Source organism: Magallana gigas, chromosome 7, assembly GCF_963853765.1.
Source record: "Magallana gigas chromosome 7, xbMagGiga1.1, whole genome shotgun sequence".
Classification (NCBI taxonomy): domain Eukaryota; kingdom Metazoa; phylum Mollusca; class Bivalvia; order Ostreida; family Ostreidae; genus Magallana; species Magallana gigas.
The window spans coordinates 26,256,707-26,398,781 of record NC_088859.1 but is presented as its reverse complement, the minus strand read 5'-3'; the positions used below and the strand labels follow the sequence as shown (position 1 = coordinate 26,398,781).

The window sequence follows — 142,075 nt, the reverse complement described above, 5'->3', positions numbered from 1 at the left end:
CACCTTAAGGGGATGGGAGGGTGGCTTTGAATTTCTCTCAGGTTGGGATACATAAATCCTATTAGTTAATTTTCCCCTTTATTTATTTGACTTATTTTTGCATTAAAGCGAATTATATCACTTATATATGCCTTTAATGAAATATGTATATTTATTTATCATTCCAAAATGATATTTAGGAAATTTTCTTCAACTCAGAAATGAAAAGTCCCCGATGATGTTTGGGCCTTGGGACTTAGGAACGATAACTCTTATCTGAGGAACTTTCATACCAAATAAAATTTAAAATATTTTTTTTTTATTATTTGCAATGATTTTCATTCAATTTTATTATGTCACATTTATTAAAATACAATTTCTTATAACATCAAGCAGCTTTTTCAGATGATTTGTGAACAGAGTAAGAAAATATGAAAAATTATGTTTTGGGGAAATACTAAAAAAAATGCAATAATAACATTTTTGAATTTTAAGAGGTGTTATATTTTTTAAGATGTCTTAAGAAAATATCCATCATATGACAAAAAATGTTCTCTCAATTTGTTAATAGTTAACTTTTTAAAAATTATTAAAAACAAAAACACGGACAAATATTAAAGAATTCTTTTAAAATACCAATAGTATCCCTATCATCATTTTAATATTTGATAAGTATACTTTTGAAAATTGAAATAAATTGTGGGTGTATAGAGCCACCTTAAGTTTTAGATTGATTTTACGCGAATTTCAAAGGATAAAAGAAAGACAACCCTTGTGTGTCAATAGATCTACATCGAGTTCAGCAAAACGTTTTAACATCCTGCGCATGCGTACATCTGGTTTGAAATTCGTAAACGGATTGATGAATTAATGACATGTGAACCCGAGAAAGAGTAAAAGTTTTCGTACTTCTTTGAAATCTTTACGAATTAAACCATCGGTGGTAAATTTTTAAAGGAATCATGGATTTGGGAAGCCTTAAAGTTGGTGTCAATGTCGACATTCAACGAACTGATGGTAAGTATTAACCAGTCGGCGCCGTTGCTAACTCGATTTAAAACGGGGCAGACGAAATAAAATTGGGTTCGTTTCAAAATTGCATGACTAAGTTGATCGGAATTTAATGAAACTTGATTAAATAGTTGCAATTCAATTAAGGGGTGTTTGGAAAAAGTACTTTTGTGAAGTAAATAAACAACTACGATGTCCTAAATTTTGAATTCTTTAAAAGTTTCGAAACTTAATTTCTTGAAAAGTGATTGTAATCTATATGGAAATTTAATATTAAAGCAATATAAGCTGTCGGCGACGGTATTTTTTTTCAATCGCCGAAAGCCCTCTAAAACAATTTAGCCACATTAAAACATTACAGATCAAAATGATGCTACCAGCTATTAAGTCTTAAACTCGTTTAATGCGTGAAAATATGCTCAGCGAGAATTTTTGTCTTGCAAGACAATATTTCACTGACGTATTCAGAAATATGCAAGTGACCCTAGGTCAGACACTCGGACACTGGGATACGCATGCGTAGATAGTCGGAGGTGATGAAAAAAGATGTCGGGAAAACGTGGAGCGAAGTTAAAACTAACAGATTCAGCAAGAAAGAGGAATAAAAAAGAAGCAAATGCCAGACTTAACAAAAACAAAATCTATATCGGAGATCAGTATGATCGCTGGACGGAATTACGGACGAAATTGTGTTTGAAAACAAATATCGAACTTGCAAAGATGCTGCTTGATAAGTAAGTGTAAACATTGTTTATATGAGATGTATATAAGCCCATTTTCTTCAAGATTGTTGCTTGAAATATTATTAACACTTAAGTTCTTCATATCTTTCATGTTTATTAACGCGATTTCAGTGATTGTTGGTGTAGATGAACATAGTAAACAAAGGTATTCGTCAGTCATTCGGTAGTGTAAACTTTGTGAGGCACGGAAGGGGAAAATAGCCTACATGCATTTCATTATTTTTTTTAGTTACAAAGATGTTCAAGGAAATGAGACCAGAGTACCTGCGCGAAATGAATTTATTCCTTGTGTTACGTCAACGCCTGGTCCATCAGTTGTACAGAAAATGTGTGTGGTGGAATCTGATTTATCGGACATTTCACCAGATGAAGTTGGAAAAGAGTAAGTTTTTAATAGCTATTCATGTAGCACTTGAGTGACATTTCAATTTTGAGAAATATTTAATCAAGGATTAAAAAAATGATTTTGTAAACTTAGAATAACAAAATATTTTCAGTGTAGAAAGTGCTATGTCAGGCATTGAGGAACTTGCACAACCAAGAACGAAAAGACTTAAGCAACTTTCAGACAGTTTTATGGATCCTTTTAGGTATCTAAAAGCATTAAATTTGAATCAATTGTTTCTGAATTTAATCATTATTAAATGTATTATTGATTCTATTGATTTCAATATTTTATGTAATTTCTATTGTAGAATTACAATGAGTGCCTCAGAACTGACTTGTGACCAGGATGACTCCTCTGAAGATGAAGAATATGAGCCTAGCTTTCATCTATCATTTAAGTAATTATTATAATATGTACAAAGTTTAAGTACAGATAAAAAGTGTTAATTATTAGAAATATTTTAGAGGAAATAATACAAGATATTTGTTTATCCAAAAGATAACAATTCAATTTTGGTTTTTTACTAAAGACTTGATCATGGCATAATCTCAGAGGAGTCGGATCCAGAAGAAAATGAAGAGGAGGAAGAAAGTGTAGTTAGACATTCTGAGTGTAATGTGCAAGTGATCCGGAGTCATGATGAGATAAACCAGCTAATTAATGATCACCCAGCCATGGTCTATCTAAACCCATTGGTTGCCTTGGCAGAAACTAAAGTGCCTAGAATTTGCAGTGTGAGAGAGTGTGAGGCTGAGGTGGAAATTTTATCAGAAGTTGTATCTTCAGCAGTGTACCTAAGATGGGTAAATCAAATTTTAATTTTGCTTAAAAAATATTTCAATAAAAAAAATATATTATAATATATCTACTTTCCGGTTTCCACAACTAGGTATCAAAGTGTCATTTTAGGTCTGCACAAACAACCATGAGGTTCACAAATGGTGTTCGCAACCACTTCTAAACAGGCGGGTCCACAGTGGAGATGTGTTGCTTTCAGCAGCACTACTGGCCTCTGGAAACAACTTCCAAAAGATTGCCCTGTTTGCTAAGTTCCTGAAGCTTCCTATCCTGTCTTCTTCTTCATTTGTTAAAATCCAAAGAACATATGTAACTCCTTCAATTGAAGAAATTTGGACCAACCACCAAAATGAAATTTTTGAAGAATTCAGAGGCAAAGATATTGTTGTTCTTGGTTAGTATAGTCTAAATGCTTTATAAATAAGTTTAGTATGTTGTTGACCCTTTATAATGACAAGCCTTTCAACTACATGCATCTAAAAATAATTTTTTGTATAGGAGATGGTCGCATGGACAGTCCAGGTCACTCTGCACAGTACTGCACGTACACGTTTATGGAAAACGAGACCCATAAAATACTGTGCGTAGTGACAATGGACAAGAGAATGACAGGAAGAAAGAGTGCCATCCTTGAAAAAGCATGTTTTCAAAAAGGTCTGCAGTTTCTTTTTGAAAAAGGATTACATGTAGTAGAAGTTGTAACAGATGCACATGTACAGGTTGAAGCACTAATGAGTAAGTGCTTTCGTAAATTCATTGTTTAAGCTTATTAGTTGGGTATAGAAATACAACTAACATGTTATACCAGTAAAATTATTCAATGAAAAATACTTTTGACTTTATTTAGTAGTACATTTTATAATGTTGTCATTTGTACCATAAATCTTGTTTCAACATTTTTTTTTTATTTCAGAAAAAGATTACCCAGAAATTAAGCATTCTTTTGACATATGGCACGGGTCTAAAAATCTAGGGAAAAAAATAATAAAGGTAAGACAATTCAGTTTGTTAAAATAAGAATGATGACTTTGAGAAAATCAAAAATGAAGTTGATAAACTAAATGTAACATTATTATTATTTTCAGGCTGGGCAAGAAAAATCCAAAAAACCAATATTACAGTGGACAAGGGAGATAGTTAACCATTTTTGGTTCTGTTCCTCCGTTGCAAATACAGAGGAAGAGTTTATTGTAAGTTTGATTATTTAGTAAACTAGATTTCATGTCATCAGTTATCGGTTTAATATGAGTTAAACAGCATTTTAAACTGTTCCTGTCCTTCTTTTCAGGGCATTTGGTTTGGAGTCATGCACCATGTGGTAAATGAGCATGAATGGATTTTACCCTATAGAGCAGGTGCGAAAAGTTCATGCCAGCATGGTCCTTTGACAGAGGAAAGGGACAAAGACTGGCTTGAGGCAGGATCCCCAGCCCATGTCGCTGTACGTGACATTGTCCGCGACAAAAGACTTTTGAAGAAGATTCCTTACTACCTTAATTGCAGGTATATATCAAATTAAACTTTACTCACTTTAAAACACTATTTTGATTTGTATTTCATAGGTGAATCAAAACTTCCTTTGAAATGAAAATATCATTATTTGATTATTTCTCACAGGAGTACAGCATCTCTAGAAAACTTTCAAAACCTGATTTTAAAGTACTCGTCAAAGAGACACTCGTACACACCTCCGGTGTACAGAGCAAGAAATCTTGTTGCAGCACTAGACCACAATGCCAACTGTGATAGAGAGGCTGCCAAAACAAAAGACGGATCACTAAGGTTTGTTTTCTCAAAAGGTTTTACACACTTTCTCAATTCTCATTTATGTGATGTTAAAGAGTCATTATTGCTTACTATAGGTTGTACTGTGAAATATATGATTAAACAGATTGAATTTTATACTTTAGACATCAGCGGTACTATAGTAAAAAAAGTGGTCGATGGTCTGCCTACCCAGTGCGACAGGAAAAGCAGTACCCATATGTAGCCGATATTTTGAAACTCTGTGTACAGAACAGAATCATCGACCCTGTGGGCATGAATAGGCCAGTTACGCTTAGTGTAGGTGATCCAAGACTTGTGTCGGAGACCCTAGCTCCTGTCCCTCCACCTCCAACAGCATCTTTAGTGGCAGAGAAGAAGTCTCGATTTCTGTCCGAGAGTCAAATTCAAGAGAACTGATTTGTCTTTGTTATGGATAATCCACTGTCAGTAATCTTGTAAATTATGCTTGTAAATTTTGGGATAATCCACTGTCAGTAATCTTGTAAATCATGCTTGTAAATTTTGACAATCTCATGATATATTCTATTATAGTAATCAAATATCTCAGCTCTTCCTGATGTTTTTCATAGTGCCAAAAAGAAAAAGTTATGTAGTTAATTATTTTATTCAGTGTAAAAATAAATGATGTGAATGATCTAACAACCAAATAAGAGTCGAGCTGTACTTTAATCAAGGATTCCCTCAATATATCCTACATATTGACTGGAAGGCTCGGGATATCTGTCACGAATGCGCCACACACAGCAGCTTGGAATAACTTTTCGGTTTCCAGCTCCTAGGCGACCGTGCATCCACATAATGTATTGTCTGTAAGCTGTGTGCCGATGTGCTCTGTTGTAGTCATTGTCTCTGGGTTCTGCTAAGGCATCATTTCTACACCTCATGGCAACTTCTAGAACCAATTCATCAAGGACTATTGTATAGAAATCCTAAAGAAAATGAAATGATGTGGTAGTTAAGTAAATAAAGGTCAGTTTTCTTTAATCAATGTAAAGATTTTTAATGCTTACATGAAGTTTTTTGAAAGTGAAAACTTACAGCTAATTTTGAGTGGCAGTTATCGGGAATTTTCCCACAGCACACTTTTTCCCTCTCGGTAGGCATCTCCCTACAGCTATTGCAGGTACACCAGCTTGGAACTGCAGGCATATTTCCCGGCGCTGGATCCCCATTTCCATCAGTAGACTTTAGGACATCAATCAATAGTGAGGGCTGCTTCATACAAACTAACTTGAGGGTCTTCTTCAGAGCGGAAAGGTCCATTTTGGAAATACATTCCTAAAATAAAGTAGCATAAACTGAAAGAAAATTTTTCTAATTTTTGAAGGCAGGTCAAATATAAACATTTTCAAACTTTTTGTAATTTGATTTATTTGGACCTGTATATACCTCAAGTTGACTTTGTCTGTCACGCCTAGCCTGTGCTGCCAATTCAAGCCTGTTCATGCCAGCTGGCTGAACCCTCTGTCTCGATCCTCTGCGTCTTCCCTGTCCTCTAACTCGAGGAGCCTAGAAGTATTAAATGAACAGTCACTGTTGTTATTTTTAATTTTTTCTTGTTTAATTTTTTTAAAAGGTTAATCTGATACTGTTTTCTTACCCCAGTACGACGAACTGCAGTTTGTCTGCCCCTACCACGACCTCTCCTCTGCCTTATAGGTGTTCTAACCTCTTCATCTGAGGTACTGACTGGATTTGGGGAAAGGCTTCTTGATCTTGACCCATCTGAATACTACAAAGTCATTTTAAAGATGAAATATTATTATAACAGATTTTTCCCAATAAAATACAAAGTAAATGTTATTATATTTGCATTTAACAAATGAACATTCCAGTCAAAATTTATTTTGTTTTGAAATTCATGGCATACAAAACAAAAATACACAAATTGGAATATAAATGAAAAGAAATCGCACAATTATCTGTACAGGGTCTTTTGTACGCAATCGAATCAAAGATAGCAAACCCCCTCGAGGGCCCCTTGATGTATGCAAATAACGTTCTATTTTCACTTCATGCAAACGTATGTTTTGCGGCTAATATTTAAGTTTTTAAGCAATTCTATGAAGAGTTCACGTTCAAAAATTGTTAAAGTGTTGATTCATTACTTACCTCTGTGTCGTCCATCTTCGATTTATTGATAGATCCAGCATCTTGCACGCGCTACTTTATATTCGGCTATTCCCGTATCCCGTCCCGAATAGTAATTAGCGATGGTTGCAAAGGTGGTCAGTTCAAACAAACAATCGATTTATCGCATGGATATGTTTATTTACAACAGATTGTGGTAACTGCTATTTGCAGAATATGCATTACTGGTTGTTATCTGCTAATTGACGGCATAAAATTGTGTTCTTAAAATTACCGCCTCCGACAGCTTATATTGCTTTAAAGGACATGTTAGGTTATCATTATTTTTTTTCATGATTTTTAGGAAAAGAGGTTATTATAATGATGAAATTTGTGTCAAGTAATGTGCAGTCGTAGTAACAACTAAAGAAAGCTTGAAATATGAGACTGATAAGTTTTATACTGTATTGTCATAAGTTCCTTTTTCCAATCTGTGATAATATATCATGAATGAAGTTTATGTCCTGGGAATCCATTCAGCCATCAAGCCACAAGTGACCTTTAAAAAACCTAGTTTCTCACAACTTGTTGTGATAGTATGTTTAGACATAAAATTGTCAAAACAGAACTATCTTTGAAAGTTAAATTGGTTTTAACCAAAAAGAGAGAACTTGTTTGAATTAGGATAATCCAAAGCTCTATTTCTGTTGTTCCTCCCTGATATCTTCATTGTGTAAAAGTTACATATGATTGCTTTTTGCAAATAAAAATGTACATATAGTACAAGTAATACAGAATATTTTGAGGGTAACACCACAGATCAAACCTTGTTTGTTTCTTCAGTCATGTAAATAGAATGCATACATGTACCAAAGTTAGTGTCACAACTCTATATTAGTATATATACCAGTGTATCGTTATTGCTTTTTTCTGAATGTTAGTTCTCCAATATTAATGTATATATTTTTTTGTTCTTACTTCTTGATGTCCTACCCTGTAATAGCTAGATCATGTTATTATGTAAAATTTTAGAAGGAGGCACAGGGAGTAAAGCGACCGAGCCCCTTCTTAATCGCAAAAGTTTTACTAAATGCGATGTAACTGACATAAACTACTTTTTCATTAGCTGATCAAAAGTTCTGAGTCACTCAAATACTATCTCCCTTGTTCTCAACTCTCCAAGCTGTCAATCAAAATGTTGAGGTCGCTCTGAACTTGGAGAAATTTATAATTATAATTATAATTATAATTATGTTTACTGATTAGCAACTGCTGGTAGATGAAAATTTTAAAAAGTTGGCCAAGTTCTAATTACCAGTTTTAAACCTTTCTCCCAATAAGATTTGTAAACTGAACAAGATACACAGACTCTTGCTTTCAGACTTTTTATAGTCAATGTCTTGTAAAGTTCAAGGCCATTTATTTCAATTCAAGGTCAAAACTAGTAAAATGGTTAAGTATAAAATAACTTATCCATGTGACTATGATATAAACTGTTCAACAAGCTTAGTTCACTTGATTTTTGTAAGTAAAATGTGGTAAGGTTCTATCAATATGTATTACATGCAAGATGAACACATAGAAGATTCTTTCATGTATCTACGCATCACAAATAAGTCATTGTGTTAATTGAAATAATAGAATAGTACTAGTTTGAAATCATTGAATACAAGCGTGAAAGTGATCAATGTGTACAAATTATTATTATTTCAAAGCTGCTTTTAAGCATAATGCATACAAATGTCTCTATTTTATTATATAGGTCGCATTCATTCAGCTGTTATTAGTGGACTAAATCCTGAAGCAAGAAGTGTAACAGTAGAGTGGTTTGAGAAAGGAGAAACCAAGGGGAAAGAGGTATTTCATTATAGTTTTGACTAAAATGGATACTAAATACATTTAGTTTACTTCATTGCATTTAAAATATTAACTCTAAACTCCCCTTCTATGTATTTTTATAGATTGAAGTAGAGGCCATCTTCTCTTTGAATCCTGACTTTGCTCCAGCACAGCCTCCCCCAAGCAACCGAGAAATCCAGTCTTCAAAGGTTGGTCAATATAAATATACGAATATTTTAATAAAATGTCCATTTTAATTCTTTCAATGAGCACTTATGATTTGATGGATTGGTCCTTCATTATTATTTTTTTTTAAATGCAGCTAAAGAGCTTTTTTTTTTTTTTAGTATTAATTTCTGCTAAGTCTTTGCCTTCTGATTTGTGAATCAGTTTGGACCATTAGTCCAGAGTAAAATCTTTGATGGGGTGGAAACCCATTAAATGAAAAATGATGTCTTATTAGATAAAAAGTTTTATGCTAGTCCTATATAATGACACTGCTTGGGAAGTAGGTTTGAGTGAAGTGAAGCTCACCGACTTCACTAAATGAAAGTTTTGTTTTTGTACTGCTTAGAAGTCTTTGCCATTTCGAAGATAACAATTTTGTATGTAAAATTAAAAATTTTTCTTATTATTTCAGAGTAGTAGAATTCCTAATGCAGGCGATGGTCCTAAAGCTGTTCGAAAAGGTACAACTTTTACATTCAACTTTTCTTCAAAATTACAATAGATTTCAAATGCTCTTTCTGGAAAGATTTATTCTTGTTTTATAAGATGAAGGCTGGAAAAAAAGTGATGAAAATATTACAATATATCTGCTATCCTCTAACTGTTAACTTCATTTTCATTCCAGCACCATCCTCTGCTAAGTCACGTCAAAGCTATGCAGCAAATTCCAGATCGTCAGTAGCAAACCAGAATGGCCATGCTGAACCCAAGGTGGACCCCAAAGCAGCACCGGGTGGTAGGTTATGTTTAATACAACCAGAAATCTATGGTTTTATATTACAATTTAAAGTGATTGAAGGGAAACTCCTTAAAATTCAAACTTCTATTGAATTTGTTAAAATGATTAGTTTATTACACTGGATTACATGTATCTTCATCATTGAAAAGAATTCACAAAGGTATTTTTTTAATTTTCATGTGTTTAATATGATCCACTTGTCTAGATTTAAAATGTTTGGGTACTTGATTTTTCCAGCTCGAAGAAAGTCTAACTGTGTGAAAGAAGTGGAGAAAATTCAACAGAAGCGAGACGAGAGACGAGCCAAACATTTAGCAATCAAGGAACAAAACGAACAGCATTTTGACACAGCAGATCCAAACTGGGAGTTCCAGGCCATGATCAAGTGAGTTTGCCTTCTTGTTTAACATGTTCAAATAGGTGTGTCACTACTTGTCAAGGCATTGCGCTTGTGTTCTCGGGATACACAATGCTAAAGAAGCACAATGCAATGGGAAGAGTGTCGTCAGATTCAATTGTTGTCTGTTGTCACCATATGTTATTCTAAATAATTTAAATTTTTTAATAGGTTATTTGAAAACAATTTTTGTGTGCAGTGGTAGTAAATGTGAAAGTTGTTGAATTGAAGTTCTTACTAGTAGCTGCAGAGTCTTAGGTTCATTAATAGCCAATTTGGGAATATAGTTTGTAAATATTTTCATACCAAAAAAAATTACTGAGATATTTTACAACTGATTTACCACTCAACTTGCCTCAAACATTTTCCTGAACACCCTAATGATATCTAAAGTAAAATGTGTCAGGAATTTATTCCTAGATTAGGCGGAAACCATGCACAGCTTTTTGTGCACAATAAATATTCAATCTTTTATGCGCAATAAATATACAGTTTTTATGCGCAATAAATATAGATGGATCTGTTACTCCACAGTTCGTCAACCTAAATTTTCCGTGGAGCAATAGTTCTGCAGCCAAGTCCTTACATACATGTATGTACAGTTTGTCAACTTCTGTGGTGTAGGTTAATGCAATCTCTTCAAAGATTTAAAAAAAAAAAAAAAATCTATATTTTGTAAAATGTGGTATAAAATCATGAATTTTGGTACAAATAATCTATATAAACTGACATTTTCCAGGTGTAGAACAATATGATTTGATATCCATCTCAGAAATGTTGAAATAAATTGAACTATCAATTTATTATTCATGAAGTAACAAAGTGTGTTGAGATAAGATTAAAGAATTTTGTTTGAATAAAGATTAATTTGTGATAACCGTTTTATTTTTGAATTTGTAAACAAGCCACTCAAATGAAAAGATGGCCCACATTTATTAGTATAATATATATACAAGGAAGTACTTGCTTTACAATATTAAGTTCAGATGGAAATCAATTGAAACACATGGCGATAACTAAGATCATATATTCCATTAAATTGCTGGACCCAGATATGGGTTATTAATTATTTATTGATTATTGATTGGACAAGGAGCCACCCTCACTTCCTTAATCAATAGCATGTAATATTGCTACAGTGGAGAGGAGTATTGACAGTTCTGCTCTCGGCCAGACCAAGGACTCCTTTGATTAATTAATACCTATACAGAGATTGCATGGATATAAATTGAAATAACTGTTATAGATATATCTAACTGTACCGTGCATAAACTATATGATTTCTTTGTATAATTTCTGTCTGTATTGAAAATGATATGCAATAATACAAAGGAAACTCTATTATACAGTAAAACACGGCTATAACAAACCCGCTTATAATGAATTGACGCTTACAGCGAAGTGATTTTAGTTCCCCATGACTTTGTTACGTGTTGTAAACTTGACGGATATAACGAATTACGCATATAACGAAGTAAAATTGAACATCTCTGGGACTTCGTTATAAGCGTGTTTTACTGTAGTATGCATTTGAATATTTAATGTTTACACTTTGTATTCATAAATTACATATCTTGTTATTTGTTATGAAAAAAATTCCTTGAGATTGATTTTTAATCTTTATATTTTACAGAGAATACAGAGCCGGCCTGGAATTTCGACCCTTGACCTCTTCCGACCCCATTGTCAATCATCAAATCTGTGTATGTGTCAGGAAACGTCCACTAAACAAAAAAGGTCAGTAATGAGTGTTTTTCTGATAAAAATCTTTTTATTTGGTGAACAGTGTCATGTAAAAACTTCTTTATTTGGTAATGAAAACAGCTTTGAATGAAAATGTGAGTGGAAAAGAATTTATTTGATTTGAATAATTGAATGTCTACTTGAACAGTTCTTTTTTTTATTTTTCAGAGCTCACAAAAAAGGATGTTGATGTGTTAACCATTCCAAACAAGGAATGTACCATTGTACATGAACCCAAACTTAAAGTGGACTTAACCAAGTACTTAGAAAACCAAACCTTCCGATTCGACTATGCATTTGATGAGAACTCCACAAATGAAATGGTTTACAGGTATATTGTTTGAAAACTCTTTTAATCCCCCCCCCCCCCCAATACAGTCAGAATACTAAATAGTTACCTTATGAACTAGTGAAAAACATGTACATGAGTATATGAGGTGTTGCAGAGTTTGTTCCAAACAAAGCATAAGATCTGCATTTATAGCATTAGTGTACTTGTGCAGTACTTGTGCTTACAGACTTGTACACTTTCAGATGGAAAATAATAATTATTTTTAGAACTCCCAACAAATATTTTTTTTTTTCTTTTATTAAAAACATTCACATATTCATTATTACATCATCATCATCATCATCATACATCGCACATTTAGTGTCTACAAATAGTCACCTATATCGTAGTAAATATCATTTCTAGTACAACCAGTCATTTTTAGAACAGTATCGGTATTTTGCATACACAGATTACTTTTCAAACTAAATAAGAGGTTTTTCTCTGACATTTTCTCATCCTTTAATCTACATTTCATCTTATATTTATACATACTAAAGGTAATAAAAGCTATTAGGTTGTTTAAAAGCAATGTTTTGTCGCTTACTTCAGCATAGAATCCAAGTACAATAATTTTCCAAGTAATATCAAATTTTAGAAAGGAGCTGACCATCTCCCAGATAGTCTTGATAATTTTACAGTCATATAGTAAATGTTTAATATTTTCTTCATCTTCACATATTTCACATAGTGGGGATACATCCTTATTCCACTTACTTACATAAGCATTGTTGTTCAGAATACCATGTAACAATTTGTAGTTAAATTCTGATATTCTTTTCTCATACATACTCTTAATTTTAGACATATATACATTTTTCCAAATATAACTTTCTGTAATGTTAAATATTCTGTTCCATTTATTCTTTTGGATCGGTTTATGAAATTCCGTATCAATAAATATAGAGTAATAAAAATTGCTTTTTACATTTCTTATTGATTCTACAACATTTTAATAAAAATTAATTGATACAAATTCTGATTTGAACTAATTTATCATCTTTAGAGCGTATGCTGGCCTTTCCATCTATAACAGTTTCTGCACATAATTTCTCTCTAGCCATAATAAAACTTTGTAATTAAATGTGACTGGATTCATTTTAGACCATAATTAGTGCACAGTGATTTGTCACATACACTATATTTTGATATTTATATCCTCCCTTACTCATTATAGGTACACAGCTAAGCCTCTTGTAGAGTGTATCTTTGAAGGAGGCATGGCAACATGTTTTGCCTATGGCCAGACAGGAAGTGGAAAGACACACGTGAGTCTACCTCAGTACTAATATTGATGTAACAAGAACAGACTATTAGTCGGCCCTTCTCTCTGGTACATACTCCTATGTACATTTCAATAATAATTAAAAAGGTTTCACTTTTCATATCAAATGATTTTATCGTCATCTTTCCAGTTTTTCTTTGGTTTGCTCTTTGGTCAAAAATAACTTGCATGAATGCATTGCATGCATGAATTAGTAGCAAACATTGTTTGTGATGCTCTTTTCCAAAATTTAGAATTCTAGATTAATGTTTACTGGTATAAATTTCAACAATAAGTAAACAATTTTTATATATCATTCCTTCGATGTTTCAGACAATGGGAGGAGACTTCTCATCTAAAGGCCAGCAAGACTGTGCAAAAGGAATTTACTGCTTAGCTGGTAAGTAATTACCTCTTGTTTTACAAACAAATTTGGATCAATTGTATTAAAAACCCTTATGATTTTATGTACATGTTTATAGTCATAAACTTTATTTAAAACACATAGAACATAAATCTGCACTATTGAAATTCTTTCCAGCTCGAGATGTTTTTAGACTCCTAAATACAAAATATAAGAAGTTGGAGTTACAAGTTGGTGCGAGCTTTTTCGAAATTTACAGTGGAAAGGTGAGATACTTGTACATTTATGAGTGCATTGGTTTTGAAAAATTCATTCAGTTTTAAATTTTGCTAGCAAATGAAAAAACACAATATACATGTAGATTTGTTTTTAATGTGTGTATACATTATAAAGAAAATCCCTGCACAGCAATTCAATTATAGGTTGTTTTATCACACATTGCTTGTATATTACTAAAATACAAATTCAGATAAATTTGTTTTTTGGTCTATTGATTCCTTCAATTATCCGTTGGGTTTACAGGTATTTGATTTGCTCAACAAAAAAATCAAACTGCGTGTGCTAGAAGATCACAAAGGCCAGGTAAATGTGGTCGGACTTAAGGAAGAGCAGATAGACAGTGCGGACGATGTGTTACGACTCATCCAGCACGGAAACAACGTTCGGACGTCGGGGCAGACCTCAGCCAATCAGCACTCTTCTCGTTCACATGCTGTGTTTCAGATCATCATTCGCAGAAAGTCAGTCTACCTGTTATTTGATCAATTTGATATATACATAAAAGTTTAATAGACATGGCTGATGTTTTCCTTAGTCAGTTAAATGCATGTACATGTATATATGAATTAATGTCAAGACCCAGTAAATAAAAAGAGCTTACAGATTTTTGAAATATGAACTCTTTCAATGATGGTTCATAACAATGGTGGTTTTGTAAGTTGTACTTGGGCTAAATTTTAAGATAAACACAGTTAAAAGTCACTGTCATATCAATGAAATATGAAGAAAACCAGCTACAAAACTTAAAGGGTTTTTGTTTATGACAAATGCAATATATTCATATACCAATTTTATTCCAGGAACACGAACAAACTACATGGAAAGTTTTCACTAATAGATCTTGCAGGTATGTTTACTTCAGATATATCATTAGAGATAAGTGTATTTTCCTCAATCATTAAAAATCATTGAAAAGATATCAATCACAGAGTTTAAGGTGTTCTTATTTAACCTAAATTTCCCCGTAGGTAATGAGCGAGGAGCTGATACCTCAAGTTCTGACAGACAGACAAGAATGGAGGGAGCAGAAATTAATAAAAGTCTCCTAGCTCTCAAGGTATACACTTTCACTTTGAATCATTACTAGTTAGTTTTATGATGCATAGGGTTCCAACAGTTTATATTTCTTTGATCAGTAGAAAGATTTACAGCCTTCAGTACTTGATTTATGTAAAAATCATGCACAGTGCTTTTTGACAGTAATTCAATGCTTGGTAAAAATAGCAATTGTGCCTCACATTAGTTTAATGTAAAATTCATTAAAAAAAATTATATGTGAATTTCACATAAATTTCATACAAAAAATTACCTGTGAATTTCACATGAAGCTTCTTGTGAAATTCATGTGAAGCTCTTTTGGTGATTTTAACATGATAAGGCTTATTGGCATTGAATGAATGAATTTACAAACTTGAATATGTACTTGATATTTGACAAAGTGATGCACAGTGCTTATGACAGTGATTATTTGCTCCACCAACAGGAGTGTATTCGTGCTCTCAGCAGACGAGGGGAGTACCAGCCATTCAGAGCCAGCAAGCTGACGCAGGTTCTCAGGGACTCGTTCATCGGTGACAATTCTCGGACTTGTATGGTAAGTGACTTGTTTCTCCTGTCTTGTCAGCATTATAAATCACTGTATAAGTGTAATATATATGTTACGTAGACAACCGTTTACTATATTTAGTGTTTATGGTTCTTGTTACCATTGACAGATTGCGATGGTATCACCTGGGATGACGTGTTGTGAGCATACCCTGAACACGCTACGATATGCTGACAGGTAGGAATGTGCAGAGAAACTGTGTATCTGAAACATGAACAAACATATTTCTAAAGCTGTGAAAGAAATTAATAATCGCTGCAGAATGCTCAAATCTTCATTTCAATTGATTTATTTACTGTTGAATCATTAAGATTTGCGATGGCTCAATTTTCGTGGTATTTATTAGTATCATTCCCCCACAAATTTACATCCTCGATGAAAACAAATTTGGAAAGAGTTAGTTTTATCACTGAAACTGAAATCTGATGCATCCATGAAATTACATCCCCACGCTTAAGCAAAAAACCCACAATCCACGAAAAATTGGTCCCCACAAATTTACACGATCCCACAGTAATGTGTATATGAAATGGACATTATTTTTGTTCTTTAAAACATACTAACATGTACATGAATCTCTGAATGACACCAAATGTTTGTTTCCTTGCAGAGTGAAGGAGCTGGGTCCAGGGGGGCCGGTAGAAGGGAAGCCAGCCGAAATAGCCCTGCCAAACAACATCAACTTCGGAGCCATGTCGCCACAGAACAGTGATCTAGCCAAACTCAAAACCTCCAATGTAAGAACCAACACAACAACCGGCATCAATTAATTTCAACAACATTTATCTATAAACACTGGTCAGAGTGAAACAGACTTTGATTCTTAAGAAGATAAATTTAATGTGTAGCATTCTATACCTGTATTACATGTATGAAGGTCCTTCATATTAACTGAGACTGATATGAGTAACACATGATTTTGTCCTTTGTTTACAGCAAGATGAGATCCCTGACGAGCTGCTGACATTCCATGAAGCTGTCAATCACATCCAGGAGATGGAGGAGGATATCATTGACGACCACAAATCTCTCATAGAGGTCTGTCTGGGTTTTATGTACATTGAGCATTACATAGGGTATGAATGCTTAAAAAGTAACAATATTGTAAAATACACAGTCTGTCTGTCAATTAAATCATAGTATGGTATATTGAGGTAATTAATTTTCTGTGTAAAGAAACTTAACATTTTTTTTTTTATGATATAGGAATGAGAAACATTTTTTTACTGACTGATTGACACACAGCTACTTTCTTTCTCGTCCCCATTTCACTCTATCATGTGTATTTGAGCAGTCCATTGCATATGAATGTTTGACATCCTATTTCTTTCTACAGAATACACAGAAATGGCTGATTGAAGACAAGAAACTGGCAAAGAATTCAGATGAAGCTGATTATGATGTAGAAGGTAATCAAATGTTACTGGGAATTTTTGCCCTCTCAACTTCTTATTGTACATGTGTATAATATGTTCCTTAGATATGAATTTTAATACCTCTAGGTAGTCTTTTTAACAACTTTGGTCTTTTGCTTCTATTGGCAATTACTGGTATAAATATTGGTATATTTCAAACTTATCATAACACTGACATTCTGATTTTTAAATCATTAATATATAGATACAATAGATTTACTATGGCAGTTAGCACTATTGCCAGCAGAAAATACATTGTATTGAGAAAAATGTCAAAACTGTTGATAAAAGGCTTTTCTCAAATTAAATTCCATAAAGCTAAGCTGTTCGTTTGTTTTGTATGATAAGTTAGAATTTCATCTTTCATTGTAGCATATGCTAAACAGCTGGATAACCTTTTAGCAAAGAAAATCCAAACACTGACCAAGTTACGAGGTAAGTCGGAGCACAACGGCATTTACTTCTGTGTTATATTTTGTCATTGCTATCACTATGTATTTTAATGTCAATCTAAATTTGATTAACAGTATATTCAATTGCTGTCCGGCAGGACTTTAGACTTGCTTTTTCCCTCGTAGCCAGTAAAAATAAAGTTTTAAAATACAGAAGAAGACTGAATTTGTCAGAAATTGATGCATATCCAACATTTGTTGTGGGTTAACTAGTTTGAGTTATCAAACTTTGAATTGAATGTTAATAAAACCAGATTAAATCGGACAGTTTTGATCCACATAAAACCAGAAAACAAGAGTAAAATTGAGTGCTGATGATGAATAATTGCATGAAATCCCTCTTCTCTTTTCAGAAAAAGTAGCCAATTTTCGAAAAGAAATTCAAGAAGAAGAAACTTTGAGCAAAAATATCAAGAGCAAGAAGAAGTGAACAAACCAAACTCTCAAAATCTGAGCTCACACATCAATCTAATGAAACCACCATCTGGATCTGGACAAGTTCCCTATGATTACTCCTGAGGAGTGCCGAGTATGCATGCCTGCTATCTGTGATATTTTTGTGTTTATATTTTGCTTCCTTGGAGAGATTAGCCCACTCATACTCTTTGTGCAGAGTGATACCATTGACAACAAGCTTAGACTGTGATCACAGAAAAAAAAATAGCCTTGTAGATCAGACTCCATATAGGTTTATTGTCTCTGAACACTTCTTCCTCCCATCTCTCTCTCTCTCTCTCTCGCTCTCCTTCACGTAGTTCTAATTCTAGTCTTCTGTGGGTATACACATGTACATGATAACTAGTATATAACTGATGAACTTGCCAGTTGTTGTTTGGTCAGTGTTGTGTCCATTTTGTTGAATGAATTTCATGAATGAAAGGGTCACTTATCCATACTTGTTCTTACTTCACTGAAATCCATACTGATGTATATCATCTCTATTGTAGAGCATTTGTCGATTTTCGTAGGGCATTTTTATAGAATTAAAAAAAAAATAATCAAGAGGTTTAAACAGAGAGGTTCATAGAAAACTCACTAGTCATACATGCAGGTTATATTGAATTCATTCATACATACATGTATTTTAATCAGATACGGAGAGAGAGAGTTTTGTTTTTATTTGGCAGATTTTCTAAATGAAATGCTAATAGGTTCATGGCTCTAGAATATTGTTTTTCTATGACTTATTTTAGTTTTATATTGCACATCCTACCATGAGCAACTTTTAATATACTGTACAAGTATTTCTTTGTGTTTTTCTAGAGGCTGTATTAATCAGTGCCAGAATTTATCATGACTCATGCACTCAAAATGAAAGAAAAAATGAATTGTCAGAATACATGTTCATTTAACCACTGTTCCTGTGTCCTCCCTCTCTATTGTGGCGTGTGATTTTTGTCGGCAAGCAATCTTGTAAAACTAACCAGACAGAAAAACTAACTTTGGATTTATTTTGTGTTTTAAAATAAAAAGTTCATGGTTTACATGTGCAATAATAAAAATGTATATATATAATTTTTTTCCTGCTCCTGTCTTTTTAATGTAATAAACCATAACATTTTTGTTGCATGGAGAATGAGGCTGTATGAATATTCATGGATGCAAATTTGGTTGTGTTTTCTGTTGTTTTCTTTAATGTGATTAATTAGCATCCCATCTTGTTCATCCTTCACAGAGGCTTTGTTGATATTGTTTTGTGCAGAGACATCATTTCTGTAATAGAGTACAAACAGGAGCGGTTTATTTTATTCTGAAAACCCCCCAATATTTTCACGTTTTTGTTTGTCTGTAAATATGTACATTTATTTAAAAACTATGAGCTGTTCATTTATGTCATATATTCTTCCATATGTATATAATTCACTTGTATTGTAAATGAAGTGTACTTTTTCATGACAATGTCTATGTTATTACATGTTCTAATTATCAAAGGTAATGAATATGTATTTAATGAATATTTATGGCTTAAAGAGTTGTATTATTTTGAATACAAAAAAACCCCTCAGTTGTTTTAATATTGTATATTCAGCATTATAATTTGTTAACATGGTAGTTATAATAGAAGAGGTTAGTGGGGTGTTAATCCTTTTGATATAAAACTTTGGCTGTGTACCCACTGTTCATTTATATTTTCATAACAAATAGGAGTAGGAAAAAATATTTAATTATAGTATATAAACCTTCATGTGATACGAAAAAATAGATATTTCTTTTTCTAACAATAGATTTTGTTACTTTTAGATAGAGGGTTTGTAATTGTTTTTTTTTTTCTTTTTAATTTTGTGAAATCTTTCAAAATGATTTTCATGTATTATGCTACATAGAGAAGAGGTTCATTCATGTAACATTCCAGTACATTTACAGAATTTAGAAATGATAAGAACACGAACATGTAGTTGTTCAAGGTTTTCCTTTTCCCTTAAAACTGCTGAGTTGTCTCATCTTTTTTTTTTGTATGGTAATTTATTTTATTAATCAAGAAATCTTGTTCCTTCCTCGTCTTAAACTTATGGAATAATGTAAACGATTTTAATATACAAATTCTGCTTTGTATAATTACCACCACACAAAAGTATTTGATATTGTGCATAAAGCATCTTTGTTTTGTTAGAAGAAAAAGTGATGCATGACAGATAAGAGAGTATTATTTAGGTGTGCAAATAGTTCTCGTACTTGACACTGAATTGAAAGACGAGTTGAAGAGCTTGTTGAGTTTCTTATTCAACTCTAGAATCTTTGACTGCTTTGAAAACTTAAGGTCACATTAATGAATAAAGATATGAAACAAGAACTGTGTTATTTATGCATTTCTATATAGAAGTGGAAAAATAATTTGGAGAGAAAATTATCTGTAGTTATGGTACATTGTTCTCATACATATTAAAATACATTTAAACCTTCAACTTGTATCCACAAATTGGATTATGTGTAATTTCTGTGCAGATTAGAAATTTCAGGTTTCCTCTCCATTGCAAACATGAATGGATGAAAAAGGCAGACAATGATCGATATTCAAGACATCATGTCATGGAAGAAAAGGGTTCACTTACTGGTAAAGAGGTTCCGGTGGTTGTCGCAAATACATCTGAGATGTGAACAGTGATCATTTTCAGGTCTCCTATTCCAAAATTGTATTTTTTTAAACAATCAAAATAATTCTTATCTGTATTATTGGCGACTATCTTAATTAAAGGGTCCTGTAACAATTAAGGACTATAGGATGAAAAACATTTTAGGAGACGTCGTTTTGACCTGGACCTCTGACATAGAAATTCAGTTCCAAGATTACTGCACATCCTTTATCTAACAACTACATGTACTGTATTGGTGTAATACAAGACTAGATGGGTCTACTGAAGAAAAAGAGCCAGGAGAAGATTTTACATAGGTTGGTAATGACCTTGACAATTCATTTAAGGTCACTACAAACCCTTTACCTAAAGGCAGTTCTTCAGTACTGAGGAATAATGGGACAAGGGGAGAAGAATTATGGTCCAAAACTGGATTTTCCCATAAGCACAACTTATGTGAAGTATAAGAAAAGAAAGGACAAAAAAAAATACATGATCTAGACAAGTATTTTACACATAGACTATTGTTATGAGCTTAAACTTGGTGCAGGGTCACTGCACACCATTTACCTAAGGGCACTATAAGGGTGAAGTATAAGCCAGATTTGGACAAAGGGAGATTAATTGTGCTCGGACAGGTAAAGTTGAATAGACAGACTAATCACCGAAAATGCCCACACTGATGCAGAGCCCTAATTACTAGTAACCTTTTAGTACAATTCACATGTTTACTAAAAATATTTCCAAGAGAAATTCACATGGAAATGCAATTAATCAACAAATAAACCAAAGGAAAATCCATTATAATATGGAAATATTTTATTAGCCATGAAAATAATATATTTTTATGCCTCTTTAACTATTCTCGCTGTAGTACAACCATCATAACAAATTTGGGAGAAATTCTCTGATTTCAAGAAAACATTAAAAAATGCTCATACGTGTACTAGTACTGGTAATTCACACATTCATTCTTTTTTAAATAATAGAATACTGCAGGTGTGCACTATACCATTACAATTCCTACACTCATCAACATAGCTATAAACATTAATCAAAATCGTATAATAATTCATTTCTGTGTATTTATATAATGCATGTAAAGAGCAAGTGTAGAAATATGTACAGTGCTATAAGTTTTCTTATCCTACCACTTCATTTCAAAATCTTAATGTGACAACTTTGTAGAAGAATACGTTTTATGAATTGTACAGACTTCTTTTTTAAATACATGTACCGGTATTCAATTTGTATTGAAATATGAAAATCATTTTTTAAAATCCATGTGGCGCGTTCATCCAGTCATGTAAATAAAATTGTTAATGAATCAGTTTTTCTACAAAAGAATCAATCGCATCGTCCTCTTGCAGTCCAATAAATTTATTGATTTTTCTTCCATTCTTGAATCCAATTACGGTAGGTAAAGATTCAACCTAAATTTAAAAAAAAAAGCAGTCTGAATTCACATTTACATTATTTTTGCTCAGTCTGCTTTTTATATTAGATTGCATATAATCCATTGCCTCCTGCCTCATTGAAATACTCCCTGCTGATAAAATTTCTTTCGCAAAAAAATGAAGAACTTTTTTTTATATGGAGATTTTTATTTTTTAACAATTTTGAATTAGTCAAACTTCAAATTTGGAAAATAAAAAAAAATCTTCCCTCCCTCCTGGGTCTAGAAACCTTCAGGTGGCAATTCCAAACAAAACATTTTTTTTTTATTATTAAGAATGACCCTAATAAAAACATATCCAAGTTTAATTACCAGATATTCCATTGCTATTTCAACATTTTCATCCACATCAACTTTGGCTAATGACACCTGACCCTCCTTATTTGAAATGATGGCTTCAAGCCTAGGCCCGAGAAGTTTGCAAGGTCCACACCACCTTTAAAATATGAAAAAATATTATATATGTAATGCATTCATACGAAGTAATAACATTTAAGAATACATGAAATTAATGCATGAGATTTGTCCAGTGTTACAATTTATCATAGTGCATATAAATTGCCATAGTAGGCATGGTAGGCGTGGAAGCTTCTAGAATTACAATGAGAAATATTGATACCTATATATATTTACCCTTATTCTTAAATAATGAGACAAATTGGATATTTTTGCTCTTTATAAAAACATACAAACTAAAGTTGTGCAACTCCACAAGTATTCTTAGTTTTCTTATTGAAAAATATATTGAGAATTATCTCAGCTATAAATCCCATGTTTGAATGAAATTTGTATGTGCCCCAAGCCATATTTTGAGTACATTACTCGATTTATAATTTAAAGTCACTTCTAAAAAAAAAAAACTAAAACAACTAAATATTTAAATTGCATGTTAAAATTACGTTGCATGAAAGTCCACAATCACTGGTACAGGGCTCTCGATTACTCGAGTTTGAAAGTCCTTTGCATCTTGGATATTAAAACACTCAAATTTCTTTTCAGCTGTAGCAACATGTCGCTGAATATTATAATTGATGTTTACAGCTGGGTAGTGTGGGTGATGTGCTTTTCTAAGCAACGCCGTGGAAAGGTTCGCTGTGTGAAAAAATCCTGTACTACTGTGTGCTCTTCCCTGCTTAGAGAATGCCCGCACACTACGCAAAATATATCGACTTGACATTCTGTTTAAGAAACCAGAAAAAACAATTTTAATTAAGCGTACATTTTATCTCACATGCAATAACAACATAACGACGTAAAATATTACAAAATAGATTACCTTATTTTCACGTCTGGAGGTCGTCATGAAACCGGAACTGTGATCTACGTCATAGAAATTTAATTGACAAGTTGTTCCAAGAAGTAAAACAATTCCGTTCAAATGATTTTTTCCCATTTCTTGGGATGTACATTTAAAATTTTATATCTAGAATATGAGAACTGAAATGGTATTATTGTGTAAAACAAAAAAGAAAGTACACATAACTTGATGACGTTTTCCCATTGTCATTTTTTTTCATTCGGCGCACCTCGGCCGATTCCGGTATCCTACATCAAACCTCGGATGTATGATGTGATTTGATATGTAGCTACGCCTTACATTTGTAATGCGGCCGTTTAATCACTCACACGGAAACAGTGCCGATTACAAAAATTAGTTCTCAAAATGGCGTCATTTGATGAGTGTATCGAGTTTGCATTAAAAAACTGTCCTCTATTTCAAGAAAAACACATAATTCTCAAAGAAAAACAGCTACAGACATTGAAAACACTATATGACGGAAACGACTGTATTTCTATATTACCTACAGGATACGGTAAAAGCATAATTTTTCAGTTACTGCCTTGGTTCACTCAGCAAAAACTGCAACGCGATAAACCTATGTGTGTGTTGGTCGTTTCACCTTTGAATTCTTTGATGATTGATCAAGTGATGAGCTTAAGGAAAGGGGGTGTTAAAGCCTGCTATTTGAATATAACAGGTATTTAAATATTTTATTTTTAAATATTATATTACTACGTCAGTACGTGCACTCTGTTTACTTTGACTATTTAAAACGGGTGTAAATACTTAACGGCTATTATTATTGTAAGAGATCACTGTTTTATGATATTTATTAGAGGATATTAATGAAAAATAAAGTCGGTTAAGATTAAGGTACCTTTTGTTATATGCTGTAAGTTTAGAGATGCAATGTTAACCTTCCTGTATGAAGTTGAATAATCTGTGGACAAGCCCTAACAAGATATTTTAACATTGTCAAATGATTGATCATTCTGTTATTTATATACCGCTTTCATTTCATTATAGACAAATATAACAATATATAAATTAGTAAGTATATATGTCCCTCTTTCAAGGTACACATGGTATTACATATGAAGAAAGTATTGATGATGAAGAGGATATTGATTTCACTAGTTCAGAATGTCTGGAATCTGACGTTCCATTTGAACAACTGGCAAATGGAGAATTCATCTTAATATATTCTCATCCAGAAGCTTTCATTAAAACTAAGTTTTCCAGACTGCTGCGATCCAAATTGTACCAGGATATTGTTGGAGCTATTGTTGTTGATGAAGTCCACATGGTTTCTGAATGGTAAGATAAAGAATATATAGTATTTATTTGAGATCTCATCATGTCCAGATCTAGAGGGGTGGGAGCTTGAAACCCCCAGACTCCTTTGATTTTTTTAGGGCTATTACATTTATACAGTAAACATGGTAAAGAAAGAAACTATGTTGTTGGAAAATAAAGAAAACTTTGAAGGACTCGTGTCTAGTTGAGAATCACTAATGTACCAGGTATATGCACAAGGACAATCAGGTAAGACATGTGTCATGTAAATAATGGAGATGATCTAAAACATATTTGCTACGTAAGAGGGTTCGATTCCCTCCCTAGGCAGTTTTAATTAAGAGCTGGTGCAAAGAGGGCAAACAGCCTAGTGGCCCCACGTAGCCATGTATTTCATGTATATGTTTATAAAAGATAAAATGATCATACATGTATATAATGATCATTGATTGATATCCACTTTGTTTCAAAAAACTAATTTTTCATACTGTTATTTTTTTAAATAATTCCTTCTGCTTCAGCTGCATAACACTATTTTCAAATGATTTAACAAACTATTATTTTATGCTAAATTTTGTTTTATTTTTGGTTTAATTTCCTATTTCAGGGGAGATAATTTTCGCCCCGCATTTAAGAACCTTGGTGAAGTGGTCTGTGTGTTCGAGGATGCAATGCATTTACTCCTAACAGCAACAGCAACTGTGAGTGCCACTGAAACTCTTTCCAAGGTAATGAATTTGAAGGCACCAGTTGTGGTTGCTGAAAATGTGGACAGACCAAACATTTTCTTAGAAATTAGAAACAGATTACCTAATATTAAAAAATTTGAGAAATATGATGATTTGATCCACCCAATTGCACTAGAACTGAAGGAAAAAATGCATGCATTCCCAGTAACCATCATGTACATTGAAAATCTAGAAGCAATGGGATATTTTTTTCAATTTCTCATGTGTGAGCTTCAGGATAATGCTTATGATGGTGAACAAATCCCTCAAAATAGGATCTTTGGACAGTTTCATAAAGATTATCCCGAGTCGATGAAACAAATCATAATTCAAGAACTGACCAAAACCAACCCAAAGCTTAGGTTAATTCTGGCGACAGTTGCTCTAGGCATGGGATTGAATGCACCAAGTGTCGAACGTATCATTCATTGCAGACCGCCAACAAATCTAGAGAAGTATTTGCAAGAAATAGGACGTGCCGGACGTAATGGACAACATTCTACAGCTGTAATGTTTTTCAATAAAAATGACATTGCCAAAAACCGAAAGGGAATGACAGAGGAGATTAGAATGTATTGTACTGAACAAAAATGTTTAAGACTTATGTTGGTTAACTACTTTGGTTTCGAAAATTTCATTTTTTCTGGTGAGAGAGAGAACTGCTGTTCAAACTGTAAGGTATACATGTAGAACTTGAATTTCTATTGTAAAGTACATGTAGTCCAATAAATTTTGTGAATAAATTTCCCATTAAAATTGATACATGTAAAATGCTTACTTACTAGACAGCTCTACTCTTGGTCCGATTCCTCATCACTGCTTTCTGGAACAGATATTCCTCGCTTAAGTCTTTGAATTTTTCTGTTTATCGCTTCCTTAAACTGGCATCTTTCAAAATCAAACGGAGATTTCTTAATTTTCTTAAAACTTTCTAGTGTCCGCCCTTCTGTGTAATTCCAGATCTTTAACGGAACAATAACTTTTAGAATACACTTAATATCTCCTTCTGATGAGCGTTTTCTGTGATTATTATTTCTGTGGGAAATATTGGACATTTTATCAAAGTTATCAACAATATCCTGGATAACAGGTGCTGCTTTTGTGATGGTGTCAATGGCTTTTTCAGTTTTGTTGGACCCCAGTCCACGTATCAGTTCTTTAAGGACAAGAACTTCGTTCTCTTTTTGAAGATCTGCAGCCTTGTTTTCTCCTTTATGACCAGTCAAATTCACAAACGAGCCATACCTGACTTTCATAGCTAGTTTTTCTGTGAGCAGAACTTCAGTTTTTAGGATATAGTCAACACACTCTTCAAGATACTTTGATAAGATTGAGTGGCTGAAAAATATGGGGATGCAAAACTTTAATGTTATATTTGTTCTATCTGAGTCTCCCTCCTTGATTGCATCCTTAAATGTCAAAATAACAAAGTACCATTGAAGAAATTGAAAAACATAACTTTGTAAATCATCTCTGTCCTTTTCATTGATCGAAATCCTGACTGGAATCCTTCGATTCAACATGTTTAATTCAATATTAACTCCTTCCTGTGCATCCTCCAAGGAAACATTGAAAAGAACCTTTTGATTGTTGATGACTAACTCAAACTTGAGCATTTTCCCTTCTCCAACAGTACTATTCACGGTAAATTGTGAATTGAAGATTTCTACATTCAGTGATACCTTGGGCTCCTGAAAGGAGACATTAAATATGTTTAAATATGAGTCATTCTATAACATTTGCTAACATCTTATTTAACCTGTCAATTAAACTTTGTATGATACATGTATGTGTTACTATATCTATATACCTTACTGAAATATGGTATCAAGAAATGATCTCAGTGACATTATTTATAGTCAAACTATTATTAATTAAGATTAGATATGGTAAATGTGGTATCGTTTTAATTCTAAGGCACCCCAATGTTTGCTGACTGTGTTGAAAGTATGTATACTATACTGGTATTTACCAGTTTTGGAAATGTACAGATGAGGTCCTCAACTATTTCACCCATGATAGTGTGGAAAACTTCCTCCTTATACTTGTTATGCATGAACTTAATATTTCTATTCTTCAGAAGGGGATGTTGAGGTTCTGCATCCAATGTCTCCATACCAAATTTGTTCATGATAAATGATAAGAGGTAGGCATTTCCAACTGTCAGAACAAAATCTTCATGAGCCTAAAATAGATTATTTTATGCACTGTTATGTCAAAGAAGAACAATACTTATTTTCTCCCTCGTTTCACTCCTCCGAAAATAAATATTTTCTTGACTAATTTGTTGAAAAACAAAAACAGATTTTTTTTTTAGGATTGGTGCGCTCGTTACAAATCGCATTTTTAATATACATACGACATACAAATAGATGGCAACACAAAATATTAGTTAATCTCAAAAAACATATTTGGGTCAGGGCGGGTAGGGAAAACCAAAGACAACCTATACTACTTTGTAACGAACGTCGCATTAATCGAATACTCCCCGGGAAATCTATTTATACTGAGAGCGAAAGCGCTCGTGCATGAAAAAACCAGTATTGAAGTAAACCAGATAATACGAATACTAACGGAAATAAACGAAGTTAAAAACGTAAAGAAATAAATATTGTAAAACAAAGTTGTTCTGTATACTCAACTGTAAGTAACATTTGAAATTACATTATTAAAATTAAACACATTGTTGGACACTGCATGTCAACAGCAAATAGACTTTAGAATTTTAATTCGGTAATTACTGATATACCTCAAATCGACTCTTGACATTTCCATTGACATTGCTTCTCTCAATGATGAGTTTCAAGTTATACAATGTTCCTTTGTCCCTGCCACTGCTGGTCTTGTAAAACCTCTTGTACATTTTCTAAATTTCCAAGAAAATGATACTAGAAAACTGGCATATTACCAGTAAAAGAATGTACATGTATTAATTGTTAGAAGAAAAAAAACCATGTTGATCATTAATTTTATAAGATATTTTTCTACCTCCAACAGATCTTGTAATGTATGAAACATTTCCACAATAATTGGTTCCATATGCTCCAATCTATCTGCAGCTGTCAGTGCACCATCTTGACATGCCTTTGCTCCCTGCAACCTGACTCTGGTCAGTTGGTCACCTCCAACTGGGATCTTCAGTTTGTCCAAGTCATTAGCTAAATGTTTGTTAAAAAAAAAACTTGAGCTAAGCGGGGCCACTAGGCTATCTGCCCACTTTGCACCAGCTTAATAGCCATTTATGCCTAGGGAGGGAATCGAACCCTCATACATAGCTCAAGTGTACTACTAAATAAGCTTATTAAATAATTCTATCCCAAGAATATAAATTTAAAATTTGTCTTAAATCTAATTTTGGAAAACTTAAAAGAAGTAAATCAAATACATTAGAATTGATGACTGGTGATGAATTTCTTACCTCTTCCACCTTTTGTATACCACTGCAAAATTTGTTTTTCATAGGACTTCATAATCTGAATGCAATCAGAGTAACATGTCTCATTCTTCATTAGAACTGGCATCCAACAGACTTCAGACTTTTGAGACATAGCATCATCTTGAACATGTTCAATATGCTGTGGAAGAACAGACTTCATCCATTCAAATTTTGATGCATACATACTTATGATTCTGCCAAGTAAAATTTGTAATGACTTCTTATATACAAGTTCTTCATCAGAAGTTGGAACAAAGTCTTTCCAAGTGATGTTTCCAATATCTTTCAAACTTTTTGTGTTATCCAAATTCTCTGTTTTAATCCGGTCAAAGACAAAATCTGATGCAAAAAAGTGATAATCCCTATTTTTATTATCCATTCGGATATCATTTGTAGTGACGTAGATATCAAGATTATCACCATTGATTTTTCCATCTTTTCCTTCAGAAACCTTCTCTATGATTCGAAAATCAGAGAATTCTGCAAAGTGTTTTAATAAATTCCTCTTTGTCTCATGTGATAAGGTAAAGTGTACCTTATTAAGTCTTTCTAAAAGCTGAAAGTTTTGAATAAAAAAATTATGTCTTAAAAAAATATTTCAAGTGAAATTAAAAGACTAGTTTTTTGGGAGTTGATTTTAATAAACTCTCCTATGCAGTTACTCGGACAAACCGAAAGTGAAACAGTGTTTGGACCTCAGCACAAATCATCGCTGCTGACAAGACTTAGTTCTTGAAAATAATTGATAAATTCCATGTATTGTATGCTAAAACATTGTTTTTCAAGGAAACTTGTTTATAAATACCTTGAAAATAATCAGATTTTAAATGGTATAAGCATTTCGGATATTTTTGTAGTCGTATGTATTCCTACGCCAATATTTTGTTCAATATAGTCTCGTTCAACTCGACGCTCGGCTGTCTCCGTAAATCTCCGACAAGCACAGAGTCTCTCTTGCTTGTCGGGAGATTTACGGTATCAGCCGAGCGTTTGGTTGAACGAATTAGATCCATACAATTTTCGAGAAATATTTCAATAACTGATACATAGTTGGATTGAATTAATTTTATCTTTGAATATTATTTAACATGATTCATATTGGGGTTTCTCGACATTCTTGTCGAAAAAGTCCAAAAATTCATATTATAAAAATGTGCGTAATTCAAATTCGAAGCTACATGTTCTTGCCAGGCAAATAACATATCATTGATTTTAAAATAAATAAACATCGACAAAATCAACTCCCGTCAGTTCTTCAGTACTTTGATTTATAAATGGGATGGTAACTTTTCATCTAGTTATTTGTTACATGTACCAATATGTGAAATTGGTCAATAAATGATATTCACATACATATATTATAATATTATATTCATTATCAATTTTATCCTTATTTAGAAATTAACATGTGTCTTTCGATATCATAATGGGCTCATGATATTAACTGAACATGGATGCTATAAAAGAACATATTTCCTGAAATACTTACAGCTATATAGACCATCACAGTGGTAGTCTTCAAAACATCCCAGTTTTCATAAAATCAAAGGTATAAAGGAACTAACTAATGAAAATTGAAAATAGCATAACAAAATAAGTTACACATATGCTCCCTGACATTCACACTTCCCCCCTCTCCCTCACAAATGATTGAAGATTTAATTAATTTTAATGGTAACTTTCTAATTACATTGTTATTTTCAGATAATATACTTGAAAGGAAGTAAGGTTTAATCAAGGTGAGTGCTAACGGTGGTCTCATAATCATATTTCCCATCAGAATCCCTTGCCTTTTACAAACTGGTTCAGGGAGTATATCTAGGTTGTTATCATAACAATATATATGAATGAACAAGGTTAGTAATAACAAAATACAACAGCTGCCTGATCAATCCATTTTCATTGTGTGGTTAATCATTTCCTATATATATAATTATATACATTTTAAAAATTTCATTATTAATAGAGATTAAATGCAAACAGAGAGTTATAGATGTCAATTTATCTCCTTATTTGAACCCCAATCTTAGAGGCATTCTCAAAATTACTTAAAATTATAAGAATTTCAAAACTAAAATAAACCATATATGGATTTATACTGGACAGCCAAATATTGCAACATGCATAACTTGCTAAATAACAGCCGGCTAAATAGCAGCTGAATAAGCCATAATATGAACTAATGCATATGCAGGTGAACAAATAAATACCTTATTATCTGCATGGTATCTTATGCACAAGGCTGTAAAAATGCGTTGCACAGCACAGGCCTTCACATTGTGACAGTGGAGTATCATGCCATAGATTGTTGAGATTGTGGCAAGTTTTGACTCCATGGAGATCTTATCACCTTTATTAATTGTTATTGAAACAATGACTAAAATACTGCTAAAACATATTTCAAAAAGAAAAAGAAATATGAAATGAATGTTTTTCCCCATGACATCCAAAGATAATAACCTACCTATGGCAGAAAACAGCACTTGAAAAAGTTCAGGGCACTTCTCACTCATCTCAATAGCTATGTCCTTAAACCAATTCCTCTTACAGAGTTCACCTGTTTCCTTGGTAAATAATACACTTTTACCAAATCTGCTAACCTGTTCAACCGAGTTACATATACTTTGAGACACATTAACACTGAACCTCTCCATCATTTCAGAAATTGTTACTTTGTCGTCCTGTTCTTTACTCTGTACTAGTTTAGGCCTACAGTATCCATGGTCAGGTGTTTCTATTATCTGTGTGTCAGTTGCTGCTTCTGATTCAATTATAAAACTGTGAGTGAATTTAAAGCTGATGGCATTGATTCTGTTATATGCTTTTTATGTATTGATTTTCTGATTCTATTGAAATTGCTTTGATTCTGACTTACCTGAAGTGTTAAATGACAATTTTTGTTTGGATTTTTTGGGCTTCCTCTCCTCTTCCAAACTGATGTGTTTAAGTTTCTCCACAGAATGTTCAATTTGCTCTGCCACAGTTGATTTTAGAGTTGATGGTGGTGTTTTGGGCATACGTTTTTGTCGCCTTTGCACATTGTAGTGAAATTGACAAATGTTGTCAGAACACATTTTCTTGAACTCAATTGCATTTTGACATTTAAGTACACAACTTTCACACACACACATACTATGGAGCAGAGATAACTCTAACGTCTGCCCGGTGAATTGCTGAATTTTTTTCACATAATCCTCTTTAGTAGCTTTAAATTTGGTTAGACAGTGTAGTCTCTTACTTTCATTTTTACACAATAAACAGAACTCCGATTTCCCGATTTCAACTATAGTTTTTACCGGTGTTATGGGCGCCGCCATCTTTTTTTAAAAGTAGTTCCAATATGGTGACGTACGTCATACAGCCGAGGTTAGATGAGGTACGAATCTGCCGAGGTGTGCCGAATGATTTTTTTTACCACGCCCCCTAGCAACAGATTGATTACACATGGCCTTTCCTGGGAAAAGTTTCTATACTTCATAACGTAAGTTCATCACTTTTGCGGTTATTGTATCTTTTGTTGTTTTTGACATTTATAGCGTTCTAAAATTACCTTTGTGAATACACTCTATGTATGTATTTTATATTCTTGATGTTATAATTTTAATCAGTCTTGGATATTGGATCAATGTATTTCAAAAACTCTAAAATCAATAATAAAAGTAATAGAAAAAATGGGAAACGTTGTTCTGAAACATTTAAGTGTTTTAAAAATTCATGCTATGAAGGAGAGCGCTAGCTTGAGCTTAAAGACTATATATGCAGAGTCACATTCAGTGCTACATTTCATTTTAGGCATGTCACTTAATTATATTTTTTGGGGTCCCTTTTTGGGGGGTGGGGGTAGTTTTTTTTCGCAAATGAATAATTATTATCACTGTTACTGTTTGAGCTAAGTACTCTTTTGCAATTGCATCACTTCAAAATAATACATTAGATTATATATAAAACCAAGGACGTATATACGTCCCTGATAAAACATGTGTATGCATTTGCTAATCAGAAAATGATTTTTTGAAAATAAAATTAGCAAATCATACTAGTTATATTTACACTTTCCCATTTAAGGATAAAAAATTTGACACTTTAGAAACCCATGTCTCTGTCATATGTCTGACTGAGTGTTCAAAGCACTAACCTATAGTTGACTGTTCACTAACATTTTGGTTTTAAATGTTTTGTGTGTGATGTTACAATTGTTTAGTGTGCACAGAGGGATGGCAGTTGCCATGGAATCACAGCAGCTACCTGCAATAAAGCAACTTTCAGCACCAACAAAAAGTAAAAAATCTGAAGCAATGCCAAAACACAGTCTCTTTGGTACAGCTCTGGAAGTTTTTGATCCAGAGGAGCGTGACGCAATAAATAATATTGACCTCAAAACACAGAGAATACCAAGTGGTCGAAAACATGTACAGCGTTATGTCGTTCCTGAGTTTATTAAAAATCACTTAAAAGGTATACATGTACGAGGTACATATTAATTTGCATGCAAGATTATATTGTAGATTTGATATCTATTAGTTACTCAGTTCTAGATCAATATCAGAATTAATATAGAATTTATAATTATTTTATTCTTCATATGCATGCTCAGAATATGCAAGTTTATATAATCAACATCTTCTTTTATAGCCTGTTATATCATTTCTAGCATACATACTCTCTCTCTCTCTCTCTCTCTCTCTCTCTCTCTCTCTCTCTCTCTCTCTCAGAATTTTATAAACAAAATTAAATATCTGAACAATTTTAAAATGTAATATTACATAGCTTGAATTTTGCAGATTGTCAATTTCATCTATTCAAATCTATTGGAATTTAAAGATAATATAACCCTCTGCTGTGATAGATCCCGTAGTTTATTACAATTTTTTTATGAATTGTTTAACAGATCTTAAGTGTTTTTAAACATTAAAGCATGTATATTAACATTTTATACTTGTAGTAGTGATATTCTACTAATCATTTGTGTTAACATGTTATTCATAACATAAATCCTTTCTTTCCAGGTGTAAATTAACATAATATATATCTAAAGTATAACATTGCATGGTCACAATTATTCAGTTGATCATAATTTTTTTAAAATCATTATTGTTTTTTTTTTTTTTAATTTATATTCTTACTTGATTAACCCGATTGAAACAAATAAAATTAAAAATGATTTGCAATTGCATTTATATTAAAAAATAATAATATTTAATCTATTAAAAAAGGGAAAAAAATACAATCATGTATTTAAGAAACAAAATCTTAATTTCATAGTTTAAGTTTGAATATTAAGAATTAAATTTGAGCAACACTTAAAAAAAAAATTGTTTCTATATTTTTCATATTAAATTTTAAAATTCTCTTATGTTTCTCTGTTTACTTTGTAACTAACAGGAAAAACCATTGCCATTGAGAAAACTAAAAAGGAGATAGAAAAGCAAAAGTCTGCTGTTGAATCAGCCAGAAAATCTCTACAAGAAGCTGAGGAGAGTGCCAAGAAATTTAAAATGGATGTTTACGAGGGAATGAGGGAGGGGGATCCAACTCCCCGGCAACAGCTGCTGATGTCCATGGAAGCCTCGAACATGCTCAAACAAATGAACAGAGTAGGACTCAATGACAGAAACAGTTACAATAGGGATAAATATGGCCCTAAGCCAAGTGTCCATAGTTATAGCTTGATGGGAGATGTCATGCGTCCAAGAAACATGGAACTTCCAACCAGAAGGGAAAACTCAGAATATCCAATGAAATTAAAGGAAAAGAAAGAAAAAATAGAAACAGTGCTCCCGCTTGGACCCGAGGACACGAACCAGTCTGCAAGAGGTTCTTCTCGCAGAAGCCTCCCCTTGGATTTGCCAGAAAATATCCGCCATCAGTTCGGAAGCAAAGTCTGCGATTCTTTACTCAGTGACGAAAAAGTGGTTGAGAAAACCATGCAAAAGCAGCAAGAGGACAAAGATGCTGCATACCGAGTCCGTAAACCGGTTTCAGTTCCAACCATCGAAAAGAACCTCAAACCAGATTACGAACAGTTAGGAAATTTCATGAGGATGAACATGTTTCCTGGATATAACATCAACCACAAAATCAGCACCACTAAATCAACATTCACAGACTCCGTACACCTCCAGCGTGTTCCTGACCCAGATAAATGGAGGTACCAGCGAGATGAACTTAGTAAGTATATATTTATGTACATATAAAATACTGTTCAAAATTTTGAGCTGGAAATTTCACTGAAATAGATTGAAGAAAACTGGATAAATTATGATCAATTAAGGGTCCTTAACATCCAGTGACTTTTCATTTTTATGACAGTTAATGATAACATTGAGATTTTAACCCATTGTAAAACTTTATATCCCCAAACATGGGTGTCTGTTTCTGTAGCGCAATGGGTTGAGCTTTAATCTACCGATATGCAGGTCCCAAGTTTGAATAAAGCAGGGGCTTTTGCTTTTATAAGTAAACAATAAATTTTTAGGCAAGTTTATTTTTCCCCCAAAATTGAACCTTTTCGTTCTGTCGTCATTTTCAAGTTAAACACATGCTTAAAATCCTTATCCCTAAGAAATTAAGAGTTTGGGATTGTATGCAAAACTTTTTCAAAGGTGTGGAGGACCCTTAAAAATGTTAATTTATAGATTAATTTTGAAGTTTTCACAATAACTTAATTTTGCAGATGATATTGAGTAAGAACATTTTAAAATTGAGTGACTTATCTTGCATGGGAACAAGTAATAAGTTTCTTACATCTTATTATAACTTAATTTTTAATTTTTAAAATATTGTTATGTAAAAAATATAATACATCATATTTAATAGCTAAGGAGATATATATCTAATCATACTCAAGAAACTACTTTCAATATTCTAAATAGTGTTTGAATTAAAGTACATTGTACAATTTTGTAGTGCATGTACCCAGACAGTAATTACTATACTTTATAAATCTATTCATACAATTTAGTTTTTGAAATTAACTTGAAAATTTTTAAAAATCAACTGTCTTTTTTTTTTTTAATCAAAATCTCAATATAAGCATTTTAAGAATATACTGCTTATAGACATTGTGTTCTAACAAGCATTCATAATACATGTATAATCAATTTCCTTGCTAATTTTTTTTTTCTTGGTTGCTTTAAATTTCTACATTATTGTATTAGTCTAGAGTATTTAAAAACCTAGTCTACTTTTTTTTAATGAAAGCACAATACTGTCTGCTTTTGAATTAGATGTAGCTGTGTAGCCGAACCTCTCGGAAGCTTGAATGTATTCCCTTTAATTTACAGGCACTTGGGCAGAACATAATGTAATCAACAACAGGATGAAAAAGGCTTGGCAGAGTTATTTCGACGAAACTGTTGCCAAAAAAGCTAATAAAGCCTAGAAAAGTCCTCTTCTACCCTCCATTAATTTTCTGTTTGCACAAAATTTACACTATACACACTCTTAGCTATATGTACATAAAATACAATCAAAATAAACAAAAAAATTCTTAGGTACAACAATTTTAATCCCAATTTAGGTACTTGGGCAGAATTCAACATTATAAACGAACGCATGAAAAAAAGCTGGAATGATTATCTCTCGAGTCAACCCAAAGCAGAAGTCAACTGGAGTAGAAATGCTGCACCGAAACCCAAACCTCAACCTGATCCACCTAAACCAAAACCAGTGAAAAAGAAACCGGCTCAAAAACAAGAAAACCCTTCAAAACCAGAATTTGAGGAGATTGTGTTCAAAACACCCCCTATAACTCCCCCTCCTGATCAAGGGCCTGTTAAACTGGCCCCCAAAGCAAAAAAAGACAATGAATTTTGGGATTTTTATGATAAAGGAGGAAAAGATTCATAATTTTATGCATATTTGTCAAAAGAGGTTTTTTTATATATATATTCAATGTTACAGTATTATCTTAATTTCTTGAGACCCCCCCATTCCTTCCCTCTCCCCAAAAATGATTATATTTAAGTTTATAGCCATGCCCATAAGATATGAATGCACTAGTTTTTTATGAATTGTGATTTTAAATTTCTTAAGATGTGTTTAAGTTAGAGATTATTTATTAAAAATACTTGGGTTGCCCCATCATTAACAATCCTTTAGGAGGCATAAATATATACATGTATATGTATGAAGGTGTTATATTTTTGTTAATTGTTTATCATTACTGCATATCTTTGTTCTATACTTATGTTGTCAAAATATAATCTTGTCATGATTGTTTTTTATTTGTTTTTTTTTCTTTGTGAATAAAGAAATTATACAAGATCTCAAAGTGTGTGGTGAGTAAATAATATGAGACATGCAATATGGAAATGGAAGAGGGTGCAGTGGAAAAGGGAAGAATATTTATCTCTAATAACTGGGCAGTGTATCAAATGAAATTGGGGGAGGGGATATTGTCAATAATAATAGTTTGTGAAAGAGAGAGAGAGAGAGAGAGAGAGAGAGAGAGAGAGAGAGCTATTATCATTCCAAACTGCAATAATCATGAAATGCAGATGTAATTGAATATCACTTTACTGTATTTGAACAATTTCTTTGAACACAACCATGGTTTAAATGAAACAACACATGTCATTTTCACACAGCTAGCAATCTATTAAACTTGGCAGTCCTCAGATAAAATCATTGGGTTTCCAGTGTTGAAGGATACATGTATTAGTTACAATTCAATAAGAGGTCTAATCCTAAAGAGATAAAGCAAAAATCATTATCATGCAATAAAGTTGTCATCTATTTAAGCCTCCGTTAGGTCATATTGTGTTTTTTATTTCAAAATGACAGGTCTTATCTTTTTGTTAAATAAACAGACCTTAATATCAATAAACCCATTGTTAGTTTTGGCAAAAAGCCCAAGATATATTCCCCAAGCGGAACTTTGTGATTGAATTCACAGTAATGTTTGAACAATCATTACATCCAGTGTAAAAATTTAAAGTAACACTTAATACAATGGAGATAAATAATTTATTTAACAAATCATACAGGGTACTTTGCTTTACTTTGACAGATTAAAAGAAGAAACCATAATATGACACTTAAAATTTCAAAGCATTATTAAAGGTCTGATATGTTGTTAGAATTATTAATGCCAATAGCTGCAAAACTGTGGCTCTATGAAAAAATTCAGAGTGAATCACATGAACAATTTGGCAATCTATGTGCACTTATAAAATGTGTGCTGTATTTGACTTACCATATCTAATTTCAAGATAAATCTACACAAAATTTTCCATAGAACTTCTATTTTCTATTGAATTTAAACAAAATATTTACACAGTTTAGTTATAAAATACAACATTTCTTTTCTGTTTAAACAAAATAAATATTTGGCACTGTTAAACTATACAAATGGCTTGGATATTTGTTCAAATTATTGCATGGTTAATACAACATGTTAACTTATATACAAATATGTATGATGAAAAAAATATTTCTTAATGTTAAAAGATCAAATACCGTTAATTCAATCATATTCAATTTTAACAAGGTTTGCCTGCATGCTCTTCAATACTTATTCCTTCTTGAAATAAAATAAAATATTTGATCAACTATTCAACTTTTATACAAATACAGTTTCCATCAAGGTACTCAAAAAAGGAAGATTTAAAAAAAAAATGTTTTATTCTTTAATTTTCAAGAATAAGAATAATTTGTAGCAATTCTTATTATTTAAGCAATTTTTAGGAGAATTAGCATAGTTTACAATAAAATTAAACCCAGTTAATATAACTACATGTATACATATTGAGCTTTGAGATCAACAGCAAAAAGTTTGGTTAAAATGGAATATAAAAAAATTGCACAGTTTTATACCTACTAGTACAATATCTAGTGAATGAAAGAAATAAGAGCAAGCTGTATCTTTTAAAATTTTAAAGTTTGCAAGGAAATATTAATCATCTAAAATTGTAAAATAGACTTTTACAATGAAATATACTTCCAAAACAAAAAATTATGCAGCTTGTTTTGTTTCAGTGCGTCAGAGACGTAATTTACCTGGTAAGAAACAACTTTGATTAAAAATACATTTTAAAATTTCATTTGACAAAAACAAATCAAAAATTGGATGTAGTTAAAAATTTCTTGAGATTTATTGCTATTACATGTATAACAGTTCCAAAGCCAGAACCCAAAGAAATAGTGTTTTCTCTGTGCTTATTCACAGCCTTGCATATGTTGGAACCACTTTAAAACATTGATAAACCACAAAAACATGTACATGCAGATTACAGAATTACAGAATATCATACAACAGTGGTAAAAATAATTGCTGACTTCAAGGATTGCATGAGAATTAAAAATGAGAAGGGAAAAAACCTGAGCATATAAACATTAATGAACAATTTTATCAAGACACAAAAAAGACAAATGTTGCTAAAAAAAAAAAATTGTACTCAAACTAATTTGCATTATATAAAATAACTACTATTTATTTGTTAAAATGTGATTTACTGTTACAAAAGATATTGCTAGAAAAGACCACACAAAAACTAAAATGACCCAGAAAGTGTGCTTAAAAGGGGAGGTAAATCTGTTGTTTAATGAGGAGATGGAAGGATCGGCTTTAACAGCTCTTCGTGAGACCAAGACTAAAGCAGCTGGAATGACGTACTGGATTCCTGCCCCAGCGTAAGACCCTGTTATTCCAACAAGAAACTCCACCTCGTCCGTTGCCAAGGCAATGATGATGGGAAGAAAGATGGCAGCCAAGGGAAAGACAATCCTGTCGACCCACCAAGAAAATGGTCGCTCTTCTCGATAAAACATGGTTTTTAAATTGTTCCTGAGTGTAATGGAGATAATTGGAAAACTTGTGCTTAGGGTAAAAACAGGGAAAAGAGCTAGGTAATATTGCAACACTGCTAGATTTGTGATTGGTTGTTTGACATCACATGGATCTGGAAGAAAGCTCAAGGTGTATATGTCCTTGGGTTGATGAAATGCGAATGCTCCCGTGAAAGACATCAAGGCGTAAAACAACAAAATTAAAACAAAGTCGACGAAAACCATTATAAAGAGTTTGCTCTTGTTCTTGATTGGCGTGACGAGGGATGGCAGTGAATGATGACACATAAAGGAGTACACACAGACTCCGAACAGATTGGGAATTCCCTCGAAGTTGGCCACTGTTGGATGTCCTTGGCCACCATTGTTAGCCAGCCTTATAATAGTTAACACAATCATGATCATAAATGCTGCAACAAAAAAAAACATTGTTTTGAGTCTTTACCCAAAATTTGCTATAGGAAAATTGAAACTTGGTTTGACATCAAAATAATAAATAATACATGTAGGATAAAGATCACTTTCAGTTTGCAAGATATTATTTTTGCATATACCTGGTGAGTTGAATTTACCGGTGAGAAAGATTTTCATGATTCACTGATCAGAAACTTTTTTAAATATCAAATTTTTGTGACAAGATTTCTTTGTAGAATGAATGATTAAAAAATGTCATGCATAAACAAAGTAACTAACAATATGTAAGATGTGTGTTTCTTCATCTTACCTAACCATCTGGTGACTGTAGTAAACAACTGGAGATACTTGGTTTTCTGGATATTGAAGAAGGTAAAGGGACCAAGGGCCACAGCAAACACGGCCTGTAAACAGGAAGCATGACTGTTATCTAACCATTTTAAAAAAAAAGTATTAATAATTCGCTATAATACAGGCATGCACACCATCAACTGTATTCGACCACATACATGTAACACCAGTACCAGTAATTTGGATTTACATTCTTTTATTAAAAAGCTTGCAGTGATAACTTAACCATAATAAATTTGGAGATTTGTATAAAACGTACTCACCACCATGATTCTGTACACGTCCGCTCTGTCCAGACTCGAGCTCTCCCAACAAGGGTCAGAGTTCTTCAAGGTCAAATTTTCACAGTCAACGCTTCCATTGCCACTATGTTTAAATGTGCTAAATATAAAAACTTCATTCATGAAATCCCAGTGAATACATTTTATATCTCTACATTTTGTATAAATATTCAATAACATAAATCATTTAGATATTAATTTTAATTGTTTGTTAGTTTATTCTGCAATCCATTTTATTTGTAACAAGTTTTACAATGAAAAATGTAGAATAGGCTTTGTCATTACTACATGTATATGCCCCATTAGTGCAAGAAATCAGCTTACATGTAAATGGAAATTAGCTTTTAAAGCAGTGATTAAAGTCACAGTCAAAGGGGCATAACTCTGGAAAACGTAAGTAGAGTGTATTTTATTTAATTGGGAAAACCAGCACCAAATATCTCTGCTTTTTAATTCATGCAGTGAAAAAATTTGCATGTAAAGTCAAATAATCTTTACTTTATTGTTTCTCCCTACCATAGAACATCCCGGAGAGATTTTGGGACTGCCACAGCATAAATAGCCAGGTCTCCATACAGGTACAGTACCATACACAGGTAGAATAAGACAACCCCCACTGTAAAAAAAAATTAAACACATATGTATATCTATAAACATCACCTATGATTGTAAGCTCTCTCTTTTTTGCTTCTTATATTAAACAATAACGGATACATTTTTGCGCAATTGATATTTTGTGAAACTGACTGCTAAATAAGCAGTTGTTGTCAGTGGGCAAAGTTCAATGTTTCGGGTTATTTCTCTTTAAACATAGTGTGTCTGGGCGAATTCAAGATGGGGTTAAACTGTTTGCAAGTGAAGAAAGGTGAAAAATACACATGTAAAAAGTACCCTGTATTTAGTATGTATGATAATTAACAAACCTTTATTGAAAAATAATTCTGCCATTTTTCCCTGCAAAAAAATAGGAAACAATTGATTCATTTGGTTAAAGAATTTGATAATATATACAGTAATACATGTACAATTTGAATTCAATTTCCATCCTAATAATATATTTTTTAATTAATTAAAACACACATTCCTTAGTATAAAAGTATACTGTTAATTTCTATTTAAATGCAAGAAATTAATATCTACATGAAACTGCAAGACACTCATTTAACAGATTCTTAAATTTTTCTGGTTGTAAACTGCAGGAAAAGGAATCACTATATCAAAAGTTCAGTGTTTATGATCATAATAGGTTCTCACAATGTTTCAATACAATACAACAGGATTATGGAAATAAGTGCCAAGTCTTGCGTAAAATATTTTTCAAGGTAGCAGATTCATGAAAAGGGTTTTGGGGATCATTATGCATGAAAATTACTGTGATCTTTGAATGACCACCTAAAAAAAAATATTTTAAGAAAATTGATGAAAAGGATTTTTGAGATTGCTCTGAATGCTCGCTGTTTTACATAAAAAATTAACTTACCAACTCCACCCTTTCTGTGATGTCAAACATGTCATCCCGATAATCTGCAATGGGACAAAGAGAATCCATCAAATTCAACAAAGAAATCACCCATCTATCTTCTACCCACAAACACACGCAAGGCATTTTCGATTCAGTATCGCTAAATTAAAGAGGAAAAAATTGGATGAATTTTTTAAAAAAAATTCCTCATCCATGCTTTTGATTTGATTCATGATTTACAGATACAGTCATACTTATTAAAACGGTACTGTTCATGGGAGCCATTTAATTTCTGTTTATATACCAAGTAAGGAGTGTAGGAAATTATGTAAGAGTTTTGTGAAATATACTGTATGCAGTTCTACATAAATTTTCAACTCCCACAGTTTAAGATACCTGCAAATCAACACTTGTAGTTACTATATGTAATTTACGTTAGGTTGTTAAAAAATTAATAATGAGTCTTCCACAGCAAACTCACAAACCAAACACCTGTTCCAATGTATTATTCCAAATATTAAATACATGTATCATACATAAAATACCCTAAATATTGAAAACTTGGATGTATACTGATATGATTTACATACTGGTAAATGATTATGAAAAACTGATTTTTTTTTGCAATCAAAGTCCAAATAAATTTAAATCTCCTTCATACACAAATATCTTATATAATATATTTTATAATATTTTCCAAATAACATAATCTCTAGCAAGAGTAAGCAATCATATCAAAGTAATTACATCTATAAAACAAAATCAAATTACCAGAAATTCCAAATAAATGATGTTCTTTTTTTATTATAGATAATTATTTTTATGAATATCCAATATTCAGTCTGAAATGAATTGGTCCTATATTTTCATTAATTCTTCACAATGAAATCCATTAACCTATGATTTTTTTAACCCTCCCCCTTTCATTAAAAAAAAAAGAGAGAGATTGCTAAAATTTTAATACTGTTTTCCCCAAATGAGTCTGACTAAATACACATAAATGTTATGTTAAAAGTTGTTTTTAAAAAATAAAGAACTCTTTTAAAAAAGTTATGAGAACCTAAATATTGCAAAGAAATCAGGTGAAATTTGTTCTATTCTATGTTTACTCATTCAAATCCAACCAGAAAGAACACAGGAAAGGGTCTATAGTATATAAATATTGAATGTGTTACCACCACATGTACAAGCTAGCTAGCACACACGACTTACTCTTAATAGTTGTTTTATCTACAAAGTAAGACATCTCAAACATAAAATACACAATTATCAAATCTAACGTGTGCTTGATATAAAAATTTATGGGGATCATTGACTTTTCATACAGCTTGCAAGTATTAAAAAGAAATTAAAGTTATTCAGGGTTAGAGATTCATCCAGCAGAACCATCTAAAAATTAGAAATAATCATGACTACCAGTATACAACTCTTTTACTTTAATTCTTAACCAGTTCTAAGTGCCCTTGAAATTGTGAATTTTTCTAAATATAAATAATATATAATCTTTACATTTCACCTTTTTATTAATAATTTCTTCCTTTTTTTTTGTGAACAGGAAAATTTGGCAAATTAAATCATGTTTTCTAGAAGGTTCCAACCATGTATTCTATAATTTTTAAAAGGAACATAATTTTTTCCACTTTAATTTAATTTTTCAATATATATATACATGTATACATGACATTATAATATATATGTACAGAACTCTGATTTTTTTGGTTTTCCATACCATCAAGATAAATTAAATAATAAAATTCCCTTTACGAAAGGTCAATAAAGATTTTTTTAAGACAGTGAATATTAAGGTACATGTATAACTATATGCATACCTCTTTCCTCACTCTTTAAAAGAGGGCTTTTCTCATCTAAATCTTCTTGAACAGTTGCTGAGTGTGCATTGGCTATTGCATCAACGGAATCTCCAATGTTAGCATGAATAGACTGTTGTCTCTGTTTACAAAATTGTATAAATTATCCAAATAATTCATCACCATATATACATACTGTGGAATCATTAGATTTCGTGGTGGCTCAATTTTCGTAGAATTCGTGGGTACCTCTTATCCACGATTTAACATCCTCCACGAATTAATAAATAGGGTAATAAAATCATATTTCCTTTGTAGGTTTTAGAGAAAATTGGCCCCCACAAAATTTAATGATTCCACAGTATACTATATTCATTCTTTAATCAATATGTCTTAAAGATTAGATACTGTAAATTCCTAATTAAACGCGAGGAATTAATATCCGCGTAAAATTGCGAGAAGCACATCTCGCAGATTTTAAATTCTTGCTTTCATTTTTCAGAGAGACTATTAGGGAATTTGATAAAAATTTGGTGTTCACAATTTTATATTCTTGCAATTTGATGCATAACAATAGAAACGGGGAATTGAGTACTTGCCTAGAATACACATCAGCATTTTGTCATTTGGTTAATCCTTTTTTTAAATTTCAATTTTTGAATTTTTGTCCATTCTGTATCCAATCAGAGCTTGCAATATATATGTATATCTTAGGCAAACAGAGTTTACCGATAAGGGACTATATATGATATGGGCCTGAAATGGCCCCCTAAAATAACATCATCATTTAACTGTAATTCTTTGTTTTCTTTGTTCAATTATTTATGTGATATTTTAACATAATGTTCATTTTGATTCAACTGCCCACAATTTAGAAATATGACATTGTAAAGACAACCTTTTCCCGCCATTTCTGCATTTTTAGCATAAAACAGCTTGTTTTCAAGCAGTTTTTCTTACAGAAAACATAGAGCGCATGCTTGAACAAAAAAAATATCTTAACTTAAGATGTATTAAGCCAAGGCTAATAAGTGACAAAAAAAATTTCCTTGTTCAACCATGCGCTCTATATTTCTCATTCATAAAAAGATAAGAAAAAATGTAAATTTTTGCCTGATTTTGATTGAATTATAGAAATAGCGTCACTTCTGACGTCATATACTGCCAGTGAGTGCAAAGAAATCAAATAAATAGGTGAAAAATATAACTTACATCAACTCTTCTAAAATATAACATAGCATTTTATTTTACCAGAAACACTTCTAAAAATGGCGAATTATCCAGGGGCCAAATTTAACTCATATCATATATTATAGTTCTTTATCAATATTTTTAGCAATAATGTTAGGGCAATAGTATCAAATTTGGCAAATTTACATTTTAGCATGTAGATCTTTTGTTAAAATTAACACCATACAAAGAATCATGAAGGTATGGGGTAAACAATACATGTAATTTAGAAGTACCGGGGTACATATTCAAGGTTTTTCTTTTATCAAATATTTCCATACCCAAATACTTTGACGGAGGCTGACTGCAAAAATCTGCATTCATAGTATTATTTTGAACAGATTTAAAAATATTGACAGATACATGTATTAAATATTTGATATTCTCATAAGCAACTTACACTGTACACAAAGTCTTCCTTTTTGTGTAAGAAAAGTGTGGCATTGGCTGTTGCCATGGTTTCCAGTACAAAAGTTACAGTCATGTAGCTGTAAGATTTATAATTTTACAGCATTAATGTATTTTATGTAACAAAAGTTACAGTCATGTAGCTGTAAGATTTATAATTTTACAGCATTAATGTATTTTATTGAGAAGATTAATAGCAGATTATCTCATGCAAAAAACAACAACAAAACAAAAGTTTGAATAATGCTCTATTATCCTCTTCATGTTCTTTTGTAATGTTCAGTTGTTCACAAGATTTTTCTGCAGGTTTGTTGTTTTTTTTAAAGTTTGCAATATCTTTTAAACACGAAAAAACATGTGCTTATAACTTTACTAAGTCAAACATACTGATATTTATTGAACAATTCAGATATTGCAAAACATTAATCATGTATAGATATAGAGGAGGGGTCGTTGGGGGGGGGGGGGGGGGGGGGTCAGGACCCATGGGGAAATTCATACTTATCAAATCTACATAATATATTTAACAAAAATAGGCCTCCTCACCCCCCACGAAAAATTACTTCATTAAACATGTACACTTCAGTTTTTTAGAAGTGTTTATTATTTATGACCTATTAAGGCTTTGTACAGTGAATGAACTTTATTATACAAGACACAAATCACATGAGCATGTGTGAACAATGGACTGTTTATGAAAGAAATGAGTGAGCAATAATCCTGAGTAAAAAAACAAAAACCCTTTTTAATGTGGATAAGATCCCACTTCAGAATAATTCTAGTTTGAACTAGCTAAAGCCTGTAAAGTGTATGTCAAATACCTATCAGGGTTTTCCCCTTCTGTATCTTGACCCTAATACCACCATTGCAAACCAATGCAAATGTGTGCAATCGTCTCCCATTTGGAGAGAGCTATATGTCTTGAGATAATGAGATTAACTATTTTAGCCAGTGTTTATTATACATATTTACATGTACCTGAATCCTGCAAGCAAAACGATGACAACGAGACTTAACATCCATCCTGCATTTTGGAAAGCCAAAGGCATTGTAAGTGCTCCTGTACCCACAATCAGGTTAAACAGGTACACAAATCCTACCTGTAAAAACAATAAAGATAATTCTATTATTGATCACTAATTAGAAAAATCACATCAAAATAAATGCTAAATAGGATGCTTACAAAAGGAACTGTTATATGCAAAATCTATTCCTATTTGGGGTAAAAGATAGAGTCCACTATGATTACAAGAATTAGTTACCTTTTGGAGATTGATATCTTAATGTGTATGATTTTACCAATTAAATACAAGCAATGATTTAACTTTGTCATCTTTTTTCTTCAATTCAGAAAAAAAGAGTAAAGGTGCCATAAAAATTGTAATTTGAACCTATATAAATAACAGTACATAAAATTCTTGAGATTTACATATTTCTTTCTTTGATGACCTGAACAATGCTTTATAATAATTATTTGTAAACTGTAATAGAGAGGAAAAAACACAATAAACCAGACAGGAACTTGCTTCTTATGACCAATTTATTATGTAAAATTTAATAATTCATTACACAGAGCTATCAAACATTTCTCTTTAAAACCAAAAAAAGTACAAATAGAGATTGAGATAATTTGGAATGATTATTTTTTAATAAATTTATCCTTTGGAGGATATCATTTAATAAGATTGAAAAAAAAAATTTTTTTGTCAAATGCAGCCCTTGATTGAACCCTGGACACTCTGATTCTCTAGTCATGTGGAATACAATTAGCTGCAGGTCTGTAGCTCCCGGTCTGAAATAAAATTCAATGAACGACCTTGGAGCTACAGTGCCACTCATTGAAAAAAATTGTATATTTATTGCGCACAAAAACATGTGCTAGTTTTGGACTGATTACTCTTATTTATATGCAACTTCTGTGAAAACAATTATTACCATTAAATTCTAATTCAATTTACTACTGATGTCGTCTCTTTACTTGTGTCAGACTTTCTCAGGAGCACCCTACCAGCCTCGGAAATCGAGAATGTAATTAAATTTACATAGAGAATGCAAGTCATCATTTTTACAAGAAACAAACTTCACAACTTCACTTTATGATGGTGTTTAAAAGATTATCAGAGGCAAATAAAGAGATGATATCAGTAGTAAATTCCATGGAGACTTTAATGGTACTAATTGTTTTCACAGATAAGATATTTTGTGCGCAATAAATACACAATTTTTTCAATGGGTGGCACTGCAGCTCCCAGATCGTCCATCCGAATTTTTTCAGACTAGGAGCTACAGACCTGCAGCTAGAATACAATGTATTATACTGGAAAAAGAAATGTCGTATAGTGTTGATTCATTCTTATATTTTTCTTGTATTACAGTTTCTTAGTTTCATGCACGGGCGCTTGTTTCATACAGGAGGTTTATTAACTATACAGTGTATAGCTAATAGACCTCCTGTATGAAACAAGCGCCTGTGGTTGATTAAAATTGATTTATTAACAGTGATCAAGTATTCATCAACTCGTGTGTAAACAGGTAAATACAACTCGTACAATGTGCAGAAATTGGTTGGCTTGCTGGATATACAATATAAATACTTACCGCCTTAGAATAGGATGCTCCAGCCTCCGTCAAGGTATTTCCGGCCATTCTTTACACTTGACTTTATCCAGCAGTGCTTAATTTCTAAACTGAACCGAATGAACAGAATACCACTATTTCTCCGTCATACTCCATTTTGTTGTCATGTGACACTAAAGTGGGACTAGCTATCCTAATAACCCGAATCACTGACGACACCCAAAAACCTGGATAACTTGAAATTGTATAAGATCTAATTAATACATTTATATGAGTATTGTGACATAATTTTCAGAAATTGAATGACTTGAAAATTAACTTCCTATTTCATGAGAAAGAGACACTATATATGTATACACATATAGTATAAATGTTTCCATGCCACATGTATTTTTTAAAAAAAATTTGCTTTATTTATTTTTTTCTTATCAATTTTAAAGTTTTCTTCTTATTTTTTTTTAATTCATTTTATTTTATTTTTATCACTACTCATTCATTTATTTATTTATTCATTCATTCATTTTTGCAGGAAATATAGGAGTAATTCTCCTATAGTAGTTTTTCCCCGAGGACTAATACATGTAGCTAACGTTATAAACTGGCTATCCACCGGGTATGAAACTGCTACTGTAAAGTGTGTTAAGAAATGATATGCAAATACATATATTTACATCTACCAAGCATAATTTTCTATATTTCTTACGGCAACTTATAGTTAATTCATAGCTCTATAGAAACAGCCAGACTGAAATCTGCACGCCCTATTTATCGATTGGTCGAAATCTACAGCGGCTGAAACTGACAAGATACTGACAGGACTGAAATTGACACGCCCTGTTTATCGATTGGTCTGAACCTACAGCGACCTTAGTAAAATCCCTGACTGCACGAAATAATCATGACGATGCCAGACTCAAAGTCTCACAGGAGACGATTTGGCTGTTTCTGTTAACTAACGTACTTTTGTACATTAACAGTAATTTAGTGAATTTTACTAACTTTTCCATAATCAGTTTATTAATTAGTTAAAGAAAGATGTTAATATAAATAATAAAATGCTTTCTTTGATGATTCGTGCGGGTTATGAAGGTAGCGATCATTGCAGGAAAAATTTACATATATGTATTTTTCCTGCAATGTCGCTACCTTCATATCCCGCATGAATCACCAAAGAAAGCATTTTATTGTTTAAGTATAGACATCATCTATTTATATGCATAATTGTGATGAAATTCACAAATAAGAATATTTAATTCTATAAAACCAACTATTGAACAGCTTCTGGGATACCAGTATATGGTCTAAAGTTATAAACTAACACGTTCGCTTGACGTTATGTTTACTTTTTGTACAAATTAACGTTATTTTACTATTTAATGGGCATTGTTTTCTGATTTTAGTCGTAAAAGAATTGAATTATAAGGAATAAATTTGATTTCTACGTATGTCATAAGAGTATAGCATAACATGGGACAGTTTGCGCTTTTTTATAAACCGGATTATAAAGCGTAATCTGTCCCAAGTTATGTTATTTCGTATAACATACGTAGAAATTAAACTCACTTTTTAAATATTCTTGAGATATTTCATTACTGATGAAGTTATATTACTTGCCTCAGAGATTTTTGAAATCACTTTCCTCAACTTCGGAAAGGGAGGTTTGCAAACGTACAGTTCTTGTGAATCAATCGTCGAATTTTCAACAACTTTGCACTTTGATATCCATAACAAAGGATCGAGATACGGAAGAATTTAAGTTTGTCACGTACTTTCCATCGAAACAAACACGAAAACCAACTCCAAGTTTGTATTTGTTTCCTTTCCTTTCATCCTTATGTTAAACAGCGCAGTCCATATTGTCGATAATTTGAAACCAATTTGGGATTTTACATTTTTTTTTCTGCTTAAGAAATGTCAAGTTACATTTCAACATTTCTCCTGCGATATCGAATTGCTTTGAAAATGTATAAATCACGTACGCAGCGCTGGTTTCATAAAAGAACCAAATCTCGTTTGCTGAATCAAAGTGTATGTGTGTATATATACACCTAATAAATATATTTGTACATGTATATTGTATCTTTTTATACATACATGTACTAGGTATTTCAAAACGATTTGGTAAACACAAGGACAATTCCTCCTAAACTAACTATATATCATATCCTGGTGTTAAAGATGCGGAGTGGGACTGGGGACCTATTCACAAATTGGTGTACGAGTTTTTCGTAAGAATTTGGTTATTCACAAAAAATTGTACGTTTGAATCTTTTAATTGTTTATTTGATGACGTCCTTTATAGAATGAAAAATGTGTGAATCGTGTAAAATTTCCGTTATCAAAAGCAACATTTCACTTCTATAAAACATTATTTGATCTTGATATGAAAAACAATAGTTTTACATAATATTCTTTTCAGAAACAGATAATTCTAATAAACACAATAAAAGTTTGTTTTATTAGATAATCAATCTAGATTTAAACAATGAAATGGGAACCGAGGGTATGTACTTTCAACAAAAGAAGAATTCTTTACACAGTAAAGATCATCACTGCAGATACTCGTATACTGTCACTTCGTTGATGAGACCTTGTCCCACATAGAGTTTGTTCTCCTCATCCACACACACCCCACGGGGGCGCTTCACCCCTTGTTTCTCTGTGAGAAGCACACACAAGAACTGACCGTCCTGATCCAGAATATGAAATGCATTGCTAATACTATCCGACACAAGGATGTGTCCAAGGATATCGGTACAGATTCCGCAAGGACAAAACTTAGACCACGGACCTGTGTAGGAGAACCTGTGTTGTCCCGATTTGTTCACCACTACTACAGCTTCTTTGTCATAGTCTGATGTACAGATATCACCATTGATGTTTTCTGTGATGTAGTTTGGATTCCTATAAAGTTCCTGTCCATCTTTGTCTCTCTGTATGTTCTGTATTTCCTCTCCTGTCTTGTTGTACCTGGTGACTTCAGCCTCTCCACTTTTTTTCATCCCCACCAGTATGTCCCCGTTAATGCGGGAGGAGTGTATGCTGATTAGTGTCCAGTCTCCTGTTTCAATGAATTTAGTAGTTTTATAATTATATGGTGTAGTTTTATTGATGAATTTGCTGTCTTTGTCTGTATAGATCAGATTCCCGTCCTGGGTAACTGTGTGGTAGCCTTCAAGTCTACCACTGGTTTGTATTTTCTTTAGTTGATTCCCCTGTAGATCTGCATGAACAAGATTACCTATCCAATCACTGACCCAGACGCTGTCCATTTTATCTAATGACATATGATGTGCACTGCCGACACCTGGTACTTTAAACTCCCTCATCTTGGTGACAGAGGACAGAGAGAGAGTTTGTTTATCTTTAGGTTTCAACTCTGTAGAGGTAGTTTCTGAGGGCTTTATTTCTCTGATCTCTGGTTTTATATCTGGAATAATTACTCTACCTAGTAGTTTAGTGACATCTTCCTTGCTGTATTGACCAGCTGTAAATACGGGAGAGACTGGTTTGGCAGTTTCTGGTATAGGTTGGATATTAAGGCGGTCAGCAAGCGAGAAAATGAGCGGATTGTTTTGAAGTTTAGTATAGGAAAGGTAGCCACTGAACTCTTTGACAAGCCCCTCAAGATAGGAGATGTAATCTTTGTATGTGTTGTCTTGGCTCTGAAGTTGCTCCATTAGTGACTCTTCCATTTTGTTGACTTTTTCTATATCTTCTGATGTCACTGTGTCTATGAGACTTTTAAGAGTTTCAGCTTCCAACTTAAGTGATTCTCTTATATTATCCATATTTGTTTTGATTTCTTTGGCATCATTTACAATATCTTTTTGTATATCTTGAGAAGTTGGGAGATCTATATCTTTTAAGGATTGATGAATTTTATAGATCTTGTCTAGGCAAAGAGTGAATCCCTCTGAATAAATTGTCTCTAAATCATTCAGGGCGTGTCTTCTGTGGTCTTGTATTGCACATTTAGAACATATGGGAACTTGACAGTCCTCACAGAGAATGTCTATATCTTTATTCGGATGATCTGTGCATTTCTCCACTGGAAGTTGTATTTTGTGTTGTCTTTAAGGGACCACTTCATGGTTCTTCATTGTGATAGCTAATGTTAAACTCAATTTCATTGGTTAATATTCCTGATGGTCCAATCAGTATCAGTCGTTCTCGAAGACATCAAAATGGCTGGCCCTGTCAGAAGTCTATGTGGTTGCAGAATAAAAGTTCAGTATGGAGAGTATTTAAGGAATTTTATCGGAGTTTTTGTATGTAAGTAGCGTGCATTTGATGTAAGATTTTAAAAGATTAGTGCGAATGTTTCTCGACTTGTTGCAATACTGCTGTTGTCAGAGGCAAAATCCCATCGTGAGCCCTGGACCGGTAAATGTCCGAGTAAAAATAAACTGGCGATTTCGAGAGAATTATGACGTATATCTCCGCTATTTTAAGACCCATCAACTTAAAATTCGGCATGAGTGTATCTCAGACATTACTTTTCCGAAAAATACATGCATATTGCGAGTGTTTTAAAAATTAACTGATTTATTAGGCTTTTGAAGCGAGCTGGTAGTTTTTTATTTGGGCCAGAGTTCGACCCCTTTCTTTATTTATGGTTACATTGAAATTAATGTTAAAACGGGCTTGGCCCCTGTGATCTCTGCATTGTTCACACATTGGTTGGTGACAATCATTGCAGTAAAACTGACAGTTATTCTTACAGTCTTCAGTGCCACACTCCAAATAGATCTGAGCAATCACAAATTTCTCCTGTCCCGTATCAGGAACAAATGGCTTAGATAATGCCATTGCGTTACTCCTGAAACATTTTATTTTTTGATTAATTAATATATCTGTATAGACGGATTACGTACATGTATATGGGTTATAGGGGAAACAGTTAAAAGGTAAGTACCTCGGAGGAAATTTTATTCGAATTATTCTTTTTAACGGCGTTTATTTTTCTACACAAGTCAATGTGAGTTGTATTGATCACAGTCATGCCTGTGTATTGACAAAAACATTGAGGCCAACAAAGTGAAAATACATGTATGCATGCTCACAACTTGATTCTCAGGTGAATAACGTTATTAAACTAAATTAAGTTACTAAACTAAAATAGTTCTTATAATAATAACAAAGTTGTTAAATATACATATATATTTACCTAAAGAATGGTCAATAGACTCTATAAGCATAAAAATGCTTACCTACAATATGAATATTGAATTCGTCTATTTACCCAAAAGAACCCAAATAAGTTTGAGGTGTTGAAGTATGTCTTTTACTACAATGTTCCCTACTGAATCACAATAATGCCATAATGAACTAAGCGTATACGAGTTTTGCCGGGTGAATAAAACTTAGAAAGGTGGGGGTGGGGGGTAAAATTATAGTTGGAATATCTAAAAATATTGAAGATCATTATAATATATGAGTATAAGAAGGTGGACCCAACATTATGGCACGCCACATTCATACACATGAGCTAAACAAAGTTTCAAAATTAATAAAGTAGGTTTATCGACTGTAAACTATAGTTTACGATCTGCTGCAAACTACATGTGTATGTTTAACGAATCGTTAGTTTTCATTTGTATTTAATTTACATGTAATTTAAACATATTTTATTAATGATTCCAAAGGACTGGACAACAAGCTAAATCTATATAAACCCTCTCCAAAATACAAAGATTAACACAAATCATCTATAAAATATAATATTACAAGGGTTAATTGAGTTTTGAATAATAATTTTTTCCATACATGAATTGTAAGATTTGTAAGTAACAGTTCATATGTAACATTATACTTAATGGTTGCAAACTATACTTTACTGATAATAATTTAAGTTTTATCTGTTTCCAAATTTCGTTATCAACATCTTTTGCTGATAAATAAGATGACCACGTAAACTATGGTTTACAGATGTAAAATAAAGCTTAACGGCATAAACTATAGTCAACAGTCGATCAACTATAGTTTTCAGCTGTAACACTATATTTAACAGCTGTAAACGAATGATAATCTAAGTTCGCCTCTATGCAAATAACTTTTACAATAGATTATTCTGATTGAAAATAGATTCACATCTGTAAACTATAATTTACATACGGTTACTATGGATAAACGTTGTTAATCATAGTTTTACAACCATGAAACTATATTTATCAGGTAAACTATGTTTTGTAGTCGCATATGGTTGTTTTCAGTGTTAATTATAGTTTTACATTCTGAAACACAGATGATTGCGTTAACTATGCTTTACAGATCTGAAATATAAACGGCGTTTATCATAAATGTACGAGCAGTTTCCTGTCAGAAAAATTTAATACACAAAATGCAATTAGTGTTTTTTATGTTAGTCTGCCATTTTTGTAATTTCTATAAGGCTATCGCAAGATATGATTTTTAGCCGGGCTATAGGCAGGCAAATCGCCAATGTTACTATAAATAGCACAAATAAACAAAAAACCAAACAGCGTCAAGGTAAAGCTTCCGCTATACCAAATAGTTACACAAAGAGCCACGTTTTGTCAAAAGTGTTGGGATTTTGTTTCTTTTTTTTTAAATTTCGAATGAATTGTCTATCTTTTTTTAGTTTTCTTATTAATAACGTGTTTTTAAAACATTACTATGCATTTTGGACACATACAATGCGCATAAATTTCCTTGAACTACTTTGCTGAGCGATGAAGAAACGGGGGTTGAATATAACTGCTTGTTGTGAAATTCAAGGCAGCAACTGTTAAACTTCTACTAGACAGACAAATTTTCATAGCCGCTTACAAAATTTGGTCGCTCTCTGATGCTTTGCCGACATTAAAAGCATGAGAGAGAGAGAGAGAGAGAGAGAGAGAGAGAGAGAGAGAGAGAGAGAGAGAGATTTTCAGTCTTTACTACACAATATGCATAAAGACACACCAAAAGAGCCCGGCTTTAAGTACTTCAGTACTTTGATTTCTAGAATTCTTGCTATTAAGAATGACGTTTACTCAGAATGAAAAAAAATTCCACTGATGATAATGAAACCCCATCTATTGTATGTTATAGACCTTTGATTGTAGTGTTATTTTTCACATTCAAAAAAGTAGGTCAATGACCTACTTTTTTAATAAATGGCCATTGAATATTTTTTGAAAAATCAAGAAAAATCCCATAAAATTTTACACTACAATTGAAATTTTCTTAATTGTAAATATATTTCAAATAATAAAACACTTTAAAAAATGTAATACATTTTATGAATGGCAGTGGCACTAAATAGGTACAAAACATTAAGATTTCAGCGACAATTCGAAAAAATATTCCAGTCCGGATTTCCTCTATCAGTTTTCAAATTCCTACCCATTTTTGATCTAAGTTTACAAAAAATGAATGATGATAATACAAAAACATTTATAGCATTGAACTACTTTTATTGACCTTATTTTGTTGGCATAAAATTTATATGAGGTCAATGATCAAAATTTTGAGATATGGTGTCTTTTATCGTTTTTAAGCATTTTTTATTATTTTCGCAATTCGTGCCATACAATTATTTTAATGAATAAGTAAGGTAAAACCAGCAGAAAATATGAAAAATTAGATAGACTAAAATATAAAATCTGAACTTTTAATATTAGAGTACTGCCAAAATTTTTTTAGCGGAATACAAAATCTGCAAAATTTAGTCCGAATTTCCTCTGTTTGGCTAAAAGTCTATTTTTGTTGGAGCCTAATTCCGTAATAAAGTAAAAATATCAAATGTTTTGTCAATTTTAATACTTTTTTTGTTTTGAACAAATTTTACTCATTACATTGAACTTTATAACAGTCCGAATTTGAGAACTCAAACCCTGAGTAAACAACACCCTTAAAGATTATTCCCGCATGAACTACAAAAAGAAAGAGTTTCATTTCCGTACATGTGTATGTAACAATTAACTGGCTTATAACCCACTTTGATGGAACCAATTACTGCATGTTGACTATTTCTTTAACAAATTGGAACGCAAAATAAGAAAACGTATTTTTTCGCAAAATCATCAAAGCTATAAATACGTAAGTTCATATTTATTAGATATGAAATTTTAAAATTCCGTTACCTTTTGAATTTAATATCAATTCAGCTAAATTATGACGAAATACAAATGACAACATACTCGGATTCGAACGGATATATCTCTAATTCCAGATTATCTGGAGATAATGACTTCATTTATATACTTTAGGTGAGGAAAGTTCGGTCTAGATTTGGTACCCCGTGTTTTTCATATTTACAAAGCGAATATAGAGACGAATGTTCACACTGGATAGGAATCCTTACATTCTAAATAAAGCAAAACCAATCAAGGAAATAAACACACGCAGACTACAGTATGTGATTACTATTAATAATAAAGCAAATTTTTAAATAAATAGATCACGATAGAAAACTGTTGATAAAACAGAAATAGTCACTAATTCCCAATGTTTATAGTGTCTTACAACTATTTAACGAGGCCGGGTATAATTTTTTCTGCCCTAGATTTTTGAATGAAATTTTTGACAAGAATTTCAACTGATATAATTATTATTTTAAGATAAAAAAATAAGACATTTACCACACCGTTTGTTTAAGGGGCCATCTCAAAGTTGGTTAATTTTTAACATAGGACCCTATGGGATTTTGCTTGAAATGTACCAATTTTGCACATTTTTTAAACTTCTGCCTTAGGGATTTATTTTTCTGTTCTACATATTAAAACTATTGCTAAAAGGCATCAAATGGTCAAATAAAAAAAACCTTTTACCTCCTGGTTTGTTCCAGGGGTCTTATCAAAGTTATTTATTGTATGCCCAATTTCCCATTTTGTCAGATAATGACTATTTTTTATTCGACAAAGACGGAAGTGGTGATCTTTATTGTATTATTAAAACATTCAGACATATTTTTTAAGTAATAAATAAATATATAACATCACATATTAAGGGTCATTAATATAAAATACATGGTTAATGTCTTGAAATAAATGAATTAAGCAATATTTAGGCGGGTTAAGAACACGTGACAGAGGGCTAGGCTTGCTGAACCCTCTTCACGTTTTCGACCCGAGCCCAAATATAGCTTATACTTTGAGACATTAATGTTTATTCCACAATAAAATATCAATTTTACGCATCAAACGAGCTATTTTCAACAAATTTCGCTGAATATCTGCAGTTGAAACTATCACGCCATGGCGTCAACAAAGCAAAAAGATGACGTCACAATACAAATGAAACGCTGCGCGAAAGCGTGCGTACTCGTTCTGTACTCGGCCTCGTTAAGGTACTTTCAATAGTCAGTCAAACTTTGACTGTCAGTAGTTCGATCGATTACAAGCTAAACAGTACAGATCTCTAATTGTTTATGGTCAACAAATTGTTACTGGTGTGGTGAGGGTGATCTACAGAGTACCTTGAGTACGATGCTATGTTCATATATACTATATATACCATTTCTATATATTATCACCTCTACACGTATTAAATTGGGGGGGGGGGGCAGAATTTTAAAAGAAAAAGCCTTTAGCCTTATAACTTTATTTCTTTCTTTCATCAATTGATTGTACTCAAAGTTATGTCTTCACACCACAGTGAAAATAACTATTAATCTTGTTCTCTTTCCACTTATCATTTTTCTTCTGCGAAGTAATTTTTGTTTCGCGATCAAGACTTATCGAAAACATTAAAGTACGTCGCAATGCATTCGAGATTTGGCCCTTCGTCTTGGAAACATCTCACTTTTCCGAACTATCGAACCTCGTGCCGGAAAAGTGAGGTGTTTCCAAGACGCAGGGTCAAATCTCGAATGCATTGCGGCGTACTTTAATGTTTTCGCTACTCCTCGTAAACAGTGACACTTGTCTGCACGAAACCTAACGGATGTTCTCAGTCTCACCTTTAGTGCATCTCTCAAAGACAAATGGTTTCGTACTCCCGGCTAAGAATTAACTGTCTTTGAAATTATTAAGAATTTCGCAAGAAATCCATAAATGAAAACTATTAGAGACACTATTAGAGACACAAGGCAATGGTTTCGTTGACCTTTCTGCATGCTAAAAGGTCAAGGTCACAGGCCAAGGTTATTCAAAAGTTTTATTGAAAAGCTGTCGTGTTATGTAGGTTTCTAATTATATGCTTCGGAGGGGTCGTAACTCCCTAGAGTGTCCTTAACCTTTCACTTGACATTTTACTTAAAACTATTCTTGGCACCCAGATCTATCATACTCGTATACTGAGGACAACAAGAGATTTAAGGGCACCTGTTCCCCACCTTCGCCAACTTCGGGTAACGCGTAACTAGATTTTAACTTTTTTAATTAAGACTTCATTCTTACACTCTCGTGCGACATTGTGCCATAGATCAGACCTACAGTATATACGATTTCTTAAGAAAGATATAAAGTTTCATCTTTTGAGATTTGATTGTCGTGCTTGATCATTCAATGCAGAAAAAATCCACCCCCTGATTCCTCTAAACGATCCAATTGAAAATGGATAATATGTTCTTTAAGCATATATTTTCTGTCAGTCCAACTTGAAAATTAAAGATCTAACACTGTCAAATAAGAAATCTAGACGTAACCCTAATACATGTACTAACAATTGGAATTTCGTCGTGTATTGTTTATAGATTGTATCAAACGCCTCTGTTAATCGCATGCTTATGTCTTGTTGTCCAATCCGCAACAAGGATAGAATCTGATAACCATGATTACATTAATACCCAAAAGATTTTATACAAATCAAATTTCCAATTTTGTTTATTTTGGTGTATTTTTTTCCCCTATGCATCCTAGCGACGTTTCTAAAATTATTTTAGAGATAATAACTTATTCAGATGCATTAATCAAATTTGTTTTTACTTCTGGGCACAACTTTGGTTATCAAAGATGGAGATCCCGGAGATCACCATGTGCTTCCTTCCTCATTAAAATTGAGTAGATGAAAAAATTGTACTTTACTTTTCGTAACAGATTTTATAGCACAGTACGCTTCAACTACTGATTAAAAGGTCGAACGTTTGCTACCACCTCGAGGAAAGGTTGTTGTTTTTTTTTTAAATCACGGATTTCCTTAAAATACTTAAACAAAACAAAAGCAGTAGTTGGTGGTGGAAAGATCTCCTAACTGTTTCATGAACAATTACATGTAGTACACGGTCATTTTATTGAGATCATATGAATATTTAAATATGGTTTCCACAATAGTTTTTGCTATCAAATAAAATTCAAGTATACTACATGTATATTCTTTCCTCTGCATTCATGCAATAAAACATTTAATTTTATCTCACAGATAGATTATTCTCCTGTAGAGAATTTAGTTTGAATAAATCCGATATATCGTATATCGTATAATCGTATATCTCATTTAGGAATACCGGTATAATTTTATATGGTATAATCGTTTATCTCATTTAGGAATACCGGTATAATTTTTAAAGTAACAATTACTGTAGATACTTGAACACTGTCACTGTGTTTGTGTTATTTTGTCCCACATGGAGATTGTTCTCATCATCCACACACAGACTACAGGGATTGTTTATACCTTGTTGTGGTGTGAGTAGTAGAGACAAGAACTGACCATCCTGATCCAAGAGATACACTGTGTTTCTGTTGCCTATTCCATAGAAAACCTTGACAGGATAGGTGCAGACAAGAATGTGACCAAGGAGATCAGTACAGATACCCCAAGGAATTAACCCAGACCCCTGACCTTTGTAGGAAAACCTGTGTTGTCCTGATTTATTCACTACCACTACAGCTTGCTTGTTATAGTCTGATGTACAGATATCACCATTGATGTTTTCTGTGATGTAGTGTGGTTCACTATACAGTCTCTGTCCTTTGTTATCCCTCTGTATGTTCTGTATTTCTTTCCCTGTCTTATTGTACCTGATGACATTAGCCTCCTCATCCTTTCTCATCCCCACCAGTATGTCCCCGTTGATGCGGGAGGAGTGTATGCTGATAGGTGTCCAGTCTCCTGTTTTAATTAATTCAGTGACTGCATTCTTCGGTGTCCTCCTATTGATGACTTTTTTCTTATTGCCTTTATAGATCAGATCCCCATACTGTGTGACTGTGTGGTAGCCATATCCACCATTGGTTTGTATTTTATGTAGTTGATTCCCCAGAAAATCTATTTGGACAAGTGTACCCCGATAATCACTGCCCCAGAATCTACCTGATTTGTCTTGTGATAAATGAGATAGATCGGGCACACCTAGTACTGTGTACTCCCTAACCTTGGTGACAGAGGAAGACAAAGACAATGTTTTTTTCACTTCAGATTTCTCTCCTTCTTGTTTCAACTCTGTAGGTTTCAAATGTGTAGAGGCAGTCTCCATGGATTTTATCTCCCTGTTCTCTGGTTTTGTGTCAGGAATAGTTACTCTACCTAATAGTCTGGTGACATCCTCCTTGCTGTATTGACCAGCAGTGAACACTGGAGGGACTGGTTTGGTGGTCTCTGGTATGGGTCGGATATTAAAGCGGTCAACAAGCGAGAAAATGAGTGGATTGTTTTGAAGCTTAGTAGAGGACAGGTATCCATGGAACTCTTTGATAAGGTCCCCAAGATAGGAGACATAATCTTTGCATGTGGCGTCTTGGCTCTGAAGTTTTTCTATATATGCCTCTTCCATTTTGTTGATTTGTTCTATTTCATCTGAAGTGACTGTGTCCACCAGACTTTTAAGAATTTCAGCTTCAGCCTTTATGGATGTTCGTATTTTATCCATGGTTGCTTTTATTTCTTTGATATCTTTCATAACGTCTCTCTGTATATCTTGAGAAGTTGGGAGAAAAATCTGATGGATTTTATAGATCTCATCAAGACAAAGAGTGAATCTCTCTGAGTAAATTGTCTCTAAATCGTTCAGTGCATGTTTTCGATGGTCTTGCATTGCACATTTGGAACACAATGGAACCTGGCAGTCCTCACACATAATATCTATATCCTTATTTTGGTGAACTTTACATTTCTCCTCAGGAAGTTGTCTTTTGCGTTGTCTATAAGGAACCACTTCATGGTTCTTGGTATCAGGACTCTTCTGATGTTCGTCTCTGCATTGTTCACACAGTTCTCGGTGACAATGATTGCAGTAAAACTGGCAGTTCTTCCCACAGTCTTCAGTGCAACACTCCACAAAGTGCTGACCAATGACTGGTTCATTCTGGACAGCCTCTGTAACTACTGGATTTGATAATGCCATCTGAAATTATTTATTGGATTGCAAAACCATATAAATGTATGTTGCAAATTTATCATCTACATACATGTACAGTATATGCAATAAATAAACACTATATCATATTGTACGCAAAGTGAAAGTAAATTCTTTATATCATATTTTATGATATCTGAACATTAAACTGATGACCTTCGTGACACAAGATATTTTTATGGGCTTCATTGCTGTACGTATATACTTACGTTAGATATTATTCGACTTTGTTCAATCACCGAGACTACGAGTTCGTTTATTTACCTCAGAGGTGTAGCCAACAGTGGCGGATTCAAGGGAGGTAATGATGTCAGTAAGCCCGTAACCTGAAAAAAGTTGAGCCATGTTTTAAGCACAGGTGCTTGAGGACAGGCCGACCACCACCCACCCACCCCTTACATCCCTCACTCCCAAGTATCTATACCCCCGGAACTTTACTCATTTTTTTAGATTTGATAATCCTTTTGTGATAGATATAAATGTAAACTTATGTATACATTCATTGCACAAAAAATTTTACTTAAAACATTTTGGAAAAAAATCACACACCTCTATATATTATGTTGTTGCTTGATGTCATATATAGAGGGGATATGATTTTTTTTTTTGTGAAATGTTTTTTTAAAGTAATTTTGTGCAATAAATGTATATATTTACATATATATCCAGTGTCTTTACCTGTGATAACACTACGTACTATATTTTTTTTATAACCCATAATACAAATGACGCCAAGTTGAGGCGCGAGCGGGGTTTGCTTATTTATATTTAAATATTTAATCGTACGATGGCCTAAAATTATATAAATATAAGTAATAAGGAATCATTCTTTGAATATTATGAGGTGATAATTTCGACCGGGGCGTGATCAAATCAATCATAAAGCCCTTTGGGCTTTATTGGATTTGATCACGCCCCGACCAAAATTATCACCTCATAATACTCAAAGAATTATTCGTTATTCCTTATATAAATTTGTTGATAAATATGTCATAAAAGGATAATCTAAAGAAAAAAGAATGAGTAAAGTCCTGAGGGTTTAGATACATGTACTTGGGGGTGTGGGCTGGAGGGAGTGGGTTGGTAGGTCCTGTTCTCAAGCACCTGTGGTCATAAGTATATGAAGGATTCCAGTCCCGACATCTTCTTCCCACGCAGGATAATAGAAACTCAGGCAAGTATAGCATATTGTTTTCAAAAAAAAAATTGACAAACGAAAAAAGGCCAAACTCGTTCAAATTAATAAAATCCAAATCCGTGTGTTATAAACCTAGAACCTTTTGAGTTTTACATTGTTGATGGAAATAACTAAAGCTAAAATACATCTTGAAGAAGTTACCAGAACTGAAATTCAAATGTCACAATTGAAATGACCGACTCGCTGAATATTCAGTCGCACTGAGTATGTAATCTCTTTTGAACAAATGTTCATTATATCGAGAAAACAAAAATAATTTTTACAATTTCAGGATTTTTTTCTTGATTCCAGAAGTAACAAAAAATTAACCTGTAAAGTAATGGGATATTAAATATTACATAATGAATGAAATACATGTACTAAATTAATGCATTATTCAATTTGTGCTCACACATGGATAAAGATATAACGTTTTTTCTTGAAAATATTTTGAAATGAATGCAAAGGTGTGGTACGTGACAGCAAAGGGATAATCATACATTTAATATTAAGGAAATTGTTTATTTATTACAAAAATTGATTGTTTGTTTGTTCAACCCATTTACTTTATTTTTAACCTTTACAGCCATATTTTAAGTATGTAAATGTGTTATTTTGGTTCATGTACTTTATATACCATTTTATATGGTTGGTGAGTGAAATACTGATCTGACCAAATTAACTACTCAGTATGTCTTCAGTTGCGCACCATTTCCTCTTTATTTTCTCGAAAATGCCATTTAGAAAGGAATGGACGAGATTAAATACTTTCACAGACTCTAAAAATAATTGTGATTTTTTTCCCTTTTGTTTTTGTGAACGTATTGATTCAAGGATCTACCAATAACATTAATCCATTTGTTGATTTGGTGCAATCAATCTGTGAATTTTTGCGGGAATTTTTTTTCTTCAATATTTTAGTTTATCTTAAATTTCAAGTCCTTTAGAATTTAGAGTAAGGAGGCGTCATAGAAAATATTCAGTATATGCCATTACAGATAAAGCAGAGAACGTATATCAATAAACGAGCCCCTTTATTCTGGTTATTGATTTCTATTGGTCATGCGCGTGCTTTAAACTACTTATAAAAGAATCGAATTTAAAGGTCCGTACATAGGTATTGAAGTGTGTATTTGTGCGTATTTGTTGATTGTTTAAACTCCAATATACTTGTGTATAGAGTTTGTGATTACGACAAATCCAGTACATATTAGACGGTTTAAAATGAGAATAATAGCTACACGTTGAAACGAACGGGAGTTAATTTTCAAAACAAGATGGCCCAACGAGTGGTGGACAACCTACAGAATGACTATCTGATATGCAGCATTTGTTTGGGTCGTTACACCGACCCCCGTCTTCTTCCCTGTGGACACACGTTTTGCAGACAGTGCCTTTCTGATCACATTCAGCAAACAGTCCTCAGTGCAAACGCCAATCAATTCAAATGTCCCAACGACCGCGGGGATGTCAGAAAACCCGGACCAAACACGCCCGTACGCGAGTGGGCGAACGCCTTTCCTGTGGACACGTTTATATCGAGTCTTCTCCAGGCCGTTCAAAGTCACGAGCATGGAGGGAATGCGCCACAGGAACCCGAGCCCGCGAGTTCTAGTTTTGGAACTAGTGCCAGAAGAGGACAAGCGCTTACAAGACCAAGACCGCTAAGACCACAAAGACAAAGCAGACGACAGCAACAAAGCACGGGTCCTCCTCCACCTCCTCCTCAGCACGAGAGCAATGAACTGACTTGTTTAGAGCATCTGAGGAGGCCACTTGAATATTTTTGTTTGGGGTGCAACATTTTAGTTTGCTCTCACTGTGCAGTCCAAAATCATCGAAGTCCTCGATGTGAGTGTGTAGCAAACGAGGAAGCTCTGGGAAGACTTTCGTCCAAAATCGATCGCTTGAAAACTAGATTCGAGAACCAGATGACGTACATCCAAGATCTGAATAGAAACGGCATGCCTTTTGATAATGAATTAGAAAACAGTAAATCGCAAGCCTTTAGTTATTTATCCGAAGTAGAAAACAATGTCAGCGAATTTACCCAACAGTGTCTGCAGGAAGTTGAAAATTTAAAAAGAACGGTCCGAGAAACTGGACAGGACATACCCAGAGAAAACCAAAATATGTCTTCCCTGTTAGGCAGACTACAGGATTCGAGACAAGGGTATGAAACCATTTTCAACGCTCCTTCTGGTCCAAGTTTCTTAACCAACCTCAGTAGGTACGAAAAACAGGCAGACGAGTATGAATCCGAGATTGAAAGAGCCGTCAGCGGTAATGCTATTCCCAAGATTGAGTTTATTACCAACACCGGATTTCAAAACTTCCTGCGAAACCCTCCCCCTGTTGCATGTATGGAAGTCAAAGAATCTTCTTCCAGAGCAAGAAGAGCTCCTGTGCAAATTCGAAGAGAAGGCACTTTTAATGTACGGAATAACCGTGGAGGTAGAACCACAAGATAAACTTATTTTTAACAATATAATTATGTATCTTTTAGTTATTTATGATTTATGTATCTTACATTGTTTACTTTAAGGAAGATACCATTTCTGGAACATTTAGAAAGACATCGAAAAGGTTTTCAAATTGAGCACAGTATAAAAGAATGCATTGATGACTCTCATGTTCTGTTATGCATAAACTATCCATGTACAGTTATAAAATTGTCATCTTCATTATCAAAATGCCAGTCTTGAATGTAAATGTACATTACAAGTCCTTATGGTATTTTTAGTACTTTGATTAACAATAGAAAAAATCTCACTGCTTACCGTCACTGCATACAGGGCTATTTTCGCACCCTGTATGGTTTTTTTTTGCCCTTCTACACTTGGGAATGGTTTTGCCCCGTCTTGAATTCACAAAAGACAGTTGCGTGATAGATACCCTTTCTAATCAACACAGCAACTTAAAAATTGCTTTGAATAATTTGCTCGATGCCAATGGGGGTGAAAGGGGCAAAAATAAAACGGGGACCAATTGTTCTCTATATACAGTATTTCTCTTAACACTTTTTTTTTATTCATTTAACCCCTCTGAACACTTATCTAATAGATTAAAGTAAATTCTATCATAATTAAATTTCAACAATGGTATGTATTTTTTATGCATGTATATGGTAAATCATTAAGTTATCCCTAATCATATAAAAAAGAAACTCAAACAAAATTGTAGCATCATCTAGTATTTTATGAAAACAAATGGAAACAAGAAGCAGACAGAGGCGGCTAGGACACAGCATGGGTCATGAGGCGGGGACAGTTCCCTTCAGCATCCAGCTGTTACCTTTCTGGGCACAGTAGTCCTGTCAACAACAAAAAATACCTCCAATTAGATATATACACATACAAATAATAAAAAAGATCAAAATAAGATATTCTACATATATTTATATTAACATTCTACATATATTTTGTATGTAAAATTTGTGATTTATATTAAGGTCACAAAGTTGAAATCTGTTAAACTGCAATATTAACTCAAGTTGTGACTGAGTTTTTTTTTTGGATTTTGAGATATAAATCAAATTTGCAGGGAATGTTAATATTAGCATTGGATATTTATTATTTAATGGATGTACTCTCATATATGCAATGATGAGTGCACACATAATTTTTCATAATGCTCTGTTTATGGGTGTCATTCAATTTGTGTGCACACATCACTGCAGTTTTGAGACAACATTTTTCAATAAATATTCATTGCTTAATTGATTTATGAAAACCTTGATAAATAATTTTTGATTGTGGATAGAATGAGAAAACACACAAATAGGATAGCTCCTAGAAAGTAAGTTTAATCTTCTAAATATGGAAAAGATATACATGAACTTTTTAACGTGATACCTTGAGTAAAAGTTTTGTGTCCTGCTCAGAGAGAGTCATACCACAGCCATCCTCCACTGCCTTCACGAACTGCTTTCTGCTGATCTTATGACTAGAGGTAAAGTAATTCAGCAAAACAGTCCTCGCCTGTCAAACACGAATACATAGATTTTCAGTCTTAATTGAAACTTTTGAACACACCAAGAATTGCTGAAACATTTATTTAGATATGCTTCATGCTAGCATATACAATGTAAATATATATTGATCTTTATCTCAGTGTTCTGAGAAATTTATCATTCAAAATGCCACACTTAATCATGGATAAACAACTATCTGTTAGCAAGAAATTGTCTTTAAAAAAAACCCCTGGACAGAAGTTACTTGTAGAGAACTTACAGGGTCTAGGCTGTCACCCATTTTGGGTAAGGCAAACATTGGCTCTTGTTGAGTGTTTGGTGGCCACTACAAACATAAAGATGAAACATGAAGACAAATACCATCATTAGGTTCATTAAGCATTTGACATTATTTTAACGTCATCAAACAAAATGCCGATAATTCACTTTTAACCTTGTTGAAAAGTCTAATACTACTAGACACTATTTCAAAGTCTAAATATACAGAGAATTAACATCTTTTTCATCTGACCTGATTTTCAAGTTGCACCCCTCCAACATTTAAAATGGACTCCTCCAGAATCTTGTCAGACACCCCGAATGACAGAATGTGGCCTGGCGGACACTGAGCCAAATGCATTTGAAAAAGTCTTCTAAGTTCACTAGCACTGACCACGAATCTAGTGTAAAGTTTCTCCCTCACAAAGTTAAGCACTTCAAGTTTAAAATCTGCAGAGTTCAGATTGGAATTCTCCTCTATTGTTTTATCACAGTCAGAATTGGGGGTGACCTCCATTGTGCCATTGGAGTTTGGTAGTTTGGCAGACGACACTTCCATGGGTTCTTCACCTCGGGATAGAATGTCATCATGGTTTTCTAGATCCTGTTTAATGGTGTCCATCTCTTGATCGCTGTAGTCTGACAGAGACCGCCCACTTAAGGTTCTCTTTCGACGCGTGCCCGTAGAAGACCTGGAAGAATTTCTCCTCCGTCTCATCGGCTTTTCTCCAGGAGGAAAAACTGGATCTGTATTTTACAAATGACATTTTTATTTTATTTTAAGTAATTACCTCTACATGGTTTTAAATGTGCCAAAATTCAGAGAATTATTTTTAAAAACATTTTTAATAGAGTATTCTCATAATTGGGGATTTGTCAACAAATGCCGTTACCGGTAATTTGAAATTGTTATATTCTATTTTTTACGGGCAGTACCGTACCTTTGTCTTTGAACTTTTTCTCATGTTCCTTGGGGATTTTCAATTGCTTGGCCAAACCTTGGTATTTTGCATCCCATAACATTTTCTGCCTTTGAACAATATCCCCATATCTGTTATAGAAGGAGATATTAAGTCTAACCCTTGCTGGATTGTACTCATGTAATTTTGAGATTTTTTCTATAATAATATTTGGTGAAAGAACCTTTTAAGAACCAACTTGAAAAGAAAATTATATAACAACAATTTCAAATTTATCAAATAGAAATGAAAATTCATAAATTTTAATGACATCTTTACTCTACCTGGAAGTAAACTCGGAATCGTAAGAGAACAGAAATTCCCAGCCACAATTCACACGGATCCGAGAGATTTGTTCTAGGATTTCTTTCACATCTTCCGCAGGCAACTTGAAAGTGACATTGATTTCTCAACAATTTAGTACATTAAATGATGATTAATAAACAATGAGAGACTGGGCATACAAGTTATCTAGAAAGGTTAATACCTGTAATCACAAATGTTGTAGTACATGCATAAGTACCTTTCTTAATCCTTACCTTTACAATGGAAGCAATGTCCTTTCTAGTTACATGCCTTGACTGAGTAAATCTCCACATCTAAAAATTGAATAACAATCCATTAAATATAGATTAACTGACCGACCCTCCGAAGCACTGATAATAAAAGCGTATCTAAGTGTTGTGATATGACTACTTTTGACCTACCACATAATCTCTTCCTCTACACAGATGGTCTGCAGAGACCCCACTGTGTGGACTGGTGGCCTCTTTAGGGTACAAAATCTCACTGAAAAAAAATTGCATTTTATAAATTCAATCCTAACTATATGATCATACACAGAAACCAAAGCTAGCATGTCTTAGCATGTCTACATGTATATCAAAAGATATGCAAAGAATTATTTTTATCAATAAACCCAAAGAAAGAAGAGGACTTGTTACATATGAACACTGACCTCTTCACGACCCAGCAACCTTGTACTAACACCGCCACCTGTTGAAGGGATCTGAGGACCGCTGTTGCTTCTATACCCTGGGGGAGTAGAGCCAACAGCTGGCTAAACCGGATTACCTTAGCTGAAAGAAAATTCACAAATTAAATCATCAGGCAGTTAAGAATTAAATTATTCTACAAATAAATAATCAAACTATCCTTAAAATAAATATTTCTCTGAAGCACTACAAAAAAATCTGGGATAGAATGATGATGGGATTTTTTTTAAATTCATCACTTGATTAATTTTTCTGCAAACCTCCTCCTTACCATTTGTTAGAAGTGTTTTCACTTGGTCATGAAGAGGCATGGTCCTCAGTTGAATCAAAGACAACACATTACTTGGCATGGCAGGTTTCTCTCTGTTGAAATAAAAAGGAAAATTCGTTAAAAATTGCAATAGTTTCAATTACTTTTTAAATCTACTTCCACATATAAACAGGTATTTAAGCATTGAATTGGAATCAACAAAAAAAATGAAGAGGTCAAACTACAGCAGATAACTTACTCCTGTTCCGCGTCTGTCTCTGGCATAAGTGCCTGGAGGTATTCCCCGGGCTGTAGCTGGAACTCTGACAACTCGTCAGCCTTCCCAGCATACAACTGTAATCTTCTAGACTCGGCTCTTCCACTCTGATGGATTAAAAAGTAAAAACATAGATTTAACAAATAATGATAAGTAAAATGGCCTTTGAAGTCTCTAATTTAGAGTCAATTAACAGATGACAAAGTTATGTTGCTTAACACGTCTTCAATGATGATTTATGAAAAACTATTTCATAAAGCATCTTGTGTTCTAGATAATTTATTAGACAAAATTCAGTCTAATGTAAACTCAAAATAAAGAAGACAATGCAGTGCATACATTAATGTTGTTGTATTCCAGCTGCTGCCAAGTCTCCTCTTGTTGCTTTTTTTGTAGATAATCAAAGGAAGCCATTCTACGTGCCTTGGCCTCCTCGGATTCCTGATGGGCAAACTTTACTGTTACTGGCTTCACTTCCTCTTCCTCATCCTGTGAGGACTCACCTATAAAAAACACAACCATGAAAATGCCCTTTAGTTTCATAAAACTTATTACTCTTCAGTGTACTACCGGTAAGTTAAATGAAAAGGAAAACCACTTTGTATTTGGATCTTTTAGGTCTGTCTGACATTAATAATAAATAAAGCACGAAAAATTTCTTGTCACTACAAAGTCAATTGAAATAAAGAAAAATGTTGTTTATATATTTGTCAAAACAAAGATACATCTAAAAGCAACTGTTATATCTCGCTGTTATCAAAGTCAAATTTCCATTCAAAATTTAAAAACATGTTACAACTGTTGAATCATTAAAAGATGATGGAGCCAATTTCCATGGATAGTCAAATTTTTACACGTTTCAGGAGAGAACATAAATAGGCATTATGCCTGCTGTTCAATCCATTTCAATGTATCTATATACTTGAATAAAATACTTCTTAAAATTAAATTTTTACACGTTCATGGGGACGTTATTTCATGGAATAGCTTGACTGTATTTATAAACAATGAATTAAGCTTGTGTTCATAATTTGTTGAGGATGTAAATTTGGGGGTAAGGGGTGCACACAAAATCCATGAAAACTGAGCCACCATAAATTAGCATCTCCAAAAATTTGGAAAATAACAACTGACCACCATCTCCTGCTGGCCCAACATCTGTCTTTATCTTCTGGTCTGCTCTGTCCAGATAACTGAAACTTGGTCTCATCTGTACGATAGCGTGCAAAGGTGTCAGATGGAGTTCTCCTGCAAATCAGAGCTTAATAAATATATGCGGCTAACATGGATACCTATTTGTACTTTTAGCAGGTATGCATGAATGAAAATTTGATCCATTTTCTTTATATATCAAAGTGTATGAACTATGAGAATAGATATGCATAGAGCACATAAGGAACACATATTCATAATACATTCTTTGTTTAAGACTGGCTAATTTGTAAAATTGTAATGAAACAGGAATTGGACAAAAAATGTTGGAGGAATTGAATATCATGTGCAACTTTCCAAAAGCATTTAATAATGGCTATGAGCACATTTAAGTGCTGACTATCAATACTTTGCAAATTGTATACAAGTCTATGTTATTGATCATTGCAAGCAAACCACATTTATTCTTCAGAGTAAAATACATTTTATTTTCAATACATACCATCTTTGAAAATCCCTACTGCATATCTCCCTGACTTCTCTCCAGTAGAAAAAGAAGTTAAAACTTGTTTGTCCATTTTGTCACTAAAAAAATATAACCACCATTAAAGAAGGAAATCCAAAAATCTGGCATGTTAAATCTATGGAATGTGTACATCTCAAAACCTACTGCTCATCATTTACATGTGCTCAGAAAAGAGTCGGTGTATAGTTCTATGGCAGTAATTATCTGATTTGTCACTTTTAATAGTCAATAATAAAATTCCAAAAAATTGTTTACCAGAAAATGACACTTTTTAGATACTGTAGATAAATGTTTCTTTCATAATTTTCACATCATATTACATAAAAATAAACATGCATCGTCATTTTCAAATTAAGAGTTACCTTGAATAAAAAGAGTCGGCAGGGTTTCCACCAAAGGCACCGTCAACATTGAGAGCAATCTGCTCCCCCTTACTGCGGGCATAATGGTCACTTCTCATGTTAAGTGCACACTCTAATTCAAGCTAAAACATAGACAAAAATATCATCCCACATCTGAAGGAGAAGAATCTTTTCGACTTATTTTTTTCATAACTTCCTGAAATCATTCTTTTCTCAGTTTATAAAGATATCATTTCATCATAACTTCTTTTTTACACAATGACTAGTTTCCAGATACTATTGTAACTAGGTATTTATTTCCACTTGTTTTCTACATACCAAGCAGTCTGAACTTACTTTTTGCTGGACTGGTTTAACTCTAGCTGTCTGAATATCTATATCATCATATGTCATTCTCTCTGGCCGAACAGGATACTGCATGAAAAGTAATAAACATTGATCATAATGGGGTACATTTGACTTTCTTAATAATGATCATAATTTGAAAGAATTCAAACCTATTCTTTATGAAATATTTTAATAAAATAACACGCTATATGTCTAATGCATTTACCTGCAACAAGTAAAGATTTGCAGCAAGACTTTTGGACAGAAATACATCAACCTGAAAAAAGTATACCCATTGCTCATTGAGAGTAACATCACTATTTAAGTTATACATGTATTCCTATTTTTAAAATAGGACCAACAATAACAACAACAGCAAAAATATAATACTGTAAAACGAGAAAATTTGGCGCATACGTATTTTAGCGCAAACGCAAGTGCCAGTACATTAGCGCAATTATATTTTAGCGCATGCATCTTTTCTTTAAAAAAGAATACAAAAAATGTTATTGTTTGATAAACGATCACGCCCAAAATTTAGTTCTGTGTTCACTCAAGCACGTGAACACAACGACTTTGATTTCTATCTCGCATGTACGGAAAACTGTCGTTGAGAACAATACACTTACTTTTGTGTAAATCGTCAGTAGATAGATATGAAAACTTCATTTATTGGCGATGATGGTACACAAATTTGAGTTATCGGACTTTGAATTTAACGTGTCGACTTGGATAACACTAGAAGAGTCCCGAAACTAAAAGTGAAATCGAATGCTATATTTACCATGAGTTTCGATCATCATGAGAGAATCTTTTTCACAGTAATTTTACATTAAAATAACACAAAAAAATAGCTAGGTATCATCTTGTTATCTTTATATCCACTAATCAGAGATCAAAGAAATTATGATCAATCTTGTATTGTCAGCGTTAACGATCACCACGCTTAATCACATTTTCACCTTGAGGCGCTAAATGGAAGTGGCATGGGAAGAAGCCCAATTTTCAAGGTGCTAATGAGAGATATTAAAAAGCAATTAAAACTGAATTAATCAATCCTTGTTTAGGCACTTATACCCGGTAACCCATACCGTTTACCTGCGTAATTGTTTAAACAAACAGAACAGACAGCATCCGATATTTAAATGAACACTTCTATATAGCCTTAAAAATGGACTGACGTGATTGTTTTGCAACTTGAAGAAATTTGTTGGCGCACTATTAATTTTAGCGCTCAGAGGCAGTTGTGCCAAAGTCGCTAAAATTTGTAGTGCACCATATTTTCTCGTTTTACAGTAATGTGTTTTGTATATGGATACTATAAATATACATGTACATGTAAACTTATGAAACATGGAAATAAGTATATTATTTTCATTTTGGTGATTAAAGACAGATGTACTAGGTCAGCAATAGTATTAGAACATTTTTATTCTCTTGGATGTATTATCCAAAGATAATTTGCTAAATACCAGAACAACTTGGGCACAACTCATTGTTTGCTTGGTTGCCTCTCATACGGTTGTCAAACACCTATGCTTCAGATTATGCTTTTCTCATAAAAAAACGCATCAAGTCAGCCAAAAAGGCATGAATAAATATAACTTTTAAAATATTTTTATGCATTGAGTGATTGATTTTTGCACACTGGTGTTTACTTATGCTGCATTATATGCATCCAGAAATTAATAAATATAATCAATAAAATTATGTCTCAAAATGATGGTTGTATTCAAAATATGATATAGTACCAGTACATCTTATTCTTCAGAACCTCTACTTTCCATTTCTATCATTTGTGCTAAAGAACAAGTAAACACTTATGATACTTTGAAAGCTCAATCTGTCATACAAAGACTTGTTCCGGCAATTTTTTTCTTTCACTTTAACATATATTAATATCAAATATTTAAATTTGATTTTATACCAATGCATTTTTTTGGCTGTAATCATTTTTAATTTGCTTAGATACTTGGAATCAAAAGTAGAGAGTCGAAGGGAAAATGACATGTTTTGTTGATAAAACTAATGTTTCGTTATTATCAGCAACTTCCTTGATGCTTTTGATTTTAAGCTTTTTTAAAATGCCATCATGTTTGCACAATAAGTGACACATACAATGTAAAAAAAAGTTTATTAATGAAGTATGCATTCCATAGCACATGCCCTGTTTGACTTGGTGAGCTTTTTTCATCAGAAAACCTTATACCTATATGAACAAAAATTAACTCACATTTGGTAGGTCTCATAGGGGTATCAAACACGCAGAGTTTGATCACAGAATTGGACCAATGCAACAGTGGGCTGTACCCAACCTGTAGGTACTAACAGTTTTGGGGGTATGTCATGCCTTAAATTTGACAAAGGTCTTGTAGACCAAAGTACAAATCTGAGTGATATAACAGAAAAAAAATTCCAAACTATCTTTTTGACTTCAATCTAAAATTTCTGTTTATTGTCTTGGAGCTGACGGCATGTGGTGCAATAATACCGCAAGTACTTTAAAAGGACAGACATGGTATTCCTGGTGTTTATCACTAGAAAAATTGCACTGAATGTAGAAAAACAAGTAAAGTGTACTTGTTAAGTCAACTTAATGCATTTAAAACAACAGAAAATGAGTCTAACCTCATGCACAACCGGGTCCTCTTCTTCGTCCGCCATGTTGGACGGCATGCACTCTTCAGATAATTTGTTCTTAAATAAGTCGACTTCAAAAATAGTCATTTCATATTTTTTTAGTTTAATGGTTTTTATGAAGGAAGATTTGATTTATAAAACAAAGTTTAATGACATGATAAATGAGATATAAAAGCAGAATACATTTTTTAACTATTAATTCTTTGAACAAGTTAGCTAACTTTCACTTTCGTTTTCGGAACTTCTCTAGATTTTTCCACCATGTAAACAAGGAAGGAAGGAAAACAAACTACAACGACTTTCACGTGATTTCTTGTCACCATGAATTCATCAGAGAGAACTCCGTTGATTAACAGACGACCATCAATACCGGTATATCATTGTTTATGTTACTCTTATACGCTTTGTTGCCAGTTCCCCAAAGTATAGTTTGGATATTTTGACATGCCAATTCGTTAAACTTTGCATCTGCATCTGGTGGATGATCATGATCATCTCTATCTCTCTATATTGATATATTAGAAATAAATAAACTTGTTCATACAAAGTTATCAATTCAATAAAGTTTAGCATGATGCGTAAAAAACACAATTTTGACTGTTTCATCCGACTAGCATAATAATTTTATTCATTCAAGAGGTTATCTTTTGGGTACAGTAAAGCTAAAATGCAGAACACTGCAATGATCTGCCAAATTTACAGTTCAACTCTCATTCTTGCTGCAGATCTAAAATTCTGCTGGAAAACATAGTTTAATAACATTCCATATATTAACTTACTAAGCTACATTTCTTCACAAAAAAATGTCATACGCTGATCAGCTTATGTTGGTATGTTCCTATATTTTTCCTCCCAATCACTGTTGTTAAAGATTTCACCCAAGCACAGTTGTTGTTAGAGAAAAACTACCATTCTGAAATATTCTTTAGGTAAACCAATCAATGGAGGAAGAAGAATCTGATTCAGAGGAAAACAAAGCAAATGTTAGCGAGAAAATCCTCTCGGGAGATTATGAGGTGTGTATTAATTAATCAGTTCATTACCGTAATTTGCATTTATAAGTATTTATATTAATAATATAATTATAATACATGTAGCCTATAATCGATGGATATCTGTGTCAAAAGTCAACAAAAAAAGTCGACTTTTTCCTAATTCATTAATTCATATTAAACTTTGTTTTCTTTTTTCTAGAGCCTGGATTATGATGTTTGTGAAAACGATTTGTATCAGTTGGAGGAAAGGAAGAAATCTGTGAAGGTGGGCCTATACTAATTTTAATTTGCGTCGATTTTAATAATATTCCACTTTTAAAAATTTACAATTTTCTGTATTTATATGTTTCGTGTTGGTTTAAATTTCAAGATCGTAAAATATTTAGTTGTTCGTCTTAGTGATGCTACTTTATGATACATTTTCACAATATTACTGATGGCATCTAGGAAAATTCTTTAATTATGTATGTAAATTCATGATAAAACAAATTGCAACATTATGTACAGTATGTTTTCAAATTTATTGAAGATTTTAATCTAACAATAAGTAAAACATAATGACGATGATGTACTAAGTTATACCCTCTTGTTTTTGGACAGGAAATAATGATTATCGAGATGTTGAGATGGCTGGTCATGTTTTTCGTCGGACTTTTGACCGGATTAGTGGCAAGTTTGATAGACTTCTGTGTCATTCAATCTACAGATCTCAAGTTCAGCATCATCAAAAAGTGTATCCTTTTGATAACATAGACTGTGCAGACTTTTGTCTACCGGAAAAAATGTGTTTATCATCAATTTTATAGCAAATCCAAGATATATATTTAATAATAACTCTCAAAGTTTATAAAATGTACTTGATTTGCAAGATCTAGAATTTTTTTTAGTCTGTTTACATAGATATGCGTCAATCACTGAAATAATGCTAAACTACAAAACATTTTGTTAAATTTCAAGAAAAATTTGGAAAGCAACATTATACTTCATTCTCAACAGTTAACATTTGTCCTAAGAATTTGTACATATTTATTAATTCCAAGGATTACGAATTTTAATCAATGATATATTTTTTTCGTCTTTTTAAAAAGTTATGTTATATCAGTTTGTGAACTTGTGAAAAAGCATTGATTTCTCTTGACCAGCAAAGATGTAGACAAATGTGTGGACAACAAGTGTATGGAGGTCCCCCTCCTTGTGTGGGTGGGGATCAATGGGGGCCTAGTCATTGTAGCCTCCATCTTGACAGCTTGTTTTGAGGTACAACTATTGTAGATTTATTATTTTGTGCAAGTACTGAATTTCACATTTCTGCTATAATCAGATAGCAAAAATGTTGGAGTACCCATAGAGTTTTACTTCATTTCATATACTGGTACAGTAGATTATAACTGTCTAGACAATAATGGCAAGAAATGAAATCTGCAAGGAGTGCTTCTCACAATTCTATGTGAATATTTACTCCTCAAGTTTTATTAGGAATCTACAGTTACCTACTTAACATGTGTTCTTTAGACCATTTTATAGGTATTTATGAAGGATCCTGACCATTCCTAACTACATATTGTTCATTTCATATGACTTTCTTGACTGCCTTGATACTTTAATTGGAAAAATTAATGTAGCCTGCATGCCAATTTTTTGAAATTTTACTACTTTTTTTCTCCTCCTAGCCTGTTGCTGCAGGAAGTGGAATCCCCCAAATCAAGTGCTACCTTAATGGAGTCAAGGTTCCGCATGTTGTGCGTCTAAAGACCATTGTTGTCAAGGTCATTGGGGTCATCTTTTCAGTGGCTGGAGGACTCATCATTGGGAAGGTATGTCTGTGGAACATTGTATCAGATTTCCAATTGCTAGTTAAAAAAAAAAACATTTGGTACCGGTAATCACTGGGTGCCTGTTTTCAATAGTCACATGTTTACATATTAGAATAATTGAAAATTTATAGCATACTTTAAAAACTTTTATGTGTACTTCTTTAAGCTTCTGTTTATGAGGCTGGTACATGAATTGTCAACTGTTAAGGTCCCTGTCCCATTTAGAAGTGTCCTAGGTAGGACCAAAGTTCCGAAAAAAGGTTGAGTTGTGTACATTTCAATGATAAATACTCTTCACATGCACCTGTAATTGAATATTCTTTCCAGAAAGCAAGAAGATAGCTGACAAATTGCAAAATTCATGACTCTTTGAAAAAGAGTTTGAGCATATTAAGTGATAGATTCAAAAGAGCTTTTTAAAATATGTTATAAATATATTCTGACCCAAAATGATTACTAGGAGAATTAGATGACTTGTGTTTACTGTAATGCACAAACAGAGCAAGCACTGCTATACAGACCCCTGTAGTAATAGATTTGAAAAGTTCACTTGAATTATGATAGCCTTATGGACTCTGAGGTATATTATTTGGTATCATCCCACAGGAAGGACCCATGATTCATTCTGGAGCTGTCATAGCAGCAGGGATCTCTCAAGGCAGATCAGACACATTCAGGAAATTTGATTTAAGAGTAAGTATTTATGTGCCTGCACTTTAAATTACATATAGTTGTAGAAATTTATTGCCTTTTATTGTGTATTGATTGCTTTGTATTGTGTTTTGAAACATTAAACAGTGTATCTTACTTATAAGTGCCCAATACTGCTTTGTGAGTATAGTCATTTGTTTGATGCGTCTCCACAAAATCTGAGTAAACAAATTTGTTTTATGCCCATACATGTATACTAAGTTTAATCAGTGTCTTGCAAGCTTTAATTCAGAGCTTATAATGAAGCAGTGCATGACTATGCAAAGACTTAAAAACATTTTACTCTTTTATATAATGAAGAAAAAACAGTATTCATATGGACATCATGGAAACACAAATGGATGCATGTACCTCTTATTGTATCAGTAGTTTTATTCAAACAAAAAAACCCTGATTAGATGCAAACATGCATGTAAACTAACTTAGTGTGACAATAGTGCATTGGGTGATAACATACAGACAATGAATAAATGCAAAATTAATTGTTCTTTCAGATATTTGAATTTTTTCGATCGGATACAGAGAAACGTGACTTTGTGGCCGGAGGAGCAGCCGCAGGAGTGTCCGCTGCCTTTGGGGCTCCAGTAGGGGGAGTTTTATTCAGTCTCGAAGAAGGTGCTAGTTTTTGGAACCAAGCGTTAGCATGGAGAATAGTAAGTGCCTACAGCTCACCTTTCTATACAAATGCTTAGCAATGTTGTTGAAGGAAGAATAGATCATATCCAATTTTTCAGACATGCTTTTTGTCAAAATAAAGATAGACATCACTCCATACCATATACATTTAATCTTCATTAAATTTTGTTACTAAATTAAAAGTTTAGCTTTCGTTAAAGCATCAACAAGTCATCAGTGTGAGATTTTTAAAACAATTCTTTTGACCAAATATTGTTTATTTTATAGAACTTGAAGATAATGATTACGGTAGGCTTGAGCTACCTCATGATATGATATGTATCACGATATATTATGTGATACATCATGTATCACGATATAGTTGTCAACTATAAATAAACTGGTATCTATGTTGCCTACCTCTATAAGAAATAGTACTGCATGAGGAAAATATGTCAACTATTTACAAAATCAATTGACAAACTGTAGAGATATAAAATTCAATTGATTAGAATAAAATGAACAAATTATTTCTAACTTTGATTGAGATTTCTTAATGTGTTCATGTTATGTATACTATGTAACTATTCTAGAAAGTGAATGAACTTTAACTCACACTGTGTATTAGGATACGCAGGCAACGATACGATAGGTGTATCGTGGGCACCCATCTATATATCGCCGTATCGTTACACTTCTTATAATGATATTGTACAGTATACTTTCATGTTAAAATCTTAAAGTGGTGCATTCTTTCTTAAATGATGTATGAATGTGTGGAATTGCAGATTTTATTAGAGATTAGAATGCACCATTTTCACTGGTAACCCTCTTTCTTCAATGTGAGCTAGAATAATCGATTTATGCCTCATGTTTATACTCGTACTTTCAAGTTTCTATGGAGATGTTTATATCTACAAAAATGAAACCCACACAAAAATTTCAGTGTTTACAGTTCACTAAAATTTATAGCCCTCCACAATTTTGACTTATTTCAGATAAATTGTATAATAGTATTACAAACCAACTTTGTTTATTTGTATGTACAAGGTTTCTTTGTTTATTTTTAGTTTTTTGCCTCTATGGTGTCCACTTTTACCCTGAACGTCATACAGAGCTACATTAAGGGTATACCCTGGGATTTGTCATATCCTGGATTGTTCAACTTTGGAAGTTTTGATGTAAGTACTAAAATGGTTTGTGATCTCAATCTCTCTCTCTCTCTCTCTCTCTCTCTCTCTCTCTCTCTCTCTCTCTCTCTCTCTCTCTCTCTCTCTCTCTCTCTCTCAGCTGTACTTACCTCTCTAAAATGAGTAGTTAAAACCATTTGACTGTAAAGACTAGGTATATAATGGTGACATTAAAAGACTTTCTGATAGTGTGAGAATTTGTGATCAGATTGATAGTATGTTTGATTCATATCTACATACCTGGTAATATTTATAGGTTTGTAATTAATATTCCCAAGATTCTTGAGCAACCTTTGCTCGCAGATGTATATTTTTGCAAATCAATTGTAATAAATGGGGGATGGAAATAAATTGAACACTTTTTTGCTGAAACTAATTGTTGTGAAAAAAGTTATCTTGTAACTATATGTATGTTTTTTCCTTCAATTTTTAGACTACATCCTATTCTGCATTTGAAATTCCAATTTTTATACTAATGGGAGTGTTAGGTAAGACAGCATGCACAGGATGAATTAACTGATTTGAAATTTGAATTTGATTTTTAATAAAGTGATTGCTTGACTTTTACATTACCATTAAACTTGCTTTATTTAAGCTAACATGTTATGCATTTTGTTAGGTGGTCTTTTTGGAGCTTTGTTTAACCAGCTTAACTACTTGTTAACAAAATTCAGAAGAAGGCAAGTGTTGTTTTTGTTTTTCTCTACCATCATTTGTTATTCACAGATGATTTCATCTCTAAGTCTGTTGTTGATATATAATGGATGAAATTAGAGGCCTGCAAAATTCCTTATCTTTCTAAAACAAATGAGCACCTTTTAATATGAACAGGCTGGCCTCTGTTTTCATGGTCCAACAATTTTTTGGAAAAATTTGTTTTGTCAAATTTTTTTGCATCTTTAGATAGTTCTCAACGTTTTTTGGTATTCAGGAACATAAAATCTTAGCCCACCCATCCTCCCCCCCCCCCCCTTGAAAAAGTCAAGGAGAACTATATTATTAACAGCTAATGTATTTATAAAGTTATATTTACTTGTATTAAAAATTATTAAAAACAGCCTATATATACATGTACTGTGTTTAAAAAAAATGTTACCTGACAGTTATACATGTAATACTCACCGCAAAGATTGAGTATTTTTTGCTAGCGTAATATTCTCTGCAGGTACATAAACAAGAGTCGGGACCGAGTGCTGGAGGCCATGATTGTGGCCATCATCACTGCCACTGTAGGATACATCTCCCTGTACTTTAATAACAGCTGTAGTCCCATGGTACAGGACACCAAAGATAACACTGTACAGGTAATGGAGTACAAATGGGAAATCTAATGATTAATCTTTTTTCTGTTCTTTGCATCAGGTATTGACACTGTAAACCAACTTTAATTCACAAGCAAGAAAATGTATTGATTAATGTTCACTAAAGCTTTTTTTCTTTCTGTTCTCTTCATCAGGTATTGATGCTGTAAACTTTTATTCACAAACAAGAAAATTTATCAAGGTTCACAAGAGTCTCATTGTCATGAAAATTTATTACTGCAAACCAGCCTTTTTTTCATATGGTTGTTATACAACACTAAATTTACATAAAAATTAGTCATTGCGAACAAGTTTATTGCTAGTAAATCGCAAAATAATGTCATCGCAAATAAAAGTTTACCGTATTCATATGTTTAGGAGCTAGGTTTCTCTGGTAAGGTTAATGTTGGATAATTGCCTCCCTTCCTCCATTAGTACTACAGGCATACCATATGTCTTAATTGTGTGGGCTATTTATCTTCTGATTTAGCAATACCGTAATTGAAAAATATGAATAATACAGGTGCAATTTTCATGTAAAGATTTACGTACTTAGTAATGCCTTTAATATTCAGGTTTACTGCAATGATGGCCAATACAGTTCGACAGCCACCATTTTGTTTCAATCTCCTGAGGACAGTGTTAAGAGCCTGTTCCATGAGTCTAAAGGTCTGTTCATATAGTTTTCTTATCAGCTAGATCAAAAGATACATGTTAAAATTGAAGACCTTTGACTTTGTAGCTATTAATGATGAGTCCTTGTATTTGCCAGTAGTTTAACGTTTATGCTATTATTTCGAAACAGACAATGTTCATATAAGTACTGTTTACAGGGAAATATTGGCCCCCGTTTTATATTTGCTCCTTTCGCCCTCATTGTCAGCAGGCAAATTTAAGACTGGGCGAATTCAAATCAATTTTTAAATAGTTGTGTTAATTAGAAAGAGTATCAATTTCCAACTATATTTGGGCGAATTTAAGACAGGGTGAAATTGTCTGCAAGTATAAAAGGGCTAAAAATACATGGGGCGAAAATAACCCTGAATACAGTATTCTGCATATTAATTCAATTTTACAATATCATGAACAAATGAGAAATTTTCTGTCACATGAATAATTGTTGGTTCACAGTATTCAAACTTTATGAAAGATTTTCTCTTGTATATATACAGTTACTTGTGTACAGGAATGTTTTGTTTCTGTGTCCTGTAGGAATGTACTCCCCCTCCACCTTGATTGTCTACTGTCTGTGTGTGTTCATACTGGCCTGCTGGACCTATGGACTCTATGTCCCCAGCGGACTTTTTATTCCGGGTCTCTTGGTTGGGGCGGCATGGGGGAGGTTTGTCGGACTGTGCCTAAACTACATATTCCCTGATGTGGTGAGATTAGTTTTAAATTCACGGAATCAATTTTTTTACATTTCATTTTTTGTTTATTTTGCTATAATCAGTAAAATAATTTTTTGTTCATCAAAATTCATCAAAATTTCAGAACTATAAGTCATATTTCAAACTACCAGTATATCATACCATGAAATGGTTCAAACAAGATTAAGAAATAAAGATCTTTTATATTCAGGCATTGATTTCTGATTATGATTCCGTAGACTTTAAAGTTTATTAATGTTTTTTAGGGTTGGGTGGATTTTGGGAAGTATTCACTGATAGGAGCAGCTGCTCAGCTAGGTAAGTATCATTATTTTTTTCCAATTTCCATTTTTCAATTCCCTTTCTCAATAAAAATTGAATATGAATGTTTAAAAGAAATCAGATATAAAATGAATTCACACTTACATATTTGTAGGAGGAATTGTAAGAATGACGATCAGTTTAACTGTCATCATTATGGAAGCCACAGGAAATATCACGTTTGGTTTGCCTATCATGATTGTTCTCATAGTGGCCAAGTGGGTGGGAGACATCTTTAATGAGGTAGATATGAGAGGATATCTATACAAAATAGTTATTACCGGTAAATGTGAATACAACTGTATGTTCACTGTTTAGTACCGTAGATTGGGTTATACAACAATCGTTTCAATTTCACCATAATTATTCACGCTTTGGGTTTTTTCATGTGAAATTTTAACTTCTGTGAGTGAATTGATGATACCAGTATCCATTACTATGCACTGAAACTGTATAGAAACTACTGGTCAAAATTAATTTAAAAACAACATCTCCGAAAAATATCAACAATTGGATGTTGCAGGGAACTGAGAGTTTTCTTTTAATGTTTTAGCATTGATGCTAAAACATACCTTCATTTTAACACAATAACACATAGAACTTGACTTTGTGGAATTTAATTAAGCTGTTAGTTGTATCTTGTCTACTGTTGACTTTTTTAAAGCAATAAATAAATTCTTTATACATGTACATTATGAAGTCAAATGACCATTTATATGATGTAAACTTGTAAAAACACATGAATTTAGTAATATATGACCTGGCACATATTAATTTCTTTGCAGGGTATCTATGACATGCACATTCACATACAGGGGGTACCTATCCTGGGCTGGGAACCCTCCTCTGTTTTAACAAACCTGTCTGCCAAGTGAGTACATATGTTTCATTTTTTTTTAAAGTTCAGAACAAACACAAATTATGTATTCCCATAGTGTTCAGAACATTGAGAAATCCATTAGTTAATCTATATCAATTAACATGTACAACTAAATTGGGGGTTTTACTTCAAATGTTCAAGCTCATAGAACTTTAATGTAAACATCAATATCATTCATTTTATTTATTGTAAGATTTTATCTATTATTGTTTTATATTTAAGGAGTTTAAATCAGATTGAAGTTCATGTATCTCTAAAGAATAAGAGCTTTAATCAACACTGAGAACAGATATCAAATCAAATAATGCACTGTTGTTCTTTGTTGAAATAAAATGTATTTGGAATTGGCAAGAAGATGCATTAATTGTAAGTACCTGGTGAAATAAGTTCCTTTTCATTATTGCAACATAGGGAGGTGATGAGTCACCCAGTTTCTGTGTTCAATATGAGAGAGTCGGTAGGGAGAGTAATGGAGGTGCTCAAAACTGAAACTCACAATGGCTTCCCTGTGGTGGAGGATTATATTCCAAATCCCTTAGATGTAAGTTCTCATGTATTCATGATTTACCAAGAAATAAATGTTGGCATCCCTTAAATAGCATAATATTTATGCACATGTATTAATAATTATTGTGAATATTGTATTTAAGCTACAAATATCCTGGTCAAGGCACCAATTCTTTTCTCAAATACAAAATTTTCACAAAAGGTCATATTGAATTTAAAAAAACATTGGGTTAAAACACATTGATGTAATTTTTCAAGATGATTTTGGTAAAATTTTATTGAATTTACAAAAATATGAAGTTTTATAATAATACATCAATGATTAGGGTATCTTATATGCCATTGTAAATTTTATGTATTAAAAAAACTTTCTTTTCTTTCAGTCATCAATAAATGAAGAAATGTCTTTTGGAACATACAGAGGATTGATATTAAGATCACAATTAATAGTTCTTTTAAAACAAAGGGTAAAAACATCATTATCAAAATGTAACAGCACAAAATATACACGTTTACTTGCTTTTCATATACTTATTTTTCTTTGAAAGGTAGTTTTGTGAAAAATGTTAATAACTAACAGTGATTGAGGTGGTTTATTTGTAATTGCTGTATATTAATTTCTTTCTTTTATAAAATTAAGGTTATATTTTCAGGTGTTTGGAGATAATATTGACCAATTCTACAATTTATCAACAAAAGATTTTAGGGACGCATACCCAAAATTTACTCCAATTAGAGTAAGTATTGTAAATCCTATCTTAAGCAGTTGGCACATTAATTTCTGTTAAATGTATTAATGTAGTACTATTTCAATTTTGTTGTTCTCCATTCTAGAAGATGGTTTCTTTGACAACAGTCTATGAAAGTCATTCAATTTGATGAAAAATGGAATGTATTTGAGATGTGTTATTAGAAAAAACTTTTTGGATAAAGTATTTAAAATCTTGGATGTCTTTTTCTTCAGCAAATCCACGTCTCTCAGTATGAACGAGATAACTGTGAGATAAACTTAGAGCCGTACATGAATCCAGCAGCCTACTGTGTTACAGATGTAAGTACCACATGTTATTTGTCAACAAGAAATTGAATTTAACATAAAGAAAAACAAGGGAAGTACAAGAACATGGTTCATCAACATTTATAAGCAAAAACAACATTTTGTAATTTTATCAATTATTATGTTTCCTTTTCAAAACATAGATTTCAGCTGGTATTTTCAATTAGAAAATGACTGGTATCTACAAAAGAAAAAAAACATTGTCTCTTATATGGTTTCTTTGAGTGTGCTCTCTAGCTACATGTCATTTAATTTACGTGTATACTTTTTCATTTCACCACCCCATTTGTTCATGTTCACAAACATATATTAATTATAATTTGTCATTCCTTGATACATTTTGTTGAACAACAGTAGATTCATTACCAATTACAGGTATGTAATTTTGCCTTTTGAATTCTTTTATCTCTAGAATGCCTTATTCCCAAGGATTTTTAAGCTGTTTCGAGCACTTGGTCTTAGACATCTTGTAGTGGTGGACAAGCATCATCAGGTATGAATATGTAAATTAGTATTAGTGGGATGAAATTTGATTGGTCAAAAAGAGTTGCATATTATTTTCCATTTGAATACCTATAAATATTCACCAAGCACACTGGCACTAAAAACTTTTGTTATAGATAAAATTATTTTGACACCAATATAATTATAAGTAATAAGTTTAAGTAGAAAGATGTTGAACACTTTATAAAGTGTGTAAAAGTTACAATTTCAGGAACATAAGTAAACTTTTTTTATGGTGTGAAATTTGACAACAATGAGTGAACTTCTGAGTAATATTGAGGTTTCTGAAGTATTATAATTGCAATTTCATTTCAGGTTGTTGGCATGGTAACAAGAAAGGATCTTGCCAGGTACAAGGTTACAAGAAAGTTCTGGAAAGCCAGAATTGATGAACTGCTTATGTCCACTCGTTGATTTACTCAGAGGAAGGGAAGACCCTTGTAAAAAAAAGATTCATGCATCCTTGTCAAACAACAAAAGGACATGCAACTACACAATATTAAAAGGTGCCAAGTAAAATGTTTGTTCAATGTTCATTGTATTATTAATTGATTGATAATTATATGCATGCAACGTTTAATGACATTAAGCATTCTAAAACAAAAGACAATATGTTATGAACAATGTCTGTCTCATATTTGATCGTATGTTTTAATTAAGTGAAGTAAAAATTTGAATTGTTACTAAATTTTCATGACATATTATGCATATTTTATGTTCAAATATACTTTGCATTCAAAAGTTTTACATATTTACATGTACTTCCACATTTTTAAATCTTGACAGTTTAACGGGTACATATGCATTTGAAAAAGTTTTGATTGTTTTTTGAATTTCCAGATAGAAGAAGCATTGTTGCATAATTAGCACAATTTTACCCTTGGAAAGGTCATTGACCAATGTCAAGGTCAAATGATTATAAAAGGTCAAATTGAGTTTTATATCTTTCTTATAAAGGGGTAACTTTAACTTTAAATCATACATGATGCATATACTTTTCTGATCTGATATGTGAAGCAATTTATGACAATCAAGGTCAAACATGCAAAGTTCAAGGTAAAATTTAATAGCCAAGAAATTGGTTTTCAAAGGAAATGTCTGTTTATCTGCCAGTCTGTATATCTCTTTGCCTGTCCATCTGTATTTGTAGTTACATAGTATCTCACAGAGACTAATGCATATGTTTAGGGAGAAGTAGTATCAGTAATCATTACATTCCATCTTTCTATCCCTTTATCACTTTCCATTCATCTGTCTGTTCATCTGTATGATGATGACCTAAACTGTCTGGTCCATTACTTTGATGAGAGGAAATGTCAGAAGCTCATATTTGACAAAAAAGGTTGCCTGTGACCAGGGGGTATATTTCCTTTAACTGGGGTCATTGACAAAGGTCAAGATCAAAACTGCCACATTGTAATCAATACATGTACCTGGTAACTTATATAAAAGAGGCACCTTGGGGGTAATAATATGGTAGCTATTCTTGGACTTCTACTCACTTTCAAAAATATAAACCCTGCTAGTTCCCCCCAAAAAAGAGAGATAATAAAAAATAATTATTGATTTAATGTTATAAAATTTAAAGAATCTTCTCCCCAAAATTAAGGCTCAAGTGTGATTTGATTTAAGGTTCTCTACTAAATCAAGACTTGTACTTTGTCACAAAAAGTTTAAGATACTATGTCACATGATGGTAATTTTAAATGTTTTGTTAAATGGTTTGTACATGTAGCAATAGATTTTGTTGAATATCATCATAACTCAAGGCTTGTGAACCCAGATTGTGAGTTCAAATCTGCCAAGGACTTGTTCATATTTTCTGAATAAAATTTTGAAAATCATAATTTTTTATCTAAAGTTTAATTACATATATTTTGTCTATTCAACCTATACACTTATTATTATGCATTGTACTATCTGTAATTTTCTGCTGAATTTAGGTCCTATTTCAAGGTGTAGTGAGCCACCTTAACTATATAGCATTTTCTAACACTTTCTATATATTTCTGTTTAAACTTTAAAGGAATATGAAATTGTAACAAAATTAGTTGTTCAATTCAGTTTGTATTTTGATTTTAACTGAGGGCATTATAGTTACTGTAGTGATTTACATTTTAATGGCTTATTCTTACTATAAATATGTAAAAGAGCAAAGAGATATACATTTAGTTACATCTATGCATTTTAAAATCAATTATTTCCGACTGAGCATATATTAGTCATGACATTTATGTTATGTATTTTTTGTTTTCAAAATATGAGCATAATGTTTTGTTTTTTGTTTTTGTTTATTTGATTGGGGTTTTTTTCTGCAAGGGGGGTGGGGGTGGGAGTGCATGTGCCATATTTATTTTATGAAAAACCCAGATTGATAAATGTAGAGTAAAATCATAACATTTTTCTGGTGGTTTTTTTTCTTTATTTCATTTTTTTCTTTCCTCTTTTTGGCAGGGGGTATGCTTGCATGTAAAAAAAAAAAATAATAAAAAAAGAAGGAAAAATCAAGCATGTCTTAATTGTAAAGTAAAATTACATACAAACTTCTAGTGTGCTATCATCCATCCATGTTGAAAAACATAATAACTGCATAAGATATTTCATGTTGTTGTATTTTATTGTATTTATATCTTTAACTTTTTATGTTACTCATTAAAACAACCCTGTAAGTCTTTTGTTTATGTTCTTGTTTTTCAAAAAACTTTCAAGGAGTTTCAAATTGGAAAAAAAGTTTAAATGTATCATATGTGCTTCAACAGGAATTAAACTTCATTTTAAAAAATTGCGAAAGATGTGGTTTAAATTTAGAAATTTTTATTTATTTGTTGAATAATATAGGGGTTGTGATGGTTTAAACTCCCTTATCTATACCTATGGTAATATTTATTATGATATGTGCCTGTTAGTCACAAATTTACTAGATTTGGATTTTTTAATGGAAAACCTGTAGAGTTTTCTTGCTCAAGATTCTATATAGCTATTCCTTTCGTTTATGTTTTCAAGCCAGATGTTGATTTTTAATTATATCAATAATAGTTTACTTATGAAAATTATTTATTTTAAAAAAATCAAAATAATAAAACAAACATCGCAATAGTTCTTTTATCTGAAATATGCATGCCTACCTTCATATCCCGTGTTTTAAAATACCTATATAATTTAGCGCCGATGTGCCATAGTCATTAAGATTTATTGTGACGTCAAAAATAACATTCGGAACAACCTCGAATTTTTTGTAGAAGAAGCCTTTCATTACGTCATAATAAACAGATCATTCTTCGTTGTCAATAACGCTATCGCAAAGTAAAATATGAAAACTCCGCCACCATCTGGTAAGATTGCCGCAAGCCCCAATTCTCAAGAGAATACAAAGATAGAAAACAGTGATGTCCGACCTGTAGCGTTTTACATTCCGGTCAACGATTTGTCCGTCAATCAGTTGTCCGAGAGGAAAAAGAGTCGGACACAATCAAAAGATGGAGAAAATTCGGAACAGATGGGGGATACTTATAACTATAAGCTTAATCATGACGAAAAGATGTTGCAAGCTGATATTTTACATCAGGACCAATTAAACGAAAAGGGTTAGTAATTAGCTTACGCTTTCACTTGCCATAAATTCCGTTAGGTGGAATAGATATCCTCGTGATTTTCACAGTATGACCTTTTTGCACTAAGAATTTTAACTTTACAAAATCCCAAATATTTGAGAATACAATTAGAAACACAACAATGATGATAAATTACTTAATTCTTATCAGAGTAGATAGAAATATATTCTTTAACTTATTTGCAAAAATTGACACGAATGCTAACGTTATATATGAATAATGTTTTTTGTGTATTTTGCCAAATGGAAACTCGAAAAATATTTGCAAAAAACAAGCTTAATATTAATTTTCAGGAACAATTTGAAACATTAATAACCGCTACTGAGTTTGCTTGTTCATGACTGCAAGTTCTAAGTTTTGTAATGTATAATTCTATTAAATATAAATATAGAAGTAGTGCCGTGAGTAATTGTTTAAGATTGAATTGAATATACAGTTTCATAATGAAGAATTATTTAACTATCATCAATTTCTAACATTTGATTCCAAATGCAAAACATTGTCCCTCATGAACGTGGATATATGGAGGAAAGCAAAATTTAAATTAAAAAAAAAAAGTGATTTAAAAAATCATTATAGCTGCATATTTATGGGTGTCAAATGTTGCTTTGTTTTAAGTGAGAAGTCAAACGGCATTTGTGACCAATGCTATCAACCTCATAAAGTATAGCTTCATCTCCGCATCTTAAGCATGGGACCAAAACTTGATCTCATATTACTGCTTTGTGTCGCCTTTATTACCGTTGTAAGTTGGATCAAAGGTACAATTTGGATTGTTATTTTCACCAAGGCAAAAGCAATATGTATACAAAATTGTGGTACAGTTGATGACGTTTCATTAACCATTTATTCATGAATTAAAGCGTTTCTTTTTTTATCAAAATATAGGAGAGATGAGTAGAAAACACCAAGAAAAATACGAAAAGGCTAAATCTAAACGAGAAATGATCATTGAAAATTTAAGAAAGAAAAGTGAAGATAAAATTCTCCGTGCCGAAGAGAAACGCAAGAAAAGAATAGCCAAACAGAAAGAAAAACTGAAAGCCGTTGAGGAACGCTTGGCAAAGGTCCGATGTCGGAAAGAAACAATTGATCAGAATTTCCGAGAAAAGACAGTAACAAAGTTAGTGGAAGATGAAGAGAGACTCCGAACGTTACAGCAGAGCGATCTGCCACTTCGCGCCATATTTCGACGAGAAGAGATTTTGCGATATAGGCAGAAGTTGTACGAAGAGCGCCAACAATGCAAGGAACGCACTGTGAACAAGAATCAGTTTCTGTAGTGTGGCGTCTATAGGATTTGTTGTTGCCAAAATTGTATCTCCGACAGAAAATATGTTCTGTTTGAGAAAGAAAGAAGAATATATATTGCACAATATACTAGAAGTTTGGGAGAAAAAAACATTCTTGATCAGCAAAGGTTTGCAAAACACGATGAATATAGTATTTATACAGTTAAAGGTTAATTTACATACATAGATACATAATTGTAATGTTTCACTCTTGTACAACCTCATATAATTTCTGTTCAAGTTATGACTCGCTATGTGTATGAGTAACATTTTTTTTATCTTGATGCCATAATTTTATATGATACACTTAATTTAAGAAGAAATTTTCATGACTAATTTCTAATAAATTTTTCATTGCAAGCACGATGACTGAATCATTCTTGACTGAGTTTCTCCAAACATGTTGCACATTGCTACATCTTACATTTATCTTTGAGTCATCTTTAAAAGTAAAAAAAAAAATTGTTTGGATAGCTGTGTAATGGAATGGCAGACTCAGATTGATGGTTTGTTTTTTTTTTAAATGCAGCATGAATAGTAAATGTATTGTTCATTGAATTAAGCGTATAGCATTTTTTCCCCACTCTTTTCAACTATTACATTTTTCCTGTTTGCAATTCGCTTTTTAAATACATTTAAAAGAAAGCCAAGAACGTTTTCATCCTGCAGACGCCTCTCGGCAATGGAAACGCTATAATGTACCAACTAATACTAAAATAACCCTAACTACAACTAAATCACTCATCCGTATTTAAGTTTTTAATTTAAAGAATCAATAACTTATACCTTCTTTAGGTATATTTGAGAAAAAAAAAAGAATAAAAAAGCTCATTACTAGTATGTAAATTATTCCTACCAAAATGATTTTAACAAATTTTAACAAATCAAAAAAAAAATAATTTAAAATCACTTCATTTTTACTGTAGACACTACTTTATGTTTCAGATAATCAATTATTGTTCTTCATTTTTCATAAATAAAGAAGTTGGGTGGATAAGGCGTGTAAAATGCCCATACACGGTCGGACAAGCTACTGAAAAATTAAAATATTAATAAATCTGATATTTTTTTCAAAAAATCATTTAAAACAATATAAATTTTACATATCATTGATTTTTAACCTATAAACATTTTCAATACTTGGAATATGTTGACTCAAACAGGCGTATACGTATCAAAACCTGCAAATACTGTAATGTTTTAGAACTTCAAGGCATTTTCTTTATAGAGTGGGTCTGTGCTCCATATTTTTCTCATAGTCTAAATAAGGTCTATTGGAAAACAAACCGATTTCAATCAACAAAAACGTGGAGAGATGACTCACTAAACATTAAAAATATCATTTTGTATCCCAACAATCGAACGTTTTGAAAAATAATACGTCAGTAAATTCGTGGTCAAAGTCAGACATAGTATTTTAACAACCTACTTTGTTGTGTCTGAAATGGCTCAGAGGTTTGAATACGTACCTGACATAAGCTAACCTTAAATACCTAGGCTTTTTATGTGATGGGTTCGATACCACATAAATTTCTGGCAATATTGTTTTTTCTTATCTTTTGTTAAATATATTAAAAACTGAATATTGTTAGAAATTGTGATTTTGCAAACTTGTATTATAATATATTTGAATAGATTTAATTGGGAAAAAATAAATTCAAAATTGTATTTCACTACTAAACCGAATGGACATTTGCGCTATCTTATTCCCCCATCTTCTTTATATATTTATACAACACACGTTATGCAATATATGAATAACTTTATTTTCTCCCTCCAAAACGACAAGTGATGTGTTTAGCTTTGTACCGGATAGCTTTTGACTGTACATTTATGTCAATGGAACCGGATCAACTGACTTTTATCAATTCAGACCGAGATTTGACCGCAAAATGCAGTTGTCACAAACAACAAAACATCAACTTGACATCATCAGTTTATTGAAACAATCCTAGCTGGATGTCAAAAGGAAAAACCAACATTATTCAAATCTATAAAATCTATATATTATCCATATGAATTAATTAGACGCCAGCCTGTCGCATGCGTTCTATCTAAGAACCCTGAAAAAAAAAAAAAATACTTCGCTCCGTAAATACTACGTACCAGAGCCGAAAGACTATATTCCGATTGTTAGGAAATATCTGTTACAGTAACGACGCATAAGAGATTTACATGTACATGTATTTGATTTTGTTATTTGGCTACAGTGATAAATTATGAACAAACATTTTTATCATTAAAGAAATAGATACAATAAATAAGTTAATTAAATGCTTATCAGACGCTACAACGGGGAATGGGACGGGATGATACGCAATACTAATTACTATACAGGAAGTACAATCTAATTTGAATTTAAACTAAAACTACTGTGTCTATAACATTTACACCACACGTGGATTCTCTGAAACAGAACACTTGGAGCCCATATATTCATAAATTACACACTCGTCAAATATAAAACTCAATTATTGCAAGTCTTGTGAATAAATACGTTTATAAAAAAAAAAAAACAGAAAGAAGAGAGGGAGACAAAAAAGAAATAAACTGAAGTTTAAGAATGTCACTGAAGGGCTGATTACGTTGCAATGGAGAAGGGGGAGCCGGGAACTTCCTCATCCCCGAACCTGATACACAGGGTGTGTTCCCCGGCCTCTACAACCTTGTAAGATACGGTATACTGGGTTGGGTTGTTCTTCTTGACCATCAACTCGGGCTCCGGGAGCCCGTTAGGTGCCACCATACCAACACATAGCATAGCGTGTCCTGAAAGGCAAAATTGTATTTCTTTTAATCTTTTTCGTCAACTTTGCTGTTGTTTGGTTTGGTTTTTTTTTTCTTGTTTCTTGAGAATAGGAATCATCTCTCAAATTCGACGAAGGATTATTTAAAATAACTCGCACGCATTCAAATTTAATTTTCGCTGAGCGAAGCAAAACCATTGTACAAATGTTTAAGAATACAATGTATTTATCAAAAAAAAAACCCTACGATGTTCCGTTTCAGTTTCCTTATTTCAGCTGTGTGTGCTTTTTTGCATTTTACCTGTGAATATCTGGTAATATTTACCTGCGTCTTTCACATCGATGGTGAAGGTCTGCGTCTGGTTACATCTGGCTTTCTTCAGACCAGGCCCTCTGACGTTCACTTTGCTGGCGTCCCCGCGGAAGCGTCTCAGAGACTTAGCTCCCGGTCTCTTTTCCACAGTCTCGACAACCATTGAGGTTGTTTCGTTTAGAGGTGAAGGTTTCCTTCCAGATCCTGGCAAAAAACATCATTGAAAGGCATTAATACAGAGAAGATAAACATATCAAAACAACAGTAAAACGTGTTTCAATACTAATATGTATTTGACTTATTAACGAAATTTTCATTTAAGCAACAATTTTAAAAAAGGGAGGTAATTCACACAGGGAAAATAATTCATTTCTGGATCGGTAAAAAGGACAACGATTCTAACTATCAAATGGCGAGGAGAAAAAATAACAAAATCGTCTGGAGACTAAAACATTTAACATCTTTAAAGAGTGAATTGCCATCATATTCATCTTAAAGTTTCAATGCTTAAAAAATTTACGTTGTTTTTTTTTTACATCTATAAGATTTGGTATCAATTGCAGTAGCAATCGATAATTTTAATTTTATTTTCAGCATATTTACCAAACTTTAAAAAAAAAACTTCATATGTATTTAGTTTTTCTTTTGAATTACATTATTTATTAATGGAAATTACTATTGATCATTGATTATTCTGACAAACACTCGCTATTAAGCAGTAATAAACATGATAGATTTCAATCCGGCGTCGGTTACAAGATATCCTGCCGTCTGCTTGCATGCATCAAACGCAGAAGAGAGATTACATAATGTTCAAGAAGCTGTTAATTTCACAAGTTCTAAAATTTACAACAGCTTTTTTGATTGAAATCTATCTTCAATGCATCTAACATTACAAAGTCGAAGCTTGGAGGCTGTGGTATTTCTATATACCTGAACCGCCACGAGCTGTATATAAAAGATAAAGCCAAATTATTATTAAAACCTATGAGCTCTAATGCAAGCGATATATATTTTGTAATTAAATGCCTTCCAGTTGCCAAACTCAAAACATCTTGTTAACTACTACCCATGAATCCTTCTTTAAATAGAGATATAAAAAAGAAAAAAAAAGTATAATGAAAATAACAGATAAACCAAGGAAGATTATAAGTATCCATATACAAAATAAAAAAATATATAGAGTAAAATTAAGAAGGCAAACGAGAATAATAGTATATAAAATGTAACAGTTATGGTAATTATTTGGGATTATAGAAGAAAGAAAAGATAAAGATTTAATAAATATGGTTATCACAAACTTAAGGCATTCGCTTTGTTCAAATATTTGACGTACGTACCAGTGACCTCCGATTGGTATGGACTGCCGGCAATGTTGATGTTACCATATTTGACGGTAATGAGGTATTTGCCTGGGGCGAAGGCCGTGTAGCTGAATTCGTAGCCCTCGTCAACCTCGCGACAACTGAGGGCACACTTGGAGGGACCTTCGATGAACACGGCCAAGAAGCTGGATCCAGCTCCTGCAGTTCTCACCACAAACTTGTTCTTTATGCCTGGTACAAAAAATCAAAAACAGAAGATATAGAAAAAAATTCATGTCAGCAGACTTAATAATATCAAGTGATAGTTATCAAACAGGCACGTAGCATCGTTTATTTTTAAGGAGAGTGCCAGACAAAAAGCGGTGGGGGCAATTGGTCTGTATGTTTAATTCACAATAAATAAATATGAAAATTGTTTTCGGTGGGAGTGCTATGTTCCCCCTCCTCTGCTGCTACGTGCTTGTCACACTTTGCCAAAAACAATTGGAGGGCTTTTATTGGTTTTATACCGCATGATCCTCTTTCTAAGCCATCTCCATGAGCAAGCACCATGGCAGGGTCAGCTGCCATGGATCCAACCATAATGGCGAATGGACTGTCTGGGATATGATGATCATTCAGCTTGATGTCCAAGTAATGGACTCCGTTCTCCTTTGGAATAAAACGGAGACCATAGAGTCCATCGTCCATTTCTTGTACGAAGCAGTCTTCGTGACTACCAGAAGGTGTGCGCACGCAGGCGTTCAGAGTTCCTTTGGCGCCATTGTAGGATACCGTGAAAGTACTAGCTTTGTCGACCTACAGTGAAATTTATATATACAATGTACTTTTAGTATATAGTAAAATACGGCCACAGCAAAGCGCCATGGATGAGCGATTTTGATTTGTTTAAACGTAATTCCTAATTTTGGGATGAGGCAAACGAAACTGTAAGCTTGAATAACATATGTGAGGTGCCATTTTAGTTCTGCCTTTTAGTGATTTCAAATCCTTGAATATGTGAATGTCTGAAAAAAGCCAGGCTATACCTGCAGACCCCTGTCTTTGAGGGAGTGAACAGTGACGTTACGTGCCACACCGCTGTCTGGAGAGATGTGGACCCTGAAGGGGGAGCCAGGGATGTGAGCATCATTGAACTTGATGTGGATGTCATACATTCCTGCAAAGGATAAGCATTTCTTGATTTGTTTAAAACGCGACTTTTTATTGGCTACTTCGCTAATTTCTTTAAGTTAGATAGCACATTTTTTTTATTCTTTAGAAACAGAGATCTGATAGAACGCCTTACCCGCCACCTTGACTTTGTAGCTGACACCGAGGAAGCCGTGGGGCCTTTCCTCGAGCTTGATGAGGGCATCGGAGGGACCCTCTACAGCAACGCTCAGTTCACCTGCACCAGCCTCACGGGTGTAGATATTGAAGACATCTACAAAACGAGAACAGGGCTTGAGAAAGGGGTGTGCGAATATAACATTTGATTAAAACTGTAAATCTGTTATTTCGTTAATTATTCGGATTAAAAAAAAAATAAATTCAATGAACACACAAGAAATAGGGACACATCATCACCACACACAGAAATCTAGTTTGACAGGAAAAAAAACCCCAAACATGTAAAATTATTTCATAAGTGAATTCAATGGCATGCGTTGAAAGAGGGTCTTTTTGGGTTTAAAAAAACACCTGGAGCTACCACACTGTGCCAAGGGGGGGGGGGGGGTAAATTCAAGAGTGGGGAGGGGTAGGTTCTTTGTTTGTAAAGGATAAAATGGTCGATCACACTAAAAGCTGTGAAATTCAGTGGATATATAAAAAAAAACCCAGAAATTACATCGTTTACGTATGAGAAATAGCACAATCGATGAAAGGATATAATATTTTTGTTCTGGAAAATATAGAAACTGTTAAGTTTTGTTTGAAAAAAAAAATGTTAAAAGTTATTTAAACCTAATATTTAGTATTGAAAAGACATATTATGAATTTAAGAATGCATTGTTCTATATAGTTAGAAAAAGACTCTAGAATGGAATTTGTGTAATAAGTGTTATCTCCACAGACTTTGAGTAATGCTGTGAATATTTAGGTGACCTTTTATGAAAGGATATTTTCCTAATCAAATTACAATTTGTCTTTTAATGCTTTGAACATTAAATTAAAATCACATTATAACTTTCATAATCACAGAGCTCTGTTTTCAACAGCATCATATTGGTCTATTTGAAAATGTTTTTATGTTACTTTGATCGTACTGAATAGGAATTCTGCGCTATGCATGTATATTTCGACAAGAAACGGCGATTTAAATCGGTGGTCTTTAATTTACTTTTTACAAATGAATGACCATGAATGTTCCAGAAATCATTTAGATGAATCACAACAACCAAAAACTATCATCGTCAAAGAGTTCTATATACAGACTTTCACTACGGGTTAACAATTCAATTTGTTGTCATTTCTTCTTGTATCAAATCAAATTTAAATGGAAAGTTGAATTAATTGTTTATCATCATTGAATTGTTAACCACCAATCACAATCAATGATATATATGTACATATTTTCAAACACCATCACTCCTCATACTTATCCGTTATACGCTGAAAAAGACACAAGCAGTGACCAATCAAATTAAAGCGTGCTCGAGTGCGTTTCGAGAAAGTTTCAGATTAAAGCTCGGGGATTGTAAATCTGTTTGGGTTTTGAAATATACAGATATTAGACAAATTGTTAATTATTGTGTTGTTCTTCTGATAAAAGGTTTTTTCTGATAAAAGGTCATGCAAAGTTGTTTTAAGTAATAGGGTTTTTTCAATCGTGACCTCATAAAAGTGCGCCACACATGTTAAAAGGTACTTGTGTTCAATAAATTGTGTAAAAAATATATTAACGCATGCGCAAGTAAGGCATTTTAAAACTAACATTTGAAGGATTTGGAATATATCTGAGAAATACACGAATATATGCGATCCTTCTTCAAAAAAGCTTGATTATCTTCGATAAAATCATTAATATAAGTCTAAGATTAAAGTTTCTCTGCAAATTTTAAAAGATAAATTTACAATTGTTTGAAAATCTTTCAAAATATTTCGCATTTTTTTTTTTAGTTTTCATTTGTTGATATTGAAAATTTAGATTTTATTTAAAATGTGCATTATAAGGTTGACTTCTACAGACACATTGAGTTAAATTCCACTTACTACTGAAGCCAACTTCTCCTTTCTCAACTCCAGGACCTCCAACCTGTACTTTGTGAGTACCTCCCGACGACAGCTGACCGACGGAATATACAAATGGACTGCCTATAATTCAATGAAAAAAAAAACAATGTCATTTTTCCCTCAAAAGGGGTTGCATGCATATTCCATGGATAATTATTGTCCCCAGACACATGTAAATAAAAGGCAAACAAACAAATTGCTCTTGCATCATTCTATGCTTAAATATACAAATTTTAGAAATTCTCCCAATTAATTCCTTGAAATTCAAAAGTATACGTTACATCAAATATGCAAACTGTGTGTCAGGCTGCTGTACCTGAAATATGGAGACCCTTGTGTTTAATGCTGAGGGTGTGAGTTCCCTCCATCTGTGGGGTGAACATCATTCTGTAGTGGAAGTCCTCCTCGTCCATGATCTCACACAGCTCTGTGGAGCCGTCGGGGTCTGTTACCGAGGCCTCCATATCAAATGGATTAGTTCCTGAAAAAAGAGCAGTGAAATGTCCCCATTTATCCTCTACTTTTATTACTAGTACATCAAAACAAATAAATGGTAAAACAATCAGAATTTAACTATGTAAGTTTTTTTTATTTATTTATTTTTTTGGGGTGGGGACAGTTATGGTGTTAACAAATTAATTGTAACTAAGTTCGAGCCCCAAATCTTGACATTTATTCCTTACATTCTCATTATTACCGAATTATCAGTAATATGTTCCTATTTTTTCTTGATCGAAAATTGTTCTGGTTTAATTGTATGTTTCATTGTACAAGTCCAAACCCCAACGGTGCAACTATTGAATCACTGAATCACTGGTGTTTTGTTTTGGTTTTGGGGGGAATTATTTGTTCAAACCCGCTTATCTCATGCAAGCTTCTACATGTAAATGCTGTACATGTATATTGTATAGTAACCTGGAATCTGAAGATAGAATTCACAGTTCTGGTTCTTTTTAACGGGCTCGGCCTGCTCCATGGTCTTTGTAACAGTCTCTCTGATTCGCCCAGAAGGTTCACCCTCCACTTGCAGCAAGAATGGACTTCCTGAAAGATTTAAACATAAATATTCAAACAATGATCATAGACAAACATCCGACCCGTATTGCTTGTCTTTGAATTTTTATGATTGTATAACCAAATAAATACCTAGCCAAGCTTCACTTAAACTGTTACTTTAGCTACAATTTACAACTACTCCTATACAGTTGCAATCAGCATGACTAGTAGTACAACTTACATGTACCATCTACGCACGCTGTCTATGAAATCTCCCATAGCACATTTTATCTCCTATTTTTGCGTTTACTATCAATTACAAATATTATTCCTATTCTACATCCGCGTAAAACTGCGAGAATCACACCTCGCATATTTAAAAATCTCGCGATTTATTTTTTTTTTCGGACGGATGAACTAAATGAAACAATGATAACATTTCAGCGTTCTCGATTTCATATTCTCGCGATTTAATGCAAAACAGTTAAATCACGGAATTAAGTTCTCGCGAAAAATAAAGCATCATAAATATTACGTGTTCAGATATTTAAAAACATTTTAAACTCAACTACATTTAACCCTCTAAATTGCGAAGGTTTGTCCAATTATGTTACCTGGCAGGTGATCATCAGCAAATCGCAAGTTCAAGATGTAGATGCCGGGTTCATGTGGACTGTATGAAATCTTATACTTTCTGTTTTCATAGTGTTTGCATTCAATCTCCGAGCGATGTGGTCCTTCAATGACGACACTCAAGCCGCCATATCCTGTGCAAGTGAAAGTTTCATAGCAATGAGTGAAAAAAGGGTAATTAAAATCCAACCAAAAGCTGAAATTACATACATAAAATAAAATATTCTCGCTACATGTTTTACTGAAATTTCATTGATTATTGTATCGAAGCGCCGGTGATTTTTTTGTTTTACCTGCGTCGCTGCAGTCCAATTCCAGAATGTTAGGTTCGTTGGCCTTGGCCTTTGTTGTGGGACCTGAGACCTTGACCTTTGAAGCATGAGCAAGCTCTTTGTCGCCAACTTTGATATGAAAAGGACTGCCCTTGATGGGTTTCTCATCGCGGGAAATGTGAATAGCGTAATCTCCAGTGGATTTTGGAGCAAATGAGCCAACACCTGGAAAATATAGATTTGATTGGTTTCACGGCAAATACCAATATTAGCGTTCATTATTTGTACATTGCACGCGTTCATCACTGTCATATTGTCTTAAATGCGATCCTATAATTAAATTCTAATACAGTTATTAATTTAGGTAAGTATATTTATATTTTACTGCTAATGACGAAGTTGATGAATTTTCAGGTTGAAATACATGTACGACATAAATAAATAAGACGTTTTTCTGGGGAAAAAAATTAAATATTTATTTTTTTAAAAATCTTACAGAGATGTCCCTCAGAATCCTTTTTCAAAAGACAAGGCTCAATAGCACCAGACGGCAGTTTGACGGACGCCACCAAATCCACGACATTGGTTTCCAAAACTTTAAGAGAGTATTCACTGCTGTTGCCAAGGGATAGCTGGGAGCGTTTTCTTCCTTCACCTGTTTGTGAAACAAAAAAATCTTAATGCTTTTTAAAGAAAGTTTTTTCCTCCTATTCTACTCATTTAACAAAGTTTTTGACATATCGGGTTTTTTTTAATGATTTGAAAACTGATCCTCCGTTAACGCGGCTACACCGTAGCAGTTAATTTATGGCGTACTTTAAGTGTATTTGGATGATTTATATCGAACTAGATATGACTGTCTGGCAGACGAAAGAAATTTCAAAACCATATGCTATTTGATATCATCACCTTCAGCTAAAAAAAAACTTCAGTCTCCACAAAAACTTCATCTCGCAATTTACCAAAATAACTTCGCAAAATAGGGTTAATGCCTTAAATTAACACATATTAACAGTCATAAATATAGGAACTAGCAGAATCAGGAAATTCCTATCATTCTTTTTTACAGTTATTTTTTTTCTCTTTTAGCTCCGATGTTTTGTTGCATAACATCCAAGGCAATACAGATGAGAATGGAGATTGTACCTTGAGTGATAACCCTTTGGATTCTAGTAGCTGGCTGCAAGGAAACCCTGGATCAGTGTAAGTTACTATCATGCATTTCGCCTCAATGTCTGTACACAGTGATAAAGCGACCACTTTTCTTTATTGCATGCTTGACTGATCAATTAGCGTGTTAGTGAAACAACAGCCAGAATGGAGCGCAGAGGAGGGTTATGCAGATGTAGAGAAAATATGCAGCTTTTGCAGGTTTTTCTATCTTTCGGCGATGAATGAAGCGATAGAATTCGTTTCTCCTCCTGTTCAGCTTCTTTTTTTTCTGTCGAAGATCACAAACAATTGTTTCATTCTATGTATGTAAATCTATGTTATTCCGGAGATAAAACTTTAGTTTCAATTTATGTTGCGGAATTATTTTCATAACCGATAACAAGATTTACAAATGCTTACAAATACTTCATCTGTTATCAATAAAAAAAATTGAAAAGTTCTCCAAAATTTTTCGCGAATTGATATTGCATGGACATTTGATTTACATGTACAGTGAGTTGCGTGAAACACAAATGCCGCGTCTTTCGCCTGCAATGCGCACAGTGTTAAGTAACTTTACTAAAAGTTGTAAACTTAGCAATGCAACACGTACATGTTAAAATGTATTTAAGTAATTACCTTTTTTATAGCACGTATGCATTTGCACAACAAAAAATAAGCGGAATGCTTACTATATATAGATAAATACCGTAAGATACAGTGCAATACCATAGTACTGGTATACAATAAACTTGTATCTTAAAACAGAAATGAAGCTAAGAACAAAATACATTAAAAAACAAAATAACGCTACAATGCTACATAGAACACCTTCAGTATGAAAAGGTTTTCAAATGCATTAGCTTGAATTAGTAAAAGTGAACATGTATGACAGCGATGTACAATATGATTTACACGATATATGCATAAAATAAAAATGACACCTATTTTACTTGATTCCAAGAGATCTACATTAATACAAAGATGTTGTTTTTTTGGTTTTTTTTGCAGCGACTAATTAATACACTAGACTACAGCAATGTTTGAAGACTTACCGGATGGCATACCATTGTCATGAACTATACAGTAAAAGACATAGATGTATAATGCATAATGAGATGGCATAAAACTCTCTATAACCTGTTGAAAAAGTTTTTGGTTTCTTCCTTGGCCGATATAGTTACGTGATTCTATAGAGATTTGATGAATTTTCGGCTTTGAAATGATCTCTCTGCATTCCTTTTTTTTTAAAGAGGAAGGGTGCAAAGAAGCCATTGGTAGGCAATTCAGCAGAAAATTATGATTGGAGGGATTTTAAAAATATCAAAATACATATTTGAATAATGAATACCTTATATATAATAATTTGATTTAAAGCAGTGGATGGGTACTAGGGGGGATTACACACAACAAAATCACAACATCACCATTCCTGCCATAGACTCGTCTGTGCTTTTTTATATGTGTTAATTTGTGCAATGGACCAGATACATTTCGTATGCTAGTATATAGCCATTTGATCTAGAAACACTATTCTGTGGCATATTAAATATATCCACTAGAATGTTTACCTACATTGATAATAATCCAGATTGCAATTCCTTTTTCAAATATGTCATGCTTGATTTTAAAAAATGTCAACTGATGCACAATAATTACATATTAATCAAATTTATTACATAAATGATACAAAAGATCTTGCTGTCTAAAACATAAATATCAATACGTTTCCTTAAACACATCACCCTACAAGATGAAATAACGGATATTAGTATTATTGGCTGAGGCAATGCGCTGTTGCAGCGGAACCGGAAGTTAGAGGATTTTATGGAGAAGCTAAATACCTGAAACTTTGGAGACGAAGGGGGATCCTTTCATTTCCTTTCCGTTGTACTTGACGATGATATTGTAGATACCAGGGGTCATTGGGAGGAAGGAAATGTCGCATTTGTCTCCATGGTCTTTCCTTGTGAGGTCGGTCTTAGTTGGGCCATCTACCTTCACGTCCAGTTTACCTGCGAATCGAAGGTAAAAATCAAAAGATTTCTACTAAGTATATCGTTTTAAAACATGGCAAAACACGAAATGATACATTATATATATTTGTTATCTTAGTGGGCCAATGAAGTCCGAAAATAATGTCTAATGGATATACAGCCAATATAAATATTCAATTTGGTTTGGTGTACTTTGAATGTACAGGTATATATAATTTCCTTCAGAACATCATTTGTGAAATATACAATTACACATACAATTATTAGCTGTTTTGGCAGATAAATTTAAACAATTAAATTTCACGTGACTGTACCTCATGACTCAAGATGTTATCATTTTTTTTTTCAAACTTTGCCAAGTTTTCGGAAAGAAGGGCAATGCCAATTTCAACGTAAAATGAAGAACACGATTGCAATTGCTCTTGCACTTTTTGGCTTAAAATTATTCTATTCAAATGTTTAGGCGAAAGAAATGTTTGACCTCTTCATTAGTGTCGCCTGACACTTGAATTTACTCATACACTTAACCCATTTCTGCTGCATGGAGATTGTCTTTAAAATGTTTATTTACCGCCTTGTATGTATTTGTCTTTATGCACTTCTAAGTGAAGTTGTTTGTCGAAACTACGGAATGAGCCAAAAATCTTCGTGGGTGTTTTTCATCTCTATGACAAAAAAACATATTGCTCTAATTGAAATCACTCAGGGATTCTCCAAAAACTTTGTTTCTTTAGTTTTGATATAGATGATTTCTAATTTTTTATGTCATCGTAATTAAGCGTGCAATCTTTTGTATGAGCAGCCTCAGATTTTACCAGTACGGGTAATTGGCCTGTACTTTCTGACGTTTATGCCCACGTGACATCTATTTTGCTTGGTGCTCTTCTTTGCACGAGAAGTTAGGGCGTTTTAAAGGTTGTTTGATTTTGGGTGATTAAATTGACGTACAATTATTTGAGCTAAGTGGTTTCGGCTTTGGTCTGTTTTTGTTGTTTTGTTTTAGTATTCTGAAATGACAAGTAACAAGATATACCGAAAAATACATGTAGTACAATAGAACCGAAATATGCCGTTCAATGAGCAGTCAACCTAAGAAAAAACATATTGTTTGCCAACTGTTATAATATGCAGCTAGCGTTTAGTACCATAATTCATAATCGGTATGTGTGTCACTATCTGCTTTAACCAGATACTATACATGCTACTGAAATGGAATGTCAATAGAGTACGCGATGCTTAAGTAATAGATTCTATATAACCGAACACATGATAATGTTCGCGTTACCAACCAATACTACACCGGTTGCTGATGAGCCCACTCCCGAGAGGAAGATATTAGTACTCAAAGTGAAACCTGGAAGGTGGTCCTTAGAGTTCATTAGTCTAGCGGTCATTAATGTGAAGGGGCGCTGAGGCTATTAACTCACTCCAAGACAAGTGTTGATGAGCGGTTAACGTGATCTGCTTTTCATTACGAAAATAAATGCGTATTTTTCTGGTTTCCGGAAGATCTGACAGCCATATTTTCAAAAATGTGTATTTCATGATTTTCATTCTTTCGAGCTTTTGAATAAATAGAACATTCTGAACATGGAAGCCAGATAATATATAGATATTCATAAGATTTCAATAAAAAGAGTTTTATGAATATGATTTTTGGTCAGCATCATATATAGGTATTGTATTGTTCGAATATCAATTTGGCAATAGCAGTATGGGCATTATTTGAACAGGAAGGGGCTTGGTCGACTTACTGAGACTGCCCTGTTTGGCGGTGACGGTGAAACTGACCATCTGGCCGCTCATTCCTCCCACCAGACCGGCGCCGAAAGCTGTGACATAGCTGCCATCAATGTTGTCAACCATACAGGAAAATGGACTACCTGGAGAAGAAAAATATATCTTCTTAAAAATCATACTTAATTCTAATTTCATAGCTCCCTCTCCTCCACATACACATTTTAAAATTACAAGAGCCTTCGAATATATATTGTCTTATTTGTTTTGGATTTGAAAATTGACATCGCATTGTTTTGAAATTCTAAAGCTATTTTGTGCAAATTTATGGATAAAAACTGAATTAATCCGTTTTTAGTGTAATGTGATCAGCAGATATCTAAACCCAAATGTTTTTGGACTAAATGCCAATCAACTGTTTGTGTTCAGAAGAGTCTTGCAATTGGTGCCTAAATTTACACCACATTTGCATAGTATATACAAGTACATTGGAACATAAAACACCAAAAAAATATGTGTCATTTTCTTTCTAGATTTTTGGCACAAACTAGCAAGCGATCCGCAAAATACAGGTCCCTGTCTATATCTATCTTGCGCAAATGCTTGTTCACTCGTTTCCATTGTTGCAACGCAGAGAGGTTATTCGTTTGAGTAAATAGTAAGAAAATGTCAAAAACCCTCCCAAAATAGAACGTGTGTGTTCTGTAGAATTATCACCACAGAGAGGAACAGCGAGAAACAATTTGCACGCATTATGAAGCAAGCATGATGTTTATTCCAAGAGTGTTTTGCAGATATACTTGTTTATTAGGATTGAGAAGGTTTCATAAAACGAATTTTTAATGTACAGTCGTGAAATGTATATGCGTGTGTTTAGAGAGGGGGAGGAAAAGAGGGAGGGAGACAGAGACAAAGACAGACACAGACAGACAAAGAGGGAGAAAGAGAGATCTGATGCCAAAGTGTGATGCATGGTCGTCAAAAAAGCCAATGTTTTGTTGAAGCGCTTCTCCAATATTGACGATTAGCATTGGCAGATCCAGGGTTTGTCGAAAGGGGGCCAAAATGGCCAGGGGTCTTGGGTCGCCTTGTGGGTCCAGCTCCCAGGGTCTGGTGGATTTTTTAAAAGAACTTTTTGGCTTATTATAGCTTTACTTGACATAACGAAAACTGATTTTCTGTGGATCTACTGACATTTTTTTTAAATTTTGATTACAAAAGGGGGGCTCGGGCTCCCTGGGCCTCCTCTAGATCCGCCAGTGATTAGTCTTCCCCAGTGTTCACCTTGATAGCAATCTGTGTTGTGTAGCTGTTCACCAAACTCTCCCGATGCCAAAGCGTACACACTGAATGCTTTTCTCTTTTTTTTCATTCGAGTGTTCCAACATTAATCATTGGGTATCCGAATGTCAGACTTTTTTTCTAACCAATCTTGGTCATAAAAGACGTATGATTTGTAACAGGGAAAATTAGATCCCTTTTCATCCTATAGTACGATGATTTATTTGTCTTTGATGCTTACTGAATGTCTTGTAGTAAAAGCGAAGTAATTCACCGGCTTAAGAATAATATATTTGTGTTCTACAGGTATTTATATAAACTATCCATAGAATGGATCTTGATTCGTAAATAATGATAAAAGTGCAAAAGTCTATAGTTACCAAAATTCTTTTCATCAACACAAATATTATTCTTTATGTCAGTATAAACCCAGCGGTAAATACAATATTCACCGTGTTTATAATACAACACTGTTTTATTACGACAATATAGTTTTAACATTCATTGATGTTAAGTAAACAGATTATAAAGGGCTTTTGTTTTAGCTGATGCACCAGTTTGTGCCTCACTGAAGACAAACTATGATTCCTTTGTAAACAAATCCATATGGCAGGATTCCATTATGACAACCTCGATCAAAGACAGGGGGAAACGGAGCCTTTATCAGCAGTTTATTGCAGAACGCACATTCCAATTATGCCATGTTAATTTCCAGTCAACCCTACCCCCACCCCATCCCACCTCCACCCTAGCCCTGTCTCTTCGGATTAATTTGCGTCTGTGGGTTTTTTTTAATTAATTCTAGATCCTATACTCTGCTTTATGTAGGGTTTTTTCTTATTATGAATAAGATAACAATTCATTTTCTAAAATTGTATACATCTATCAGCGTTCGTTGTTTACTTGAATGTCGATGTACAATTACCACTTTGTGGCACCAGTTCCATTTGAAAAATAGCAGGGTTTCCTTGTTTTTTCGATAAGACTTTGCTTCTCGGATCGTTGGCATATCTCTCGATTCATAAAATCATAAAATCAGTAACGCGTTTGAATCACCAAGAATGTAAATAAAGACACTTCGGGAGGAATGCTTATGGCACCGCGTCATAACTTAAAACATTCAAAGATAAATGATTATTTTTTAACGCAAGAGCGAGAGTTGACCGATGATGAACAGCAATATCACATTAACGCATACGATTATGAATGCGATTATCGCATGAAGCGCTGCAGTAGATGTGTAGTAGTAGAATTTAATCTAAGATTTAACACACAAATCTACCGTGTCAAATTAAAAACACGAGGAAAAATATAAAACAGTTTTATATTATCAAAGTAATCAAATTCAATTACATCGCAACTCTTTACTCTGTGTCTTCTGTTTTTGTAAAAGGGCAACAACTCTTACTAAGGCTAATTATGTGCATTTAAAAATGGTAAGAGATAGCATAAACATAAAAACTGAGGACTGGACGAATGTATTCATTGATGTAGCCAAATGTCTACAGTGCTGTAAATAAATAATGAATTGATGTATATGTATTATATATATATTTTTTAAAATAAATGTATCTCACGAGAGAGAGAGAGAGAGAGAGAGAGAGAGAGAGAGAGAGAGAGAGATGGTCAACAGTTGCTACTGATGTGTCAAAAAATTGAGCAGGCTCTTTTTATCGTAGTGATAATTCATTTTCCAGGGGAGGTGATTTCCAGTAGCAGATATCAATCTTACGAATGTTTCGCACAGTCAAGTTGGAGGCATTCCGCATCAAGAGTGTCTACGTCGCCGTGTAAGATAGTAAACAGTTCTGTCGAATTCAGTGCGTGCAAACGTATATTTTGAACAAAATGTGTTCCTGGTTGCAAATCCCGTTTATTTACACCCTCTTTGACCCGAGACCAGAACGAATCGACTTATCAACAGAAATATAATGATAGAAAGCGAGAACATCTTGAAATGTCTTACACACAGCACAATAAAAAAAAATAAAGAACAGAGGAAGAATTACTCTAAAGGCTATCAAATCAGATTAAAACTGTAGGATACGAGATATGCTTTCCATCACCATTGATATCATTACTGTCTTTTTTTTCAATAGTGAAATAAATGTTAGATTTATATTGTAAAAGATCGTCTAATATCTCGAAATCCAAATGTTACAAGGTTTAATGAAACAGCATATGTTCTATCGATATAACTTGCAGTATTGCTTGCCTTGCCTTAAGACATCTCGATCAGTTAACCAAAATATATTATCATTGGCTTTGTGCTTTGTTATCTACCAGGATCCATTAGGTCAACGAGCGAACAATACGGTAATATACTGACACTTAACGTGGGTATCATAGCATTGCATATTATTATTGTTAATTAATTGTCTGGAAGAATGCAAAAAACCTTCTTCCTAATGTCTTTTTTCTCACCTTCCACAGCGCACCCTTCATAGCACATCTGGACTTCATGTCGTCCGCTTTTGTTTGGGTGGTATTGGACACAGATGGACCCGTCGGTGTTATCCTTGATTTCCGGTCCCAAACCATCAGCATCCGGAGCAGGCATTTTGTACTGTAGGGAAAGAAACACACACTGTCAGGAGAATATAATAACAATTCAAGCGGACAAACGTTATGTCTAGTACCCTTACTTAGAGACAAAACAAGCAGAGCTAAGTGATCTTTTGGCATCAGCACTTTTCAACGTAATTCATTGTGGTGTTAGTAAGCACGCGGCGGTTCGCATCCGGATTCTTTTAACCCGAACCATGTGTGGTTCCTGCTATTTACTAGACCGTTGGTGAGGACACGTTTCGATGATTACTCTTAAGGTTACCTACCTGTTGTCGAACTCATCTAGCTGTTGATATGTAAACAAAACCTTGTCGATAACCAGAAAAAAGAGATCCAAGAACATGGTATAATTAGACAAAGAAGTATTTTTTTATATCTTATTATCATATTGATAACACAACAAGTTACCGAACCTAGATAGCTGTTGTTTCATATCATCAACACGGTGTTAACCAAGCTCGACAACAACCAATTAGGATGAGTTTTTGCAGGTTATATCGAAAGAAAAAAAGCAGTGGAAATATTTTTTCGCTGTTGGTAAATGACCAGAAGTTGATTGGGTGGTCCCACAGAAAAAATCCGAACATTATTTTATTTAATCAAATGTTTACAATATGAAACTAATGTTGAGATTTTCAAATATGGTATTGGGGTCTTCTATTTCAAGGCTTCAAAAGAGTACACGCGCCTGTCAATGGAAACTGCTGCGAAGACACTTCAGATCGTGCAATTTTTAATGCCAATCCACGTGAACTCAGCAGCTTAATAGTTATTAAAGTTATAATTGCTTAACTTGCTCCTTCATTCAAAATAAAAGATAAGAAAGCATGTTGCATAACCCAACCAAGTGCCCGAATACGCCTACACTTCATATGCATGTATTATAGAAAGGATTTCGCAGCGTTTTTCTTTGATGGGCAAGGCATATAATTGATTTGACGTTATACATGGGGCTGTATTCACAGAACAAGGAAAGGCGCAGTGTTGTGGCAGAAAGATAAAATTCTCCCCAGAAGAAATCCTTTTTATGGTCGTGTCGATCGGGTGTGCATGCCACTTCCGCACTGACTAAAGTTACGAATAACAAAAACAAAACAAAAAGTATTTCGTGGGCTGTTTTCAAAATAATGCCAAAAGCTATTTTTGAAAGTTTTATTTTTCTCCCTTCTTTCTTTGAAGCTTCTTAACGTCTGGTTGAGAGAGAAGAATTTAATGTTATCGGACAATTCTGATGCTGCCTCTTTTAAATCTTCCACAGAGAAAGTTTATAATATCTACAATCCTTTTTTTTTTTTTTACTAAAGACTGAAAACTGGGTTGGGCTTTAGTTTTAAAATTATCCAGATCAGCTCGCAAATATGCCAAAATTGGGGGAAATACTTTGGTTTGACATCTTGATTGCGTCAAAAACATTTTTCTTCAACGGAACTTGATTCTCTAAATCATGAACGTCTAAAGCGACCTGTACTTCACGTGCCAATGTAAGTCAATTTCAGCACCTGCTGAGCAAAGTTAACTTCCCGAGAGATAAGGGAAGGCCGTTCATTCTTTTCAAGCCTCTGTTGTGAATGCACTGAGTGTTCAAAATATACTGGTCAGTTTACATTGAGATAAACTATTGACGGTATCGATAATGACTAATTATTCACATTAACAAATCGCATCTCTCCTCGCACGAAATCGTGCACTAAACACTACTCACGTATAAGTTGTAAATCAGCGAGCAAATACCGCACGGTTTCAGGATCAAACGGTTGTTGTTTAAATGTTAAATGCATATATTGCAGAGACGTGCAGCAAGATACTCCAGTACGATACAAAAAATAAATAAATGATATTAGATTAGAGGACCAATAACGTCCGACATTCCAGATAGGGGTGTGTCGTCTGCATCGCAACATTCTTATAATATAGTTTCTAGAGATTTTTTGCAAAATACCAAATAATCAGTGTCGACTTTTTTGAAATATTCTTTACAGGGCGACATACATTTGCTCCCAGTAAGAATTTATTTGTAGAAAGCCATTACAAGATTGTTGGGTCGTGTATTTATACATTCGGTATAAATGTAGTATAAAACATGTTTAAAATTTACTGAAAAGTGGTAAACATGTAAAACATATCATTCCCTAAAAATTGAACAAACTCAAACATTGAAAGACTCTGATTAATATGACAACCACGCGAGCCTATGGCAAACTCTTTAAGTCAAACATACATTCCTTCTTCTTATAGGTTAAAGTATCAAGTTATTTTAAAAACTTTTTTTGTATATATAATTATAATAATTTAAAAGGTTTACTGTCAAGCATGTACTTACAATTTGGAATGTTACAGCACGTAAACCTTCGAAATAGTATTTGCTGTCAAAACTAGCTAGATGGGCCTTTATATTATAAACGATAGCGATCAGTTGGGCGCGTCTCTGGGTATAAACTGCAGGAGTTCCCTCGTTCCCTCTATATCCCCCCTTGATTCATAAACCACCACAGTAATCCAATCAAATGCTCCATATTGCTCCTCTTAAAGGATTATAGACTCCCTACGATCTACCTGACCATTTCCGATTCGGTCCGAAAACATATGTGAACATACAACTATCATATTGTTTGGGTTTTTTTTAAGAATTCAAAAATCTGCTTACCTCTTTCTTTTCCTCCGCGATCAGAAATTAAGAATAAAAAGTATATGGAATTATTGCTTCCCCAGAAATAGAGATATATGACTGCTATAACCGGCGGGCACACACTGGTATACACTACTTGGACCTTTTCGGAGGCACAACTAGTACAATTGCACGTGTCAATTGCAATAGACGTGCAATATAGTTTAGTATGTGTATTCTGTCTAGGATGATTCCGCGAGAGCAGTGCACACGGGATGTTGCTTTCCTTCTCTCTCTCGTATAGGTTGCTATGGTAACTTTTTGAAAAGATTCTTTTGTAAATGTATATTCACATTTACAGATGCGGTGTATTATCTCGGGGAGCCCACGTCTTCTTAATCAAAACTAAAGCAAAAAGCACGTAATTCTTTTTAGAGTATCTCACCTAGTGTGTAATGAAATTTATCTCTTACGAGTAATAATTTTGATTGTGTGTTGGGAAATAGAGTCATAACACTCCAACATTATAGTGCTATAAAACTAGAGAGATCATCGCACGAACGAAATCCGATATCGTAGCGTATACTATAAAACTGATCTTTTCGTGCCTTTGTTTTAGAAAACAAAGTTTACAGAAACCGAGTTCATTTCTTAACAGATTGGAAGCGATTAAACACACACATCTTTGTTTTAATACCCGAACGTGCTTGCGTCACGACACCGCCTTGGTTCGGCCATTAAAATTGATCGTTAAACGTCGATTAGAGAAGTACATTTTTAAAGATACAGATCAATGTAGGTTACATGACTTAATATAATAATTACAAAAGTTTATTGAGTGTCTCATGCTGGTATATAGCTTTTGAAATCCTTGGCCATGGCTCCAATATCTATTTCTAGAGCGGAATTCCTTCCCTGATACCGAGACACGCGCATACGACATAACCATTTCCACTACAAGACATTAAGTCAACTGCAGATGGGAAGGCACCTAATCAGAAATGATTGATGAAACGAAGCACGCATGCACCTTACAAGTACTTTCAATTAAAAGACGAATAAAAACTATTGTGTGGTGTTTGTCTGAGACGAGGGCTGGGCCAATTGCGATACATTTCTCCATGGCATTAAATCGACATCAAACTAAATTCTTTCAGAAGATAGTGAATTTTAAAGACTATTTGACGGGCATGAAAGAACAGAAACAACGTAGAAGAAACAACAAATTAATTTCAAGACTCCATGAAGACTGAAAAAAAACCCCAACTGTGTTATCCTTCAACTTGGAATGTTTCAAACTAATCACCATACATGTATCTATTGTAACTGTCTAGTTTGACAAACAATATAGTACATTCATAGCACACACACGATATAAAATAAAGCGACATGTTTCATGTCATTAAAAGATTTAATAGGTTTTTTTAAGGAAAGCAATTTTGATTCAATGCACGCGTTGTGGTGACTCGAGACATCAAACAAGCACAGGTGTATTCGATTTACTCGCTGTGCGATACTTGCAATACTGTGCGAGGCATTGTTTGAATAGTCGGCTCAAGGAAGTGTTTGGGCATTGGATCACTAATCCGTCTCGGCGCGACCACCAGGAGAAGCCAGCATCGTAAGTAATAGGGAAGGGATTCACAGATGATTTGTGGCCTTCAGTCTGCGCTGAAAGCTGTCCGTCGAAAGTAATTGTGTTGCTAAGTTGAGCAGAGTACATTTACAGCCAGTCGTATAAAGCTGTGCGTGTTTGAACGAAGCAAAGGGAGACCCGTTTGTCTTTATTTTCTTGAAAATTAATTTCTAGCTCCTTTGTATTTCTTGCCCCGCCCATCCGCGTATATACTTGTAGTTGCGTTGAGTTTTTCTCTTTAGAAGTCATGATTGCTTGCTTTTGCCTCAAAATACATCATTTTGACTTGCATTATTATACATATACCATAAAATATTATTGATTTCAATCTATTGATAATAGATGATAGCATGTATGTACATATCGATTGAAATTTAAACTTTGTAAGACAATGTCAATAAAGTGCATGTACACATGTATATAAATGTAAAGTAAAGGTTGTTGAAAAGTTTAATATCGCAGCATTTAGCAAATATCTTGTAAATTAGAAAAACAAGTCAAAGCCGGTAAATATGTTCTTTTCTTTAATCTTTAATTTAAGAAATAATTCGGTTAGAAATGATAAAATTATAATTCAGACCTTGAAACGCACTACTACACCAAGAAAGCGTATGGAAGCGTGTAAATTTTTGTACCGCGAGAGAAGCGTATAGTGTCATGCATAAAGCGTACAGTACAGCACAAGAGGTGTATTGTAAAGAGCAAGAAACGTATTGGGCCGAAGTCACAATATTTATATACAAATATATCAGAGTATGGGCACTGGGTGAAAAAATAATGAATCTCATATATGTATCCCATACATAATTATAAATACCGAACCATTTAGGAAGGCATCGTGTGGATTTCAACACATGTCAGAATTCAATGATAACTATTGCAATTGGAGCATAAGTAAATTAAAATTCAAAAATATATAAACGAAACGCATATTTTTATATCAAAAGCAGAATAAAAATACGGACTGAGAATAATAATACTGCATAAGTACATGTATATATAATTTTTGATGGAAATTTCAATTGATTGGATAAATTTATTATGGTCAATAATAGAACTCGAGATTTTATCATGTACATGTTCCTTTGTTTTCATTACTGTGCAAAGTCACGTACATCTCCATGGACTCGAACTGCGTGATACATGTTTTATTTTGTGAACGAAATTTCACATTATTTCTGACAAATCTTTCATCCTTTATATCCGTGGCTTGCGACAATGTTACAGGTTCTCTACTTATCTCGTTCCTAAATTGAATGTATACATGAAACCAAAACGTAATAGATAAAGAAAAATGTTTAAATTCTAAACCTAAAATATTTTTTTTTCTTTACTAAATAAGATAATTATTATGGTCAAAACATATCCAAAATCTTACGGGAGCTCTAATGGTAATTTGATATCCAGTCTCCTTAAATGTAGTTTTAAACAGAGCAATGCAAGCAGCCACCATTCGGTTAATAGCTTTGTCTGATTAATACAATCACAAACTAAATAAAGATATCTTTTTTTTCAATCAATATTTGTTAAATTTTTATCAGAACATTTTATCCGTGTATTATATTATTTGTTACAAAACTGTTTAATATATGAAATATTCCAAGCAAGTTTCATGTAAAAAAAAAAAAAAAGAAAAAGATAAAGAAATTGCCCATTGAATGACATTTGATTAAATTACAATGATTTTATATTGCCATAGTGATAATCATAATCATAAAAAATATTGTTTAGATTATGCACAAAAACTATATCTCACCTGCGTATGTGAACAATATTGGTAAATATTAGCCATTATCGAGGGTTTTTTTTTGTAAGCACTCCTTGAACAAAATCTTATCAAAGACAAAGGCAGGTTTTAAGGTGTTTCGCTTTTTATGTTTGAGTTGCAGTAAGGAACATTTCACACCACCCCCAAACCACAGGACCATGACAACCATTATCTTGTCCCTGGTGCAATTTACATGCATTTTATGCAAAGCATCCTATATTTATTGTCCAATAAATAAGTGATATAAAGCTACAGAATCTATTTGCAGCTGCATGGGTGCAGCAAACTTTGAGCATATCGTTGGCTTCAGATAAACTCTTGTCCTACTGCGCATGACAGGAATAAGATCACAATAAAATATTGGTTTCAAAGACATTGACAGACATTAATATGGACAAGGATATAAAGCAAACAAAACAAAACACCATGGTCGACTCATATAAAAATGCACTGTTTCTTTGTGTGATGCAGAACCCATGATGTTTAACAGTTATACAGGAGTAGATCGTTTCCGCATAGTTACCAAATACATAGTATGCGTGTATATTGAGGATATATCAAGGAAATGGAGTAAGAAAACAAGAAGATGGCATTAATATTCGGTGACATTGACATGCGCCACAGAATGTTGTCCTACATTTTATGATGGAAGTCATCTCTTCATGCACAATTACATACATGTTGGAAGTGAAGCGCAAGCAATTTGCTGAGTCTGCTTTTTATTCGATAACCTGGATCGTAGCCATGTAAAAAGTCATTCAACTCTCTCCAATGTAGTTTATGCAACGGTGTTCAATGCAGTCGCCTACAGATGATTGATATTGCAATGTAATTTGCCTAATGATTGAAATTGAAATTCCAGCATAATTTTGAAGTTATTTGGACTAGGTTTTGATTGATTTGCTTATTTCCCAATATTTTGATAAATTGTATAGGAAGATTTCAATCACAGCGAGAATATTTTATGTCGGGTCCATTGGAATTTAACTGAAAGTTTTTAACATGATTAAAACCATTTCAACAGCAGCTTGGAGTTTGGGTAGTTAGTCAAACAGCATTGCTGGCCACTCAGCCATAGTTCTTTGAAATCAACAAGTCAGATTTGTTTGGCTTTTAAACTAAGGCTATACGCAATCTGTGCATAATTCATATTTTCAAACTGTTTTGACTCAAGAGCCCTGCCGAAAGTCCAATGTCTGTTAAAATGGCTCTATTTATATATCTATGTATTAGATTTGCAACTGGAACCTATATTTTACACATACCAATACAATGATAATTTGTTAATTTTGTTGCATGGTACACTACAGATGACACGATATATCATGCGAGGTATAAATTACGCACAAAATTGCAAAGTAAGTAGGGTTTTTATGGTGAAACGTATTAAAGTATCTACGATATGAACAGCAATTCTCCCAAAATCAAACAAGGCTTCTTTTGATTTGCCTTGCAGGATATAACACATGGAAGTGACCTGTCAATCTCAGCAGCCTGTCGGGGCTAATAGGGTCAAACCGAAAACTGTGCATAAATCACAAGATAATGTCATTAACTGTATACTCGAACAAGTTCTTCGGGAGATACCGTCTGTGATATTGCTGCTGCGAAACAAATGTTTCGTGCTTATGCTTGACCAGAAGAAGTAGAATTCCACACATGTTACTTTGCTTCAAATCTCACTAAAGACACTCAAAAATGTATCTCCAATTTGATTGTAATACAGTAGTTGCTATCTTGATAAATGCATAAAATTATTGGTTGATAGATTAAACCGGACTGTGGGATGACGTAGATAACGATGCCTCAAAGGATGAGCAATACGGTTAAGTAGTAAAGAAGCAAGAGCAATTCTTGTTGTCTTCTGGTATGACTTTATCAAGACATGCATCTAACTTAATAGGCATTTTCGTCAGCCGTAACGAAGCGCGCTATAGCGAGTTGTGTCTTTGCAGTTACGCAGAAATACATAATGACAAAAAGTTAGAGACATGTATTCTTATTTTGCACTAACAAAGTGTTTGTTTTGAGCAGCAACACCAAACGCTCTTCGCGTTATTTGTATTTACCCATCACCTAAGAAAGGGGATATATTTTATTTCAAAATAATATTTAACGTTAGGTGCGTGGGGCTCTAGATCTGCTGCAGTTTCGTTCAGTGGCAATGGAGATTTTTTTTTTAACAAATTCTAAATAAGTTATCTTATCCGTGCAGCTTTGCATAATGTTTTCAAGGACGAAATTGTTTAATAATGACGTCATGAACTCTCCCTTTTCCGAAATTTTATTTATGTATAATTATGCAGTTCATTATTCTTCAGTTCAACGTGTTTCAAAAGAAGGTTGCTGTTTCGAAAAAAAGCTAATCATATCCACATGTTGGAAAAATGGATAGAATGCACCAATGCATCAATTAGACCTGCTCCATAAAAATGTATTTTTCTTTCAAATTCAGTTCCTATTTGAGATTTTAAGATTTCTGCTCTGTCATATGCCACAATCACGAAAAACTTACTTTTTCAACATCACTTTTTAAATTAATTTTTTTCCACTCTGAAATCTTGACGAAATCTTGAAGCACGAAATAACTTTCTATAATCAAAATTTATTTTAAAAACGAAAACACACATCACATATATTGTACGATGTTGCTGAATATAGTTTATTCTACAATATCTGTTAGTTGTTAATGCTCAAAATTGACAAAAAATATAACATGTTAAACGCAAAATAAAAATAAATTTTCTCTTACCGTTTTCTTGTAGTAGTCAATGGCGGAGCTTGGAAGCTGATTCCACGGCCAAGGCTTTGACATGATCGTAGGTAGATTAAAGTCTAGTATATAAGTCAAGATATATATGAAAATGTTCCCTCGTTGATCCAGAGAACTGAAAAAATTACTGTCCGAGCTCTTACAAGGAAGAAAAGTGTGAAAGCTGGCAGATATCCCAGAATTCCCCTCTCGAATACGATATCCGTTATATTTTCAGTAATGAGTGTCCTCGAAAATCATAACTCATTGCATATGTTCCGACAGTCTTTTTTTAATTTTCAGGGTTTACAAAAAACTCACTCTCGTCGAGTATATTGGGATGATATACATAAACAAAGCTAATTAAGATGAGTTTATTGCATTTAAATAAGAAGAGCGGTATTTCGATGAACGTTGTTTGACCTCGCACGGCTAATTGTTTGCGACGGCTGCAGGATTATGCTGTCACATCAATGATGAGCGCGGAGGAGGTGGCAGCTTCCGGTACCCTTATCAGTCGCGATCCTCCCCAAAAAATCGGGCAATGAGTAAGAGGAGCAGAGCAAACTATTTGTTTTGGTAAAGCATCTTGCGACTTAACCAGAGCACACTTTTTGTCGATAGTTCAATTTTACCAAAAGCTTCCTGAAAATTTCATTACTTTTAAATTCTTCACGGTACTTATCTTTCGAATTTTTGCGCTATCCAACTTTTATAGCTGGCATTTATAGACACCATCTGGGTCGTATAGAGACTTTATGAAATAAGAGGAATTAAAAAGAGTTTGCAAAACAATGGCCAGTTTTATTTTGTAACGTTCATTTGTTATTTTGATTGACAGGAAACATATCAAAAGCCTCATAAAGTTCAATTATGATTGACAGGAAAATTGCGATATCAGTACTAAAAATCCTGATTACCAGAACAACAAATAGAAGAGATCTTTTAAAGACATTTTTCCTGATTCTACGTCTATGACTAACACAAATACAATGCATGCACGAGAAAACACCTGCATTTTCGCTACAAATTAACTTACCAATAATTATGCATATGAAAAGTTTCCAAACTTCATAGCTAACAATTTTAAAAACTACAATGTAGATAGCACTGAATAAGAGATATTAATGTCATGGGCGGATCTAGAGAGGGGGGTCAGGGGGTACAGACACCCCCTCCCGCAAAATTGAATTTTTCAAAAATTAATTACATTATAGAATTACCAAAAATATGCTTCGAACCACCCCCCGACAAACTCAAAAAATCGTCATATCCCCCCCCCACCGGAAAAATTTTCTTGATCCGCGCATGGATGTTCTTGTTGTACTTGGTCAACGTACTTTTTTTTGGGGGGGGGGGGTGAATTTTCGTGTTGTTTTTTTAAACTGAAATCAGGAAAAGAAACACGATAAAGAGGTCAAGTAGAATGAAATGCCAGTCATCAAGTCTAGAATATCTTGCGTTTCAACAGTATGGACGTTTCACCAGCTTTCATTTAAAGTAAACTGCAAACAATTTAAATAGACAGCGTGGGCCTTATGACATTGAAAGGTGTGTCTTTTTCTTTTTTGGTTACAGAGCCGTTTTTCTGTTGTACTTCCAACTGTGCTGTGTTAAGTCTTAATCACATACAGTGAGCAAGCATATCGTTGATTCGAAATTTAAATTTTGGTGCAGAGAAACGCCATGTGGTTTTCCGAATACGTAATGAGTGTTATGTGCATTATTATTTCACTTGTTTTGTAATTAAATGATAACATTTCTGACTTATTTTTGGCACGTGTAACAAATGTTTAGGGAATGGATCATATTGGCCAAGAAAGCGGATTAACAACATGACTTCTTTCATCTTTTCCAACGTCACGTGAGGTAAACAGGTGATTAGAGAAGACAGACAGACAGACATACGAGTCCAATAATATATCCCCTAATTACATCTACACCTGCAGTGATCTAATAACGATTCATCCTCTATAAACATCAAATACGTGTAAATATCATTTAACCCCAGATCAGTAGTCCACTCACCATTCATTCCAAAACATGCAGTTTGATATCATATAGTTTTTTTTTAGATAAGTTGTTTTTTTTCATCATCATCATCATCATCATCATCATCGTCGTCATCATCATCATCGCTGCCGTCGTCGTCGTCTTTATCATCAACATCATCGTCGTCGTCACCATCATCATCATCATCATCATCATCATCATCAACTTTTTCTTCGATTATTAATTTTCTCATTTCAAACGATACACTCTTGACTAAACTTATAATTCTATAGGTAAAAATGCATATGAAAATATGTGCCACTTTCTTTTATAAAAACAAACACATCGTTTTCATCTGTTTTCTTCTTTCTTCCTGCCAGAAATAGAAATACTGTATGCATGTATCAACTAGGTCACATCCTCTTCTCTTTTCTTTTGCCAACCATCACACACATCAAAAATAAGATCTTGTTAAGATTCCCCTTATGTCAATTCTACGGGGAAATGGGGTAGAACAAGCTTGGTTATCTTTTATTGTGTTTTTCTACCTTCGCAAACCAAAAGTCATTTTTTTGCCTTTCTGTCTACCCTGTTTAATTGTTGAGTAAACAACATATTATCTGATGGTTAGAACAATTCTTATTCATTCTGAGGTCCCACTTCCCTTATCCACAAAGTCCAGAGTTCAAATACCTAAAGAGAGGCTTGTAAATACAGATATCTAGTTTTCTATGTTTATTTGGATTGACTACCCATAGCTAGACTGCATTGTTGGAACCACTGTTGAAATGCAACCACTATTGAAATGCAACCACTATTGAAATACAACCACTATTGCAATGAAACCACTATTGAAATACAACCACTATTGAAATGCAACCACTATTGAAATACATAAATGAATTATTTCAATAGTGGTTGGGTGTGTACTAGTATTTTATTATAAGAATCACCTTGCAACCAATATTGAAATTAATTATTTTCAATAGTGGTTAGTGATGTATTTCGTCATAGGAATCACTTTGGCACCACTATTGAAATACAACCACTGTATATTTACATAAAATTATCTCAACGATGGGGGGGTGTATTTTCAATAGTAGTTGCAACAGAGCAAAAAAAAAAGTACTCTTAAAAGAATAAAAATCAAGAATTCAAAATGCTAATGATCTTTGCAATACCAAAATATCCCTGAATCAATGAATCAAATATAAGACGGGGCAAATGGCCTACTATGCTCTGTAAATACAATTTAATTTTATAAAAACTGTCGAATAACATCATTAAAGCATCCAAAAGTACGATTTTGTTGTATAATAAACAACTCAGTCGGGAGTTTTTGCTGTAACGAACCACAATTTACACAAAGTTTTTGTTTCCCAATGTTGACTGCAACTAGACAGTAATCGCCATAAATAAGTTAAGTTTACTGGTCTTAGACGAAACTCATCTAAACAATACCTCTATCAGGAATTAGGCTGGGAAACACTTAAGAAACGTGGAAATAACAATAAATTAATATCATTGTTCAAAATATTAAACAATTATACCCCTGAATACTTATCTAATATTGTTGGTGAATGTCCCCTCCCCCCCCCCCCCCCCCCCACATAATACATACAATCTTCGTAACAATTTCATCTATCGCACTCCTTTTGCAAGAACAACATCTTATTTCAATAGTTTTATACCATCTACAATTATATTGTGGAACAATCTACCTCAAAATACAAAAAATATAGCTACAGTTTCAGCATTTAAAAGGGCATGGTCACGATTTTGGTCAAATTTTATTTTTCTGTTTTTATTATTTACAATGCTTTATGAATGCATTTCTAATGATCAAATGAAATGTGTGTGCCCGTCGGTGAGTTTTAAGCAAGATACAGGGCTCACAATTCTTCGTCATGTAAACAAGGCTCGTGTCCTGTTTTTGTTTACATAGGTTCAATATACCGGTAAAAATCTTTTTCAAGATAATTTGTCTATATTCTTATTCATTTAAAGCATAAATAAACAGTTTCTAACAATTAACACATTCATTTTAGGTCTAAAACTTGAATTTTCACTTCAACATTCTAAATGTAAACAAGAGCTTTGTTTACATAGCGAGGAATTTTAAGCGCTGTAACTCGCTTAGAAATCAACAAATGACACTCAAATTTTGGTTGCATATTAAAAATGCCTTACTGAAGCATTATAAACATTAAAATCGAAAAATAATTTTTGACCAAAATCGTGACCACGCCCCTTTAAGAACAGCCTTAAAAATATTAATAGTAAAAAACTGAATATGCATAAATTATTTAACCATGGTAAAAGATTAGTTTTTGAAAAATTGCTCACGTTATTCCTCTATTCAAAAAAGATGATCCGTCATTGGTTTCTAATTATAGACCGGTATCTTTGTTATCATTTGTTAGTAAAATTATGGAAAGAATCGTTTTTAAACATGTGTACATCTATTTTCATAGGAACAATTTATTTTATCGATATCAAGCCGGTTTTTTACCAGGTCATTCCACTGTTTATCAACTATTAGAAACGTATCACAGCATTGTTCAAAATATTGATGAAGGTAAATTTTCATGTATGATTTTTTGTGATCTGTCAAAGGCATTTGACAGAGTATGGCATAGCGGCCTATTATTCAAGTTACAAACCTATGGAGTATGTGGAGATCTTCTTAAGTGGTTTTCTAGTTACTTAAGTCAAAGGTCCCAAAAAGTTATGTATAAAGATCTTTTGTCAAGCACATCAGAAATTTCAGCAGGTGTACCCCAGGGATCTGTATTAGGACCTCTTTTATTTTTGATATATGTCAATGATGTGGCGGTTAATACTAGTATGTTATCATTGTGTAGATTATTTGCTGATGACAGTTCGCTTCAATACTCTTCAAACAACATACTTAACATTGAATATATTTTAAATCATGATTTAAAAATTTTGGAATCGTGGTCCAAAAAGTGGCTTCTTAAATTCAATTCATCAAAAACAAAGGTTGTTTTTTTTTACTAAGAAGCATAACTCTGTTTTACCTAAATTATTTTTTGAAGGCGATAGACTAGAGTTTGTCTCGACCCATCGCCATTTAGGACTCTTATTATCGCAAAATCTCAGCTGGTCTGAATACATTAATGGTATTGTAAACTCTGCATACAAAAAATTAGGACTCTTAAAAAAACTTAAGTATAAATTGGGTAGAGAGCATCTCTCTAAATTATACATTTCATTCATTAGACCTACCCTTGAATATGCTTCGATTGTGTGGGATGGCTGTTCTGTGCATGATGCAGACAAACTTGAAAAGGTTCAATTGTGTGCTGCACGAATTGTCACTGGGTTGCCAATTTTTGTACCAAGGGAAGCGCTTTACTTAGAAACAGGGTGGGAAATTTTACAAACCAGACGATACATCGCCAAGATGAAAACTATGTTCAAATTTAACATGGGGAGTCTCCCTGATTATTTATGTGATATTATTCCTAATAAGAGGGAAAATATATCGCGATACAACACACGAAACAAGGATCAGTTTAATGTACCTAAGTGCAGGTTAGATTTACTTAAAAAATCATTTGTACCCAATGCTGTCAATCAATGGAATTCACTAAATATAGAAGCCAGAACAGCCACCTCAATCAATTTGTTTTGCAAACATATGCCTAAAGTTACGAAACCCCCTATTTATTTTTCTTTTGGTAAACGCTGTACCAACATTATTCATACAAAGCTGAGACATAACTGTGTATTAAACTATGATCTTTGTAAACGTAATATTATAAATAATCCGTTGTGTTTATGTGGTAAAACAGAATATGTGCATCATTTCTTTTTTTCTTGTAAAAAATACTCTAGAGCGAGAAACAACATGTTTGATAAATTGTTTATGTTAGATTTAGTCAATATTGATACTGATTTACTTTTATATGGCAACAATAACCTTCCTTTACATATCAACTAAAGCATTTTTGCTTCTGTACAAAAGTTTATAGACGAATCCTTGAGATTTAAATAATATTTCTTTGTGTATATCAATATTATATTCTTTTGTTCTATATTCATATGCATGACAACTATTGTTATATTTAAGGAGAGGAACTTGTAAGTTGTTAGAACTTGTTTCTGATCCTTTTGTTTATTCAATAAAATATGTTCAAAACAAAGATTAGAAAATATTTGGCATTGCCAGTTGAGAAATAACAGTAGTAACTTAAATGCTGACCTTTACTCACATCACCTTATTGCTTCTCTACTATGTCAGAATTGCTTTCCGGAAGTGGAAGACTCTAAACATTATATCTTACACTGTCCATTATATGCCTCCCAAAGAAAATCTCTATTTAATTATATGAACGACAATTACATACAAATCACAATTAAGAATCTACTTTTTGGAAGTGATAGACTAACATTTCAAAATAACTTACTATTATTTGATAAAGTTCATTTTTACATAAAAAGTACAAACAGATTTAAGTAAGTTAGGTAAAAATGTACACATTGTATAAAAAATGTTTCAAAATGGGTAACACTGACTTTCCTTACACTCCCTTCTTTTCATTTTTTATTGCCTATTTGTTCTCCCCCTCCCACCCCACCCCCCTCCTCCCAAACTTTTCGTTTTTTCTACTCTGTTATCAATATTTGTTTTGTTATTATTACGTGTTTTTTCTGTTCTTTCTCATTTTTTCTCTACACTAAATATACTTTTTTCTATTTACATCATTAGCAATTAACCAGTATTTTTCAATTTTTTTGATTTTCATTTTTTTTTTTTGCACTGTACCTCCTTCCAATGCTATTTATAATATTATATATATATATATATATATATATATATATATATATATATATATATATATATATATATATATATATATATATATATATATATATATATATATATATATATATGAGAGAACATAAATAGGTATTATGCCTGCTGTTCAATCCATTTCAATGTATCTATATAGTTGAATAAAATATACTTCTAAAATCAAATTAAATAAATAAGTTTCATCACTCAACTATTCAACTAAAATCAACTGAGGGAATCTAGATGCTATATATATATGTACTGTACACGTACAATGTTCTGACGGGTGCAGGAATATTATTTTCATAAAAATTAGCATGTTGATTGAAATCTAAACTTGTTAGGCATCATAATATCAAAATCAAATACATGTATGCTTTAGAAAAAAAGAGGGCAGACACACCCCTAAAATATTCGGCATCGAAATTCTAGTGATTGAATCTTGTTATTTGAATATTTTGATGTGCATTCACAATTTGGTTTATATATGTTTTAAGTACTGACTCACTAGTATTCCAGCGCTAAAAATAGATTTTATATGTATTTTCTTCCTATAATGGGCGCTTCGCCTGCTTATTCGCCAGTGTTTTCTAGTGATCTTAAAATTGCGTAACGTAGCCAAGGATAGTTAATCTAGTGTTTTAATTGAGGTGATTGGTATATGCAATATACAAACTAATTATTTTCCCTTTAATTCTAATCTACATTTTGTCAATGTTAAGATCATAAGCGTTCTATTAGATTTTTGGTTTAATTTCAGAAAAAAATGATCAAATTAACTCTTCTTGTGCGAAGGTAGGAAAATGATATAAAATGGGCACGACGCTCTTGCTTTTCTTATTCTTACATATCGGAACTTATGACAACACACGACGGGACTATAAACAACAAACAATCATATCAGAAGAGCTTTAGTAGTTTAGCCTTAACTGATAAATCAAATAAATAGAACCTTGCTCGCCTGATTTGGAACGGAAAATGAATAAGAGTTGAGAAACAAATGTTCGAAATGCTTTAAAGTTTTGCAGATGTGAAGGATTAAGAAAGGTGTTTACGCACAAAGTTGGAGCTAGCTCTCCGGTACAAGTACACTCGAGGTTAGCAGATTATCGAGACTACAGGCAGAGTTAAATAAGGTGATGGTTGTTATACGACGTAATTTACACATTAGTTGCTGGGGAAAATGGGAAGTTTGTAACGAAATCTAATTCTCTGTTGTGTTAACGTTTATGTCACAAATTGAAGGGATGATTTTGTTTAAGTACCGTCTTGTTAAATCAAAGTTTACTTCGAACGCGCCAAACTATATGGTGCACGTACAGAGAATCTTTGAATCAGATTAAGGATGCGCTGACTAAACTCCGTAGCCTGCTTGAACCTTGTAAGATCTGATTATATTTGTGTTTAATGAATTAATATGCCAAAATTATAAAGAATGTTCCGCCATCTCATAAGTCAAGGTTCTGGAACTGAATAACCTCATCAAAGTCACGAGAGGATTGTTAGCGGCGCTGAGGCTCTACATTAAATGATTTATCTTACAGGGTTCATTGTGTCATAAAATCGTAAAATAATAAAAACCTCGTGTATACATAATTACGCCAAATTGCAAGCTCTTGCTTAACATCATTTTGTTGCAGGAATACCTCGATCCATCCCAATACCATCACAGGTTTATACAGTTGCTTTCTACAGCCCAAAAAATAGCATCTTAATTAGATTTTCCAGCGAAGGCTGAAGCAATTGTCGTATAGTAAAACTGGGCGGTGTGTGGCAACGCACTTTGAAAAAAATTATATTCACTTTGATATTTGTTTTGTTCCAAAGTGGGTTAAATTTGGGACAAAATCAACCCACTTCGAACTGTACAATAATTTCAATATGTACATGTATATATTCAATTTACACGTCAAAGTGTAAACATATGAGCGGTTATTAAGAAATGTGCGCTTGCCGCAACCGTGATATTGTCATATGCATGTTGTAAATTTTGAATTTACTGGGTGGTAGTGAATAAAAAAATCTGTAATTTTATATTCACTGTCACCCGGATAATTCAAAATATTCCGTATATGATCCACAAAAAAGCTTTTTACCTTTTTTTAGTCTCTTTCAGATCAATCACGCAAAGTGGGTAATTATACTTTTTATATGGTACTATGCAACATCGATCAATCAGTACGGTACATTGGTGGAACAACCTAGAAAGAGCTGAACTTCAACCAATGTATATGATAGTCCACAAAGGAAAAATTCAAAAGTATGAAATACTCGGTAACCTATTAATCATTAAACAAATTTGAACATTATATCTTTCGTGGCTATTTGAAATAACTTTGATAAATTAACAAACAAACAAACAAACAAATGAAATAACATAAAAAAACAACATGTTTCGATCGCATTTTCAAATTATTTTAAAAAGTAGTTAAAGAAAGGCGTGGATTTATAAATGCAGGTAATCGGTGCATGATACTATGTACTTATACATGTATATTAAGTTTGTTTATTAACAACGAGCATAAATGCAACATACATATACCATATTAAATGAATCACAATACCGGATAGTTGATCTAAAATAATATTTAGCAGAAAATATTCAGTGGATACATGTACAATAACATGTAAAATCTACTGATTTTACATAATGAAAACAAGTACACATTTCACAGACTGTACGCAATTACAATAATAAACGGGAACGGTTTGGTTATGCATGAAAATGACTAATTATTAAAAAAAAGTACTGATTGTTAGTACACAATTTCGATAATATTCTTGTAAGCTGTCATGACAATAAGATCGAGTTCGTCGATATGTTTATTGGCTTACAAGAATTCCTGATCGAACACCCACTTTGATTCATAGTCAATAAAAACGGTTTACTGTAAGGCAGATGCGAAGCATCGCGGATTAATGTTACGGAACTTGTCAGGAATGATAAAGAAGAAATTGCATGGATTAAACGTTGTGGAGGAGCGCTTGTAAAAGTTTTCTGTGATTAGAGTGACAACAATTAGGATCGGTTTTGTTTTAATCGGAACAACAAAAATAGAATTTATTCTGAAACATTGCTTTTTCATTTCAGTTCCTTTCCGATGCATTGTTGTCTTCTGTTCCTTTTCAATAAAAGGCATCTTTTTAAAGAATTTATTTATAGATCTGTATACTCTTTCCCAGGTTTGCTTCCACCATTTTTGACATATTTCAATGAAATATACCTGTCAAAGAAGTATAATTGAAATCTATACAAGGAGAGAAATCTAAGATTTCTTCATTGACTTTTTATCTTGTTTTACCCGGAGAAATTAACATGAACGAAAACAAATTTCTCACGGAGATTTAAATGGTAAGAGTTGACTTCTTTTATCCGAGTCTATTCTGACGTACTCGCGTATCTTATACAATTTTTCAACGTTATCATCCGGATACCCGTAAACTTTCTATTTTAGGTTGTGTATTGAAATCTGATCATGAAGCGGTAGAGGTGGGGTGCGTTTTAAAAAAGAAATCTAGACTTTTTTCATTCTGATGGATGAACGTAGCTTGGGCACCAAGGTATTTTTGATCATCGAGATATCAAGCAAAAAGTGCATTGTTAATAATTTATTTCAATTTTATTTTTAAAAAATACCAAAAAATTAATGAAACCATGAAAATATGAAATCCACTAAATCTCATTCATCTTAATTTAATAAAAAATGAACACTCATGAGACATTTTCCCTTTGATAGAATATATTGATAAAACGAAGTAATTCGATGAGTTATTTCTCTTTGAAAACTCTCCAGTCAATTGGAGGCTATAATTCTATCCGCTTCCTGTTTTGATTTTCGAACGATGTTGGCAGGCTACAATGCAGTTTTCCAAACATTATTGGGCACATTGTTCACATGGGGACTGACAGCCGCAGGTGCTGCTTTGGTCTTTGTTTTCCACAGCAGCCAGGTAATGTCCATGCCCCCGTATCTTTACTATTTCCATTTTAGCGCAAATACTGACGTAGTGACACATCACCACACACCTGTTCATCCAAAATCTGAACTTCTTAGAAAGAAGTAAATCGATATTTTCTCTAAGAAACTTCTTAAAGATTTATAAATGATGTGGATGAATTCAGATTTATCAAAACGAACCTCTGGCTACATTATAATTAGGCCATCCTATATATTTTACCCCACATTAGCTGCAGGTCTGTAGCTCCCGGTCTGAAAAAATTCGGATGGATGACCTGGGAGCTTCAGTGCCATCCATGGAAAAAATTGTGTATTTACTGCGCACAAAAACATGCACTAATTTTTGACTTATTAGCCTTATTTATGCGCTAAATCTGTGAAACAATTAGTACCATTAAATTCTTCATGTAATTTACTGCTGATATCATCAGTTTACTTACCTCAGACTTTCTCTGGAACATGCTACCGAGCTCGGAAAAGCAAGTATATATAATTTCCATCGAGATTGAGAGTCACCATTTTTACATGTAAACAAACTGCACTTCATCATTTTAAGGAGCTTTTGATGGTGTTTAATAGATTATCAGATGCAAGTAAAGAGACAATATCAGTTGTAAATTGCGTGAAGAAATTAATAGTACTAATTTTTTTTCAAAGATTTTGCACATAAATAAGGTTAATCAGTCCAAAACTAGCACACATTTTTGTGTGCAATAAATACACATTTTTTCAATAGGTAGCACTGTCGCTCCCAGATTGTCCATCAAAATTTTTTTCAGACCGAGAGCTATAGACCTGCAGCTAACAGCACATTTGAGAAAATTATTTTTTCAACACAAGGATTTTTTTTTTAAAAATCATCAATAAGAGGACCTTCACCACTATTTGTAATCAAAATCTCCACACACCTTTGTATCGAAACAGCTACATACATCACTGTGTTTGTGATTTACAGCACTGATAATCCACACACACTGCGCATGGCTTACTTGAATCCAATCTTTCTTTTATCATCATGCTGCCACTGTTTAATCTACATTTCAGTGATGCTTTAATTATTGAACCTACTTATAAGATCATTCTTTAAACATAATGTTGATGGAGAATTCAAGATAAATAATTTAAACTTCAATTCTGATCAGAATTTGACAATCACTGTCCAAAATTTTCTCAGTTGCAAGATATATTTTATTCTTGGCGCAAATCTTATTTTAATTGCCAGTTGGAGGAACTCTCTAATGCTGAAAAATAATGAAATTGATATTATAAGAAAAAATTAAGATTTCTTCACTGATTTATCTGCTCTTTTTACTTGAAGTATATTGTAGTTGCATGATAATCATCAGGATAATTTAAAGTACATTTACTATTGTATAAGAATCTATAAACAAGTTCTTCACTTGATGAAATAGAGGAGATGTCTCAAAAAAGAAATTTTTAAATGAATATAGTTTGTGCACAAAGGTATTCATGAATATGGAATTATTAAGTGAGAGGTGGTCCAAAAATCATTTTGATACATACTGACATAGTATAAATAACGTACGTAGACAGATAACTTCCTGATAAGAAATAACGCAAATAAACGAATTTTGTATTATATTTTTGTACAATCAGATTATGTGTGTTGACTGTTTTGTAAGATATGATTTAAAATGTTTCAAATGAATTAATGTTTTGAATTATAGAGCAATGAATCGTTTAAAATCTGTTTTCCAGCGAAAAGTTTTGGATGCTAGCTTAGGATTTGCTGCTGGGGTATGTTTTAAAATCTTATACATGTACAACAACATGTTGTATAGAATTCTTTTTCTGTTTGTGCAGTCTTTTAAACATTAATGATTAATGAACTACTTATCAGTTAATCTTTGTTGTTGCTTTGCATGTGTGGTTGTAAAAACTATTACCGCCACCCCTTCAATGTTGTCTCTGTTTCCTTTTCTGTCAGATCAAAATTTGCATGTACAGACTAAAGAGTCTGTATACCAATAGCTGCAATGTAAAATTAAATATAGCAGAAAGCTTGGAAGTATTAAGACCCTAGGAGGTCAGAAAGGCAAATAAAAAGTATCCAAACTTTTTTTTACAGCTTTATAAATTGTTAAAGTTAAAATGGTTCTTTTTCATACCATGACCTTAGGAACTAGACAGAAAGGGTTGATAATAGGGAAATATATAATATGTTTATATTGATCTAAGCAGATAGCTAGTACTGTAGTGCCCATGCAGTGAGAGTAAATGTAAATTTTATATAAATTATGAAATTCTGATTATATTCTTCTTCTACTTGACAAACACTCAAAGTAAAAGTAATCTATCCATGCTTGTAGGTGATGACAGCAGCTTCTTATTGGTCCTTACTTAATCCGGCCATAGAAATGGCCGAACACTCAGGGTTGTACGGCGACAAGGGACAGTGGTCGTTTGTTCCAGTAGCCATAGGTTTTGTTCTGGGAGCTGCATTTGTCTATGGAGCAGATATCTTCATGCCTTATTTAGTAAGAAATTTAATCAATCAATAGAGTTTATAAATACAATAATGAACAATATCTTTAATGTTATGTTCGAGTTTTTTAAAATTTAATTATAGATCAAGTCCATATTTAAATATTGAATAGAGGAAATACATGTACATGTTAAATCTTGATAGTAAAAGTTTGTGTTCAGTTTGTAATTGTGCTGTGCATGATTTTGATATTGTGGAATCATTAACTAAGAGTAGCCATACTTAGGGAAGAAAAATCTTTCTTCTTTATTTATTTTTTTTCATTATTTTGTTATTTTGTTTGTTGCCTTCTATTGTTTAATTTATTATTTGATCAGGGTGCAGACAATCCTTCGAGCCTGATGATGTCCCTGAATCCAGACATCAAACAAGAGAAGGATGGGGCAATGAATATGAATTTCCAAGAGAATAATTATTATGGTGAGTTTCAATATATTTTTACAAATACTGAATCAAACTGCAAATTAGAAAGATACTTGTAATCCAAAGAATACAGACATTTTTACATTTTACCTGTTAGGTTTAATGAACATTGTACTGTTCGTAACTAGTTTTGCAAAGAACTGTACCTGTGTCAAGCAAACATTTACATGTAGAATGAAAATTTTTGAAAGTAGCACAAAAATGAATATTTGGCTCTTTACCAAGATAACCAATAATATATGCATGTATTTATATTCATTATAATCCATTTAATGCTCAACCAATGTATAGAATACAGTAAATTCTGCTCATAAACCAATACCATACACATATGTACATAAACATGTACTGAAATTGGTCAGATACAGTTTAAAGTAATGGCATTCATCTTCTTTATCCATGCAACAACAAATTATATGAAACAGGAAAGAAAAGTAAAGGTTTGTATTTTTTGTTTCAAATCCATTGCAACTACCGTATGAAGACTTCAGCCATGCTTATGAGTTAACATTTTTGGTTTTGAATTCAAATGCTTTACCCTGTAATTTTGATGATGTCAACTTACTTCAGCTTTCTTAAAATCCCATCGCTTACTCTGTCAACTACCATTATTTTCTTCCTTTGAAGCTTGATAGTTTGAGCAATGCTAAGATTGATTAATTTTAACTGTGTTTAATGATCTCATCTCATGTGTTATCTACATATATTGGCACTGAAAATGAAAGCATGTGAAAGCATGGTATCTCATGTATTTATAGCTCTACTTGTGGAATTTATTTTTTCATATTAGGCCTACATGTGTGAATTTAAGATCAAAATGAATTCAAGAGAGATCATTTCTGATCTAAAAGGAAAGCCATGGGAATCATAAATTTGAATTATTTTTAGAATCAATGAAGCAACAGTCAACCAATCAGCCACTTCGACGCAAACCAACACAGGAGCAAATCAGCATAGACAATCAGGACATCTCTGCTCCATCAGCCAAAGTCAGTGCCATTAACTGGAAAAGGATATTACTGCTAATAATAGCCATCACCATTCATAATATACCAGGTAAACTGTGTAGATTTCTGCAATAAGAGGAGTAACTCTTGTCGTATTTGAGTGGAATTTTCTCCATTTTTACCATAATTAAGCCTCTATGTTTGGATGTATTGTTTATCGAAATAAACAATAAAATGAAGTTTAATTATATAAGTAGTTTCTTTCTCAATATTGTCACCAAACAGCGCTGTGCAGTAGGTTAGAGGGATTACTACGAACCTGTAAGTCAGGAGTTCGAATCCCGCTGGGGGATTTACATTTTTTGGTTAAATAATGTAAAATTTAAAAAATTCTAAACCAGTGAAAGTATTCTAATTTTAATGTACTTTAATCCACATTAATATCAACAGATGTCCCATACCACTTTAAGATGCTTTTTTGTTAACACATTGTTGATTTTTTTTTTCCAGAGGGACTAGCAGTAGGGGTAGGTTTTGGTGCAATAGGAAAAACTCCAGCTGCTACTTTTGAAAATGCAAGGTTAGTCTTGGTCATTGACTAGCTAATGCAATATAACTACCATGGACAAATTGTATGCTAGCTATTAATTGTGCTCAAGTTCAGAGTTACTCATTACATGTTTGATTTCTTACATTTACAGAAATTTAGCTATAGGGATTGGCATCCAGAATTTTCCAGAAGGTCTAGCAGTAAGTTTGCCTCTACGAGGAGCTGGAATGTCTACATGGAAGAGTTTCTGGTAATCTTCAGCAATTCAAAAACATCTTTACATTTAAAATTACATATTTTTGAAAAACAAACTCACTCACATTTGTGAAAAAATCTATCACATGCCAGTCTGTGTTCACAATAGAAATACTTGGCAAGACAGTGTGAAACACCCATGGATAATTTTTTTAACCTTCTCGATCAATAAAATCTGTGACATGCATGTAAAACAGTCTGTATTACACCTCTGCACTTGTTTTTTTCAATCTCCTACCTTTTAACACATCATAATCCTGAGACAAGTTGTCAATCAAAAAGCAAGTTATTCATTTAAGAAATGAATTTGATGAAAAAAATTCATTAAAATATCATAATTTAATGTAAAACTTTATCAAAGCGCATAGCTTAAATTTTTTTGATGCAGATATCAAAAGAATTATTCCACCAATCAGAAGTGTCTTTATCTCATCAAACTAATAAATATTAAATGATAAAATACCGGTAATCATGCATTTAAATGCATTGAAAAAGATTTCAACTCATGAATATTCTAAGTGGAAGTTTTTTTCCCCAGGTTTGGTCAGTTGAGTGGAATGGTGGAGCCAGTAGCTGGTTTACTGGGGGCGGTGGCCATTGTGATAGCAGAGCCCATTCTGCCCTATGCTTTAGCCTTTGCAGCAGGTGCTATGATATATGTAGTTGTGGATGATATTATTCCTGAAGCCCAAACATGGTGAGTTGAAAAACTAATTTTCATAAAAAAGATAACTCTGTTTATTTAAAAGATAGAAAAGTAAGAGTTGTAGTTCTTTGTTTTGTAGAAGGTGGTGTATAGTGTTTTTATGTTGTCAAGGATTTGAATATGTTAATGTGAAGTTCTGAAAATTTTTGGACAGTATTCTAATCAGGCTGTGAATTCCAATCTGTAGTACCTGCTATTTATTTTGAAGAAATTGCTTGTGGAAAGACAATGTTTCATTTTGGAGAAAAAAATTCAAGCCTATATACATAAATTTTATCTATATTTGATAGAGATAAGCATAACTTAAGGGTTTTATCAGTGCCTTCATGAGAGCAAACAACCACACTTTGACTTTTAAGAGTTCTAAGATGATTTTTAATTTGTGCCTGGTAGACTTTCAGATGTTTCGCCACTGGCTTCTTTTGCACCAAATGACATTAGCATCATTCATCTGTCCAATATATCTGATATTTAATTTTGACAAACTTACACAATCTAACTTTCAAAACATGCTGTAACAGCTGCAAGGGCAATTTCAATGTTAATGATTGAACATATGTAAATTAAGTATTTACAGTTAATCTTCATTATACATGAAATACATTTTTGAGTGCATTAACAATTTAAAATTTTTAACTTCTTCTTAAAAACTACAAGTCCAATTATTACCATTTTTGATGTGAGGCATCTCTATGGTAAGAGGAATCTAAATTGAGAAATTCATGACTCTACCAACCCTGGGGCACCACAGGTGGGGCCAAATATGCAAAAAAAAAAGCCAAATTTTCAAAAATCTTTTTCTCTACTCCCACACATGTGAGGAAAAAACTGGTTGCATGGTTATGATGTTCATGAAGCCTTCTACCAAAATTGTGAAATTCATGGCCCCTGGGTCAGGGGTTCTGGCTCTGAGGTGGGGCCAATATGGCCATATAGTAAAAATGCATTGAATCTTAGAAAATCTTCTTCTCTACTCCCATCTATATTTGTTAAAAACTAAATGCATGATTATGATGTCCATGAAGCCTTCTACCAAAATTGTGAAATTCATGACCCCTGGGTCAGGGGTTCTGGCTCTGAGGTGGGGCCAATATGGCCATATAATAAAATGCATTGAATCTTAGAAGATCTTCTTCTCTACTCCCATCTATATTTGTTAAAAACTAAATGCATGATTATGATGTCCATGAAGCCTTCTACCAAAATTGTGAAATTCATGACCCCTGTGTCAGGGGTTCGGGCTCTAGGGTGGGGCCAATATGGCCATAAAGTAATAAAGTATTGAATATCAGAAAATCTTCTTCTCTACTCCCATCTATATTTGTTAAAAACTAAATGCATGATTATGATGTCCATGAAGCCTTCTACCAAAATTGTGAAATTCATGACCCCTGTGTCAGGGGTTCGGGCTCTAGGGTGGGGCCAATATGGCCATATAGTAATAAAGTATTGAATATTAGAAAATCTTCTTCTCTACTCCCACACATGTGGGCAAAAAACTGAATACATGGTTAAGATGTCCACTAACTCCTCTACCAAATTTGTGAAATTCATGGCCCCTGGGTCAGGGGTTCAGGACATGGGGGGCAATATAGTGTTAATGCATATAATGTTTAAAAATCTTCTTCTCTATTCTCACACATCTGTATGAAAAACTAACTTCAAAATTATGTTTACCAGGAAGTCCTCTATTAAAATTTTAAATTTTATGTCCCCTGGAGTATGGGTTTTGACTCTAGGGCAGGGCCAAAATGGATGTATAGGTGTTAATGCATATAATGTTTAAAAATTATCTTCTTTACTCCCACACACCTGAAAGGAAAACTGAATTCATGATTTTGTACACCAGATCTTTAAGTTTTTCACCAAAATTATAGGTTTCATAGTTCTTTTTGAAAGATTGCAGGCAGGGAGGTGGTTGTCATTACAGGTTTATAATTTTTCTACTCCAGAATGAAAACTAATTAAATGCATATATGAGACTCCTCGACAAGTTTATGTATGGGTTACATGCTACTCAGGTGGCCTCTTGTTGTGGTTGTTTTTTTTGGTTTTTTTTTGCTAAATTTTCTATATGTACACCTATTGTCTAAGACATATATACATGTGCATTTATATTTTATGCTGATCAAGGGTAGATTATCTATCAGAATTCTATATATGATATTTGTCTGCATGTCTGTAGGCCAGGCAGTGATATTTAACTCTACCTATGCTTGATTTTACTGCAGTTTTATTTAAGCTGATAGAACAGACTGTGAAATTAAAACTGCCATAAAAATTCCTTGATCATTTTTTTAAATTATAACAGAATGTTAGCAGCTGCCACATTGGGAACAAAAATTGATAACAATTATCTGTGAAATCAGTACTGGTAGATGCAAATATACATACGGTACATGTAGTATATACATTTTTGAAAGAAACATCTGTACAATAAATCATTTTGGAAAAAAATACATTATTAAATGGAACAAATGTATAAATCTTCTTTATTTGAAATACAGCTCCACAACAATCTGAAAATGCATAATTAGATAATAATATAGAGTGTTTGATTTAGTCTATAGATTCAAAATGATGAGTGTTGATCAGTTAATTAGTTTTTGTAGGAACTGCTTGTATTATCTTCTTGGGGGGGGGGGGGGGGGGGGGGGGGGGAGTCCTCATATTCTGCATGGTTTATTTAATTGGTAGATTTAATAAACTCTAGATATTTTGTTGATCATTGCACCTTTACCAGGATTTTCTATGATCAGTTGCATATATATACATGTACTACACCTGACACAATATATTGTCTACAATGGAGCCTTTTAAAACTGGACACTTTAATTCTCAACCAAAATGTCTTGATTAATGAAGCATCAAAGTTGATAACATTTTATATCTTAACTTTCCCCAATGAAACTCATCTGTAAGGTGAACTGCTTTGTTTTTTAATTATTGGCATACAGATTACTGAAGACCCTTAGTACATATGATATGATTTCAATTAGCCTGTGCTATTTCAAATAAAGGGCTTAATTTGAAAATGTTTTTCTGTATGTACAGTACCTGTAATATCTATTTATTTTCATGACCCATGAATTGAAACTTTCATTCTTTTACCCCCCCCCCCCCCCCCCCCCCCCCTCCCACCCCAAAAAATGGAATCACTGTGCTTATCTGTTCCTTCATCAAACTTTTCTGTCTGATCTATATACTGTAAACCAATTTTTATTCGCGGTTCACTGCCGATAGCTGTTTCACGACAACTTATATTCGCGACCAAGCCTTATCCAGATCTGTATTGTTATAAAAACTATAGACAAAGGATTGGTTCGCGGCGAGAAATATTCGCAATGACAAAGGATCTCGCTAACCTCGCAAAAATTTCTTGGTTTACAGTAAATGAGAAGAAAAACAAAGAAGTGCATACCTGGCACAAAAGTTGTAAATTACTGTACTTTATATTTTTTTAAGTTCATGTGACATTGATAAGTCTTGCTTAGACTAAATGTGAATAAGTTAGGACAATTGACTCAAAGTAACAATCAATCCAAACGAAACCTCTAAAGCTAGTTTCCTAAATAGATCATATTTATAGCTTTGAACATATTCTCTGGAATCATTTAAATTCATGAAGACAAATTGTATGTTGATGAAACTGCTTGTGCATTTTGACCTGTCTTTGCATTGTATTTGATACAGCCAGGTAGCTAGTATGGTACTTGAGTCAAAGTTGGACATTGCTCAGGCAGGCAATGTGGCTCATAGGCCTCTTGTCACTCAACTACCGGTATTAATCATGTTTCACAAAAAAGTCTTGCTTTTGACCCCTAGAATTCTGTTGGTTGCGGCTGCCTTCAGCAAAGAAATTTGAAAATGAACAATGCTACCAGCACCAGACCTGATGGTTGTGGTTGTATGTCAATTATCCCTGACCTTCATTTAATGTCTTAATGATTAATATAGATTCCACTAATGTTAATCATATGACCTTCCACAATAGCAATCAGATGTTTTTGCGTAATACTTAGATTCAAGTGCAGAGCATGTGAATTTCGTATAACAGATTTTATACATATAACTATATTCATGTGATTATTGACCTTCAGACTCAAATCTACATGACAATGTACAAATTTAGGCACATGCATGCACTTGAACATGTAAAAATTGGAGAAATATGCTCTTCAGTATTTGAGAGATGAAAAAGGAATAATATAAAAAAAAAAAATGAGAAAATATTACTTCACATAAAAAACTATACAATGTTTAGTTGTATTCTATATACTGGTATATATCATAAAAAAAAAAAAATTTCTTTGCAAGAAGAATTAAATCTTACACAGAATTATTTAGTGAAAACCGTACTACGTGATTCGTGTTAGTTTAAATAAACTCTGTGTGGTCCAGATCTTGATTTTGATCAGAAAGATTCAACTTTAAAGGAAGCTACAACAGTATTTATGTCACTGAATCACCCGCCAGTATCACTAGCAGTAAACTTTACAACAATTAACTTTTTTTTCTTTGAAACGATTGAATGAATTTCAGCCAAATATGGTAAATAACCTCTCAAGAGACATATGGAATCAAAAACAGTGAAATTCAACACCCCTGCCCCCTTAAAAACTAGCTTAGACCCTAGATAACGAAACAATACACTCTCCATAATTCAATGATTTTTTCCTAAAATCTTCAGCATCGAGGACTTGTTTACATAATGTTATACAACAAGGAAGCTTGCACCAAATTTGTAAATATTAAAAGCTGTGCTAGCGCTGATGCAAGGGAAGGATATATATATTAATCATATTGAGAGAGATGGTGCATAACTTCCTTAAAAAAACCCTCTATACTCCTGGGCATCCAAAAGACAAAAGCAAACAATAATTGTCTCTTTAGAAATTATGAAATTCATGACCCGTGAGTCAAAAGTTCTAGTGTTGAGGTAGGACTATAGCAGACGACCTGACCATAATAATTATTAAACTAAGTAAATCTAATCAAATTTTGACATTCATTGCTTTTGAAATATGGTGCCAGGGCTTCTTTGGCCTTTTTTTATCATTAATACCTGGAAGATCGTCTTCTCCACCCCAGGACATCTGTGTGACATACTGGGTGCATATAGCTATGATGGAGAAATGAGTATTTAACTGTGCAGTAATAAAAAATTGTATTACAAAACTTGGGCCACTTTGTTAAGGCAGGGCAAGTATGTTGATTATGTAATCAATTTGCATTGATTTTTTTAAAAATAAAATTATTTTATTCTTCTGTTCTCCAAGCTGAGGGCAAAATTAAGATGTGCTTTAGATTGCTATAAAGGAACAAAAATTATGAAATGATTTCATCAGCTTACAGCCTCCTTTTCTGCCTAAGTTTGCCATATGTTTGCTGCATCATTTTCATGTCTTTTTTCTGAAATTTTTTTTTATTTCATACAAATACAACATGTATACTGAGAAAACATAAATGTTTTAGATACCAGGTAAATGACATGAATTGAAAAACTTATCTGGAGAGAGAGAGAGAGAGAGAGAGAGAGAGAGAGAGAGAGAGAGAGAGAGAGAGAGAGAGAGAGAGATAATCATGTTAGTTAATAAAACCAAACATCTTTCCCAAGAGTTATTGAATTTGTTAATTTTGTTTCATATATCATAAAAACTGTTTCTAGTTGGAAGCATAACTATTAAAATCCCTGTCTCCTACCCATCTATTTATTTTTCTGCAAGTCTCATTTTTAAACCCATTTAACCATATCCCTTGAGGTTATCCCCCTCCCTTTCTTACATATTTTTTTATGTTGAGAATTAAATAACCTTCACATGGTTATATGAGTGTTATTTGGGAATCCACATTATTCATTTTTTTTTCTGTTAAATTATTTGTCATTCAGTTGATCTTTAGTTTTCAAGGGGCTTAATTTATTCGGGTAACCAATGCTGTCTATGGACCTCTTGAAATAAATGCCTGATGATTTAAAAAAAATTAGACCTGTGTTTTGATAGTATGTTTATTCATCAAAGTGCGCTAGCTGTTAAATTTTTCAACACAGCTTAATTATAATTAATATATATAAAATCTTTCTGGGGTACATGAGTATGTAAAGAGGTTTTTCAAAAGACAAGAGATTGAGCAATGTACAACATCTTGTAGTGAGTTTTTACTGTTTGAATCAATTACCGGTAATCACAGTACTGATATGCATTTAGTATCACTGAAATGGTTTACGTACTTCTTAAATAACAACTGTTAGCCAAACAAACATTAAATTATTTCAACAGTTGGGTTTATATGGAGTGTGTAGAGGAGGGAATAAAACTTAACAGAAAATTAAAATTACATATTAACCCTTAGTTTTGATATAATTACTCGGTACACGTACATGTACTCAATTTGCGTAAGAATTAACTTTTTTGAAACTACTACTACATGTAAATGGTTTCGGCAGACATTTTACGCCAATGTGTGCTTCCATAATGTATCCACCTAATAGTTGATACTGCATAGTTGATATTTCTTTTGGCAATTTGTTAGGTTGACATCTGTTTGATAAATTCTTGTGTCTATAACAATTGCAAAGATAATGTAAATTATTTTCTCCCCCCTCCTTTGGTGTTTACTTTACATATGAAATGTTTGTTTACTGCTATCTCAAAAACTTGGGGAACAAGTTGAAGTCATGCATAAAAAATGTGAATATAAAGGTTTCTGTGTGAAAGTTCAATGTTCGGGAAAACTATGAAGTTAAGGCCACCTTTAAAAATTTGCTTGTTTGCTCTTTCCACAGGGCTTCAACTTTGGTGTAATGTGTAGGAAAATGTTTTTCAAAGTTTTGTTGAATATTTTTTTAGTTGGAACCATTTTGATAAAGAAATGGGTCTGATAGACACATTTTTGTACCATATTTATTTAAGGATGTTTTTCATAAGGAAGATGATGCACTAGTGTTAAAATAATTCATATCTGAATCAGTTTTGTTGTCAATTAGCCAGGAGCTGATAAACAAACAGTTATTTAAAGGTGGCCTTAGATAGGAACCCATGTCAATAAAGGACAGCTAATGTTGCCTTTGGAATTTTTGGTATTGTTACAAACTGTACTTTAACAACATACCTGTAATTATAGAATATTTGCCAAAATTCAGAGAGTACAAAGTTATTTGATGCACTTGAAATTTTTAAATGAAATTGTCTTTTATTTGATTAAGAAAATTTCATACATTTCATATAATAGCCTTTGCTATATGAACCTTGCATGGATGAAAGAGTACATTAATTTAAATATCCTTCAGAATTCAATAAAAAAAAAAATAAATTTCCTTTTAAAAAAGAATTTCTGATATAATCAACCTGTGGTAGATAATGAAAAACAGTCTGTACTGGTACCTGTGGCCTAGATTTAAAGTAGGCAGTGTATTGCAGGTTATCAGATATTTTTTTGGGGGTTGCCTGGAATGTCAGCAGGGAGCATGTGCAGACAGGATGCTAGGAGTGCCCTACCCCAGGCGGTGCCAGCAATAGGAACTGTCCTAGCAGCCTGTCGCATGTGCACTCAGACATTTAAATCAGACTCATAAAGAAAAATACCTATCGTCATCAGAAGTAATTGTACTTGCATGGTGCTGTAAAGTCAAATTAACTGTACGTAGAGACCTGAAATATTTCCCATCATGCATTAAAGCTTTCATGGCAAAGTCACCTTTTGGCTCACGGTATATATCTGACATTCTTTCTTTTGTTGCTGTTGGAGATTAGATTTGGTTTAAAGATTTTTTTTTCAAGATGTACCTTTGAGCTTTGCACGCATGTGCACACAAGTGCATTCTTCACCTGCAAAAACAGCAAGGTTCAGACAAGATCAGTTATTTTTATGTTCATTCTTCATGTGAACGAATACATTTCTGTACTTGAAATCGTCCCCCCCTAAAAAGAATTAGAAAAAAGGGGATCGAGCAATAAATGACGGAAGAAAGAACCATTTACGCTGTAGTAGATCAGTAGGCCATTTTTGTTTGGAGATTCCTGGAGGGGTAGGAACATATCTGTGCTGATTGTTATAGTGTGTTGGTAGGACGCTGAACCTCATCGCTGTCAGTAACGACTCTGTACTAGCACATTACTACACATTCTTAAACAGCTGCTTTGGCACAGGGCTCGTAATGCGGGACCACTTTTATAGGCAGATCCCCCACAGATTGCTTGCAGGCTTTTACACAGAGTTATGGCAAGGGGAATCTGTTAGTGTTCCATCACAAGCGTGGATACGGCGGAAAAAATATTTGCGTAATGTTAAATGTTAATGTTAAATCGGAGGAAAAATGATGAAGAATTATCGGTAATCGTTATTTTTATGTGGGCCTCTCACGAGTGTTGGCTAAAGAGAGGCTATTTAAAGTCATTCAGTGTAGGTGTTTGATAACCCAGTGACCCACATTCACCAACAGGTATTTCCTCTGGGATTTGATTGATGGCTCTAAGTATAGAAAAACATATGTGGAATGCTCAAGTCAGGCCATAGCCAAGAGTTGTGCCCCTTGACTTACTTGTATCCACCATACACTCATAAGCTCTTAGAGCTATACAACATGAAAC

At 33.2% G+C, this 142,075-nt stretch overlaps 14 protein-coding genes, 1 long non-coding RNA gene and 1 other non-coding gene across 28 annotated transcripts in view; 8 read left to right on the top strand and 8 right to left on the bottom strand.

The window, feature by feature from the left end:
- Nucleotides 1–808: 808 nt before the first annotated feature.
- LOC105343250 (kinesin-like protein KIF2A) lies at nucleotides 809–19,191 on the top strand. Its single transcript, XM_011450548.4, has 21 exons — nucleotides 809–996; nucleotides 8,540–8,634; nucleotides 8,739–8,825; nucleotides 9,257–9,305; nucleotides 9,470–9,580; nucleotides 9,821–9,968; nucleotides 11,614–11,717; nucleotides 11,892–12,054; nucleotides 13,232–13,322; nucleotides 13,652–13,718; nucleotides 13,860–13,948; nucleotides 14,205–14,422; nucleotides 14,762–14,808; nucleotides 14,930–15,018; nucleotides 15,445–15,555; nucleotides 15,677–15,744; nucleotides 16,178–16,304; nucleotides 16,504–16,605; nucleotides 16,904–16,976; nucleotides 17,355–17,417; nucleotides 17,788–19,191. Exons 1-21 carry the CDS (start codon nucleotides 942–944, stop codon nucleotides 17,862–17,864), a joined length of 2,034 nt encoding a protein of 677 aa, XP_011448850.1. The 5' UTR covers nucleotides 809–941; the 3' UTR covers nucleotides 17,865–19,191.
- LOC105319494 (uncharacterized) lies at nucleotides 1,440–5,574 on the top strand. The gene is made up of 12 exons (XM_066067587.1): nucleotides 1,440–1,724; nucleotides 1,963–2,115; nucleotides 2,231–2,323; nucleotides 2,429–2,518; nucleotides 2,651–2,924; nucleotides 3,031–3,313; nucleotides 3,418–3,654; nucleotides 3,833–3,909; nucleotides 4,005–4,109; nucleotides 4,208–4,422; nucleotides 4,537–4,701; nucleotides 4,830–5,574. The coding sequence occupies exons 1-12, from the start codon at nucleotides 1,537–1,539 to the stop codon at nucleotides 5,101–5,103; spliced, it is 2,154 nt and encodes a 717-aa protein (XP_065923659.1). The 5' UTR covers nucleotides 1,440–1,536; the 3' UTR covers nucleotides 5,104–5,574.
- On the bottom strand, nucleotides 5,319–7,093 carry LOC117685738 (uncharacterized). The gene is made up of 5 exons (XM_034460248.2): nucleotides 6,820–7,093; nucleotides 6,308–6,439; nucleotides 6,097–6,216; nucleotides 5,746–5,985; nucleotides 5,319–5,636 (listed from the first exon to the last, which is right to left on the bottom strand). Exons 1-5 carry the CDS (start codon nucleotides 6,832–6,834, stop codon nucleotides 5,373–5,375), a joined length of 771 nt encoding a protein of 256 aa, XP_034316139.2. The 5' UTR covers nucleotides 6,835–7,093; the 3' UTR covers nucleotides 5,319–5,372.
- Nucleotides 19,192–21,923: 2,732 nt separating the features above from the next.
- LOC105343257 (uncharacterized) lies at nucleotides 21,924–23,444 on the bottom strand. Its single transcript, XR_010707424.1, has 3 exons — nucleotides 23,238–23,444; nucleotides 22,274–22,397; nucleotides 21,924–21,938 (listed from the first exon to the last, which is right to left on the bottom strand). It is a non-coding gene; the product is annotated as an uncharacterized protein (transcript).
- Nucleotides 23,445–23,476: 32 nt separating this feature from the next.
- Nucleotides 23,477–26,055, top strand: LOC117689866 (uncharacterized). The gene is made up of 3 exons (XM_034472174.2): nucleotides 23,477–23,940; nucleotides 24,320–24,560; nucleotides 25,147–26,055. Exons 1-3 carry the CDS (start codon nucleotides 23,625–23,627, stop codon nucleotides 25,955–25,957), a joined length of 1,368 nt encoding a protein of 455 aa, XP_034328065.2. The 5' UTR covers nucleotides 23,477–23,624; the 3' UTR covers nucleotides 25,958–26,055.
- A 3-nt stretch (nucleotides 26,056–26,058) lies between these two features.
- LOC136269851 (uncharacterized) lies at nucleotides 26,059–29,228 on the bottom strand. The gene is made up of 5 exons (XM_066065263.1): nucleotides 28,686–29,228; nucleotides 28,256–28,425; nucleotides 28,017–28,133; nucleotides 27,240–27,452; nucleotides 26,059–26,958 (listed from the first exon to the last, which is right to left on the bottom strand). Exons 1-5 carry the CDS (start codon nucleotides 29,080–29,082, stop codon nucleotides 26,059–26,061), a joined length of 1,797 nt encoding a protein of 598 aa, XP_065921335.1. The 5' UTR covers nucleotides 29,083–29,228.
- A 955-nt stretch (nucleotides 29,229–30,183) lies between these two features.
- Nucleotides 30,184–32,092, bottom strand: LOC136269850 (uncharacterized). The gene is made up of 3 exons (XR_010707423.1): nucleotides 31,579–32,092; nucleotides 31,168–31,464; nucleotides 30,184–31,053 (listed from the first exon to the last, which is right to left on the bottom strand). It is a non-coding gene; the product is annotated as an uncharacterized lncRNA (long non-coding RNA).
- Nucleotides 32,093–32,115: 23 nt separating this feature from the next.
- LOC105343268 (ciliary microtubule inner protein 4) lies at nucleotides 32,116–36,920 on the top strand. Of its 2 annotated transcripts, none has more exons than XM_011450582.4 (4): nucleotides 32,116–32,184; nucleotides 32,905–33,158; nucleotides 34,086–34,871; nucleotides 36,223–36,920. In XM_011450582.4, the coding sequence occupies exons 2-4, from the start codon at nucleotides 32,918–32,920 to the stop codon at nucleotides 36,549–36,551; spliced, it is 1,356 nt and encodes a 451-aa protein (XP_011448884.3). In that variant the 5' UTR covers nucleotides 32,116–32,184; nucleotides 32,905–32,917; the 3' UTR covers nucleotides 36,552–36,920. The 2 variants fall into 2 exon arrangements, with proteins under 2 accessions (XP_011448884.3, XP_011448877.3); XM_011450575.4 differs by having other exon boundaries at nucleotides 35,987–36,486.
- A 731-nt stretch (nucleotides 36,921–37,651) lies between these two features.
- Nucleotides 37,652–48,243, bottom strand: LOC105343288 (transmembrane protein 104). Of its 2 annotated transcripts, XM_011450596.4 has the most exons (11): nucleotides 48,044–48,243; nucleotides 46,424–46,545; nucleotides 45,438–45,525; nucleotides 43,829–43,949; nucleotides 43,212–43,229; nucleotides 42,018–42,061; nucleotides 41,461–41,491; nucleotides 41,054–41,153; nucleotides 40,520–40,637; nucleotides 40,216–40,309; nucleotides 37,652–39,901 (listed from the first exon to the last, which is right to left on the bottom strand). In XM_011450596.4, the coding sequence occupies exons 1-11, from the start codon at nucleotides 48,089–48,091 to the stop codon at nucleotides 39,132–39,134; spliced, it is 1,554 nt and encodes a 517-aa protein (XP_011448898.3). In that variant the 5' UTR covers nucleotides 48,092–48,243; the 3' UTR covers nucleotides 37,652–39,131. The 2 variants fall into 2 exon arrangements, with proteins under 2 accessions (XP_011448898.3, XP_011448907.3); XM_011450605.4 differs by lacking the exon at nucleotides 43,212–43,229 and having other exon boundaries at nucleotides 48,044–48,242.
- Nucleotides 48,244–58,915: 10,672 nt separating this feature from the next.
- Nucleotides 58,916–61,610, bottom strand: LOC105343347 (RING finger protein 207). Its single transcript, XM_066065825.1, has 2 exons — nucleotides 61,530–61,610; nucleotides 58,916–61,253 (listed from the first exon to the last, which is right to left on the bottom strand). Exons 1-2 carry the CDS (start codon nucleotides 61,608–61,610, stop codon nucleotides 59,484–59,486), a joined length of 1,851 nt encoding a protein of 616 aa, XP_065921897.1. The 3' UTR covers nucleotides 58,916–59,483.
- A 1,950-nt stretch (nucleotides 61,611–63,560) lies between these two features.
- On the top strand, nucleotides 63,561–65,483 carry LOC105343354 (tripartite motif-containing protein 3). Its single transcript, XM_011450681.3, has one exon. The coding sequence runs from the start codon at nucleotides 63,720–63,722 to the stop codon at nucleotides 64,911–64,913; it is 1,194 nt and encodes a 397-aa protein (XP_011448983.3). The 5' UTR covers nucleotides 63,561–63,719; the 3' UTR covers nucleotides 64,914–65,483.
- A 136-nt stretch (nucleotides 65,484–65,619) lies between these two features.
- On the bottom strand, nucleotides 65,620–74,224 carry LOC105327819 (DNA-directed RNA polymerase III subunit RPC5). 2 transcript variants are annotated; one of them, XM_034456324.2, is made up of 19 exons: nucleotides 74,150–74,183; nucleotides 72,151–72,276; nucleotides 71,748–71,798; nucleotides 71,531–71,608; nucleotides 71,195–71,316; nucleotides 70,809–70,891; nucleotides 70,289–70,402; nucleotides 69,494–69,657; nucleotides 69,137–69,261; nucleotides 68,899–68,990; nucleotides 68,591–68,711; nucleotides 68,340–68,421; nucleotides 68,172–68,231; nucleotides 67,917–68,020; nucleotides 67,615–67,724; nucleotides 66,927–67,420; nucleotides 66,675–66,740; nucleotides 66,297–66,422; nucleotides 65,620–65,755 (listed from the first exon to the last, which is right to left on the bottom strand). In XM_034456324.2, exons 4-19 carry the CDS (start codon nucleotides 71,585–71,587, stop codon nucleotides 65,696–65,698), a joined length of 1,980 nt encoding a protein of 659 aa, XP_034312215.2. In that variant the 5' UTR covers nucleotides 71,588–71,608; nucleotides 71,748–71,798; nucleotides 72,151–72,276; nucleotides 74,150–74,183; the 3' UTR covers nucleotides 65,620–65,695. The 2 variants fall into 2 exon arrangements, with proteins under 2 accessions (XP_034312215.2, XP_019922586.3); XM_020067027.3 differs by lacking the exon at nucleotides 72,151–72,276 and having other exon boundaries at nucleotides 74,150–74,224.
- Nucleotides 74,225–74,403: 179 nt separating this feature from the next.
- Nucleotides 74,404–86,956, top strand: LOC105327810 (H(+)/Cl(-) exchange transporter 7). Its single transcript, XM_011428442.4, has 23 exons — nucleotides 74,404–74,533; nucleotides 75,091–75,177; nucleotides 75,356–75,421; nucleotides 75,757–75,889; nucleotides 76,304–76,413; nucleotides 76,827–76,970; nucleotides 77,577–77,663; nucleotides 78,176–78,334; nucleotides 79,367–79,477; nucleotides 79,920–79,974; nucleotides 80,106–80,166; nucleotides 80,652–80,790; nucleotides 81,363–81,456; nucleotides 82,000–82,169; nucleotides 82,424–82,475; nucleotides 82,594–82,721; nucleotides 83,264–83,349; nucleotides 83,770–83,899; nucleotides 84,249–84,332; nucleotides 84,519–84,602; nucleotides 84,830–84,916; nucleotides 85,335–85,415; nucleotides 85,742–86,956. Exons 1-23 carry the CDS (start codon nucleotides 74,483–74,485, stop codon nucleotides 85,838–85,840), a joined length of 2,298 nt encoding a protein of 765 aa, XP_011426744.3. The 5' UTR covers nucleotides 74,404–74,482; the 3' UTR covers nucleotides 85,841–86,956.
- A 1,727-nt stretch (nucleotides 86,957–88,683) lies between these two features.
- On the top strand, nucleotides 88,684–90,423 carry LOC105327827 (golgin subfamily A member 6-like protein 22). Its single transcript, XM_011428465.4, has 2 exons — nucleotides 88,684–89,010; nucleotides 89,926–90,423. The coding sequence occupies exons 1-2, from the start codon at nucleotides 88,737–88,739 to the stop codon at nucleotides 90,318–90,320; spliced, it is 669 nt and encodes a 222-aa protein (XP_011426767.3). The 5' UTR covers nucleotides 88,684–88,736; the 3' UTR covers nucleotides 90,321–90,423.
- Nucleotides 90,424–92,252: 1,829 nt separating this feature from the next.
- Nucleotides 92,253–117,749, bottom strand: LOC105327831 (filamin-A). 9 transcript variants are annotated; one of them, XM_011428476.4, is made up of 18 exons: nucleotides 117,328–117,749; nucleotides 108,423–108,564; nucleotides 104,735–104,863; nucleotides 102,828–102,998; nucleotides 102,039–102,062; nucleotides 100,328–100,486; nucleotides 99,853–100,056; nucleotides 99,541–99,693; nucleotides 98,846–98,974; nucleotides 98,247–98,411; nucleotides 97,910–98,011; nucleotides 96,003–96,140; nucleotides 95,743–95,873; nucleotides 95,224–95,512; nucleotides 94,730–94,945; nucleotides 94,323–94,337; nucleotides 93,402–93,593; nucleotides 92,253–93,098 (listed from the first exon to the last, which is right to left on the bottom strand). In XM_011428476.4, exons 1-18 carry the CDS (start codon nucleotides 117,388–117,390, stop codon nucleotides 92,911–92,913), a joined length of 2,610 nt encoding a protein of 869 aa, XP_011426778.3. In that variant the 5' UTR covers nucleotides 117,391–117,749; the 3' UTR covers nucleotides 92,253–92,910. The 9 variants fall into 9 exon arrangements, with proteins under 9 accessions (XP_011426778.3, XP_065921706.1, XP_011426822.3 ...); XM_066065634.1 differs by having other exon boundaries at nucleotides 97,913–98,011; XM_011428520.4 differs by lacking the exon at nucleotides 117,328–117,749 and adding an exon at nucleotides 114,564–114,614.
- Nucleotides 117,750–127,932: 10,183 nt separating this feature from the next.
- LOC105340502 (zinc transporter ZIP11) overlaps nucleotides 127,933–142,075 on the top strand; it is an 18,919-nt gene continuing 4,776 nt past the window's right edge. For both annotated transcript variants that reach the window (XM_034456302.2, XM_011446595.4), the window contains exons 1-8: nucleotides 127,933–128,092; nucleotides 129,820–129,858; nucleotides 130,431–130,598; nucleotides 130,924–131,026; nucleotides 131,918–132,085; nucleotides 132,487–132,556; nucleotides 132,678–132,776; nucleotides 133,320–133,478. In XM_034456302.2, the coding sequence (XP_034312193.2) occupies nucleotides 127,985–128,092; nucleotides 129,820–129,858; nucleotides 130,431–130,598; nucleotides 130,924–131,026; nucleotides 131,918–132,085; nucleotides 132,487–132,556; nucleotides 132,678–132,776; nucleotides 133,320–133,478 (914 nt within the window). In that variant the 5' untranslated portion in view covers nucleotides 127,933–127,984. The remainder of the gene's footprint in view (nucleotides 128,093–129,819; nucleotides 129,859–130,430; nucleotides 130,599–130,923; nucleotides 131,027–131,917; nucleotides 132,086–132,486; nucleotides 132,557–132,677; nucleotides 132,777–133,319; nucleotides 133,479–142,075) is intronic.

What these genes read in the sequence shown, in the direction of transcription:
- LOC105319494 (XM_066067587.1), top strand. Translation starts at nt 1,537, where the DNA reads ATGTCGGGAAAACGTGGAGCGAAGTTAAAACTAACAGATTCAGCAAGA. An exon ending in TAGGGAAAAAAATAATAAAG is followed by an intron (nt 3,910 to 4,004) that starts GTAAGACAATTC and finishes TATTATTTTCAG; the next exon opens with GCTGGGCAAGAAAAATCCAA. An exon ending in ATACAGAGGAAGAGTTTATT is followed by an intron (nt 4,110 to 4,207) that starts GTAAGTTTGATT and finishes CCTTCTTTTCAG; the next exon opens with GGCATTTGGTTTGGAGTCAT.
- LOC105327831 (XM_011428476.4), bottom strand. Translation starts at nt 117,390, where the DNA reads ATGTCAAAGCCTTGGCCGTGGAATCAGCTTCCAAGCTCCGCCATTGAC. An exon ending in CGCCAAACAGGGCAGTCTCA is followed by an intron (nt 102,999 to 104,734) that starts GTAAGTCGACCA and finishes TTCGATTCGCAG; the next exon opens with GTAAACTGGACGTGAAGGTA. An exon ending in ATTCTATCTTCAGATTCCAG is followed by an intron (nt 98,412 to 98,845) that starts GTTACTATACAA and finishes CTCTTTTTTCAG; the next exon opens with GAACTAATCCATTTGATATG.
- LOC117685738 (XM_034460248.2), bottom strand. An exon ending in CTGCAGTTCGTCGTACTGGG is followed by an intron (nt 6,217 to 6,307) that starts GTAAGAAAACAG and finishes TAATACTTCTAG; the next exon opens with GCTCCTCGAGTTAGAGGACA. An exon ending in ACAGACAAAGTCAACTTGAG is followed by an intron (nt 5,986 to 6,096) that starts GTATATACAGGT and finishes ACTTTATTTTAG; the next exon opens with GAATGTATTTCCAAAATGGA.
- LOC136269851 (XM_066065263.1), bottom strand. Translation starts at nt 29,082, where the DNA reads ATGGATAATAAAAATAGGGATTATCACTTTTTTGCATCAGATTTTGTC. An exon ending in CATTACAAGATCTGTTGGAG is followed by an intron (nt 28,134 to 28,255) that starts GTAGAAAAATAT and finishes TTGGAAATTTAG; the next exon opens with AAAATGTACAAGAGGTTTTA. An exon ending in ATGTCAAGAGTCGATTTGAG is followed by an intron (nt 27,453 to 28,016) that starts GTATATCAGTAA and finishes AATCTATTTTAG; the next exon opens with GCTCATGAAGATTTTGTTCT.
- LOC105343354 (XM_011450681.3), top strand. Translation starts at nt 63,720, where the DNA reads ATGGCCCAACGAGTGGTGGACAACCTACAGAATGACTATCTGATATGC.
- LOC105343268 (XM_011450582.4), top strand. Translation starts at nt 32,918, where the DNA reads ATGGCAGTTGCCATGGAATCACAGCAGCTACCTGCAATAAAGCAACTT. An exon ending in TATTAAAAATCACTTAAAAG is followed by an intron (nt 33,159 to 34,085) that starts GTATACATGTAC and finishes TGTAACTAACAG; the next exon opens with GAAAAACCATTGCCATTGAG. An exon ending in GTACCAGCGAGATGAACTTA is followed by an intron (nt 34,872 to 36,222) that starts GTAAGTATATAT and finishes ATCCCAATTTAG; the next exon opens with GTACTTGGGCAGAATTCAAC.
- LOC105343250 (XM_011450548.4), top strand. Translation starts at nt 942, where the DNA reads ATGGATTTGGGAAGCCTTAAAGTTGGTGTCAATGTCGACATTCAACGA. An exon ending in GAGAAATCCAGTCTTCAAAG is followed by an intron (nt 8,826 to 9,256) that starts GTTGGTCAATAT and finishes TTATTATTTCAG; the next exon opens with AGTAGTAGAATTCCTAATGC. An exon ending in ACGTCCACTAAACAAAAAAG is followed by an intron (nt 11,718 to 11,891) that starts GTCAGTAATGAG and finishes TTTATTTTTCAG; the next exon opens with AGCTCACAAAAAAGGATGTT.
- LOC105327827 (XM_011428465.4), top strand. Translation starts at nt 88,737, where the DNA reads ATGAAAACTCCGCCACCATCTGGTAAGATTGCCGCAAGCCCCAATTCT. An exon ending in GGACCAATTAAACGAAAAGG is followed by an intron (nt 89,011 to 89,925) that starts GTTAGTAATTAG and finishes ATCAAAATATAG; the next exon opens with GAGAGATGAGTAGAAAACAC.
- LOC105343347 (XM_066065825.1), bottom strand. Translation starts at nt 61,610, where the DNA reads ATGGCTCAACTTTTTTCAGGTTACGGGCTTACTGACATCATTACCTCC. An exon ending in CTGTTGGCTACACCTCTGAG is followed by an intron (nt 61,254 to 61,529) that starts GTAAATAAACGA and finishes AAATAATTTCAG; the next exon opens with ATGGCATTATCAAATCCAGT.
- LOC105343288 (XM_011450596.4), bottom strand. Translation starts at nt 48,091, where the DNA reads ATGGCCGGAAATACCTTGACGGAGGCTGGAGCATCCTATTCTAAGGCG. An exon ending in GAGCATCCTATTCTAAGGCG is followed by an intron (nt 46,546 to 48,043) that starts GTAAGTATTTAT and finishes TTGTTTTTACAG; the next exon opens with GTAGGATTTGTGTACCTGTT. An exon ending in GTTTTGCTTGCAGGATTCAG is followed by an intron (nt 45,526 to 46,423) that starts GTACATGTAAAT and finishes TAAATCTTACAG; the next exon opens with CTACATGACTGTAACTTTTG.
- LOC117689866 (XM_034472174.2), top strand. Translation starts at nt 23,625, where the DNA reads ATGGCGTCATTTGATGAGTGTATCGAGTTTGCATTAAAAAACTGTCCT. An exon ending in CTGCTATTTGAATATAACAG is followed by an intron (nt 23,941 to 24,319) that starts GTATTTAAATAT and finishes CCCTCTTTCAAG; the next exon opens with GTACACATGGTATTACATAT. An exon ending in GTCCACATGGTTTCTGAATG is followed by an intron (nt 24,561 to 25,146) that starts GTAAGATAAAGA and finishes TTCCTATTTCAG; the next exon opens with GGGAGATAATTTTCGCCCCG.
- LOC105327819 (XM_020067027.3), bottom strand. Translation starts at nt 74,197, where the DNA reads ATGCCGTCCAACATGGCGGACGAAGAAGAGGACCCGGTTGTGCATGAG. An exon ending in TTAAACCAGTCCAGCAAAAA is followed by an intron (nt 71,317 to 71,530) that starts GTAAGTTCAGAC and finishes TCTATGTTTTAG; the next exon opens with CTTGAATTAGAGTGTGCACT. An exon ending in GATTCCGAGTTTACTTCCAG is followed by an intron (nt 67,725 to 67,916) that starts GTAGAGTAAAGA and finishes CTTCTATAACAG; the next exon opens with ATATGGGGATATTGTTCAAA.
- LOC105327810 (XM_011428442.4), top strand. Translation starts at nt 74,483, where the DNA reads ATGAATTCATCAGAGAGAACTCCGTTGATTAACAGACGACCATCAATA. An exon ending in TCAGGAAATTTGATTTAAGA is followed by an intron (nt 77,664 to 78,175) that starts GTAAGTATTTAT and finishes TTGTTCTTTCAG; the next exon opens with ATATTTGAATTTTTTCGATC. An exon ending in TGGTGGACAAGCATCATCAG is followed by an intron (nt 85,416 to 85,741) that starts GTATGAATATGT and finishes ATTTCATTTCAG; the next exon opens with GTTGTTGGCATGGTAACAAG.